Genomic DNA, 144,179 nt, shown 5'->3' on the forward strand with positions numbered 1-144,179 from the left:
CATCCTAAAGACCACTATCCCTGGGATCCATGGAATACGACTACTGTAACGCAATGAAAAAATTATAAGCTGATCACGGTTTTCTTGAAATCACACATGCACACGGTTACAGTCTCCAACTTTCAGTTTCCAGTTAATACCGGAATCTTTTTCACTTTCATCCATATGAGCGGCAGAATATCTTTGCATACATAGATATGCTTTTCCTGTTAAACTCCGGAACTGAGTTAATCAAACTACCATTTGGCAACAGTTTCTACGGTTGGGTGCTTCACACTACAATCTTGACCATGTCACTCTCGATACTGTAGGCTTGCCCCCTTTCAGTACTTTTTCCTGTTCCACACAATATTACGCCTTTTCAAAGTCTTTGCACACTCGGCTTGTATGAGTTTGAGACCTGGTAATTTTTCCACTAATTCTTCCTGGAACACATTATACATTGTAATCGCTTAGTGTTGTGCCTTATCATTCTGGATTCGCTAATTTATAGCCTTTCTTATTTCTGCGGCCGTACTCGTTATTTTGCAGGCTTTCTTGTCTGCTTTGGCACTCAACTCGTACTTGACAAGGAAGATGTCAGCTGCTTTGGCACTCAACTCGTACTTGACAAGGAAGATGTCAGATTAGAAAACAATGGTATAAAACGCCTCTCTTAAAATCGATGACTTGAAAACTAGTCGCTTCATGTCCGTCCATGTTTTTTAAATTGTGTCAGTGATAATTGTTTAAGAAGTGATTCGCAACGTGGCTTTTGTACAGTGTTTGGAGACACACATTGATTAACGACCCATCGATGACTAGACCATTGGGACGGAATAATTCATTAATGCCCTTGTTATCGACGTAAACATATCTCCAAAGCGAAATAAACTGTTGAGATGAAGAAACACCCAGTCTTGGTTGTAGCGTTAATTATTTTTAACTATTTCCCAATGACGCGTTTCGCTTGCATTTAGGCATCTTCAGATTGGCTGATACTTGGTAGCAATGAGATACTGCTCATAAAACATCCTAGTAGTAAATGCCCCTTGTCAAAGCTTTAGAAACACTGCGAGGTGTCCTTATTACGGCAAGTGGCGCAGTCTAATGCAGACCAAGCGGGATCACGCCTACAGTAAGGTTTTACTTCAAAACCATACTGGAGGTGTAGTACATATTCTTGTTGCACAGATGGCATGTGCATATTCGGTTAGCACAGCCGTGATTTACTGTGATGCTCTTGGCAGGATAGTTTCCCTCTCGAAGTCAAGCGTTTTGCGTCGTCCTGATAGGCTAACACCCTCTATATAGGACAGCTGCGGCTCACGAGGTTGCAGAGACTCAGTCGTGGCAGTGACAAAGGGAAGAAATCGCACGGAGCATCGCAAGTAGTCAGTCAGCGCTTGGTGTACTTCGAGGACGCACGGTGTTGACATTCCGGCGCCTGAGACTGGCGGCGAGCGGAACTGGAGTGCGGAATTAGTCACCAGTCAACATAGGCTCTGTTTAAGAGACGTGCCTATATCGAATCCTGAGGAGAGCGCGGGAGTTTACCCAGGCGCGCACGTTAACAGCGAGTACCCGGACTAACTTTAAATGGTGAGCCATTTTGTGGTGGAACTTTTTGATGTGATTGCTCCTATTAGCCACTTTGATTTTCGATAGTCATTACTTAAACCACTTGGGCGTGGGTCCGGGACACTTGGCATTGCAAGTCCATGTAACTGCGCAGTGCCCTGGTTCCGTTGCATTTGTCTTGAATTGCAAGTGTGGCCGATATTCAGCGATTCCATTTTTTCATTGTTATTGTTAAGATGCTAAGTGATCAATTTTATGAATCAACGTTTATTCTCTGTATAAAACTTCAGCCGCTAATTTAAACTGGAATTGCAAACGTATCCCTTGTTAGCAACTCTAATGGTAACAATTTTGCGCCGTCAGAAGGTGCGTTGGTATTTAAGGCTGCGTGGGGATTGCCTGTTCAGCACATTCTCCGGCGGTATTCCACAAGGTTACCGCCCTTCGATTGTGCAGTCACCGCACTAATCGCAACGCTACGGTTTCAGGTGCGAGCCAGCCAGCCAGCCAGCACCAGCAGCAGTAGTAGCAGCGGTCCCGACCAGCGTCGCGGTCCAGCCTGCAGCAGCCAGCCACCCCTCCGGCAGCAGCGGTCCGGCCAGCCAGCCAGCCAGCCCGCCCTCCAGCAGCAGCAGCAGCCCCGGCCCCGTCCGCGGCTGCGGCGCCAGCTATGGCATTCCTGCCAGTCGGCGTCAGCTTCAGCTTCCGCGCCAGCAGCGTGGGACTCAGGTCGTCGCCCGTCTCTGTCTTCGTCCGTCTTCGTCCGTCCCCAGTTTTCTTCTTCCTCTTCTTCTTCCCCTTTCCATTTTGTCCTGTGTACTTTTCTATATCCTTGTCATCATGTCAGCTCCCACCACCACTACGACCACTACTACCACAGCAATAGTCTACACGTCCCCCTCTGCCGCCACCACCACCATTACATAGTGTGCCCAGTCACACCCCCCTCTTTCCATCCCTCCTCTTCTCACTCTCCCTTCGCCTCCGCTCTTTGTCGCCCCCTCTCCAGCTTCTTCCTCCCGCTCGTCTCCCTCTGATCCTTCCCCCCCCCCCCCCACTCCCCCAGCCTGTTACTGCAGTTCCAGCTAGGGTGGTGGCCCGTCGGGCCACTGCCCACGCCCAACTCTCCCCATCGCCTTCGCCGTCACCGCCACCACCGTCGCCTTCACCGTCACCATCTCCGGCACCATCTGCTGCGTCCACGCCGGGACCTGCCCGTTCCCGCCACCTCCCTATAGCTCCTATCCCTCAAGTCACCACCCACCCTTCTGCCGCCATTAAACGCCCTTGTGGCACCGCGACCTCCTCTGCTCCCAAAAATGCCCCGCCTCGTCCTCCTTCCCCCTCCCAGGATGCCATGGATGTCGACCCACCTGCCCCTGCTCCCTCCGCTTCCTCCTCCTCCCCCCCTTCTTTATACAAATACCTCCTCTCCCGTCCGGATCCTTCCCTTCTCGAGGCCCGGAATCTGACCCTCCTCCTCCGTCAACACGTCCCTGGTGCCCTCGTCTCTCTCCTCACTCCCAGACGGGATTCCTTTCTCATCTCCTCCCCCAGCCCTACCCTCCATACTGACATCCTCTCCCGCCTCCCCATCACCCGTTTTGGCCCCAACGCTTCCCTCACCCCTGCTCCTTCTCCATCCCCCAACCGGCAACCCGAGGACGCCCCCTCCATTGACCGTCTATTGAAGGAGGGTGCCCTCCTCTTCCACCAGCGCTATAAGCTCGACCCCTCCCATTCCCTCCTCAATCCCTGCACTGCCAGAGGTGTCTGCTCTATAACGCACACCCAACAGCTGAGTGCCGTGAGGCCCCCACCTGCCCGCATTGTAAACAAACGCACTTCCTCTGTCAGTGCCCTAACCTACAGTCCCCTCCCTCCTGCAATACCTGCAATCTCCCCCATCCCACCTACTCCCAAAAGTGTAAAGCCCGACCTCCTCCGAACACTCCTGTACTCACTGTACCTGTCCGTCCTCTGGACGCTCCCACCCCTCCTGGCAATTCCCTCCCCCCCCCCCCCCTAAACGCTGAGGACATCATCAGGTTCCTCACCATTGTCTTACAAAACGTCCACCCTTTCCAGCGCCCTCACACCCTTCAACAGGTCTCCCTCGACACCCATTCCATTTTCCACTTGAAAATGTATGCCACCTACTCCAACAACCAGGCCCATTTCACCTTCTCCTGTCTTGACACCCTCGTCTAAATCCCTGTCATGGCGCAACAGCACCGTATCATTTTCAACAACGTCCGCTGCCTTCCTGCCAACAAGAACCTCTTCCTGCACACCCTAGCCACCCACTGTGTGGATGCCTTCCTCCTCAATGAAACTTTCCTCCAACCCCACCACACCGTCCACACGTCGCCCTACCTCCTTCAGCGCTCCGATAATCCCCTCCTGATTGCGCGTGGCGGTGTTGCCATTGGTCACCACTGCCAGATCCCAGTATGGCTCCAACCTCTCCTGCCTGACCCCACCGAACACCTGATCCATAGTCTCTTTTCCCTGGCCTTACCGTCACCTGTGCCACCATCTATGTCCGCCCTAACGTCCCTATTCCCTTCGACTTCCTCTCCCACATTGACCGTACCTTCTCCTCCTATGTGATCGCTGCTGACATCAACATCCATAGTCGTTCCGCCGCCCAGTTACGGCGGTGGCATCGGTTCCTCTCCTCCCTTGAAGGGGACCTCATCCCCATCCCCTAGCACACCTGTCCCGAATCCAACTCCACTCCTGATGTTATACTTTCCTCCCCTAACCTCCTTGGCTGTACAACGGTGGATGTCCTGGAACCTATTGGATGCGACCATCTCCCTGTCCTCTTCACCATTTCCGACGGACATCGTCCCTGCCCCGACCCTCATAATGACCCTCCCCCAAAGTATATCCATGACTATTCCTGTGCCAACTGGAATGTCTACCGGGATACCCTCTCCACCCAGGTCGATAGCCACCCCTTCACCTACCGCCACCCTGACGATGTAACCCATGCCGCCTCCTTTCTCCAGCAGACCTTGTCTGAGGCCGTGGAGGCCCACATCCCTACTGTCGCCATCCACCCCCACCGTCCTAACTTACCCCCACAGGCCGTCCTCCTCCTCCGTGAATCCTGTCGTCTCTACCATGCCTTCCTCCACACGCGTGACCCGGACACACTCCGACGCCACCGGCAACTCCAGCGACACATTCGTAATTTGCTCGCGGCCAAGAAACGCCGGGACTGGCGACAGACATGCACCCGTTTGAATGCCACCCTACCTGTCAACTCGTCCAAGTTCTGGTCAGCCTTCCGTCGCCTTACTGCAACTAAACCCTCCCCCTACTATCCTCTCCTCCATGATGATAACCCATTCCCTGACACCCTTAGTAAGGCCAATCACTTTGCCTTCTACATCTCCGATGTCTTTTCCATCCCCGACGATCCCCAGTTCGATTACTCCCTCTTCCCGGATGTCCGCGATCGAACTGACACCTCTGTCCCTCCCCTAGCGCCTGGTTTCCAGTATTTGGACAACATTGCACACACAGAACTCAATGCCCCTATCACTACACGGGATCTCATTGCTACACTCCGCACCAAACGCAACACCGCTCCTGGTCACGATCGTGTCACCTACCGTCACCTTCGTGAAGCTCCTGTCTCTTTCCTCTCCACCCTGGCCAAGCTCTACAATGTAGTCTTGTCCACCGGTTACTGCCCCGACCTGTGGAAAACCTCACGTATCCTGATGTTCCTTAAACCTGGTAAAACGCCATCCGCTGTCTCCTCCTACCGTCCCATCAGCCTTACCTCGGTCTTCAGCAAGGTCCTGGAATCTATCCTCACCTGCCGCATCCACCAGCATCTCCGCCAGCACCACCTCCTTCCCATCACCCAGTGTGGCTTTCGGCCATCCTTCTCTTCCAATGACCTTCTCCTTCACCTCACTCATCTCCTTTCTGAACAGCTTAATTCCAGTCACTCTGCAATCTTCCTCTCCCTGGACCTCGAACGTGCTTATGACCGTGTCTGGCATTCCGGTCTCCTCTTCAAGCTCCAAACCTTCGCCCTTCCCATTAATTACTTCCGTCTGATCGGCTCCTTTCTCTCCCGCCGTCCTTCTATATGTCACCATCCATAACACAGATTCCTACACTTTTTTTCCCTCCGCCGCTGTGCCCCAAGGCTCCGTCCTCTCCCCCCTTCTGTACCTTTTGTATACGCCCCTGTATTCCCACGTCCCACCTGGTCTCCATCTCTCTACCCTCCTTACCCTCTCCCAAGATGGCTTCCGCCAGATCCCCCTCCTTGATGATGTCCTCCTTCCCTCCATATACCCCTACTACCAACTTTGATCCTCCTTCCCTCTTCCTGTCTCTGTTCCTTTGGGCATCCTCCCTCCCTCATCCCTTTCTCCCCACTCCTCTCCCGGGCTTCCCCTCCCCTGCCCCTCTACTCCTCCTCCCATGTCCTCAGCCATTGGCGTCTTCGTTCTCCCCTCTCCACCCCCCCCCCCGCCCCTCTTCCCCTCTTGGCAGGTCCCTGGACTCGCACACGCTACGTGGACTTTCGCGCGCTGAAGATCATCGCCATCAGTGTCTCATGTATGCCGTCGTGTTTAGTGTTCAGTGTTCACCGTCGCACTCCATCGTTCACCTGTGTCATCGCCGTCTTCCGTGTTTGTGCGTCGTGTCACCAGTTTTAAGTGTGGACTATCGTCAAGTGTGAACAGTTCTGTGTTTGCCTTTCTGTGTCAACTGTTTTCTTCCCCACCGTTCTGTAACCTATGTGTAATCTTTCTGTCTTTTCTCATCTTGTATCCTCTGGCTGAAGAGCAACATAGAACGCTGCTGACAGCCTGCCTGTTGTACAGGTTTTAAAATTACAATAAAGAAAAAAAAATTGCCTGTTAACTATTACCTTGAGCTAGCTGTGGTTTATAAATTTATCAAGTGAAATTTAACGTCATGGAGATTAATGAACTATTGCCTTAATAGTAACTGCGGTTGTCACACAAAAACGTTCAACGTCTCTTCATAAATTTGGCGCTACTGAGTACTTGGCTGTTGGTTTCACTGTGCAGGCCCTCCTGCCTGTTGTTGCCACTTGATCACGGAATTCAGAGGTGCGGCCGACGTGAACGCCAAACGTCGACACTGTGCTGATTGCTGTGTTGACCTTTCAGGCTGTCATAACATCATACTGCCGAATGTTTCCGGTAGAGTTAATTCACTTATTTATGATATCTCACTGTCTGAGTATATTTGAAACCTAATAGCTTTTACAAATTAGTGTTTTTCATATTAAGGAAGCCTGATAATTGACTTAACTAGTGAGCTCAGATCTGCAGTTGTGTTACAGTTATATTTGTGTAAAGTAGGTTTTTGTTAATTTAAAGTTGGGGCCTTAAGGCTGATTCTTTTTAATTTTTTTAATTATTCTCGTTTTCTTTATACAACTGAATAATCGGTGTACATAAGTGCAATTAATAATTGTGTTGTTACGAGTGCTCTGTTATAATTTACTTGGTGAAAATAAATGTTGTATACTCAGATGGAGTCAGCATTCCAATCCAGCGGCCCATGTGTCCTGGTTACCAATCCATCCTGTACCTTATCAGAGAATATGCACTGCATCTCTTGCGTGTTTGTGATGTGAAGCCTTACTTTGGCGTGATCTCATTTAGTTTCCATTGCACTGTGCACATGCGGTAATACGGACAACGCGAAGTGTTTTTAAAGCTGTGTCAAGGACAATTACCTGCTGGGATATTTTATGTGCAGTGTCCCCTGTACCAATAGCTACCAAATAGCCAATCCGAAGGTACCTAAAGAAGGTGAGACACATAATTGGGAGATAATTAAAACAAATTAACACTGAGATTCTTGGTTAAGCGTCTTGTATTTATCGGTTGCTGTACCAAACCCGTTATGAAATGGAGAAATTTTTTTAGTCTGTGAAGGTCAGTAGGTAGCAGGGTATAATTGATGGTAAATCTTAGGTCATGATCTACGTTAGAGGGCTGACTGTCCTCTTGAAGAAAACAAAAAATATTGCGAGGTAGCAGGTCTGTGACCAGTAATCAAAACGTCGAAGGTATCCAAGTTGGAGACAAAATAATTTATAGAAGTATGGAAAGGAAAATTATCAGTTCTACGACGATCGGTTTGGCTTCAGGAGACAATTCTGACGTTGTGCTTGACAGTGGAAGCAAGACTGAAGCAAAATCGAGGCACGTTAATAGGATTTGTCGAACTGGAAAATGCGTTCGACAATATAAAGTTATGAAAAATTTACGATAGTCTGAGGATAATATGTGTAAGTTATAAAGATAGAAGCGTAATATATAATGTGTACATGAACCAAAAAGGAATAAGAACGATATGCTCGGACTGAAGAGGGTGCAGCACAGGGATATGGTCTTTCACTTCTGCCGTTCAATCTATACATCGAAGAATCAATTACGTAAATAAAAGACAGGTTCAAGAGAGGTACTAAAATTCAGTGGGAAAGGATATCAGTGTTCAGATTCTCTGATCACATTGCTATCCTCTGTGCAAGTGAAGAAGAATTGATGGATGTGGTGAATGAAATGAACAGTCTGATTACAGACTATGAATTGAGAGGAAAACGAAGAAGAAGAAAGTAACGAGACGTTGCAGAAATGAAAAAGCGAGAAACTTAATATGAGATTGGCGATCACAAAGTAGACGAAGTTAAGGAATTCTGATATCTAGGCATCAAAATAACCCATGACGTACGGAGCATGGAGGACATAAAACGCAGACTAGTACTGGCAAAAAGGGCATTCCTGACGAAGACAAGTCTGCTAGTATCAAATATAGGTCTTAATGAGAGGAAGAAATTTCTGATAAAATAAGTCCCGAGAAGAGCGTTCTATGAGAGTGAGACATGGAGTGTGGAAATCCAGAACAGAAGAGAATCTCAGAATTTGAGATGTGGTGATACAGAAGGATGTTGAACATTAGGTGGATAGTTCCGTGGTACTAGAGAGAGCTGTTGAGGGCATAAACTGTAGAGGAAGACCGAGATTGGCATGCATTCAGCAAATAACAGAGGACTTACTTGGCAATTGCTAATCTGAGACGAAAAGTTTGGCACAGGAGAGAAATTCGTGGCGTACCACATCAAGCTAGTCAGAAGATCTATGACAAAAAGAAAAAAGAAAAGAAAAAGAAATTAAAGATGCAAGTACCAGCAAATTATTTACCTCGTGCCGATTGCGAAAGACATAAATTGTAATACACGGTGTTTCAAAAAGAATATACGTATTACGAAGTATTATTTTGTCCAAACTATCGATCGCTGCGCCTCGGATCGGCTGTTGGAGAAACGAATACATAGCCTAGTTTATATTAATAGCCGCTAGATGACAGTTGTCTTCTGTTTTGCTTCGTAACCGTCATATGCTTAAAATTGCTACTCCGCAGCAGAAATCATTTTGTGTTCTCGAGTTGCGAAGTGCAATTCCTTGATTACAATGCAAAGACGTTTCAGGTTGAGGTACCAAATTAATCCTCCGAATGGGTGGAACATTCGCAGATGGTTTTGACAGTTTTTAGATACAGGATGTGTATGTAAGGGAAAGAGCCCTGGCGGCCCTCTTGTTCCCGAAAAAAAAAAATGTTGCATAAATTCAAACTGCTTTCCAAACAAGTCCTTCAAAAACATTTCGTCCTGCCAGTCGGGAGTTACAACTGCCTACAACAACAATTTGGCGTGTTTTGAGACGTCGGTTGGTTAAGAAACTGTACAAGTTACAACTGTTACTAGCTCTGTGTCCTGATGACAAACGCAAACGTCGGGCATTTTATAACAAAGTTTTTGATGCTATTGACAATGATAACATGTTCGCAGAACGCATCGTGTTCAGTGATGAAGCGACTTTTTATGTTAGTGGTCAGGTAAACAAACACAGTGTTGAATGTGGGGCCTACAGAACCCAAATGCAGCCATTGAACATGTTCGAGATTCGCCCAAGTCAGTGTGTTTTTTGCTATATCCCCATCATCTGTTTACGGCCCATTCTTCTTTGATGGAAACACAGTTAACGGTCAGCAGTATCTCGCTATGTTGCAAAACCGGTTGTAGCACGCCATCTTCGTGGTGTAGCAATTTTAATGGCCAGTAGTGTATATACCCTATTTGGAGAAAAAAGAGTAAGACATCATCAGAAAATGAGCTTAATAGAAGAGAATGTAAACTAAAATAAGAGAACAGAAACTACACACAACAGGAAGAAACAGTAGTAGAAGGTCTAATATTAGGTAGCACAGCGACGCTACAGGACGCTAACAATTATAATAAGAAGAGACCCAGTAAGCGAAAAACCTTGGAAATAATGATGTTCTGCTTAAGATCGCACACCTTAAGTTATAAACCAAAGGAAGTTTGTCAGATCCTTTATTCCTTGTGTTTAAATTACGTCATTGATTTATGGTCTGTTGTTAACACGAACATCTGCACGATTGCTCAGCATTTCGCAATTAGATGTCTGACAAAGCCTTCACAGAACCACCTACACCCTATTTCTCTGCCGTTCAACTGTCGGATGACGCGCGAGAAAATGGAACACTTAAACCTTTAAGTGCCAATTCTGTGATTTCTCTAATTCTATTATAATGACCGTTTCTCCCTAAGAAGGTGGGCCTCAGTTGGAGAAAGTTAGAGACTGAAATTTCATGAGAATAATATGCCGCAAAAAAAGTCTTTGTTTTAATGATTGCCACCTCAGTTATTGGACTGCTTCCGTGGCACTCTCTCCTCTGTTTGGCATAATACGAAACGAGCTGCCCTTCTTTGGAGTTATTCTAAGTCCTCCGTCAAACCTGTCTTACGCAGATCCCACGCAGCACAGCAGTACGCCAGAAGAGGGCGGAAAACCATGGTGTAGGGTGTCTATTTAGTTGACCTGTAGCACTCCGTGAGTGTTCTGTCGTTATGGCTGACTTTGATTTGCTCTCCCCACAGCATTACCGATGTGATCATTCTAAATTAAAAATTTTTGGAAGTTGATCGCCAAAAGCCGTTAAGTAATGTATAAAATGCAGTTTAACCATCAGCTGTTTTTATTTTAAACCCAAATAATACCGGTTTCGATCTTGGACCTTCTTTAAAGATGAAGGGTTAATATGGTTCAAGCCACCATATTTCATTAATCATTACTTAAAATGTGTAGTGCATGCCATGAATGTAAATGTATGATATAGGACTTTGAAAGCAAATATTCGAATACTTGGTATAAAACTAATTGCGTAGTTTCAAAACAAAATAAACGAACTTAATGTTTCTAAAATGCATAAATTAATTGCAATGTTAGAAAATGTAAAATAAAAAGTTCATTCAGCATCTGAGCAAAAGCAACACTTTCTGAAAAGCCACAATCGAAGGAAAAATATTGTGCATTAAAATCAACTGTCAGTTCGTGAATCTCGGTCTCCAGGATGTTCTCAGTGGAATGAAGCGTAGAAACTACAACCAATTGTATAGATCTCAAAAAACAAATAACAGTACTACATCCGTAAGGCATTACCATTAGTGAATGATGAGAAACTGATGAGGCATCGTAGTTTGGGGAAGCCCTGCACCTTTGCAAAAAATATAAAAAAAACATTGAAATGGACGAAATGAACGATTTGCACAGTCACTTTGCCAACTCCACTGCACCATAGAAATCTGACTCTTACGATACCTTTATTCCTTCATTGTGACCGGCATATTCTAGTCTAAATCAGCTGAAGCATTCAAGTGAACAGATAGACCGCTTTCTCTTCAGTAACAATCCTTTAACCAGTGTACTTTAAAATAAGTATTATTCTGTGTACACCGTTTTCAACAAGTGCACAGTGGAACTGATACATATATCGTACATAACAGCTTCTCAACCTGGAATGTTCTTGGCAGTCCCTAGCAATAATATAGGCTCATTCTCTCTATTATATTACCAAATCTGTTTTCTTTTTATTTCTTCCCTTTTAATTAAAAAAAACTGGTTCCATAAGCTTTCTGGGCATATGTACGTAGCATACTGTGCCATTACGGAGTACTTTTAGATTTGAGAGTCCCATGATTCCTCAGAAGGAATGTAGTGAAAGTAAAGCGGACAGCATAAATTTTCTGAAAATAACTTAAGTGTCACTTCAAATGCGGGTCACGCGCTCTTCCGGAAATTTTAAACGACCTCTAATGTTTTGAGGCAAAGGGTACAAAATTAACATCAATTACTATCGACGATACTGAGCGCACAATCACATCAGCCAAATAATACTGGTACAATTTCGATTGTTAGCGCGCTCCGAAACTTTCGCGGCCATTCTAATCCCACAGAATGTTGAACGTTTCGGCAAATAAAGATCCGCGTTAACCCTGCTAACTCTGAATAAAAGCAAACAAAACAGTTAATGCCGGTCCGGAACAGCAGCAATCCCTGCCCGAACATTACCGAGGAATGACGGCGCGTGTTTTGAGTCCAGAATAGCTATATAATCAAATGGCAATGTCCGAGTATAAACGAGATTTTCATACGTTCTCTCCAGCGCTCTGAGTGGGATTGGTTGCTGTGTTTACGGTTTAGCAATAGGATGGGCAATTAAATACCGGGACTCACTCCAAACTCTGATGCACAGGAAGCTTCACCCATAAAGGACAAGGGGACAGATGGGGGAGGAGAGAAACGGGGGGAAGTGGTAGAAGTGAAAGGGTGGGGTGTGGGGGGGGGGGGGGGGATGAAAAATGCGGACAGCACACTGTGGAACAGAGGGTCCACCGCAAAATTTTCTTTCCCCTTTTTGTGGAATGAGGAGATCTAGTTAGGGAAACGTAAACTCTGAAAAATTGCTGCCTCTCCCAGTTTCCCCCAATTAAGTTATAGCCGAAAGTAAAGCAAGTAAAACGGGGCCATAATTAGTGCGTAGCGCCGGTGGAGGAAAGAAAATCCGAAAAGAGAAGGGGAAGTATGTCTGTGGTGAGCACACTACCGATATAACTCCGAATTCGCTTCCGCATGAATAATGATGATAAAATTGCGTAAGCGAATTGAATTTCTTGTTTGAAATCTTGCGAAGTGTGAAAATAAGGGACCGTCCAAAACGGGGTGCTTTTTATACGTTTGTGCTGTGCAAATGAATATGTGATGAAAGAAAGGAAATGGCATATACTTTAAGTGTCACGATAATCACTAAGTGCTACAGAAATTTACATCCATCTCTGACAGTACAATGAACAGTCTGACGTGACGTCACTCGATGAAATATTGTTTTCGTTTTCTGACATAGTAGATATTATTTCAACTTAAAGGCAGTAATAGGCTGAACCTCTACCAAAAGACTCATTCGGTCATTCGCATCAAGTAAAGGAAACATATTTTTCGTTTGATAGTAGCGACTTGTACGGCTCATATTTTTCATTTTTTCTTTCCTTTTTTTATATTTAATTCGGGCTATATATTAATTTACAGTTTCTAGTTATACAGAAACTTATAAATTACATTTTTGCAGCTGAACCTTAGCGTATTTACACTAACATTTTATGCTTTGGAAACGTTTCGACGGTGTAGGTCAATTCGGGAATTATGCGTTAGGAAGAACTCCACTTACAGCTGACGAAATTGTTCCTTATTAAAATACAACCGGTTTTTGGGTTAAAGCCGCATCATCAGATGCAACCTACACGGTAAAAAACAAAATCAAAATTTGCCATTCAGAGGAAACATTGCGTTGAGCGAAAGGTAAAGAAAACGTGCTCCATTCTTTAACTTTCGCTCGACATAGTATTGGTGATATTCAAAATGGTTCAGATGGCTCTGAGCACTGTGGGACTTGACGTCTGAGGTCATCTGTCCCCTAGAACTTAGAATTACTTAAACGTAACTAACCTAAGGACAAAACACACACCAATGCCCTAGGCAGGATTCGAACTTGCGACAGTAACGGTCGCGCGGTTCCAGACAGTAGCGCCTAGAAACGCTCAGCCAACCTGGCCGGCTGGTGATATTCTCTGAATAGTAAGTATTGAGTAGGTGCGATGGGTATGCCTATGACATTTTAACGTTGTGATATTTTAGGCATTCCTTTATTAATTTTAATATCCACATAACGTGGTAAATGTAAACGCCGTGTGACTAGGGCCTCCCGTCGGGGAGACCGTTCGCTGGGTGCAAGTCTTTCGATTTGGCGCCACTTCGGCGACTTGTGCGTCAATAGGGATGAAATGGTAATGATTAGGACAACACAACAGCCAGTCCCTGAGCGGGGAAAATCTACGACCCAGCCGGAAATCGATCCCGGGCACTTAGGATTGTCATTCTGTCGCGCTGACCACTCAGCTACCGGGGGCGGACCACATAATGTGGTGATCCCATACTTTGCTTTTTACCTTGTAGGTTGCACATGATGGTGCGACTTAAAGTCGGGAAACCTATTGTGTTTTAATAAACAACAGTTTTACCAGCTGTAAGTGGAGTTCTTTCTAACATTACGCCTTTCAATACCTTCGGCTGCCCAGAATATAAAATAATTTCTGGCCTTAGAGGATGAAATGCTGTTCCTGTACTGAGGTAGAGCATATAGATTCCGAATTTGCAGAATCCTGTAGACAGCGATCTGTTTGGTAATGGTTAAGGACAACTGACCCCAAACTATAATTTCACCTCAGTGAATGTCGCACATCGGATAGACACAAGAAGCGGCATGTACAATATCACCAGCAGCAAGCAAGGACGCAAGGTCTCAAGTCGCAACAGCACACAGCATTAACTTCCGTAATTTCTTGAGAACCCAGAGGACGGAGTATTAAGTTGATAGCCAGGGCTACGGAAGTAAAGAAAAAGCCGCTTTTCGGCTTTTGCAAAGATAAATTTGTAGTTTATTAATGGAAATGGTACATCCCTTACTTCTACAGGTTCGCATTGTACGGAAACTAGAGACTATTATACAAAGTAATATCACCAATAAGACTAATTTACAAGTTAATTCGACGACCTTTAATAAATATAGGCAGAGTATCATCCTAAGACAGCTCACACATACATCGAATCCTTACATGAACAGATTTGACAGAAAATGAAACTGACAGATTTTTCACTGAGAGTCATAATTTGCGATTGGGCAATCATAAACCTCCCTCCCCCCCATGAACCATGGACCTTGCCGTTGGTGGGGAGGCTTGCGTGCCTCAGCGATACAGATGGCCGTACCGTAGGTGAAACCACAACAGAGGGGTATCTGTTGAGAGACCAGACAAACGTGTGCTTCCTGAAGAGGGGCAGCAGCCTTTTTAGTAGTTGAAGGAGCAACAGTCTGATCTGGCCTTCTAACACTAACCAATAAGGCCTTGCTGTGCTGGTACTGCGAACGGCTGAAAAGCAAGGGGAAACTACTGCCGTAATTCTTCCCGAGGGCATGAAGCTCTACTGTATGGTTAAATGATGATGGCGTCCTCTTGGGTAAAATATTCTGGAGGTAAAATAGTCCCCCATTCGGATCTCCGGGCGGGGACTACTCAAGAGGACGTCGCTATCAGGAGAAAGGAAACTGGCGTTCTACGGATCGCTCTACGGAATCTCAGATCCCTTAATCGCGCAGGTAGGTTAGAAAATTTAAAAAGTGAAATGGATAGGTTAAACTTAGATATAGTGAGAATCAGTGAAATTCGGTGGCAGAAGGAACAAGACTTTTGGTCAGGTGAATACAGGGTTACAAATACAAAATCAAATAGGGATAATGCAGTAGTAGATTTAATAATGAATAAAAAAATAGGAGTGCGGGTAAGTCACTACAAACAGCATAGTGAACGCATTATTGTTGCCAAGATGGACACGGAGCCCACGCCTACTACAGTAGTACAAGTTAATATGCCAACCAGCTCCGCAGATGACGAACATATTGATGAAATGTATGATGAGATAACAGAAATTATTCAGATAGTGATGGGAGACGAAAATTTAATAGTCATGGGTGACTGGAATTCAAGAGTAGGAAAGGGAGATAAGGAAACATATTAAGGTGAATATGGATTGGGGGTAAGAAATGAAAGAGGAAGCCGTTTGGTAGAATTCTGCACTGAGCATAACTTAACCACAGCTAACACTTGGTTCAAGAATCATAAAAGAAGGTTGTATACATGGAAGAATCCTGGTGATACTAGAAGGTATCAGATAGATTGTATAATGGTTAGACAGAGATTTAGGAACACGGTTTTAAATTGTAAGACATTTCCAAGGGCAGATGTTAACTCTGACCACAATCTATTGATTATGAACTGTAGATTAAAAATGAAGAAACTGCAAAAAGATGGGAATTTGAGGAGATGGTACCTGCATAAACTGACTAAACCAGAAGTTGTACAGAGTTTCAGGGAGAGCATTATGGAACAATTGACAGGAATTGGGGAAATAAATACAGTAGAAGAAGAATGGGTAGCTCAAAGGGATGAAGTAGTGAAGACAGCAGAGGATCAAGTAGGTAAAAAGACTAGGGCCAGTAGAAATCCTTGGGTAACAGAAGAAATATTGAATTTAATTGATGAAAGGAAAAAATATGAACATGCAATAAATGAACCAGGCAAAAAGAAACACAAACGTCTCAAAAATGAGATCGACAGGAAGTGCAAAATGGCTAAGCTGGGATGGCTAGAGGACAAATGTAAGGATGTAGAGGCTTATCTCACTAGGGGTAAGATAGATACTGCCTACAGGAAAATTAAAGAGACCTTTGGAGAAAAGACAACCGCTTGTATGAAACCCAGTTCTAACCAAAGAAGGGAAAACAGAAAGGTGGAAGGAGTATACAGAGGGTTTATACAAAGACGATGTACTTGAGGACAGTAGTATGGAAATGGAAGCGGACGTACGTGAAGATGAGATGGGAGATACGATACTGCATGAAGAGTTTGACAGGGCACTGAAATACCTAAGTCGAAACAAGGCCCCGGGAGTAGACAACATTCGATTGGAACTACTGACGACCTTGGGAGAGCCAGTCCTGACAAAACTCTACCATCTGGTGAGCAAGATGTATGAGACAGACGAAATACCCTCAGACTTCAAGAAGAATATGTTGTTGTTGTTGTTGTCTTCAGTCCTGAGACTGGTTTGATACAGCTCTCCATGCTAATCTATCCTGTGCAAGCTCGTTCATCTCCAAATACCTACTGCAACCTACATCCTTCTCAATCTGCTTAGTGTATTGAGCTCTTGGTCTCCCTCTACGATTTGACCCTCCACACTGCCCTCCAATGCTAAATTGGTGATCCCTTGATGCCTCAGGATATGTCCTACCAACCGATCCCTTCTTCTAGTCAAGTTGTGCCACAAACGTTTCTCCCCAATCTTACTCAATACCTCCTCATTAGTTATGTGATCTACCTACCTAATCTTCAACATTCTTCTGTAGCACCACATTTCAAAAGCTTCTATTCTCTTCTCGTCCAAACTATTTATCGTCCATGTTTCACTTACATACATGGCTACACCTCATACAAATAGTTTCAGAAACGACATGGTGGCACTTAAATCTATACTTGATGTTAACAAATTTCCCTTCTTCAGAAACCCTTTCCTTGCCATTGCCAGTCTACATTTTATATCCTCTCTACTTCGACCATGATCAGTTATTTTGCTCCCCAAATAGCAAAACTCCTTTACTACTTTAAGTGTGTCATTTTCTAATCTTATCTCCTTAGCATCATCCGACTTTACCGCATCTCGTGGTCGTGCGGTAGCGTCTTCTTTTCCGCGCCCTGGTTCCCGGGTTCGATTCCCGGCGGGGTGAAGGATTTTATCTTTTTTTTTATGGCTGGGTGTCGTGTGTTGTCCTTAGGTTAGTTAGGTTTAAGTAGTTCTAAGTTCTAGGGGACTGATGACCATATATGTTAAGTCTCATAGTGCTCAGAACCATTTGAACCATCACCCGAATTTATTCTACTACATTCCATTATCCTTGTTTTTCTTTTGTTGATTTTCATATTGTATCCTCCTTTCAAGACACTGTCCATTCCATCCAACTGCTCTTCCAAGTCCTTTGCTGTCTCTGACAGAATTACAATGTCATCGGCAAACCTCAAAGTTTTTATTTCTTCTCCATGGATTTTAATACCTACTCCGAATTTTTCTTTTGTTTCCTTCACTGCTTGCTCAATATACAGATTGAATAACATCGGGGAGAGACTACAACCCTGTTATACTCCATTCCCAACCACTGCTTCCCCTTCATGTCCCTCGACTCTTATAACTGCAATCTGGTTTCAGTACAAATTGTAAATAGCCTTCCTCTCCCTGTATTTTACCCCTGCCACCTTTAGAATTTGAAAGAGAGTATTCCAGTCGACATTGTCAGAAGCTTTCTCTAAGTCTACAAATGCTAGAAACGTAGGTTTTCCCTTCTTAATCTTTCCTGTAAGATAAGTCGTAAGGTCAGTATTGCCTCACGTGTTCCAGTATTTCTACGGAATCCAAACTGATCTTCCCCGAGGTCGACTTCTACTAGTTTTTCCATTCGTCTGTAAGGAATTCGTGTTTGTATTTTGCAGCTGTGGCTTATTAAACTGATTGTTCGGTAATTTTCACAACTGTCAATACCTGCTTTCTTTGGGATTGGAATTATTATATTCTTCTTGAAGTCTGAGGTCATTTCGCCTATTTCATACACCTTGCTCACCAGATGGTAGAGTTTTATCAGGACTGGCTCTCCCAAGGCCGTCAGTAGTTCCAATGGAATGTTGTCTACTCCGGGGCCTTGTTTCGACTCAGGTCTTTCAGTGCTCTGTCAAATTCTTCACGCAGTATCGTATCTCCCATTTCATCTTCATCTACATCCTCTTCCATTTCCATAATATTGTCCTCAAGTACATCGCCCTTGTATAGACCCTCTATATACTCCTTCCACCTTTCTGCTTTCCCTTCTTTGCTTAGAACTGGGTTTCCATCTGAGCTCTTGATGTTCATTCAAGTGGTTCTCTTTTCTCCAAAGGTATCTTGAAATTTCCTGTATGCTGTATCTATCTTACTCCTAGTGAGGTAAGCCTCTACATCCTTACATTTGTCCTGTAGCCATCCCTGCTTAGCCATTTTGCACTTCCTGTCGATCTCAATTTTGAGACGTTTGTATTCCTTCTTGCCTGCTTCATTTACTGCAATTTTATATTTTCTCCTTTCATCATTTAAATTCAATATTTCTTCTGTTACCCAAGGATTTCTACTAGCCCTCGTCTTTTTACCTACTTGATGCTCTGCTGCCTTCACTACTTCATCCCTCAAAGCTACCCATTCTTCTTCCACTGTATTTCTTTCCCCGATTCCTGTCAATTGTTCCCTTATGGTCTCCCTGAAACTCTGTACAACCTCCGATTCTTTCAGTTAATAATAATTCCAGTCCCAAAGAAAGCAGATGTTGATAGATGTGAAAATTACCGAACTATCAGTTTAATAAGTCACATCTCCAAAATACTAACACTAATTCTTTACAGACGAATGGAAAAACTGGTAGAAGAAAAACCTCGGGGAAGATCTGTTTGGGTACGGTAGAAATGTTGGAACTCGTGAGGCAATACTGACCTTACGACTTATCTTAGAAGAAAGATTAAGAAAGGCAAACCTACGTTTCTAGCATTTGCAGACTTAGAGAAAGCTTTTGACAATGTTGACTGGAATACTCTCTTTCAAATTCTAAAGGTGGCAGGGGTAAAATACAGGGAGAGGAAGGCTATTTACAATTTGTACTGAAACCAGATTGCAGTTATAAGAGTCGAGGGACATGAAGGGGAAGCAGTGGTTGGGAAGGGTGTATGACAGGGTTGTAGCCTCTCCCCGATGTTATTCAATCTGTATATTGAGCAAGCAGTGAAGGAAACAAAAGAAAAATTCGGAGTAGGTATTAAAATCCATGGAGAAGAAATAAAAATTTGAGGTTTGCCGATGACATTGTAATTCTGTCAGAGACAGCAAAGGACTTGGAAGAGCAGTTGAACGGATTGGATAGTCTTTTGAAAGGAGGATATAAAATGACATCAACAAAAGCAAAACGAGGATAATGGAATGTCGTCGAATTAAGTCGGTTGATGCTGAGGGAATTACATTAGGAAATGAGACACTTAAAGTAGTAAAGGAGTTTTGCTATTTGGGGAGCAAAATAACTGATGATGGTCGAAGTAGAAAAGACATAAAATGTAGACTGGCAATGGCATGGAAAGCGTTTCAGAAGAACAGAGATATGTTAGCATCGAGTATAGATTTAAGTGTCAGGAAGTCGTTTCTAAAAGTATTTGTATGGAGTGTAGCCAAGTATGGAAGTGAAACGTGGACGATAAATAGTTTGGACAAGAAGAGAATAAAAGCTTTCGAAAGGTGGTGCTACAGAAGAATGCTGAAGATTAGATGGGCAGATCACATAACTAATGAGGAGGTGTTGAACAAAATTGCGGGGAAGAGGACTTTGTGACACAACTTGACAAGAAGAAGGGACCGGTTGGTAGGACATATTCTGAGGCTTCAGGGAATCACAAGTTTAGGATTAGAGGGTAGTGGGGAGGGAAAAAATCGTAAAGGGAGACCAAGAGTTGAATACATCAAACAGATTCGGAAACATGTAGGTTGCCGTAAGTACTGGGAGATGAAGAAGCTTGCACAGGATAGGGTAGCATGGAGAGCTGCATCAAATCAGTCTCAGGGCTGAAGACCACAACAACAACAATCATAAAAGTCTTCCAGACTACGCATTACGTAGTGGGAAGCTGTCCAATCCTACAGCACTAGATCGTAAAGCAGAACCAACATGAGCAATACCAGTAGTTAACCATATTTGTCGAGGAATAACTTTAACGCCTATCAAAGCAAAGTCAAGACATCCACCACGAAAAATTGTGTGACCACAGCACAGCAACGACAACATTCATATTATACTGTTTCGCAACATCTATAACAGTCTAATAGGTTGTAGTACGCCGTATATAGACGCGACGAACGATTATATGTCGGCGCGGTTCTTCGACGACTGAGTGCAGTATTAAAGGGTTCATTAATTATATAGCTATGTGAAAATACGAGTATGACTTAAATGATACGAATGGCGAAACGTTCTAAATCGGAACTTATTCCGCGCTCCTTGAATGCGGGTTTTCAACGCTGCCGTTGTGCTAAATCTTTGGTATAACGCGAACATGTGGAAGGACGGGATGTGAAATTTGAATTACTAAGCTACACATTGATCTTTTCAAAAGCCAAGAAGCGATTTCTTCTTGTCCTTTGTAGCCTTTGCCCCACTTCAGTATCCTGTGTTGTGGGTTCTCAATCGATTACGACACTTAGTTCCTTACTCAGAATAAACACTAATCCAGTATTTCCTTGCAATAGCCACGTCCCTATTACACTGATCATCCAGAACATTATGACTACCGACCGACTATCGATACAATCCCTTCCGGGCGATAGCAGCGTCTTCTTGCGAGGGACGACTGATAGACACGCACAAGGTGCATATGGTAACAGTGAGCTTTTTTTCCGTGTGCAGAAACAGGAAGGCGTGCGACCTATCTGGGTTTGACCGAGGGCAGACTGTAATGGCCTGAAGGGCTTGGCACGAGAATTTCGGTGACTGCGCCACTTGTCAGGTATTCGAAGAACGCTGTGGTCAATGTCTTCAACAAGTAGTTGATAGTAGGTGAAAGCACATCCAGACATCTTGCAGAAGGGCGACTACCGATCATTACTGATCTCAGACATTCTAGGACTGACAGACTGGTACTACAGGACAGGCGGCGAACTGTGGCGGAACCACGAACGGGCTTCACTGCTGAGTAGAGTATAAGTGAGTCTGAACACACTGTGCACCGAGCACTCCTAACGCTGGGCCTCCGCAGCCAACAACCCGTGCAAGTGCCAATGTTAACACCATGACGTCGGCAACTGCGACTAAAATGGATAAGTGACCATGGGTACTGGATGTTGACGCAGTGGTAAAGTGTTGCATGGTCTCTTTAGTCCCGATACATTCTTCATCACGATAACGAGGGTGCGCGAATCCATCATCTTCCAGGGGAACAGCTCCTTGACACCTGTGTGGCGGGACGGAGACAAGCGGACGGATGCTCCATTATGCTCTGGGAAACATTCACATGGGCATCGTACAAGGCACCATGACAGCCAAGGAGTATCACACACTTGTTGTAGACCACGTGCACCCCTTCATAACGATCATGTTTCCGGCTGCAGTGACATTTTTCAAGATGATTCGCCATGCCAAAAGACCAGGCGTGTGATGGAGTGGTTCGAGGAACAGAGGGGTTTGTTCCAATTGATGTGCTACAGCCCCCCCCCCCCCCCTCCCTCAATTTTCCACATGTAAGATGTGATTGAACGTGGTGTCAGAGTTGATGGACCCCCCCCCCCCCCCTTTCCCGGAATTTACGGGAATTATGCGAATTGTGTGTGCAGTTGCGGTGCTTGCTTCCTCCAGCGACCTACAACGTCCTCATTGCTTCCATATGACGACGCGTCGCTGCTGTTCTCCGTGCCAAAGTTTGACACACTGGCTATTCGACAGGTGGTCATAAATTTCTGGTTGATCAGTGTGCAACCCATTACTTATTTTCTTCTGGTAAGCACTAGTAACATCTTGTACTTATTCTTTCTTTTGCTTGAGCCTTTGTCCCGCAGTTTGCGCACCGCCGGCACTGTTACAATTGGATTTGGTACGGTTAATTCGAAGGGGTGGTCTGATGCCCTTCCTGCCGCTACCCCATACTCCTCCCCTCCCCCCCCCCCCCCCTCCTCAGGACGGAATCAGTGTATCCCAGCTGTCTGCGTCTAGTGTAAATTATGAAATAGTATGAACGTGTTTGCAAATGTCTGCGAGTCGTGTAACTAAGACGAGACGTGGGGGCCATCCCGGTATTTACCTAGTGGGATATGGAAAACTGTCTAAAAACCACATCCAGGCTGGCCAGCACACCGGCCCTCGTCGTTAATCTGTCGTGCGGATTCGATCCGGGGCCAGCGCGCCTACCTGAGTCCAGAAACCCGCGCATTAGTGTTGTTGACGAACCTGGTGGGTCAGTGACATTTTATGCTAATTATCTGCACTGAAATGGCTAGGCTGCCAACTGTTCGGTGACACAGACAGCAATGCCAGTGGAGCAGTGAAACACAAAAACACATCAATTTTGCGCACCATGATATTCTAACCTACCCGTTACCTATGAGTGACGAAGATGAAGTTTTGCATTTCTACACCTCATGAGTGGCCAGGTATAAGTGTCGTCTTTGAATGGCATCATCTCTACAGCAAACGGGCGTTTGTATTAGCCAATTAGGGGTTGCTGACTCCCTGTATTCCACATTAATTTTTAGTATTATTTTACAATAACTTCTGCTTTGAAACAGTATTTAATCATCCCAGGTGACTTGATGGGAGACAGACGATCTTGTCCTATATATCTTGAATATGTGGGTTACTTTTTATAGCAAACAGGTCATACACAGTTCCAATGCAGGGTTGTGGTTTGTTTCATGCTATTTTACAGTAGGCATCAATACCTTTTTAAACGCGTGGAGCGAGTCCATCAGCTGGAACCGCAGTGTTGCGTTCCAAATCATCATTGCACAAGGGGCTTTTGCTTATCTTCAAACCCACACTAAGGCTAACTGGCTGCTTTCCAGTCCGGTATCCGCCCTCACTTCAAGTTTTATTACAACCACAACACCTGACACTTTATTGACTGTCTACTTATCTATTTATTTCATTGCTTTACAACCTGTCACTAGAAAAACGTTAATTTTATACGATGCGTCGGAATGATTTAACTGTTTCCAAGACATGTAGTTGACTCCTTAACAAAAGGAAAGAGCCACATGGTAGTTCTATATATTGGGCTCATTATCGATGAAAATGTAAATTTTATGCAATGGAAACGACCAATTTCAGCGTTTTATAAACCGGTTGTCTATTACAAAAAGAATGAATGAATGATCGTTGATCACGTAAAAGGAATAAAAAGCTTAGATTATAAGAGATAACTGGAGAATGGGATCAGTCGACCTTAGGGCTATGGTCAGATTTGAGGATGGGGAGGGACTAGACTTCTAGCCACCTGTTATCTGGAAAATCACCGGGCTTTGTTGGACCTGTAAAGCACGAATGCAACATTCTGTAACAGTGTAAGCTGGACCAAGGGAGTGGAACCCATACCTACTAGGATTAACAAGGGGAACTGAGCGCTTGCAAAGAAGGTCTACACGAATAGATACAGGATTGATGGACTCAAGCGAGAACATCACGAAAATAACTGTGGTTCATGCAATTACCAGTCAGATTTTGTTAATAGGTTCATATGCCCTTCTGTATTTGTTCATTATACTGCATAGTAGTTTTTGCCAATAGTATGTGCTATTGTGAGGCAGCGTGTACTACTACGTTTATTGGTCATTCTATGTTATGCATAAGGGTTGGTACTTCAGTAGTTTGCTAGGGCAAGTTGCTGTATAATATTGAGAGTAACTGTGTTAGAATAGATTAGTTAGGGTATCAAGTGCGGTTACTTTTCTCAGGTGAAGTTTATTTCCTCTTTGCCATGAAACTTGATACCACATTTCCAAATCAAGCTGGCGACCCCCCACCCCCCACCCCCCCTTCCTCACAAACACTCAAAACTCGTTTGCTTTGTTGTTGTTTCTGTTTCACTTACTTCGCGATTACGAAATTATAGCGCGATTCTTCGTAATTAGGTACAGTCACGGTCTGGCGAAACCCTTCACCGAAGGTTAGCATTATCGGCGGTTGCCAGTTTAGTATGACCCCAGTAGTGTTACAAGTGTTCTTCCAAGTGTAGGATAGTTTGCTTTTAGGCTTCATGGTGTGACTCAACGTCTGTTGAGAGGTGGCAGAAGAATTTGGTCTTAGATCCAAGTGAAAAAATCTAATCACTATGACATGCACTCGTATTATGGGGCAACAGGACGGTGACATTATAGGGTTAAATATTTCATCGTGAGTGAGTCAAGTTGTAACTCTTCCCATATATCTAAGAATGTCGAATCAGTCTTAGCACTTCATCCATCTTTCGCATCTCGTCCGTAAAAAGGCAAGCTCACTTTCGCACGAGCATTGCATTCTAAATTTGTGTTCATTTGTAGATAGGAACATCTCTCTGTAGAAGTGCAGATGCTGTATGCGATCAGAATGAATATGAAACATACTGGCGGATTAAAACTGTGTGTCGGGCCGAGACTCGAACTTGGGAACTTCGCCTTACAAGGACAAGTGCTCTTTCAGCCTCTTTTTTTCTATATTGTTCGTTGAATTTGTTCGGGGCGGGCGTCCGATGACAGTTGTTTAAGTTCTTTGGTGATCCACTCACTCAGTTTTTTTGTTACAGAGGGTGGATATCCCTCTAACCGAACACGTTGAGCTACCGTGCCGGCATCCGGTGAGCTACCCAAGCACCACTCACAACCTGTGCTGACAGCTTTACTTCCATCAGTACCTCGTCTCCTACCTTCCAAACTTCACACAAACGCTTCTGCGAGTTCGAGTCTCGGTCTGGCACACAGTTATAAGCTGCCAGGAACTATGACTGTCTGTGATCATTGGTACCTTTATATTTACCCACTTCAGTGTGGCAGTTGTTTAGTTGCTTTTTTCTCTGCGTCTAAGTCTTCCTGCAAACGCGCCACATAATATCTGATGTTTTCTGCACTTAGTAAGTGCACCACTTTAGTATGTGCACCACTAAGTGGACTACGTCTGTCAGTATAGACAAAACATTTTGCGTCCACAAGTCCATATTTCAACACCTGACCTGCTGCTGAGGGGAAAATAAGCATTAATGGCTTGCTCCTCCACACATTTACTTGCAAGTGCTAATCACCTAAAAATACACTGAGCCGTGCGCGGCTCGCGGTCATGCCGTTTATTGCTCGCAATCTTGTTTTTGTGGTTCTGTCGCCTCGATCTTTTTTTAATACGATTTACTGGTGTTACCAGGTTACTGGTTTGCTTGCCCATGAGTGGCAGCAGCAGCGCTTATCGATAAGTGCACTGCCGTACCATCTCTGGAGCGACCGCTAGTATTTCCGGGTCGTCTGAACTTCAGTCGGGAACGGAGCACCAGTGAAGCGCGGACAGCCAGTGCTTGCCGACCGCTGGCCACATACATGAACTGTCCGACAGAAGGTGGGTCATTCGGTTGGTTCCTTCCTCGTGCAGAGATGTCGTCGCCGATGGGCAAGAGTTACCTCTGCATGGCTGGGTCTGAGCCAGTGTGGCCGGGTCGCCGTGTCTCCGAGTTCCGAACGGACATCGTGATGAGTAGGGTGGCAGCTGCCGTGAGGTCCGCACAACCAAGTCTCGCCCGAAAGTTGCCGACACTCATAACTTCAGTGGGGATGACCTTTGTTGGTCTATGGTCGTCTCATCGAACTACGGGTATTTTTGGTCGCCGACCGCTTACGGAATTTCTTTGTGTATGTGACTTGTCATTTCTCCTTGTTGTAGCACGGTTTTAGGATTGTCAGAGTTCTTGGCGCAAGTGTTTACGTGGAACTGTGACTGGCTCCTGTGATTTCCTCTGAGCAGATGAATGCCGCCTGTGTGCTGGAGGAGTCAGTCGGTCGGTTGCAACAGAGCGGCGAGCAAGTCTCCGCTTCGTAAGGTCAGGCCGGAATTGATTAGGTTGTTCGTTGGTTCGTCAGCCGTCTCTAGGTCGTGCTGCCACCCGATTATTTTGTGTTACGCTTGGCTGCCTGTCTCACTTAAATTGTTGTTAGAGTTGCCTCCCAAGGCCTACCCTTGGAACACGTCTGAGCATCACTGTTTGTTGCTTGTGATTGTCATTTTATTTGGTCGTAGGTACTGTGCCAGGCCTTCAGCCATGTATTAATATTGTCTGTTTTATGTTTAGTACATGGCCCTTAGCCGAATTTCATAACAACTTTAAGATAAGACCTTCAGGCGTGTTTCATTTGAAATTCTTGTTGCTCTGTATTTAGGCCTTCACCCGCGTTTGTTTCAGAATCTGTGGCTTTAATATGTAAATCCTTGTCTGTAAGGTTTCCCTTTAATGATGCTGAATTCTTCAGCCGTGTTCTGTAAATGTTTATTATAAGATTGGTTCAAAAAAGGTGCAAATGGCTCTTCTAAGGTCATAATTTCCCTAGAACGTAGAACTACTTACACCTAACTAACCTAATGACATCACACACATCCATGCCCGAGGCAGGATTCGAACCTGCGACCGTAGCGGGTGCGCAGTTCCAGACAGTAGCGCCTAGAACCGCTAGGCCACCTCGGCCGGCCTCATAAGGTTGTCTTTAATTATTCTTCAGGAATTGTTTGGGCCTTCAGCCGACAAAATACTTCAAGTTTTCTTTAGATGTCTTTCTGTTGTACTATGTAAAAGCTTGTCTTTAAAGCCTCTCTTTTGTTATTTAAAGAAAATTTTTAGTGGGCCTTCAGCCGAAGAGTTAACTTGAATTTTGTCCTCAGCTCGTGGTCGTGCGGTAGCGTTCTCGCTTCCCACGCCCGGGTTCCCGGGTTCGATTCCCGGCGGGGTCAGGGATTTTCTCTGCCTCGTGGTGACTGGCTGTTGTGTGATGTCGTTAGGCTAGTTAGGTATAAGTAGTTCTATGTTCTAGGGGACTGATGACCATAGTTGTTAAGTCCCATAGTGCTGAGAGCCATTTTTTTTAACTTGAATTTTCCTCAATATGGCCTTTAGCGGAATTTCTAAATGCTTGGCTTTTAAAGGATTCCTTAGCTGATCTGAAATATTATTTCGGCCCTTAGCCGAGAAGATATTGTAATTTTACTTAAGTGAGGCCTTCAGCCGTTACTCTAAATCCTGGTGTTTTAAAAGCAATAATTTAAACTTATTCGGGAGAAGTTACTTGGGCCCTCAGCCGTGAATTGATCTTTGTTGTTTTAAAGAGAAAACTGTGCATTGGTTTGAAGAATAAAGTTTGTAAGTGTTCTTGTATAACTGACAGTAATTGACCTTGGCTCCTTTCCACGACCTGATCCGCTCTGCCCTGCGAAACCAGACTCTACACACTTCTCTTAATAGTTGTAATTATTAGTTCGAAGATGAAGGAAATACTGATGTAATGTTGTTCAGGATACTGTCTCAGTGATCAATAAAAATATCTGCAGATATACCCCTAAAACACTGTATTAGACAGAATATGTTCGAGAATTCTGGAGCAAACTGATGTTAAAGATAATAGTCTGTAAATTTGAGGGTACGTTCTTTTATTCTTCTTACATGTGGGAGTCGCTTCTGCCTTTTTCCAGTCACTCTGGTTATCCAGTTGCAGAATGCAGAATAGTCTGCAAAACCAAATCGGTGTACCATTTACACATGTTTTCCACTCTTTCAGCTGATTTTAAATGCCAGGTGTGCCTGTCTCTGTTCTCCCTACTGGAGATTGTGCAGCGATCAGTCAGTGGTATGTTTGTAGTATCTTGATCTACATCTACACCATATTCCGGAAGCCACTTAGTGGCGTGAGGCGGAGAATACTTTTTGGACCATTAACTCAGCCCTGCAACCCTGTTCCACTAGTGAATAGCACGTGGGAAGAATGATTGTCGGTAAGCTTCTGTATTGGCTGTAACTTCTCGAATTTTCTCCTTCTGCTCATTATGTGAGACATATGTGCGGGGATGTAATATGATGTCCGACTGGAAAGTGCCATCTTGAAATTTTAATAGAAAATCTCTCCACGACGTCTGACATTAGAGCTTTTGGAGCATCTCCGTAGCGCACTCATGCCGGCTAAACGATCCAGAGACGAAATGCGTCGCTCTACGCTGGATCTTCTCTACACAATCGATCATTCTTACGCGGTAGGGATCCCAGCTTGATGAACAACATTCAAGAATCAATCGAACAAGCACCTTGAAAGCCACTTCCTTGGTGGGTTAGTTACATTTCCTTAACATTCTTCCTATGAATTTGAGTCTGTCAACTGCTTTTCCCACTATATGGTTTCGTGGTCATTCCTAGATATTTTACGGTGCATACTGTCTCCATCAGTTTGTCATCAATAGTGTAGCTGTGGAGTAGTGGATTTCTTTTCCTGTATATGCGCAGTATGTTACATCTATTTACGTTCAGGGTAAATAGTCAGGGGCCTGCACCATTCATCAGTGCTCTGGAAGTTATTCTGCAAGGTGTTACTGTAATATGGCGTTGCTCCTTTGTTATAGGCAATCGTATTACCTGCGAACAGCCTCAAGAGCATCCGACGCTTTCTGCTAGGTCGTTTATACACAGAAGAGAAAGAGAAACTGGTACTCCTGCCTAATATCGTGTAGGTCCCCAGCGAGCACGTAGAAGTGCCGCAACACGACGCCGCATGTACTCAACGAATGTATGAAATAGTACTGGATCGAATTGACACCATGAGTCCTGCAGGGCTGTTCGTAAAACCGTGAGAGTACGAAAGGGCGGAGCTCTTTTTTGAACAGCATGTTGGAAGTCATCCCAGATAAGCTCAATAATGTTCATGGGTGGGGAGTTTGGCGGCCAGCGGAAGTGTTTAAACTCAGAAAAGCGTTCCTGGAGCCACTCTGTGGATATTCTGAACGTGTGGAATGTCGCATTGTGCTGTTCACATTGCCCAATTCCGTCCGAATGCACAATGGACATGAATGAATGCAAGAGATCAGACACGATGCTTACATACGTGTCATCTGTCAGAGTCGTATCTAAATGCATGAGGAGTCCCATATCGCTCCAACTGCACTTGCCCCGCACTATTACAGAGCCTCCATCAGCTTCAACAGTCCCCTGCTGACGAGCAGGGTCCATGGAGTCATGAGGTTGTCCATCCGCTCGATACAGTTTGAAACGGGACTCGTCCGACCAGGCAACATGTTTCCAGTCATCAACTGTCCAGTGTCGGTTTTGACTGGCCCAGGCGTCGTGCAGTCATCAAGGGTACACGAGTGGGCCTTCGGCTCCGAAAGCCCATATCGATGATGTATTGTTGAATGGTTCGCATGGTGACGTAGATGGTCCAGAATTGAAATCTGCAGCAATTTGCGGAAGGTTTGAATTTATGTCACATTGATCTATTGTCTTCAGTCATCGTTGGTCTCATTCTTGCAGAATCTTTCCTCGGATGCGGCGATGTCGGAGATTTGATGTCTTACCGGATGCCTGAAATTGACAGTACACTCATGAAATCAACATACGGGAAAAGCCTCACTTCATCGTCACCTCGGAGATGCTATGTCCCATACATTGTGCGTCGACTATAACACCACGTTCGAACTCACTTAAATCTTGATAACTTGCCATTGCAGCGGCAGTAACCGATCTAACAACTGCGCCAGACACTTGTCTTAAATCGCCATTCTCGACCGTAGCGCCGTATTCTGCTTGTATTTCAACATGCATGCCTGTACCAGTTTCTTTGGCGCTTCAGTGTATATATTATACACAATAACAGTCGTATCAGACTTCCTTGGGACTCTCCGGAAATTACCTTACATCTGTCAATTTTGTTCCGTTAAGCGCGAAGTTTGAGTTCTATGTGCTAGGAAGTCTCAAATCTGCTCCGATATTCGATAAGCTCGTATTTTTTTTCTCTAAACGGCAGTGCGGGAAGGACTTTCTAAACACGAAATTTAATAATTCAGCTTTCCTTTTGCTATTTTCTACTAGTGACTAAACAGAAGCCTTCGATACACTTACTCATTATACATATGATCAGTGTTTCCTAGGATTCTCTGCAAGGTCTTCCTTTTTTTTTTGTCATCAGTCTACTGACTGATTTGATGCGGCCCACCACGAATTCCTTTCCTGTGCTAACCTCTTCATCTCAGAGTAGCACTTGCAACCTACGTCCTCAATTATTTCTTTGACGTATTCCAATCTCTGTCTTCCTCTACAGTTTTTGCCCTCTACAGCTCCCTCTAGTACCATGGAAGTCATTCCCTCATGTCTTAGCACATGTCCTATCATCCTGTCCCTTCTCCTTATCAGTGTTTTCCACATATTCCTTTCCTCTCCGATTCTGCGTGGAACCTCCTCATTCCTTACCTTATCAGTCCACCTAATTTTAACATTCGTCTATACCACCACATCTCAAATGCTTCGATTCTCTTCTGTTCCGGTTTTCCCACAGTCCATGTTTCACTACCATACAACGCTGTACTCCGGACGTACATCCTCAGAAATTTCTTCCTCAAATTAAGGCCGGTATTTGATATTAGTAGACTTCTCTTGGCCAGAAATGCCTTTTTTTGCCATAGCGAGTCTGCTTTTGATGTCCTCCTTGATCCTTCCGTCATTGGTTATTTTTCTGCCTAGGAAGCAGAATTCCTTAACTTCATTGACTTCGTGACCATCAATCCTGATGTTAAGTTTCTCGCTGTTCTCATTTCTACTACTTCTCATTACCTTCGTCTTTCTCCGATTTACTCTCAAACCATACTGTGTACTCATTTAATTCTTCTTCACTTTCACTCAGGATAGCAATGTCATCAGTGAATTGTATCATTGATATCCTTTCACCTTGTATTTTAATTCCACTCCTGAATCTTTCTTTTATTTCCATCATTGCTTGCTCGATGTACAGATTGAAGAGTAGGGGTGAAAGGCTACAGCCTTGTCTTACTCCCTTCTTAATACGAGCACTTTGTTCTTGATCGTCCACTCTTATTATGCTCTCTTGGTTGTTGTACATATTGTACACTCCTGGAAATGGAAAAAAGAACACATTGACACCGGTGTGTCAGACCCACCATACTTGCTCCGGATACTGCGAGAGGGCTGTACAAGCAATGATCACACGCACAGCACAGCGGACACACCAGGAACCGCGGTGTTGGCCGTCGAATGGCGCTAGCTGCGCAGCATTTGTGCACCGCCGCCGTCACTGTCAGCCAGTTTGCCGTTGGCATACGGAGCTCCATCGCAGTCTTTAACACTGGTAGCATGCCGCGACAGCGTGGACGTGAACCGTATGTGCAGTTGACGGACTTTGAGCGAGGGCGTATAGTGGTCATGCGGGAGACCGAGTGGACGTACCGCCGAATTGCTCAACACGTGGGGCGTGAGGTCTCCACAGTACATCGATGTTGTCGCCAGTGGTCGGCGGAAGGTGCACGTGCCCGTCGGCATGGGACCGGACCGCAGCGACGCACAGATGCACGCCATGACCGTAGGATCCTAAGCAGTGCCGTACGGGACCGCACCGCCACTTCCCAGCAAATTAGGGACACTGTTGCTCCTGGGGTATCGGCGAGGACCATTGGCAACCGTCTCCATGAAGCTGGGCTACGGTCCCGCACACCGTTAGGCCGTCTTCCGCTCACGCCCCAACATCGTGCAGCCCGCCTCCAGTGGTGTCGCGACAGGCGTGAATGGAGGGACGAGTGGAGACGTGTCGTCTTCAGCGATGAGAGACGCTTCTGCCTTGGTGCCAATGATGGTCGTATGCGTGTTTGGCGCCGTGAAGGTGAGCGCCACAATCAGGACTGCATACGACCGAGGCACACAGGGCCAACTCCCAGCATCATGGTGTGGGGAGCGATCTCCTACATTGGCCGTACACCTCTGGTGATCGTCGAGGGGGCACTGAATAGTGCACGGTACATCCAAACCGTCATCGAACCCATTGTTCTACCATTCCTAGACCGGCAAGGGAACTTGCTGTTCCAACAGGACAATGGACGTCCGCATGTATCCCGTGCCACCCAACGTGCTCTAGAAGGTGTAAGTCAACTACCCTGGCTAGCAACATCTCCGGATCTGTCCCCCATTGAGCATGTTTGGGACTGGATGAAGCGTCGTCTCACGCGGTCTGCACGTCCAGCACGAACGCTGGTCCAACTGAGGCGCCAGGTGGAAATGACATTGCAAGCCGTTCCAAAGGACTACATCCAGCATCTCTACGATCGTCTCCATGGGAGAGTAGCAGCCTGCATTGCTGCGAAAGGTGGATATACACTGTACTAGTGCCGACATTGTGCATGCTCTGTTGCCTGTGTCTGTGTGCCTGTGGTTCTGTCAGTGTGATCATGTGATGTATCTGACCCCAGGAATGTGTCAATAAAGTTTCCCCGTCCTGGGACAATGAATTCACGGTGTTCTTATTTCAATTTCCAGGAGTGGTATATGACCCATCTCTCCCTATAGCTTATCCCTACATTTTTCAGAATCTTGAACAGCTTGCACCATTTGATATTGTCGAACGCTTTTTCCATGTCGACAACTCCTATGAACGTCTCTTGATTTTTTTTAGCCTTGCTTCCATTATTAGCCGTAACGTCAGAATTGCCTCTCTCGTGCCTTTACTTTTCCTAAAGCCAAACTGATTGCCACCTAGCGCATTCTCAATTTTCTTTTCCATTCTTCTGTATATTATTCTTGTAAGCAGCTTCGATGTATGAGCTGTTAAGCTCATTGTGCGATAATTCTCGCACTTGTCAGCTCTTGCCGTCTTCGGAATTGTGTGAATGATGCTTTTCCGAAAGTCAGATGGTGTGTCGCCAGACTCATATATTCTCCACACCAAAGTGAATAGTCGTTTTGTTGCCACTTCCCCTAATGATTTTAGAAATTCTGATGGAATGTTATCTATCCCTTCTGCTTTATTTGACCGTAAGTCCATCTTTCTATATACGCTCAAATTGCCACCAGCTATTGCCTGTCGACGTTCCTGCGTTCTTTTTTTTTGAACCGAGAGTGCAACCGGCCTCACCCCATGCAGATGGGCCTGTAAGTTACCGGCCGCCATGCTCTGTGATGCAGGAAGTCGTTCCACGTGAAGGCAGTGTTACCCTGCAGAGCCCGTGGCCTACTCGGCTGCAGCGATGCAGCCGTGCCGGGATGAACGCCCTCTCCGGCCATTCGCGCGTCTCTGGGCGGCACTTGACCCGCCTGTAGACAAGCGTCGCGCCGCTGTCCGCCAAGAGCTGTGGCGGTCGCCCGCATGCAAATGGCAGACTGCTGCCGCGGCGGAACACCGACTGCGGCCAAGATGGCGGCCCTGACACATCTCGGCCGTTCCGCAGAAGTACGTGGTAGTAGGCAGACAGGCTGGCAGGGCACGGCCTCTGCTACAAATAGTCACGCGTGTAATACATTCCACTACTGGCAACAGTCCACCTCCACTTGTTTTTAACATAGGTCACGCCACTGTCCGTTGATCCTGTACTTCAGTTTCGTATTACAAATGATCCAAATGGCTCTGAGAACTATGAGACTTAACTTCATTAGTCACCTAGAACTTAAAACTACTTAAACCTAACTAACCTAAGGACATCGCACACATCCATCCCCGAAGCAGGATTCGAACCTGCGACCGTAGCGGTCGCGTGGTTACAGACTGTAACGCCTAGAACCGATCGGCCACTCCGGCCGAGTTTCGTATTACAAAATGTATGAACTACTTGGAAATGAACAGGGGACTTCCTGAGTACTAGATGTAAGTAAGAGTAAGTACTCGTATATAAAGGTACTGAACGGGTAATTCAGTACCTAAAGGGAGATGGGGATTTGAATACTGTTTTACGAAAAGGAGTAGAAGAAAAGGTTACGGGGGAATATGACGTTGGTAGTAGAAACTAGAGAAGAGCAAGGCTCATTGAGTCCGGCACTAAATTACAGTTAATAAAAGTAAATACTTTGTTGAAGAATCACAAGAGGAGGGGGTATACTTGGGAATAGCAATGAGAAACGCGAAAATTACAGATGGATCACATTATGGGCAGACAGAGAATCCGAAAGCAGATACTGGACTGTAAGGCGTACACAGGAGCAGATATTGACTCTGATCACAATTTCATAATGATGACGAGTACTCTGGAGTTTAAGAGACTAGTCAGGAAGAATCAGTGCGCAAAGAAGTGGGATGCGGAAGTTCAAAGATATCAAGAGATACGTTTGGAGGGCTGAGAGGCGACAGACACTGCGATAATGAATAGCTCAGTAGACAGTTTAGTTGAAGAGAAATGGACATATCTAAAAAGGGCAGTCAAAGTAGTTGGAAAGAAAACCGTAGCTACAAGGGAGACAACTGCAAAGAAAGCTTCGATAACAGTTGAAATACACCAGCTGATCAGCCAAAGAAGGAAGTACAAAAGGCCGACCGTGGTGGCCGAGCGGTTCTAAGAGCTTCAGTCCAGAACCGCGCGACTACTACGGCCGCAGGTTCGAATCCTGCCTTGGGCATGGATGTGTGTGATGTCCTTAGGTTAGTTAGGTTTAAGTAGTTCTAAGTTCTAGGGGAATAATGACCTCAGATGTTAAGTCCCATAATGCTCAGAGCCATTTTGAAGTACAAAAATGTTTAGGGAAACTCTGAAATAAAGAAATACAAGGCATTCAGAAAAGAAAGATATAGGAACTACAGGGAAGGTAAGGCAAAACGTCTGCATAAAAGAGCTGATAAAATCGAAAAAGAAATTATTTTAGGAAGGAAGGATTCAGGAGATACAGGAAGGTCTAAACAATCTTCGCTGAAACTAAAACCAATGGCGGTAACATGAAGAGTGCAAGGGGAATTCCGCTTTTAGATGCAGAAGAGTGAGGGGATAGATCGTAAGAGAACACTGAAGGTCCCTACGTGTGGGAAGACTTGTCTGATGACGTGATAGAAGAAGAAACAAGAGTCGATATAGAAGAGATAATGGATCCAGTGTTAGAATTAGAATTCATAGGAGCTTTGAATACTTAAGATCAAATAAGGCAGAAGGAACAGATAACATGCCATCGGAGTTTCTACGGTCGTTGGGAGAAGTGGCAGCAGAACTACTGTTCACGCTGGTGTGTAGAATGTATGAGACTGCTGATATACCGTCAGACTTTCTGAAAAACACCATCCGCACAATTCCGAAGATGACAGGAGCCGACAAGTGCTGGAATTGTCGCACAGTCAACTTAACAGTTCATGCATCGAAGTTACTGCGAAAAATAATATACGGAAGAATGGGAAAGAAAGTTGAGGATCTGCAGATGACGATTTGGCTTTAGGAAAGGTATAGTCACTAGAGGGGCAGTTCCGATGTTGCTGTTGATAATGGAAGTAAGACTGAAGAAAAAGGATTTGTCGCCCTGAAAAAAGCGTTCGAAATTGTATAATGATGTTCCACATTCTGAAAAAAATTGCTGTAAGCTATATGCAAAGGCGGACATTGAACAGTATGTACAAGAGCCAAGTGGGAATTATAAGAGTGGAACACAAAGAACGAAATGCTCAAATTGAAAGATTGTAAGACATGGATGTCGTCTTTCACACCTGTTGTTCAATCTATACATCGAAGAAAGAATGAGGGGAAAAAGAGGTTCAATAGTGCGTTTAAAATGCTGTGTGAAAGGTTATCAATGATAAAATTCGCTGATGACATTGCTCTGTCCAGTGAAAGTGAAGAAAGCATTAAGGATGTGTTGAATGGAATGAACAGTTTAATGAGTACAGAATACAGTCTCAGAGTAAATCGAAGAAAGACGAAAGTAATCAGAAGTAGCAGAAATGAGACCAACGAGAAACTTAACTTCAGAATTACGGCTCACGAAGTTGACGAAGTGAAGGAATTCTACTACCTAGGCAGCAAAATAACACATGACGGCCGGAGGAAGGAGGACGTAAAAAGTAGACTAGCAGTGGCAAAAAGGGCATTACTGGCTAAGAGAAGTCTGTTAGTATCAAACATACGTCTTAAATTAAAGAAGAAATATCTGAGAATGTACGTTTGAAGCACAGCATTATATGGTAATAAGGTAAGAAATGAGGAGATTATTCTCAGAAAAGGCGAGGAAATGACCATACAGAATACACTGATAAGAAGAAAGAACGCAATGATAGCGTATCTGTTAAGGCAACTTGGGATAACTTCCATAGTACTACAGCGTGCTGCAAAGGGTAAAAACTATGGAGTAAGGCAGAGACTAGGATAAATCCAGTAAATAATTAAGGACATAGGGTGCAGTTGCTACTTTGAGATGAAAAGGTTGGTTAGTTGCACCAAACCAATCAGAAGACTGACGACTAAAAAAGAACAACCTGTGCCTAACAAAATGGCTAAGACAAAACCTATGTCTAGTAACATCGCTAAGTTAGTTCCGATTGCAGCCAGGAGAGCGGTTTGCTTTTTTGAGTAATATCGAGAAGCCACCTTGGACTCAAGACGCAGTACTTTGTTAAGCATAACCCTTCTCTTTTTGTGTACATTCTCACCAACTACCCTGAACAGTCTTACGCAATAATTCTACTTCTTCAATATAAGCACATGAAATCATCTCTTCATTAATCAAAGAGACACTACACCCACATCCACATCTACATTTATGTCTACATCTACATTAATTCTCTGTAAACAAATTTAAAGTTCATGGTGGAGCTTACTTCCGACTGTAATAATTTTTATGATTTCTCTCCTTTCCATTCGCTTTATTATTAAACGCCATTGTATACACTGTAATTAGTCTAACATTCTCTGTGCGATCCATATAGAAGTGATACATAGGGTGTTTTGGTGTAGTCCTAGATTCATCACTTAAAGCTGTTTGTGGATAATCTGTAAAAGGTTTTGACAGGAGAGTTTGCGCTTATTTTCAATTGTCTGACCTGTTCCTTCAGCATTTCTGTGACTCTTTCCCATGGGTCTGATAAATCTGTCACCTTTCGCGCTGTCCTTCTTTGAGTATGTTTTGCAGCCCCTGATACACCTATTTGATAAGAATCCCACACACTTGATCAGTTTTCTAGGATGTATTGATTGACAGCTTTGTAATTGTGCTGGCTTAAGTTGTCGCAAGTACACCGCTCGGCAGAGATGTAGCAAGAAGATCGTTAATAGGCACTTGATCAAGCGCACCTATCAGGAGAGGGTCCAAAGACAGACTCGCAAGCAACATGCCACCAAAGCCCTCTTGACCGCAAGTACACTCCTGGAAATTGAAATAAGAGCACCGTGAATTCATTGTCCCAGGAAGGGGAAACTTTATTGACACATTCCTGGGGTCAGATACATCACATGATCACACTGACAGAACCACAGGCACATAGACACAGGCAACAGAGCATGCACAATGTCGGCACTAGTACAGTGTACATCCACCTTTCGCAGCAATGCAGGCTGCTATTCTCCCATGGAGACGATCGTAGAGATGCTGGATGTAGTCCTGTGGAACGGCTTGCCATGCCATTTCCACCTGGCGCCTCAGTTGGACCAGCGTTCGTGCTGGACGTGCACACCGCGTGAGACGACGCTTCATCCAGTCCCAAACATGCTCAATGGGGGACAGATCCGGAGATCTTGCTGGCCAGGGTAGTTGACTTACACCTTCTAGAGCTCGTTGGGTGGTACGGGATACATGCGGACGTGCATTGTCGTGTTGGAACAGCAAGTTCCCTTGCCGGTCTAGGAATGGTAGAACGATGGGTTCGATGACGGTTTGGATGTACCGTGCACTATTCAGTGCCCCCTCGACGATCACCAGAGGTGTACGGCCAGTGCTCCCCACACCATGATGCCGGGTGTTGGCCCTGTGTGCCTCGGTCGTATGCAGTCCTGATTGTGGCGCTCACCTGCACGGCCCCAAACACGCATACGACCATTATTGGCACCAAGGCAGAAGCGTCTCTCATCGCTGAAGACGACACGTCTCCATTCGTCCCTCCATTCACGCCTGTCGCGACACCACTGGAGGCGGGCTGCACGATGTTGTGGCGTGAGCGGAAGACGGCCTAACGGTGTGCGGGACCGTAGCCCAGCTTCATGGAGACGGTTGCAAATGGTCCTCGCCGATACCCCAGGAGCAACAGTGTCCCTAATTTGCTGGGAAGTGGCGGTGCGGTCCCGTACGTCACTGCGTAGGATCCTACGGTCTTGGCGTGTATCCGTGCGTCGCTGCGGTCCGGTCCCAGGTCGACGGGCACGTGCACCTTCCGCCGACCACTGGCGACAACATCGATGTACTGTGGAGACCTCACGCCCCACGTGTTGAGCAAATCGGCGATACGTCCACCCGGCCTCCCGCATGCCCGCTATACGCGCTCGCTCAAAGTCCGTCAGCTGCACATACGGTTCACGTCCACGCTGTCGCGGCATGCTAACAGTGTTAAAGACTGCGATGGAGTTCCGTATGCCACGGCAAACTGGCTGACACTGACGGCGGCGGTGCACAAATGCTGCGCAGCTAGCGCCATTCGACGGCCAACACCGCGGTTCCTGGTGTGTCCGCTGTGCCGTGCGTGTGATCATTGCTTGTACAGCCCTCTCGCAGTGTCCGGAGCAAGTATGGTGGGTCTGACACACCGGTGTCAATGTGTTCTTTTTTCCGTTTCCAGGAGTGTATTTAGGTCGCCGCCGCAGACCGGAGGGCACAGTCCACTGTCTCAGTCACTAACTCAGATAGACCAACTCATTGACACGTGCATTCTAGTTTCGTGCAGCAGAGCAGGCTTAAGCTACTGAAGTTCGTCGCAGGACTTGTAATTCACCAGCAGTGAGGCATACGAGGGCTCATATTGAAGAGTTTGTACCACAGCATATGGACGCTGTGAAGTTAATTAGCGGCTATCTGTTTAAGTAAACAAAGAACGCTGTGCAGTTGTGTTGTAGCAAGAGGATACTGGCTACCTTCTCCCTTGATTCCTTTGGTACGATAATGTCCAGTGGCAACGAGAACACAATAGTTGCGACGAGGATTGTTCAGTGGTGATCAAAGTTAATGAACTTGGCCGAAGATTTTACTTGAATTTATTGTGTTTAAGCTTGTATCGGTGATCCTTTTGCTAATTTGTTGTTGTTTTCTTGCATGTATTCCAGGAGGGGAGCCGCAGAACTAATCAAATTGCTCTTTTCAGAGGCTTTGCATGTTTTTTGCTACAACATACTTGTGTAAACTATGGTTACCCCAGCCCCTCGACCCACTGACCCCGCACCTCAGTCGCAGAAGGCCAACGCGATGGATCTAACAAGAGCTTTTCAGTTTCAGAACCAACACGTTGCTGCCCTGCTAACGACGGTACAACAAATTCTGGCTGCACAAGCTACGTTGGCCGCACAACCGACCAATAAGCCAGACCAAAAAGTGCCGCCGACCAGCATACTACCATTTCAGCAGTTTAACGACACAGATGAGAAATAACTCGAATACTTGATTCAGTTCCAAGCACACTGTCAAGTTCATCGTTTTCAAGGTATTGTAAAGCTGCAATACTTCCTTCTGATTGCGGGTTCTCCAGTGTTCATGTTAATACAAAACTATATCCAACTGCGTCTGCCGACGAACTCAGTCATGACCGAGTAATCGCTGCATTAACTCAATATTGTGACCAGCAAGTCCAAGGAGATGCAGATAGGTATCAGTTCTTTCGTTTGCAGAAAAATCCGGAACAGAAGTACCGTCAGTGGTACACAGAACTAACGGGTACGACTAGAAGGCGTAAATTTAAGTGTAGTTGTGGCAACTTTTATAGTGATCTCGTGATACGTGATGCTATAACATTCATTGTGTCAGATAGTAGAATACTGGAACAGATCTTGAACTACTGTGATCCATCATTTCCTCAAACATTGCAAATCTTAGAGCAATATGATTCGATTGAAATGATAATTAAATCAAGACCCTAAGCTGTCGACAGGCGTTAATATACATCAACGGGGACAGTTAAAAATATGTGCCCAGACCGGAACTCGAAACCGGTATCTCCTGCTTACATGTATTTTGTCGAAGCGGACGTCACATGACATCCATTGAAGTTCATTGTTGATTATTCAAAAAAAAAAAAAAAAAATGGTTCAAATGGTTCTGAGCACTACGGGGCTTAACATCTGAGGTCATCAGTCCCCTAGAACTTAGAACTACTTAAACCTAACTAACCTAAGGACATCACATACATCCATGCCCGAGTCAGGAGTCAAACCTGCGAACGTAGTGGTCACGCTGTTATAGACTGAAGCGTCTAGAATAGCATGACCACACAGGCCGGCGTTGAGTTTTCACTCAGTTTTTTTATCACAGAGACCCGCCAGGTCTCTGACTGAACACGCTGAGCTCATGTGCCTGCAAGATATCATAAAATATGATTCGGGTGCCATAGCGGCATATAAATTTCACTAGGCCCCGATTTGTCGAGTCCGATCGTCCCTTGCTAGTGATCGCCCTTTGCTCTCGACCGCCTCAAGCAGCCACAACAACGAGCGCTTACACAGCCGCGCGGACAGCCACGTAAACATGTAAACAAGCCTGTGAATTTTGTGAAGTCTTGCCCTGGATGTATTTCTCGCCGTGGAAGATAGTACTACCCTACACGTAACGTAACGAGTTACACGTGTGGAAAAAAAGGCTATGTCCTAGCATTTTGTTTGCCACGGCACAAAAACGACAATTTTGCCCGCTCCCAGAAAAACACAGGCTCGTTCACATGCAGTGAACTCTGTGTTTTCTGAAACTACAACGTGTTCTGCCAAAAGTAAGATTAAGGTTGTGTCTCCTTCTCGCCCTAGTGCTGTGCAACGACGTTCTAAAAAACTATGTCTCATTATGAATTGCTGGCCGTCGTGAAAACTTTCAGGTGGCCACATGTGCCTCAGTAATCTTGCTTAATCGAGCCAAGTACGAACAGTTAGGCACACCACACCTTTCTGAATATAGCAATCACCTCACTTCTTACAACCGGCAGGATATTCCAGTGCTTGGGCACTGTAGTTGGCCTGCCACTTACAAATCTTACACTAGGACTACTGTATTGAAATCAAGAGACAGTGAGAACATATTCGGATTATATGATTTTGATTTGCTTGGATTTCCCATCCAAGACAATATAGTTTCAGTATCAGCTTTAGCACCAAAAGACAGTGTCGCTAACTTGCTTAAAAAATTTCCTGTTCTGTTCTCAGAAAAACTGGGAAAAGCTAATAAAGAAATTGTTCAAATGGCTCTGATCACTTTGTGACTTAACATCTGAGGTCATCAGTCCCCTAGAACTTAGAACTATTTAAACCTATCCAACATAAGGACACCACACACACCCATGCCCGAGGGAGGAATCGACCCTGCGACCGTAGCGGTCGCGCGGTTCCAGATTGAAGCGCGTAGAACCGCTCGGCCACAAAGGCCAGCAAGGCTAATAACTTCGTATCGCATGTTACACTGAGAGACGGTGCACAGCCTAAGTTTTTCCGGGCCCGCCCCTTTCCAATTGCTTAAGAGACAGAGTACACAGTGAACTGGAATAACTGGAAAATATTTATGTAATTGCTCCCATTCGAGCTAGTCAACAAGCAAGTCCATTGCTTTTGTATCCGAAGCTTTCTGGTCTCATTCGCATTTGTGTTGACTTCAAGTCTACTGTCAACCCACAGACAGTAACAGCCACTTATCCGTTATCTTGGACAGACTTGGCGTATGACGTTACTTTTCAAAGATATATTTGCCAGATGCCTACTTGCAAATTCCATTGGATGCAGACTCACAGAAAGTGTTTGTTGTAAATAAACACTAAGGACTGTTCAAGTATTTGCGTTTGCCCTTCGGCAGTGCTTCCGCACACGCCATTTTCCAACGTTACTTAGAACAGCTGAAAAGTGCCATTTTGTTCAAACTACCTTGATCATATTGTCGTCTCCGGTCTTACAGCAGACGAACACATTACCAGTTTGCGTACCCTTTTTCGAGTGTTGTCAGAAGCAGGACTCAAGTGTAGTCTCATTAAACTATGACTTTTTTCAGACTGAACTACAGTACTTAGATCATGTGATAAACAATCAGGGTGCGCACCTCCTCCAATCTCATTTGCTTGCAATCCGTGACCTGCCTGTTCCTCGCAATGTGTCTGAATTAGAGTCAGTACTAGGCAAGATGACATACTACATTCGGTTCACACCGACAGTCGCTCAGATGACGGCTCAATGGCATCGCTTGCGTCGAAAAAATGTACCTTTCGTGTGGACTAAATACTGTCAAGACGCATTTCAGAAACTCAAACATGCTTTGCTTGGTGACAGAAGTTTAGTGTATTTTTACCTTGCCAAGCCAGCAGTTTTGCAAGACGATGCTTCTTCGTACGGAATCGGCGTAGTGCTTTGGCGCAGAATTGGTACACAAGACAGACCTATTGCTTCTGTGTCGAAGTTGTTAACTCCAACTCAATCATTTTGTATGGTGTAATATTCGTATGGTCGCAGGTTCTTTTTAGTGACAGATCACAAGCCTTTGGAGTGCTTGTTTCATCAGTCAAAGCCGGTTCCTACGCTGACTGCTAAAAAATTGCAGCGTTGGGTTTTGCTGCTTTCACAGTATCAGTATGATGTTGTGTACAGACCTATGGCAAAGCATGACAATGCAGACGCCCTATCTCGCCTTCCGGTTTTTCCCAGACTCTGATTTTGATTCATCTGCCGCATCTTGTTGCCAGATCGATGCGCAGCACTCTGAATTTCTGGAATCGTTTCCCTTGTAGTAACGAAAAATTGCACAGACCACGGAAGCAGATTCCGATCTCAAGATTTTGTTGCATTACATTTGCACGTCTTGGCCTCGCTCATTGAACAATATTCAGAACTCCGTTGTACAACGATATTTTGCACATCGGCGTAACCTTCCAGTTCAGCAGGGCGTGACCTTAGCTCAAAATGACAGTGGGAATCGAGTGTGCTTATTCCCAAAGTGTTGGAAAAGGATGTTTTGCGATTGGTCCACCAAGGACATTGAGGAATTGTTCGCACTAAACAGCGCGCTGGCACTATACTTGGCAGGTAATGGACGTCCACATTGAACAGTGTCGCGCATGCGCGGAAAGACAATCATAGACATTCTCAGCTTGACCTGACTCGATCCCCATGGCAACGAGTGCACATAGACTTCACAGGACCATTTTGGAACACTAGTTGGCTCATAGTGATAGACTCTTTTAGCAAGTTCCATTTTCAGTGCCTATGATCTCTGCCACGTCACGGAACACAATTCGAGCGTTGTACTCCATATTTTGCTTAGAACGTTTGACAGAAGTACTTGCGTCGGACAACGGACCACAGTGCACTTCCCGTGAGTTCGAACAGTTTTGTGAAGTAAATATCATTCGTCATCTAACAAGTGCTCCGTTTCATCCCCAGTACAATGGAGAAGCAGAATGCTTTTTATGCACTTAAAAAAAAAAAAAAGATGGCTAAGCTTCGCACTATCCACACACGCGAAAAGGCGCTGCAGCTATTTCTCGCCTCCTATCGTACCCACTAGGCGGACCCTCACCAGTGGAACTTTGGCACGGCCGTCGCCATCGGACGCTGCTACACTTGCTACACACACCGCAGCATCCGGCGCCGGAAATGGTCCGCAAGTATCTCTTTGTGCTGCGCAATCTTGTTCTTTTCACAGTTTATGGCAACTGAGGGCGCTGGGAAAGAGGCGTGATCGAGGAATGCACTGGCTCTTTTATGTACTTACCTGCAGATCCCGATGGTTTACAGCGCCGCCACCAAAATCAAATTTGTTCACCTCATTTGCCCCGTGATTCCGCTGCTGTTCTTTCTCCAGGTCCACAGCCTTACGGGACGGCACACCCTCTGCTGCCGCCCGCTGGAGAAGCGGACGGACACCGCCGCCCTTGTTCACTGACCCGATAGGCCTGGACCAGCCATCGCCGTCACAATCGCCATCATCGCCCCAGGACACGCCCTAAGGCGTGGACGTGTGCCCTGGCAGCAGTTGTCTGGAGGACGTCCCTGTTGCCTCGCAAGCAAGATGGCGGCATACGGTTTACGCCGTCCTCCACAACTGCGGCTCCCATCTCATCTCTACATCCAGTGTCCTCCTTCCCTCCCCGTTGTCGTTTGCATCCTCCCTAAACAGCAAATATGCGGCATTTCGGGGGAGGAATATGCTGACATAAGCAGCGCACCGCCCTGCAAAGATGTACCAAGAATATAAATTATAGGGGCAGGGTCAGGTGCGCCTATCAGGAGAGAGGCCAAAGACAGACTCACAAGCAACACGCCGCCAACGCCCTCTCGACGGCAAGTATTTGTATTGCCGCTGCGGACAGGAGGGCTGATTAGCAGTCTCAGTCTCACTCACTAGCTCAGTCTCTGACGGGACTAACTCACTGTCTCTCGCATCCTAGTTTGGCGTAGCAGAGCGAACTTCAGCTACGAAAGCACATACAGGGACTTGTACTTCACCAGCAGTGAGGCTAACGAGGACAATTACTGAAGTGCTTGTACCACAACATATGGACGCTGTAAAGTTAAGTAGCAGCTATCTAAGTAAATAAATATCCATGTGAATACAAGTGTGCAATTGTGTTGTAGAAAAATTATACCGGCCACCAAACAGTATTCTGTCCCTCGATTCCTATGGTAAAAGACTCTACAGTGGCAACGAGAACACAATAATAAGCAAACTCCTTTACTTACTAGTTGCATTTCGCTAGCAGCCTGCCAATGAACCAAAGTCTTCCTTCTGCTTCACCTACGACTGAGGCTACAACATGGTTTCATTTCACATCTCTGCAAATTGTTACACACAGTACGAGTTGTCTCATTCCAGAAGCGACTTATGGATATCACGGTCACACGACACTACGTGTTTTGGTTCGATGAATGTCTAATGTTGTTGCTTTAATTTGTTATGTGAAAGCGGTGCTGATAGACAATAAAAGAGGGTTAAAAGCTGTGAGCTATCTGAGGAAGTTAACGTTGCATTACTGAGCAACTGTTTCACCAGGTATCCAGTCTAGCTTACCAAATTTCCAACCAGACTAACATTAATTATAATCTTTTAATATCATACGTAAACCGGTGATACATATATAAAAAAGAGAATTTAAATAAAAATAAATAAATCAGTTTATATTTGGAAATTTATTTTAACATTGATCATTGAAATTTCAGCATATTAAACTTGAGTCATAACTAAGCTGGTGCCTTATTTAGGATTGTGAAAATGTGAGTTTGTAATCTTACGGAACACATCAAATAGGGAGCCAAGATTGGGAGACTGCATACAACACTACATTCATAAAATAACACATGAAGAACATTGAAACATATGTAAGAGAAAATTAACCACAACCAACCAATTTTCACCCAAAGAAGTAACGTTCGTAGCGCAATCCTGTCCGTCATGTAATTACCACACACTGGTATACTAAATTCATACTAACTCTCTGTGAAATCTTCCCGAAAAGAAAAGCTGAGAGCTACTTTGATGATTACACCACATGCTTCACGTGGTTAACTTGGTTTACACAAAGAGTGTAACTCCACAATAATTTTGATAATTAAAATAAATTAGATCGAAAAGCAATTTACAAAAGCAAAACCTCGAACTGGTTACTATTGTCTTACTATTAACCTGATGGGTCAAACAATTGTATAAGCACGTGGTACTGGTCTCACGAAGTACACCCCACGTGGGTTGAACATAAAGAAAAGTTGCTATATTGAAAAATATTGTTAAGGCGAGACGTTATAATCTCACGCACATTCGCATTTAAGATTGATGATCTTAGTTAGAGTTACTGATCAACACGTGGTTCCACTTTACTCACAAAGTAGCGACAAAGCAACTACTGGAAAATATTCTGAAGTTCACACTGGAAATACCCTCCACTGCAATTTAAGATAACATTAGATATTTTAGAGCTAAACCTGAAATAAAGTTGATTAAATTTTCAGTTAGGCTGAACTTAAGAAATCCATTGTCCTGCGGACTTAGCAGACACGCGCTTAGCCGGAGATCTTACCACTTCAGACGCTCGCCGCGGACGGACTGACCTGCGCTCCTACCGAGCGTGCTTCCCGATACAAAACGGAAGTGACCAGAGGGGCAGCTTCCTATACCAACATGACAAGGAACGGACAGAACCATACTAAGGATAGAAACCTCTTTGCTTTTAGAAAGCATAGCTACCTGTTCCGACGTTGGTCCTACTGTTCTCTAGCAGACAGGCTTGTCTGCTACCCTCAAGCATGCAACTAGAAATACATTTGCTCATTCATCCTCTCACACAGAAGGGAAGGGGGATGACAGTATCTTATCATATACAGTACATAAAAGAAAGCGGATGTAGGTTCCGTATGAGACTGTGTGACATGAATTGCATATAAACTGTGTTTTAAAGTGTAGTAGTGTGACAGATCGTTCTTGTTTATGTGGAAAAGTAACACTGCTCAGTCTCCTCCCAGAGAGTCAGAAACACCATAGTGAATTTAGAAGAGGAATTTGTGCCGTAAATGGCAACAGATTTAAGAAATTAACATGAAAGGAATCCAACAGAGACCTTTGAAATGGCACAATTCTACATTTATGAACATTTAAAGCAAACTGCTAATCGGTGCTCCATTTATGTACCTTATGGAAATCGGAATAACATTTCTGCTGCTTTTTTCAGAAACCACTTCACTCCAGATGACCGTATCATCTGTGTAAAATCGCAGGTTGTTATTAATATTTTCTCCAGGGCCATTAATACAAAACATGAATAGCAAAGGTCTCAAACCAATTCCCTGGGGGACCTCTGAAGTTGCACCTACATTTTTCGATGACTATACACACAATATAACATTCTGCCCCCTCCTTACCACGAAGTCCACAATCCAGTCACAAGTATCGCTTGATATACGTCCGTACTTCCGTGCATAAGTGCAAGTGTGGTACCGAATCAAATGCGGTTCGGAAATTTGGAAATTTGTGGTAAGGACGTATGGGACCAAACTACTGATGTCATTAGTCCCTAAGCTTACGCACTACTTAAAAATTTAACGTAAACTAACTTATGCTGAGAACAACACACACACCCATTCCCGAGGGAAGACTCGGACCTCTGACTGCGGACCGTGACAAGGCGCCTCATACCGCGCGGCTAACTTACGATGCCATGCTTTTCGGAAGACAAGAGAAAATGCATCTAAGCGGCTGACTTGATCCATAACTTTCAGAATGTCGTCTTATGGAAGCACGAGTTTGGTTTCAGATGATCGACGTTTAGCGAGTAGGTCATTCCGTTCGAGATCCAGCCCAAAATTCCAGATGTTCTGGTACTACGTGAAATCGATAAGCGGGTCAAAGGCTTCTCTCCTGTCACTAGTTCTCCAATCAGGTCTGGCAATAAAGTATATCAAAGGGAAAACTGAAGTTTCGAATTTCGCGTTCAAGGAATCGTTCACGCAGGAGAATCATACAAACGTACTGTCGTTTGACTACCGCAAAGACTCCTCTACGGAGGACGTAGTAATAGGCATCCCTGGCGCAGAGAAGCAACTGAATTAGTTGAAAACAAGTAAGTGGCCATGTCCAGATGGGATCCTAAGTCCGTTTTGTGGAGAGTACCCTATGGCATTGCCCCCCTACTTAGAATGCATTTATTGCTCCTGTGTACATCAATGCCAAAAGAACTGACCTGCAAAATTACAGACCAATATACAGGTATTTATCAGTGGTTTGTTGCAGAATTCTTGTTCGTATTCCAGCTTCAAACACAAGATATTTTCTAGCAGCAGAAAAGTTTCTACCCAGTACAGTTTTGGAAAGCATCGCTCGTGCGAAACTCTGCTTGTCCTTTTCTCACATGATATCCTGTGAACTACGGGTGAAGATCAGCAGATAGACTGTGTATTCTAAGTGACCCGGAAAGCGTTTTATACGGTGCCCCACGGCAGACTATTAAGGGGGATACCGAGATACGTGAGTGGCTCGAAGATGCTTATTATGTAATATGATCCAGTACGTTGTCCTGGACGGCGAGTGTTAATCATAAACAAGAGTGCCGTTACTAATGCCCCAGAAAAGGGGCAGCGATAGCACTGCTGTTACTTTCTATACAAGTAAATGATCTGGGGGGACAGGGTGAGCGACAGCCTGCACTTGTTTGCTGATCATTCCGTGGTGTAAAAGGTGTCGAAGTTCTGTGACTGTAGGAGAATACAAGATGATTTAGGCAAAATTTCCAGTTGGCGAGATGAATCACAGTTAGCTCTAAATGTAATGTAATTGAAATGAGCAGGAGAAACAAACCCGTAATGTTCGAGTACAGGATTATTAGTGTTTTGCTTGACACAGTCATTTCAATTAAATATCTAGGCGTAGCGTTTCAAACCGATAAGGAATGGAACGAGCTTATAAGGATAGTAGCGGGGATGACGAATAGTCGACTTGGGAGTTCTAGGAAAGTGCCGTTCATCTCTAGAAGACACAGGGTATAGAACGCAAGTGAAATCGATTCTTGAGTATTGCTCGAGTGTTTGAGATCCTCGCAAGGCCCACCAGGTCCGATTTAAGGAAGACATCGAAGCATTTCGGAGGCGGATTAAAGGAAGGCATCGGAAAATTTCGGAGACGGACTGCTGGTGTTGTTATTGGTAGGTTCGAACAACAAGCAAATATTTCGGAGATAATTCGGTAAATTAAATGGGTATCACTGGAGGGAACGTGACGTCCTTTTCGAGGAACGCTACTGAGAAAAGTCTTTGCAGCTGAATGCAAAACGATCCTAGCGTTGCCAACGTACTTTCGCGCAAGGAACATGAAAATAAAATACGAGAAATTAGGCACACAGGCAGTCGTTTTTCCCTCGCTCTGTTTGCGATTGGGAAAGGGAGGCAAATGATTATTAGTGGTACGGGGTGCCCTCCGCCAACCACCGTACGGTGGCCTCCGTATACTCGTAGATATGGAGGAAGAGAAGCGACATTACGTACCAGCACACAATATGCTCTAAGATTTTACAACAGAAGATTGACAACCATAATGGACAGTAACCTTTTGTTGGCCTATTCAGGTGATAGTGAACATCTGAAGATTCCAGAAGGTCGCTGAGGGGTGAGAATGTAGTTGAAGAAGTTTGGAAAAGATGTGTTAGATGATGATCGGTTCTGCTTCAGGAAACGTAACGGCACCAGCGGGGTAATTCTGATGCTGCGTTTGATAATGGAGGAAAGACCAAGAAAAAAATTAACACACGTCCATAGGATTTGTCGACCTGGAAAAAGTGTTAGATAATATAAAATGGCGCAAGATGTTCGAAATTCTGGGAAAATATTAGCATAAGCTTTAAGGAAAGACGGGTAGTATACAATATGTACTAGAGCCAAGGGGAAACAATAAATGAGGACGGTCAAGAACAAAGTATTCGGTTTAAAAAGGATGTAAGACTGGGGTGTAGCGTTTTGACCCTACTTTTCAATCTGTAAATCGAAGCAGCAATGAGCGAAATAAAAGAAAGGTTCAGGAGGAGAACAAAAAATCGACGTGAAAGGATATCATTGGTACGATTATCTGACGACATTTCTGTCCTGAGTGAAAGTGCAGAAGAATTACGTGATCTGCTGGATAGAATGAACAGTATAAGGAGTGCAGAATATGGACTGAGTAAGTTGAAGGAAGACAAGAGTAATGAGAATTATCAGAAATGAGAACAGAGAGAAACTTTGCATCAGGATTTATGGTCACCAAGCAGGTGAAGTTAAAAAATTTTGCTACTTAGGCAGCAAAATAGCCAGTGATGGAGGTAGCATGGAGGACATCAGAAACAGACTAGCTGCGGCCAAAAGAAGTCTGCCAGTATCAAACATAGGCCTTAATTTGAGGAGGAAATTTGTGAGAATGTACGTTTGGAGCAGAGCATTGTATGGTAGTGACACATGGACTGTGGGAAAACCGAAATAGAAGAGAATCGAAGCATTTGAGATGTGAATCATATCAGCTGTAAATTGAAATATTAAAAAAGGTTTTTATGTTTAGCAAAAGTGACAAAAAACAGATTTCAGAGTACTTGACGGCGCACAAGAGTTTTGTCTCAAGTACAGATGGTGTTGAGGATCAATTCAAAACCATCGTACACTATGCATTAGATGAGTATGTGCCAAGCGAGTTCGTAAGAAATGGGAAAGAGTCATCGTGGTACAACAACTGAGTTAGAAAACTGCCGCGCCGGCCGGTGCCGGTCGCAGGTTCGAAACCTGCCTCGGGCATGGACGTGTGTGATGTCCTTAGGTTAGTTAGGTTTAAGTATTTCTAAGTTCTAGGGGAATGATGACCTCAGAAGATAAGTCCCATAATGCTCAGAGCCATTTGAACCGTTTGAAAACTGCTGCGGAAGCAAAGGGCACTTCACAGCAAACATAAACATAAACATAGCCAAAGCCTATCAGACAAACAAAAAATGTAGTATGATGAGGACTATGCGAGAGGTGTTCGATGGATTCGAGAGTAGAGTTCTATGTACTGACTTGGCAGAAAATCCTAAAAAATTTTGGTCTTATGTCAAAGCGGTATGTGGATGAAAACAAAATGTACAGACACTCTGTAACTAAAATGGTACTGAAACAGAGGATGACAGGCTCGACGCCGAAATACTAAATGTCTCTTTCCAGATCTGTTTCACAGAGGAAGACTGCACTGTAGTTCCCTCTCTAGATTGTCGCACAGATAACAAAATGGTAGATATCGAAATACATGACAGAGGGATAAAAAAACAATTAAAATTGCTCAGAAGAGGAAAGGCCGCTGGACCTGATGGGATACCAGTTCGATTTTACACAGAGTACGCGAAGGAACTTCCCCCCTTCTTTCAGTGGCGTACCGTAGGCCTCAAGAAGAGCGTAGCCTTCCAAAGGATTGGAAAAGGGCACAGGTCATCCCCGTTTTCAATAAGGGACGTCGAACAGATGTCCAGAACTATAGACCTATATTTCTAACGTCGATTAGTTGTAGAATTTTGGAACACGTATTATGTTCGAGTATTATGACTTTTCTGGAAACTAGAAATCTACTCTGTAGAAATCAGAATGGGTTTCGAAAAAGACGGTCGTGTGAAACCCAGCTCACGCTATTCGTCCACGAGACTCAGAGGGCCATAGACACGGTTTCACAGGTAGATGCCGTGTTTCTTGACTTCCGCAAGGCGTTCGATACAGTTCCCCACAGCCGTTTAATGAACAAAGTAAGAGCATACGGACTATCAGGGGAATGTCAAAGAACCGTTGCTATTCACTATATACATAAATGACCTGGTGGATGACATAGGAAGTTCACTGAGCCTTTTTGCAGATGATGTTGTGGTGTATCGAGAGGTTGTAACAATGGAAAATTGAACTAAAATGCAGGAGGTTCTGCAGCGAATAGATGCATGGTGCAGGGAATGGCAATTGAATCTCAATGTAGACAAGTGTAATGTGCTGCGAATACATAGAAAGATAGATCCCTTATCATTTAGCTACAAAATAGCAGGTCAGCAACTGGAAGCAGTTAATTCCATAAATTATCTGGGAGTACGCATTAGGAGTGATTTAAAATGGAATGATCATATAAAGTTGATCGTCGGTAAAGCGGATGCCACACTGAGATTCATTGGAAGAATCCTAAGGAAATGCAATGCGAAAACAAAGGAAGTAGGTTACAGTACGCTTGTTCGCCCACGCTCAGTAGCTCGGTACGGGCTTTTGTTGAAGTTTCGAGAACATACCTTCACCGAGGAGTCAAGCAGTATATTGATCCCTTCCAGTGTATCTCTCGAAGAGGCCACGAGGATAAAATCAGAGAGATTAGAGCCCACGCAGAAGCATACCGACAATCCTTATTTCCACGAACAATACGAGACTGGAATAGAAGGGAGAACCGATAGAAGTACTCGAAGTACCCTGCGCCACACACCGTCAGGTGGCTTGCCGATTATGGATGTAGATGTAGACGTAGATGGTGCTACAGAAGACTGTTGAAAATTAGGTGGACTGATAACTGATAAGGTAAGGTATGAGATGATTCTGCGCAGAATAGGAAAGAAATATGTGAAGCCGGAGTCTGGAACGGCGCGTCCGTTACGGTCGCAGGTTCGAATCCTGCCTCGGGCATGGATGTGATATCCTGATTTGATGCGGCCCGCCACAAATTCCTTTCCTGTGCCAACCTCTTCATCTCCGAGTAGCCCTTGCAACCTACGTCCTCAATTATTTGCTTGACGTATTCCAATCTCTGTCTTCCTCTACAGTTTTTGCCCTCTACAGCTCCCTCTAGTACCATGGAAGTCATTCCCTCATGTCTTAGCAGATGTCCTATCATCCTGTCCCTTCTCCTTATCAGTGTTTTCCACATATTCCTTTCGTCTCCGATTCTGCGTAGAACCTCCTCATTCTTTACCTTATCAGTCCACCTAATTTTCAACATTCGTCTATAGCACCACATCTCAAATGCTTCGATTCTCTTCTGTTCCGGTTTTCCCACAGTCCATGTTTCACGACCATACAATGTTGTACTCCAGACGTACATCCTCAGAAATTTCTTCCTTAAATTAAGGCCGGTATTTGATATTAGTAGACTTCTCTTGGCCAGAAATGCCTTTTTTGCCATAGCGAGTCTGCTTTTGGTGTCCTCCTTGCTCCGTCCGTCATTGGTTATTTTACTGCCTAGGTAGCAGAATTCCTTAACTTCATCGACTTCGTGACCATCAGTCCTGATGTCAAGTTTCTCGTTGTTCTCATTTCTACTACTTCTCATTACCTTCGTCTTTCTCCGATTTACTCTCAATCCATACTGTCTACTCATTAGACTGTTCATTCCGTTCAGAAGATCATTTAATTCTTCTTCACTTTCACTCACGATAGCAATGTCATCAGCGAATCGTATCATTGATATCCTTTCACCTTGTATTTTAATTCCACTCCTGAATCTTTCTTTTATTTCCATCATTGCTTCCTCGATGTACAGATTCAAGAGTAGGGGCGAAAGGCTACAGCCTTGTCTTACTCCCTTCTTAATGCGAGCACTTCGTTCTTGATCGTCCACTCTTATTATGCCCTCTTGGTTGTTGTACATATTGTATATGACCCGCCTCTCCCTATAGCTTATCCCTACTTTTTTCAGTATCTTGAACAGCTTGCACCATTTTATATTGTCGAACGCTTTGTCCAGGCCGACAAATCCTATGAACGTGTCTTGATTCTTCTTTAGCCTTGCTTACATTATTAGCCGTAACGTCAGAATTGCCTCTCTCGTGCCTATACTTTTCCTAAAGCCAAACTGATCGTCACCTAGCGCATTCTCAATTTTCTTTTCCATTATTCTGTATATAATTCTTGTAAGCATCTTCGATGTATGAGCTGTTAAGCTGATTGTGAGATAATTCTCGCACTTGTCAGCTCTTGCCGTCTTCGGAATTGTGTGGATGATGCTTTTCCGAAAGTCAGATGGTATGTCGCCAGACTCATATATTCTACACACCAACGTGAATAGTCGTTTTGTTGCCACTTCTCCTAATGATTTTAGAAATTCTGATGGAATGTTATCTATCCCTTCTGCCTTATTTGACCGTAAGTCCTCCAAACCTCTTTTAAATTCCTATTCTAATACTGGATCCCCTACCTCTTCTAAATCGACTCCTGTTTCTTCTTCTATCACATCAGACAAATCTTCCCCCTAATAGAGGCTTTCAATGTATTCTTCCCACCTATCTGCTCTTTCCTCTGCATTTAACAGTGGAATTCCCGTGGCACTCTTAATGTTACCTCCGTTGCTTTTAATGTCACCAAAGGTTGTTTTCACTTTCCTGTACGCTGAGTCTGTCCTTCCGACAATCATATCTTTTTCGATGTCTTCACAGTTTTCCTGCAGCCATTTCGTCTTAGCTTCCCTGCACTTCCTATTTATTTCATTCCTCAGCGACTTGTATTTCTGTATTCCTGATTTTCCCGTAACATGTTTGTACTTCCTCCTTTCATCAATCAATTGAAGTATTTCTTCTGTTACCCACGGTTTCTTGGCAGGTACTTTCTTTGTACCTATGTTTTCCTTCCCAACTTCTGTGATGGCCTTTTTTAGAGACGTCCATTCCTCTTCAACTGTGTTTCCTACTGCGCTATTCCTTATTGCTGTATCTATAGCGTTAGAGAACTTCAAACGTATCTCGTCATTCCTTAGAACTTCCGTATCCCACTTCTTAGCGTATTCTATCTTCCTGACTAATGTCTAGAACTTCAGCCTACTCTTCATCACTACTATATTGTGATCTGAGTCTATATCTGCTCCTGGGTACGCCTTACAATCCAGTATCTGATTTCGGAATCTCTGTCTGACCATGATGTAATCTAATTGAAATCTTCCCGTATCTCCCGGCCTTTTCCAAGTATACCTCCTCCTCTTGTGATTCTTGAACAGGGTATTCGCTATTACTAGCTGAAACTTGTTACAGATCTCAATTAGTCTTTCTCTTCTTTAATTCCTTGTCCCAACCCCATATTCTCCTGTTACCTTTTCTTCTACTCCTTCCCCTACAACTGCATTCCAGTCGCCCATGACTATTAGATTTTCGTCCCCCTTTACATACTGCATTACCCTTTCAATATCCTTAGGTTAGTTAGGTGTAATTTGTTCTAGGGGACTGGTGACCTCAGAAGTTAAGTCCCATAGTGCTGGGAGCCATTTGAAGCATTTTTGAATATGTGGAAAACACTAACAAGGAGAAGGGACAGGAGAATTGGGCATTTGTTAGGTCGTCAGGGAATGATTTCCATGGTACTAGATGGAGATGTAGATGGCAAAAACTGTAGAGGAAGACAGAGGTTGGAATAGATGCAGCAAATAATTGAGGAAAGAAATAGCAAGTGCTTGTCTGAGATGAAGAGGTTGGCACTGGAGAGGAATACATGGCGGGCCGCATTAAACCAGTTAGACCACCGATGGCTCAAAAAACATAAAAAAATGACCCTCTTCACAAGGCAGACGATCTTACCGTTAGTAACGGCGTTTTGTTAGGGTCTTCGTCGCCGCCGCGCGGTATTAGCCGAGCGGTCTAGGGCGCTGCAGCCATGGACAGTGAGGCTGGTCCCGGCGGAGGTTCGAGTCCCCCTCGGGCATGGATTTTTTTGTTTGTCCTTAGAATAAGATAGGTTAAGTGGGGTGTAAGCTTAGGGACTGATGACCTTAGCAGGTAAGTCCCATCAGGTTTCATACACATCTGAACAGTTGAACATCTTCGTCACCTGTCCTTTGTCTAAGTGAAGCCTGAGGAGGATTACGGCTGCAGTAGTGTGACTTCCCCACTACGGCCTCAGCGTCGCCCCCTCATCCGCACAGAGCAGCCTCCTGTCGCGCTTTAATTTGTGCCCGTGGGGTGGCGTAGGGTAGGGGCAGGGCGGGAGGGGGCGGAGCGGCGGCCGTGCTTCTTAATGAGCGGCCGATTGTCGGGCGTGGCCGCTTGAGTTAGTGTGGCGGGCCGCCCACGCCGTGTCGCGCGCGAGCGCCGTCTGATTAACCGCTGGCGCGCGCTGCTTCCTCACAGCGCGGGGCCGCAGAGCGAGGAGCGGCCCGGCGCGGGGACAAGTGTCTACAGGGACCGCCCGGCGTCACAAGTGCCACGCCGCTGTCGTCTCCCAGAGAGATGGCTCCTCTCAACGCCTCCCGTACACCCGAAACTGAAAATTATCAGGTTGCATGTAACTCTTTGAAGCTGGAGGTATTATAGTTTAAACTAGCTCTTCCCCGTAGTGTTCCCCGCTGTTAAACTTATTTATAAACAATAGTCAGGTATTTATTTATTCCAGTCTTCTATTAGTCCATCTTCTCGTCCCTCCTATCTCTGCCCATATCCTCATCTTCTTCTCTGTCAGTATTCTCCCCTCCCTATCGGTATGCATCCCCCCTCTCCCATCTCGCTGTTCAACTCCTCCTCCCACCTCTCCCTCTCCATCTCCCACTCTTTCCCTCCCCTCGTCTCTGTCTCCATATCCACCCTCATCCCCTCCTCACTGTCTCCACCAATTTCCTACTTCCCTTCTCTCGCGTCCATCTCATCCTTTCCTTACTCTCTGTCCAACACTCCTCCCCCCTCCCTCTCCCCATCTCCTCCTTCTCACCCTTTCTTTCTTTAACTGGTGCCACGTCCAGCGCTGCCGCAGAGTCGGAATTGTTACGGACGGATTTGGCAAGGTTAGTGTTAAGGGGTGGTCAGATGTCCTTCCAGCAGTCACCCAGTACACCCCCTTCCCCTCCCCCATGACTGAATTACTGTACCCCTGCAGTCTGATTGAAAATGGTTCAAATGGCTCTGAGCACTATGGGACTTAACATCTATGGTCAACAGTCCCCTAGAACTTAGAACTACTTAAACCTAACTAACCTAAGGACAGCACACTACACCCAGTCATCACGAGGCAGATAAAATTCCTGACCCTGCAGTTTGAGGGTAGTGGTGGTGGTGGTTAGTGTTTAACGTCCCGTCGACAACGAGGTCATTAGAGACGGAGCGCAAGCTCGGGTTAGGGAAGGATTGGGAAGGAAATCGGCCGTGCCCTTTCAAAGGAACCATCCCGGCATTTGCCTGAAACGATTTAGGGAAATCACGGAAAACCTAAATCAGGATGGCCGGAGACGGGATTGAACCGTCGCCCTCCCGAATGCGAGTCCAGTGTGCTAACCACTGCGCCACCTCGCTCGGTTTGAGGGTAGTGTAATTTATGGAATAGTGCGAAAATGTTAAGATGTCTGCGAGTCGTGTAACTGATGTGGAACGTGGGGACCAGCCCAATATTCACGTAGCGGGATGTGGAAAACAACCTAAAAACCACATCCAGGCTGGCCAGCACACCCACCGACGTCGGTAATCCACCGGGCGGATACGATCCGGGGCCGGTGCGCCTACCCGAGTCCAGGACGGAGCGCATTAGCGCTTTCGGCTTACCTGGCGGATTCCTTCTCTCCCTTTCTCTTACCACATTATCACTCCCACCACAATAGAAAGCTCATGGTTCTCATACCTACAGTAATTTTTTTCAGTTCAAAATTTCTGTATCAAATGTCCCTTCATATCGTTCCAGATGTTCAGGACTGTTTTTTCCTGTATCTTCACCCGCTTGTGCACATCTCAAACACATTTCACGTGTATTTGATGTACGTGACACGTATTTGTACACATATTTCATTGTTGTATCTCCATAGATTGCTCCGTACAATAGTATACCACTGTACCTGTACGTACTCCTAGCGACATATGTGCCTACTCTCTCCGAAGCGTGTTGACAATAGAGTTAGTGGTAAAACAGTAATAAATTAAAACTTCAAAGACGACGACGCTGTTTGTCACTTGTCTTAGTGTCTGACATAATATCCTCTGAAGTATACATTGTACAATGAAATATTTTAGGAGGTACAACCAGCGACATAACTATATACTGTCTGCAAAATGTATTGCTAATAGATTTAGTAGCAAAGAAATAATAAATATAAGGGTTGGACTTTAATAGTGTCAGCTATTTATTTACAGCTCATACAAAATAGACACGTGTTTCAGAGTTTTACTGACTTTCAAAGTAGTCACCATTATTGTGCATAACCCGTTTCCAGCGACGTGGAAGTCGTAGAATACTCTTACCAGTGCCAGTTGTGTTGACAGTTCGAGCGGTGCGGTCTGTTGCCCGACGGATTTTTAGCAGTTCTGAAGCGAATGTCGTGAAGTGCTTCCTTCAGTTTAGAAGTCGAGTTTAACTCATGAGGGCTTATGTCAGGGAAGAGCAGTAGGTGGTGCAGCACTTAGCAGCCCCATCAGTCAAATAAATCAATAACAGCTTGCACTGTACGTGTTTGAGCATTGTCCTGCAAAATAGTGGCCAAGTCCTGCAGAAAGTGTCATCACTTCTGTTTCTATAGTGTTCATTTTCCGAAAGCAACCTACGACCAGCTTCGAAAACCTGCAGTAAAGTCTTCGAGGTAAGCACCTGAGTTATGAGTTCACGACATCCAGAAAGAGATTGCCCTATTATGCCAATATACATAATTTTTGAGAGTTGCATATGGGACCTGAAGACGGCATCTTGAATTGCCGAAACGGGTAGTGAAACTAAAATAAAATAGCTTCTTAATTTGCGCTTCTGTTTGGCTAATTTCATTGTTAGATTACTAGGGTCCTGTATTATCGAGTGCTTTTTATAGATCGTAATATCCTAGGAACACGTGTAGAAATTGTTAAAGTCTTGATTCATCATCAAGCGCAACATCACAACAGCCTAATGGTGTTACATTTCATAAAGCCAAAATGATCGTCATTTAGCACGTCTTTGCTTTTATTAGGGGTACAGATATTGTGATCTGTGGTACCTTAATACCTATCCATTTCAGTGTGATAGTCGTTTTTCTCTGTGTCTAATGGTCTCCCCGCAAACACATCACATGATTTTCAACCTGAGGTTTTCTGCACAGTCGTAACTGCACTGTGAAGTGATCTGTGCCTTTCAGTATAGAGTTTCCGTTTTGTCTCCAAGTGCCCACAGTTCAGTTCAAATGGTTCAAATGGCTCTGAGCACTATGGAACTTAACATCTATCGTCATCAGTCCCCTAGAACTTAGAACTACTTAAACCTAACTAACCTAAGGACATCACACAACACCCGGCCATCACGATGCAGAGAAAATCCCTGAGCCAGCCGGGAATCGAACCCGAGAACCCGGGTGTGGGAAGCGAGAACGCTACCGCACGACCACGAGATGCGGGCCACAGTTCAGTACCTCACCTGATGTCTAGGGAGCGATAAACATTAATGATTTTCTTGTTCCGTGTCTACTCGGAGTACTAACCAACCTACAAACGTCCTACTCGTATTAGCAATAATTATATGTCTGCAAATTATGTAAATAGTGATGTAGTGTTGTACAATGCTCTCTCCTCAATCAAAAACAGAAATATTTGCACGCAGCACTCTGTATAAAATATTTATTTGTAGTTTCAGAAAGGGCGTTTTCCTCATGAGGGTAGTGAATTCATATATTCTGATGTAGTAGAAGTATTAAATGCTTACTAAGAATCTAACTCAGAAATTCCAAGTTGGAGGCCAGTATGCCAGCCACAGTAAAACGCAAGGTAGTCTGTCTATCGGCAGATTCTCGCCTCAAATGATTCGTAGATAATTTACATATCCTCCCTCTCTGCCACAGTTCATTGCCTCTCACGTCTTCTTATGGATCTCAAAAGACTCATAGTTTGCATTTCGTCAGAGCATCTGTCGCTATTTCACAATCTAGACGGCTATTCACTTTGCCATTTTGGCTTGGACCCCACTGTGATAGCGTAGTCCATTGAATACATCTTCACACGATCACAGTTTCCACGCATTACTGATCGTACGATGTCTGCTATTTGCATATCTCTCCCAGGGAGGGAGGGACCCTTGTCGCCTACGTTTCGACAAGGGCCCTCGCCGCCCACCTCGTGCAGCCCGTCTTGGCAGTGCGAGAGATCGATTGCGGCCGCTTCGTGCTGCTCCCGTTCCAGATAATTATGCCGCTAATTTAGACACGGCTCCGACTGATTGGGGCAAGGCGACACGCCGGCGTGGGTGGGATAAGCCGCGGCTACAAGCTCCGCTGATTGAGATAGGGAGCCGCCACGAATCTGTCCTCTCCAGATGCTCTGCAGCCCCCCCCCCCCCCCACCCCAACAACGCAGTCGTAGGGTCGTCACCCGAACCCGCAAGATGTGTACAAAGAGATGAAATACGTTTTTCTTCAAAATAATTGTTCCTTGTGTAATGGTACTTGAAGTACGTAACCCTTACGGCACCTCACCTCAACCTCTTGATACGAGCTATATCTTACTGTGTTTCTGTAAAATATTTAACATATTTCCGTGACAACATTCAGATTTGATTTCATAATGTAGAGTTACTTCGATACATCGATATGTATATATTGCAATGATACTATTCTTATGTGTATTCTTACTTTTGTCACTATGATCATTGACGTACTTGTAGCTCTGATTTTTGGGCGCGTAAGCGGTTATTAGAGAGTAAAGTTTTGGTCGTCGTGTTAAAAAGACGCAAATTGTAGTCAGTTTATGAAATGTGAACTTAAACAGTGAGGAAGATATTTTCAAGTATGTTTTACATTGTGAAGTGATGTTTTGGAACGAGTTACGTGATGTTGCAACAAAATTAATAAAAAAGAATTGTAACTTAAATTCGGAGTGCTGATTACTTTTTTACATCACCATTGTCCTAACTTGCAAAAGTTTAATCTTCAAGAATGGTTTATGAAACACATCTATAAAACTTTTGAACATCTCAGAATAACACCTAGGCCTCTTTGCATCCGAACTTGGAATCATCGCTACCTAGATTTTAGACGACTGTGCCATGAGTTCACAACGAGACCAGCGTGGGAAACACGAAAAAATGAGTGCCTAGTTTATCCATTATTTCTTATTAACTGTGCTCTAATGACACCTGCCACATAATATAACTTTGTTGTTGCCCGAAAATGCAATATTTAGCATCGTGAGCAACACTACATTCATAATTAATTTCCCACGTTTGTTGCGATAGGGTTGTTAGATCTGTACTCTTTATTGGATTCAACGTAAACTAGCATGATAACAATGTTAAGTCTCATTTATATATGACTTAATTATTCCGATATTACATATTAGTAGATAACTTGAAGTTATGCCACCAGAAAGCTCTATCAGACGTGGGAATTAACTTAGGTATTTGTCTATGATTTTTATGTTATCATACCACGACAATCTTCTTCAAACTTTTTTTTTAAGTTTTAAAAGTTTGTAACTACTCCAGACAAATTAGTAAGAAAACCAGCAAAATGGGGGAAAAATTTATGAAGTTTTGAAAATTCAGGAATATACTCATCCACATTATACTCATCCGCAATCTTATTCAATCTGTATATAGAGGGAGCAGTAAAGGAAGCAAAAGAAAAAGTCGGAGTAGTAATTAAAATCCATGGAGAAGAAATAAAAACTTTGAGGTTCAAAAAAATGTTTCAAATCTCTCTGAGCACTATGGGACTTAACATCGGAGGTCATCAGTACGTAGAACTTAGAACTACGTAAACCTAATTAACCTAAGGACGTCACACACATCCATTCCCGAGGAAGGATCTTTGAAGTTCCCCGATGACATTGTAATTCTGTCAGAGACAGCAAACGACCTGGAAGAGCAGTTGAACGGAATGACAGTGTCTTGAAATGAGGGTATAAGATGAACATCAACAAAAGCAAAACGATGATTATGGAATGTAGTCGAATTAAATCGGGTGACGCTGAGGGACTTTGGTCTTATGTCAAAGCGGTAGGTGGATCAAAACAAAATGCCCAGACACTCTGTGACCAAAATGGTACTGAAACAGAGGATGACAGACTAAAGGCCGAAATACTAAATGTCTTTTTCCAAAGCTGTTTCACAGAGGAAGACTGCACTGTAGTTCCTTCTCTAGATTATCGCACAGATGCCAAAATGGTAGGTATCGAAATAGACGACAGAGGGATAGAGACACAATTAAAATCGCTCAAAAGCGGAAAGGCCGCTGCACCTGATGGGATAGAAGTTCGATTTTACACAGAGTACGCGAAGGAACGTGCTCCCCCCCTCCCCCAAACTTCTTGTAGAGGTGTACCGTAGGTCTCTAGAAGGGCGTAGCGTTCCAAAGGATTGGAAAAGGGCACAGGTCATCCCCGTTTTCAAGAAGGGACGTCGAACAGATGTGCAGATATCTCTAACGTCGATCAGTTTTAAAATTTTGGAACACGTATTATTTTCGAGTATAATGACTTTTCTGGAGACTAGAAATCTACTCTGTAGGAATCACCATGGGTTTCGTAAAAGACGGTCGTGTGAAGCCCAGCTCGCGCTATTCGTCCACGAGACTCAGAGGGCCATAGACACGGTTTCACAGGTAGATGCCGTGTTTCTTGACTTCCGCAAGGCGTTCGATACAGTTCCCCACAGTCGTTTAAAGAACAAAGTAAGAGCGTATGGACTATCAGACCAATTGTGTGATTGGATTGAGGAGTTCCTAGATAACAGAACGCCGCAAGTCATTCTCAATGGAGAAAAGTCTTTCGAAGTAAGAGTGATTTCAGGTGTGCCGCAGGGGAGTGTCATAGGACAGTTGCTATTCACAATATACATCAATGACCTGGTGGACGGCATCGGAAGTTCACTGAAGCTTTTTGCAGATGACGCTGTGGTGTATCGAGAGGTTGTAACAATGGAAAATTGCACTGAAATGCAGGAGGATCTGCAGCGAATTGATGCATGGTGCAGCGAATGGCAATTGAATCTCAATATAGACAAGTGTAATGTGCTGCGAATACATAGAAAGATAGATCCCTTATCATTTAGCTACAAAATAGCAGGTCAGCAACTGGAAGCAGTTAATTCCATAAATTATCTGGGAGTACGCATTAGGAGTGATTTAAAATGGAATGGTCATATAAAGTTGGTCGTTGGTAAAGCAGATGCCACACTGAGATTCATTGAAAGAATCCTAAGGAAATGCAATCCGAAAACAAAGGAAGTAGGATACAATACGCTTGTTCGCCCACTGCTTGAATACTGCTCAGCAGTGTGGGATCCGTACCAGAAAGGGTTGATAGAAGAGATAGAGAAGATCCAACGGAGAGCAGCGCGCTTCGTTACAGGATCATTTAGTAATCGCGAAAGCGTTAGGGAGATGATACATAAATTCCAGTGGAAGACTCTGCAGGAGAGACGCTCAGTAGCTCGGTACGGGCTTTTGTTAAAGTTTCGATAACATACCTTCACCGAGAAGTCAAGCAGTATATTGCTCCCTCCTACGTATATCACGCGAAGATACCATGAGGATAAAATCAGAGAGATTAGAGCCCACACAGAAGCATACCGAGAATCCTTCTTTCCACGAACAATACGAGACTGGAATAGAAGGGAGAACCGATAGAGGTACTCAGGGTACCCTCCGCCACACACCGTCAGGTGGCTTGCGGAGTATGGAAGTAGATGTGGATGTAGAATACGAAATGAGACATAGTAGTAAATGAGTTTTTCTATTTCGGGAGCAAAATAACTGATGATGGTCGAAGTAGTGGGGACTGTCAATGGCAAGGAAAGCGTTTCTGAAGAAGAGAAATTTGTTAACATCGAGTATAGATTTACACGTAAGGTAGTCGTTTCAGAAAGTATTTGTGTGGAGTGTAGCCGTGTACGGAAGAGAAACATGGACGTAAATTGGTTTGGACATGAAGAGAATAGAAGCTTTCGAAATGTGATGCTACAGAAGAATGCTGAAGATTAGTTGGGTAGACCACGTAACTATTGAGGAGGTATTGAATGGAAATGGGGAGAAGAGAAATTTGTGGCACAACTTGACTATAAGAAGGGATCGGTTGGTAGGACATCTTCTGAGACATCAAGGGATCACCAATTTAGTATTGGATGGAAACGTGGAGAGTAAAAATTGCAAACGGAGACCAACAGATGAGTACACTAAACAGATTCAGCAGGAAGTAGGTTGCAGTAGGTATTGGGAGATGAAGAAGCTTGCACATAATAGAGTAGGATGGAGAATTGCAAGAAACCAGTCTCTTTACTGAGGACCACAACAACAACATTCATATGGGATGTAGCAATAAGGAAAAGAGAAAGTTCCCCTTCGGAGGGGGGTCCCCCTTTTATCCCCTCCAATTCAATTTATGTCATATTTTAAATTTATACACAAAACGGCTCATTTTTCGAACAGATATCTTATTAGTAAATATATTCTTCTCAAAATTCTGCACGAAAAAGATCCTGTGCAACTTTTCAGTTATACGAATGGTATTTAATGCTTAAGATTTGGAACAGAATTCTATTAACGTAACAGTTTGCAGTTCTACACTCCTGGAAATGGAAAAAAGAACACATTGACACCGGTGTGTCAGACCCACCATACTTGCTCCGGACACTGCGAGAGGGCTGTACAAGCAATGATCACACGCACGGCACAGCGGACACACCAGGAACCGCGGTGTTGGCCGTCGAATGGCGCTAGCTGCGCAGCATTTGTGCACCGCCGCCGTCAGTGTCAGCCAGTTTGCCGTGGCATACGGAGCTCCATCGCAGTCTTTAACACTGGTAGCATGCCGCGACTGCGTGGACGTGAACCGTATGTGCAGTTGACGGACTTTGAGCGAGGGCGTATAGTGGGCATGCGGGAGGCCGGGTGGACGTACCGCCGAATTGCTCAACACGTGGGGCGTGAAGTCTCCACAGTACATCGATGTTGTCGCCAGTGGTCGGCAGAAGGTGGACGTGCCCGTCGACCTGGGACCGGACCGCAGCGACGCACGGATGCACGCCAAGACCGTAGGATCCTACGCAGTGCCGTAGGGGACCGCACCGCCACTTCCCAGCAAATTAGGGACACTGTTGCTCCTGGGGTATCGGCGAGGACCATTCGCAACCGTCTCCATGAAGCTGGGCTACGGTCCCGCACACCGTTAGGCCGTCTTCCGCTCACGCCCCATCATCGTGCAGCCCGCCTCCAGTGGTGTCGCGACAGGCGTGAATGGAGGGACGAATGGAGACGTCTCGTCTTCAGCGATGAGAGTCGCTTCTGCCTTGGTGCCAATGATGGTCGTATGCGTGTTTGGCGCCGTGCAGGTGAGCGCCACAATCAGGACTGCATACGACCGAGGCACACAGGGCCAACACCCGGCATCATGGTGTGGGGAACGATCTCCTACACTGGCCGTACACCTCTGGTGATCGTCGAGGGGACACTGAATAGTGCACGGTACATCCAAACCGTCATCGAACCCATCGTTCTACCATTCCTAGACCGGCAAGGGAACTTGTTGTTCCAACAGGACAATGCACGTCCGCATGTATCCCGTGCCACCCAAGGTGCTCTAGAAGGTGTAAGTCAACTACCCTGGCCCTCAAGATCTCCGGATCTGTCCCGCATTGAGCATGTTTGGGACTGGATGAAGCGTCGTCTCACGCGGTCTGCACGTCCAGCACGAACCCTGGTCCAACTGAGGCGCCAGGTGGAAATGGCATGGCAAGCCGTTCCACAGGACTACATCCAGCATCTCTACGATCGTCTCCATGGGAGAATAGCAGCCTGAATTGCTGCGAAAGGTCGATATATACTGTACTAGTGCCGACATTGTGCATGCTCTGTTGCCTGTGTCTATGTGCCTGTGGTTCTGTCAGTGTGATCATGTGATGTATCTGACCCCAGGAATGTGTCAATAAAGTTTCCCCTTCCTGGGACAATGAATTCACGGTGTTCTTATTTCAATTTCCAGGAGTGTATTTTTCGTGGCAAAGTATTTAATTGCAAAGCGTGATTAAGTGTATGGAAATATTTCGTAGCCTACATATTCTACATAATGATATTTCTTTTGCGTGCAGGATTGTTGAAATCAGGAGTTCGCGCCATAACGAAAACGTCAAGTTCCCCTTCGCATTCACTCAGCGCTCCCCTACCACTACTGTCGCTGCCGTTTGTTCCTACCCAGTGTACAGCTCAGTTTTGTTGATGTTGTGAACTGTCAAAGTAGTTCCAGAGAGTTCTGTTTTTGTGATAGTATGTATCAGTTTGACGTGTTATGAAGTGCTTCTTCTTAGTTTCTCGTCTTTTGTTTGGACTGAGAAGACAATAACGCTGGACCCTACTACCTGTTTTATTGGAAGGAGAGACATCAATAGTGACGAAGGGCTTGGAAATTCTGATACGTGTCATCAAGGGTCGGAAGGATGGGGCTCATAATCTTCTACAGAACGCTGGACTGATTTCACTGCATAAAGGTGTGTCGGCGTGAATATATTAGCCAACGTAATATAATGAAACTAATTAATGAGAATGATGCGCAAGTAGATGATACGTTTGAGATCCTCTTCCTCTCATCCATTCAATTTCAAAAAAGACTGTTTCATATCTGCTGAAAAATGGACATAGAGGCGGAAACTACAAGGTGCATTCAAGTTCTAAAGCCTCCGATTTTTTTTCTCCGTACTGGAAAGAGATAGAAACATGCGCATTGTTTTAAAATGAGGCCGTGTTCATTGTCAATACCTCCCAGAGATGGCAGCACCGTACGGGAGATGGAATTTTACCGCCGCCGGCCAGAATGAGGACTGTTTTGAATACTTAAAATGGCGACGTTTTCCTTACTTGAACAGCGTGCAGTCATTCGTTTTCTGAATTTGCGGGGTGTGAAACCAATTGAAATTCATCGACAGTTGAAGGAGACATGTGGTGACGGAGTTATGGATGTGTCGTAAGTGCGTTCGTGGGTGCGACTGTTAAATGAAGGCAGAACATCGTGTGACAACAATCAGAAACAACCTCTGGCTCCCACAAACCGATCTGACGACATGATCGAGAAAGTGGAGAGAACTGATTTGGGGGATCGCCGAATGACTGTTGAACAGATCGCCTCCAGAGTTGGCATTTCTGTGGGTTCTGTGCACACAATCCTGCATGACGACCTGAAATTGCGAAAAGTGTCATCCAGGTGGGTGCCACGAATTCTGACGGACGACCAAATGGCTGCCTGTGTGGCATGTTGCCAAGCAATGTTGACGCGCAACGACAGCATGAATGGGACTTTATTTTCGTCGGTTGTAACAATGGATGCGACGTGGATGCCATTTTTCAATCCAGAAACAAAGCGCCAGTCAGCTCAATGGAAGCACACAGATTCACCGCCTCCAAAACAATTTCGGGTAACAGCCATTGCTGAAAAAATGATGCTGTCCATGTTCTGGGACAGCGAGGGCCTAATCCTTACCCATTGCGTTCCAAATGGCACTACGGTAACAGGTGCATCCTACGAAAATGTTTTGAAGAACAAATTCCTTCCTGCACGGCAACAAAAACGTCCGGGAAGGGCTGTGCGTGTGCTGTTTCACCAAAACAACGCACCCGCACATCGAGCTAACGTTACGCAACAGTTTCTTCGTGATAACAACTTTGAAGTGATCCCTCATGCTCCCTACTCACCTGACCTGACTCCTAGTGACTTTTGGCTTTTTCCAACAATGAAAGACACTCTCCGTGGCCGCACATTCACCAGCCGTGCTGCTATTGCCTCAGCGATTTTCCAGTGGTCAAAACAGACTCCTAAAGAAGCCTTCGCCGCTGCCATGGAATCATGGCGTCAGCGTTGTGAAAAATGTGTACGTCTGCAGCGCGATTACGTCGAGATAACGCCAGTTTCATCGATTTCGGGTGAGTAGTTAATTAGAAAAAAAAATCGGAGGCCTTAGAACTTGAATGCACCTCGTGGAAAACCACTCCACAAACGCCGTGAACTGTTTGAAGTTCGCTCTTTAACTGTGAAAACATGGGCTGCTTGCGAAAGCAGAGAAACACGATGATGATTTCGGTACAAAGGTTGCCGAAAACATCAACAGTGTTTTGTGTTTAGTGGCTGCAGAAGCCCATTATCATAAAGAATACTGTGCTAAATTAGTGTCCAACCCTTCTCTGTACGGAAAAGATACCAACTTTCATGCCGCTTTTAAAAAAAATTTGCAGAACATTTCAGCTATGGTAGCAACAACACACTTCTTTTGTTTATAAGGAGCAATTGTATTCATTAGGATATGGACCAGAAGCTTCTCAGAAAGTAAACTGCCAGAGAGCTGTGTCTCCTTGTGAAGAAGCTCTTCGAACAATAACCTCTGTCAGCCAAAATTTGGTTCTCTGAAGCTTAAACGATCGAGCATTGTGCGTGTCCACTGTCAGGCTTGAAAAATATAACTGAAGTAGATACAACTCACTTATTTCAGAGACTACTGTGAACGTTTCATTCAACTGATGATTTAAAGGATTGCTTCACGTAAGAACCATCGAGTGTACCATATCTCTGTTGACAGCAGTGGACTGTTGAGAACGTCGCTATACAATCTTTCCAATCAAGTACCTGAAAGGGATATTGACAATAGGAAATCGAAGTTCTTTGTTATAGATGGAGGATTTCTTACCCACCATGTTGTGTGGCCCGAGAATGGAAATTTTGGTGACATTTATAAAACCTTAATAGCCTGTATTCAGAGACATTACAAAGATAATGTTACTGTTGCATTTTGAACGCGAAACGCGAACGATGTAGCGGACCTCCCGAGAAATTTTCTTTAATGACGATACGTTATGTGTTGAATCACAGTCTGCCTATCTTAGAAACCTCAGCAAGGAAATTTTATTACACATCTTGTGCAAAAACTAGGCACCTTTGGTATTGAAACCACGATTTCGGATGACGATGCAGATGTTGAAATTGTTGCCAAAGGAATAAATACCTCAAAATTTTACCAGCAAATGATTGTAGTAGGTCAAGGTGTAATTCACCTTGTGCTACTTATCGCTCTTGCTCCAGACAACACAGACATAATCCTGATGAAGGAAGGTAAAGTTAGCATCAGAACATGGTGTTACAGCTCTAAAGACGTAACTAACTCCTCACTCATTCATGAATGCAAGAATTGAGTATTGTTTCTTCATGCAGGAAGTGGCTGCGACAGCACGTCAGCCTTGTTTGGGAAAGGAAAGCTGCAAGCTTTCCAAAAATTCAACTGGCACCCAAAACGTCAAAATATTGTACGGAAAATCAACTATCCTGCTTCCTCTCCTGATACCATTACAAAAGCAGGAGAGAAATTTATACTCTCTCTATGCACAAAAACATTAGTGAGACTTGATGATGACAAATTAAGTGCCATTTGATTTAAATATTGTTATGTACTTGTGGGTTAGGCAAAACCTGAATCCCAGAAACTGAGACTGGAGGGAATGAAACCCCTCCTTCACCGCGATTCACATGAAACGACCACCTACTCCAGAGAAAGTAATGCTACTGATTTCACGCGGCTGCACTCAAGGCTGTGGAAGAAAGTGCGGATGTGTGAAGGCTGACCCAAATTGCACAACAATGTACAAAAACTGTCCTGGACAAAGTTGCAACGAAGTGCCTCGCAGTGATTTGACTGATCTGGACGATGGTTTTATGAAAAAAAAGATTACAAGAATTTATTTGTTTGACATCGGTATTTTGGTATTTTCATTGCCTACTGTTGTACATATGATTGTAAATTCACCACACAAAAGTAATTGTTGATTATTCTTACAGTAATTCTTAATTTTTATGAAAAATGATTTTCATTTCAGTAATTTAAGTTGCATAAATCTAAAGTAAAAGACTATAAAGCAAAATTGTTCTGCATAAATAAAAGCCTATTTTAAAAGTAATTTCGCTTTCTTTTCCTTTCCTTCGAATTGTTGCACTCACAAACTAATTACCTTGCTTAGACATGCATTTGACCCTCTCTGAGTAGAATTTCATCACAAATATTTTCTATCAAACACGTAAATTCGTAAAAGGAACCGTTTTTCGTAAGGTCTAAAAAACAGATAAGAAATTATATTAAGGGTTGAAGGACGGGTGATCTCCCCCGATAGGGGAGGGAATTTTTTTGTTTGTTACTTCTACATCCCCGAAGAGTGGCCGTCCGCGGTGGCCGTGCGGTTCTAGTCACTTCAGTCCGGAACCGCGTGACTGCTATGGCCGCAGGTTCGAATTTTGCCTCAGGCATGGATGTTTGTGATGTCCTTAGGTTAGTTAGGTTTAAGTAGTTCTAAGTTCTAGGGAACTGATGACCTCAGATGTTCAGCCCTATAGTGCTCAGAGCCATTTGAACCTTTTGAACCCGAAGAGTGTTTTCTCAAAGTTTCAAACGTTTGTACATTCCCCCCCCCCCCCCCCCCCCCTCTTTTCCTAATTTGCCTGGATTAAGTGACTCTTCTTGTTTAACAGACAGAATAAGAAAGTATGTAAATGGATATTTGTCTAAATGTTTGATTCACTAAAGAAAGGCCCTTTGGAATATTACCTCACTCAAAAGTACTCACGGAGGGGACGCTTCATGACTCTTAAGGCACTATTTCATGTTTTTAAATTTTAGTGTGAATTTTTCAGGTTCTATTAACAATATCTCGTTATAACTTTTGACACATACGGTATGTGATCAAAAGTATCCGGACACCAGGCTGAAAATGACTTACAAGTTCACGGCGCCCTCCATCGGTAATACTGAAATTCAATATGGTGTTGGCCCTACCTTGGCCCTCATGATACCTTCAACTCTCACACGCATAGGTTCAGTCAGGTGCTGGAAGGTTTCTTGGAGAATAACAGCCCATTCTTCATGGTTTGCTGCACTGAGGACAGGTATCTATGTCGGTCGGTGAGGCCTGTCATGGTGTTCCAAAACATTCCGAAGGTGTTCTACAGGATTGAGGGCAAGACTCCATGCAGGCCAGTCCATTACATGGATGTTATTGTCGTGTAACCACTCCACTGTGCATTATGAACAGGTGCTCGATCGTGTCGAAAGAAACATTCCCAGATTGCTCTTCGACAGTGGCAAGCAAGAAGCGGCTTAAACCATCAAAGTAAGACAGTGCTGTGATAGTGCCACGCAAAACAACAAGGGGTGCAAACCTCCTGCATGAAATACACGACCACACCGTAACACTACCACCTCCGAATTTTATTGTTGGCACTACACATGCTGGTAGATGACGTTCACCGGGCATTCGCAATACCCACAACCTCACATCGGATCGCCACATTGTGTACCGTGATTCATAACTCCACACAACGTTTTTCCACTGTTCAGTCATCCAATGTTTACTCTCCTTACACCAAACAAGGCGTCGTTTGGCATTTACCTGCTGATGTGTGGCTTATGAGTAGTCGCTCGATCATGAAATCCAAGTTTTCTCACCTCTCGTCTAACTGTCATAGTACTTGCATTGGATCCTGATGCAGTCTGGAATTCCTGTGAGATGATCTGGTTAGATGTCTGCCTATTACACATTACGAACGTCTTCAACTGTCGACGGTCTCTGTCAATCAACAGACGAGGTCGGCCTGTACGCTTTTGTGCTGTACGTGTCCCTTCTCGTTTCCACTTCACTATCAAATCGGAAACAGTGGACCTAGGAATGTTTAGGAGTGTGGAAATCTCGCGTACAGACGTATGACGCAAGTGACACCCAAACTCCTGACCACGTTCGAAGTGCTTGAGTTCCGCATAGCGCCCCATTCTGCTCTCTCACGATGTATAGTGACTGCTGAAGTCGCTTATATCGAGTACCTGGCAGCTGGTGGCAGCACAATGCACCTAATATGAAAAAACGTATGCTTTTTGGTGTTGTCCGGATACTTTTGATCAAGTAGTGCATTAATGGAACACGTCGTATAAGACTTTTGTAAATGAATTTTAATTCATTAGTCTTATTATAAAATTCAATATGGTTTATTACAATATAATCTCGTAGTGGACGTCACCTGTCATTGACGATTTTATTTGTAGGTAAATTATTTCGCTTTTTTATGGATTTATATATTCATAATATGTAATTTGCATTTTCTAGATATACTGCATTTTAAGACTGAGTTACCTATGAGCTTCTTCAGTAAAATTATTATACTCCAATAGACAGCTCTATAGGTCCTCGATAACACATATTCATGCCCTTGGCGCTGGTTCTAAGCAACGGCTTCAGTTTCGTCTCCGCCATTAGACAGCTAGTACCCCTATGACTCTTCTCGTAATGGTATGTTATTGGTGTGTTTCCACTTGCTTGGATTCGTATTACGGTTTTTGTACTTATTTTGTATTAAACTTGTTTTTCGTGTTTTAGTATTCAGGATTACGTTATAGTCGAAATCTAGATCTCCAATAAATTACCGATTTTATTGATTGATTGATTGATGTCCTTCTTTAAATTTGGATATTCAACGGCCGCTCTCCACACAGACATTCAATGGTTCTAATTTAGTTGCACAAGAGAGTTCGGTAAACACCACATTTCAGATGATGGTATGAAAAGTTCTCGGCGTCGCCCATAGATAGCTGCAGTAGGTACGTGATTTTTTCCGCAGAGTTTGGTACCCCATTTAACAGCCTTTGTGTGAAAATGCAAGGCATTCCGTCGAACAGCGACTGTAGGCAGCTGTCTAAACAATGTATGGTACATGTTCGCCCGAAATGTGACAAAAAAGTGTCGTGCAGTGAGAGGGCTATTTTTTGTAAAAGGTTTCAAGTCATCCAAACTTCATTAGAGATGACTACACTTTCAGTTTCCACCATAAATAAATGAGCTTTCGAATTTAAACGAGACCGTGAAATTGAGCAAGATTGTAGGTCTTTCAAAATGACGGGTCGGTCGTATTTTGTGTTAACAGTTGCACTTGCTCTAGGCGTGTTTGAAAAGAATACGCACAGTTTCTGAACATTGTTTGACCTACACAATTATATTAGTATTTGGAGAGTTTAACATAAAATCAGAACTAAAATTCGGCTTCCGTATGTGACAATGGATCAAACACTGCACATTGAACTCAAAACAATAACTGAAACAGTAGACAAAGCCGGTACTTCAGCTCCAGGGAAGATGAAGACAATGTCATTAATAGGAATGGTCATGGCATCACTATTTTGGGAAGCGATAAGAATGCCTTTAATCTTACAAAAGCCATGTATTAGCCTACAACAACGATACTGGAATCAAGTAGTCGAGGGTAAAGATCTGGTCTACTAAGAAAACACGTCTTTACCGAGAAGGCGTACCTGCCAAAAAAGGTTTCTTGGCAGCCGTCTGCGCTTTGAAATAATACATCCGTCCTATTTCTAATGTAATAGGATAATTTCTTTATTTTATTCACTAACCGTTGTAACTCAAAACAAGTTGGCAGTAAAGAATTTTGTTACGTCTGAAGCCACGCTTTAATTACCTGCAGTTCTGATATACAGTGAAATTAACTTTTAGAACAGACAATTTTTACGGGGTTAGTTTATGCGAAACGTTTCACTCAGATCATTGCTCAGGCTAATTACAGTACGCTGCAGTTTAATAAGGACATATTTAAAGAAGGAGAACAATGATTCATCAGTAAATTAGAGCTAGTTCATAAATACACTATAGATTTATTAGAAATTTTGTAATTCAATAAGATTCTCACTTGTATGAAACTCCTGTGGTATCACCTTTATACATACTGTCGAATAACTGGATACACGCTAGAAAGCTAACAGACTTGTTATCGCAACTCAAGATAAAGCTCCGTATATGGCAATATAAATGCATATTTCGGTAAATTGTTAAATACTGATATGTTATAGTACTGTATTTGTAAATAAATGTACTTGATATAACTGTATGAGTTGTATTAACTTTGTTAATCCAAACTTCTGCAGATTACATTGTAACTTACCATTGCATATGTAATATTACAATGTTACAGAGCATGTTAAATAAAATAAAAAGTAATGACTGCTGCAATGAGCTGAAAGAACAGATATTAAAGATGTGATACGGAAATGTGGACTGTCAGGCAATGCGAAATTAATGTCGCCAAATTCATCTTTTAAACAATTGCAAATACACTTAAACAGCACGACAAAGTATAAACTTTGAATAATTTACTTACAACAACAAAATTTGTGCATGCGGTGGCCTACACATAATAAATATTTGAAAAAATTCTTATGTTAAACCCTTGAGAAGTGCTGAACAAATAAACTGCTACTTACTAAAAGTTTCTATCAACTGAACACCATCAAGTTTGCAGCAGGGGACTGAACTGTACGTATTGCGTAAACCAGACGTTGAGCTCTTCAGTCTGAAGAGCTTTACTCCACGCTAGCCTGTTCTGCCCAGGTCTCCTCATCTCTTGGTGCGCCTATTAATTTCCTTCAACCCCCCCTTCCATCTCACCCATAAAGAAACATACTACCTTGCATTACCAAATTCTTCCTTGAAGTATCCGGATGTGTCCTACCAGCCAATACCGCAATCTAGTTAACTTGTGCTAGAAATTTTCTTTCTCCTCAATTCGCTTTGGTACTTTCTTAGCACTAGTCCGACTTATCCATGATGTAATCACCAAAATTCTTCGCAGCACATTTTTAAAGGCTTTAACTGTATTCGTATTCGATACTAGGCAACACTGCTAACAAACGCCTTTAGAAGATACTTCCTATGAAATTTACATTTACTTTCCTTACTTAATCCGTCGGAACAAGCCTTGTAAGGCCCAATGGCGCCTACCGACTGTCGTGTCATCCTCTGCCTATAGGTATCATTGGATGCGAATATGGGGTGGCATGAGGTCAGCACACCACTTCCCAGCCGTTATCAGTTTCCGTGACCGGAGCCGCTATTTCTCAGTCAAGTAGCTCCTCAATAGGCTTCATAAGGAGCAGACCCCGCTTGCCAACAGCACTAAGAAAACCCCGACAGTTATCGATCCAACACTGCTTATCTCTAGTGATTTTGACGGGAACCGTGTTTACCGCTGCGGCAAGTCCGTTGGCAAATTCATATTTGACGTTAACAAATTTATTGTTTGCAGTAACGCATTGCCTACTACAGTCAACATTTTCTACCCTCCTTTACTGCCAAAACCGCTAAATTCATATACTGCTTTTAGTTCTCAGTTTGTAATATGATTCCATCATCTTCACCTGAATTAGTTATTCTACATTCATTCACCTTTGTTTTACTCTACTGACATTCGTCTTATAACCTGTTTTCAAGACACTATCGATTTCGTTCAGTTACGTTTCCATGTCCTTTGCTGTCTATTAGAAAATTACAGTATTAACGACAGACCTCAAAATATTTATTTCTTCACCACCATCAATACTTCATTTAAAAAGTTTCTGCTTGGTTTCTTTTAGTGCTTGCTCAAAGTATTGACTGAATAACAGTGTAGTACATGTAAGCAAATGGGAATTTTTAGAACCAAACATGATAATTTGTGTGACGTGTGTAACTCATTACCGTTGAGAAATGAATGAATAACGAAGTATTGCCTCTTTGGATTACGTGATAACTTCTTTGCAACGATGATTAAAAAGATGATTGTACAGCAGGGAGGATTTGAACGATGTCTCACTATATTAAATAGATTAGCCTTTTCTCGTTTTGGAATGGTTTAACCACCATACGATAAATCTGGTTTAGCCTTTCCATTATTTCAACAAATTACTGAGGCAAATTCTGGGATTTTTCCAGTTATAAGTGTACGGCTGACTACCTCTTCTGTACTTATCAAAATAGACCTAAGTATGCTTGCAGATGTTTGTGTAATTTGATTACGTTAATCCTTCTGTAGTGTAACCAAGCGGTTCTAGGCACTTCAGTCTGGACCCGATATGGTCGCAGGTTCTAATCCTGCCTCTGGCATGGATGTATGTGATGTCCTTAGGTTAGTTAGGTTTAAGTAGTTCTAAATTCTAGGGGACTGATGACCTCAGGCGTTAAATCCCATAGTGATCAGAGCCATTTGAACCATTTGAATCCTTCTGTAGACATAATACCAAATCTTTGTTTAGGTAACCCATGCATGGCTAAAATTACTATTAACACTCGCTGTTGCCCCGTACAACCGCTGTACGGAATATTATTTCTCACGCTCCATCCAATAGGGCTGCTGCTAAATAATGTACCACGATATACGGCAGATAAGGGGTGCGTGCTAACATCACATAGATGTTCGGGCTCAGATGCAGTTCCTCTTCGTCGAAATGTCTTGGTTCAAACTCGTCTAGGGGTTGAACCGCACGTGTCGCATTACACCCCCTAAATTGGTTAACTTGTTTGGATGACGGCAAGTTTGCGAAATACAAAGTTAACATAACATATAATAACAGTAATAATAATTTCGGGAACTAAATTAACGACGCATAAATGATGTAGGTCACACAGTTGCGATTTGGTTAGTATAATGTTTAGTCCGAAAACAAACTAAGCGTAAGTTCAAATGGTTCAAATGGCTCTGAGCGCTATGGGACTTAACTACTGTGGTCATCAGTCCCCTAGAACTTAGAACTAGTTAAACCTAACTAACCTAAGGACAAAACACACATCCATGCCCGAGGCAGGATTCGAACCGGGGACCGTAGCGGTCGAACGGTTCCAGACTGTAGCGCCTAGAACCGCATGGCCACTACGGCCGGCTAACCGTAAGTGGTCGTATTTAGAGATCGCATATCCGTTTGATACAGTTTGATCATTAACAGTCTCATCACGAAACTCAAGTCCAATACTCCGGCTCCTTAACTACGCGAGAAGTTGGAAGTTACACCAGGCGCGCGGCTGCTCACCGATCAGAGACTAAGTTCTGCGATATCACACAACACGAAATTTTCTTTCACTTCCTATCTACCTAAAGACGCACCGTGCGCTTTTGCGTCTCCACCAGCACTGGTCTTCCCTGCCCTTCTCCAGCCGCGTTTTCCCGCCCGCCTAACATCGTCGCTCATTTGACTAGGGCAGTTCCCTTTCCTGAAGCCGTCCATCTGTTTAGCTACGACTTATTATCCATTGTTTTACATTTTAACATATTTAAATAATCAATGATTAACCACTTTAACGTTATAAATAAATTAACAATAATATCCATTACATAATAAACGTTAAATTCTTTTACATAAAACCAATACAATTACCTTCTTAGCTTTGAACGCCATAGCCAGTAACCTTGCACCAATATGCTTTGTGATAAATAAATAAAGAACAAAAGTAATTATTACGTACTAAACTTTACAACAAATATTCTGTTACCTAATGATTCAATAATGTGTCATGCTGTCATCGTTCAATGTGTTTTGTGTGGAGGAAATGATGATCTGATGCTTAACTGAAAATACTGATAATATCTTTTAAACAAATCAGAGTTGATAGTTACAACATTCATCATTTTAATGATACAATTATATATGAAATGTCGATCGTTAAGGTCGAGCAAAGCGTTCAGATTTTAGCATTCAGGTCTTGTTACAAAATTTGTTAATTACACTGTAACAGTAAATCCTAAACTATTATAGATATGATCAAGTTTTATTGGGATCACCATGAAACTTTATGATGGATGGTAGATTAAAATAACTGTGACTTCATTCCCTGAATTACTACAGAATTGAATAGTTTTCATAAATGTTTGCCTTTATGGCCGATCTTAGGTCCACCATATTTTACACTGCTACGTCTCCTTGGCTACAAAAGGCCTCTACTGGGTTTCCCTATGACGTAGGTTCTTGTCTGTCCCACTCGCACACTACAGCGCTTAGGCCTCAACATACAATAGACGCTTGTGAGTTTCCCCCTCTCGTGGTGAATCTGCGCCCTTTGTGGCAACCGGTTCAGGGCGACAGGGCTCGTTTCACAACTCCTGAAGGCTGACTTATTCGGCCTTATTCTTAAATGAGAGCGAAATGCTCGTTAACTCACAGGGAGTTGGATAAAAATATGCATTCTAAACAAACAGAAAACAGTACTCTGCCCAATACGGTGTAGGAAGCACGTTAGTATTCAGCTTCCAGTTTTCTCAGAATGGATAAATGCAGATCGTGTATTGTTTTCAAACGCAACTTGTACTATTTCTCCTGCAAGTTCAGGTAACGATGATGGAGATGAGTAGGGATCAAGCACCCTTCTCTCCAAGGTGGATCAATAATAATAATGAGATCTGGTGGCTATGGTGGCTAGGAGAGATGGCCAGAAAACAAATGCTGGGGGAAGCGAATTGTGTGAACATGGCCCTGGCTTCTTGTAACGCTGCATCACCAATGGGGAACAAACACTATACCATTTGATTAACGTGGTCTCTACTCTGCCATAGTTTCAATTTTTCTGTATAGTTTAGCAGATCTAATTATTACTCATTATCTCTAGTTTGTATCGGATCAATTACTTTTTCTAATAAATCGTCTTTCAGGCATTTGTTTTGTCCATGTTTCAGTTCATCATTGCCAACGGCCTTGCCTCAGTGGTAACACCCGTTCCCGTCAGATCGCCGAAGCAAAACCCCCCAGTCGGGTAGGCAATTACTTGGATGGATGACTGTCGAGGGCTGCCAAGCGCTGTTTACAAGCTGAGAGACCAGTTGAGAAGCTACCGAGCTGAGAAGTAGCGGCTCCGGTCACGAAAGCTGACAACGGCCGAGACAGCAGAGTGCTGACCACATTTTCGCCATATCCGCAACCAATGACACCTATGGACTGAGTATGGCATGTCGGTCGCTCGGTACCGTTGGACGTTCAAGGCCTGTTCGAACGGAGTTAGTTCATCATTAAGCAAGCACATGGGTATAAACATTCCAGTCTTGCCGTTGTGGTGTAGCGCTATAAGTTAAAATTTCTAGTGAGTTACTTACGACAGATAATTTCAATTAAAGCGAATGTTGTTTCCATTTACTGCTACATCTGTTGAGAATTTAGTCCGTTAGGTGTATGGTTTCTCCCAGATATTTACATTTTCCAACTCGCCCGGTATCGACTATTTCTGTTGTATTTAGTCATATTTATTTTGTTCGTCATGAATTTTGATTGTTCCGCGACAATTCTAAGACCAGTTCTATTGGCTGTACTTTCCAGAAGATTTGCGTGACTTCTGTCTGAAAGTATTAATTTGTGCACTTGTTCCTCTTTAATTTCACGTCTGGCTGGCCATCGATGGATAGCTGACCGAACACTAATACTGCTGTTAAAAGACTAAGAAAACTTTATGGATGAGGGCCAAGAATGAGACGTAGAGAAGCAGTGTTGAAGTTGTCTGCTTTCATGGCACTTCTTTTTGAGTTGTGGTGGGGCGTAATTGTGGAAACAAGATGTTTTTGGCTCTTCGATGAAAATCGGATCAGATCATTAGATGCTCGGATAGAAATACGACTTCGCGCGTCAGTGTCGGGAACGAACAAGTGATCTACGGTTTCAGTGCCATTTTCAGTGATACTTCGCGACGCATAGTTTACCGTGTATTTTGTGAAATTCGATTGGATACTGGGTGACTTAGAAACAAATAATATACCGTACGTGATCCATATCAGTGTTCTCATTATACAATTTATTATACAAGTTGACTATGACTATGTGGAATTGTAAATTTACCAACGGTTTGATTTGAGAATAAAAATGTTAACTTATCTCGCTATCGGTAACCCAGGGATCAGGGGCTGAAAACAATGCGATAGTCGACGACTGCCGTGTCATCCTCAGTCATCCGTCATCGGACGCGATGAGGAGGGGTGTGGGGTCAGTATACTGCATTTCCGACCTTGGTGCCGCTACCTCTCAATCACGTAGGTACTCAGCTGGGGTCACGAGGACGACTGCACCCCAGGCCAGTCCCTCCACCAAAGGGAAAATCCCTGGCCTCACAGGGCTCTGGGTCCCTAGCATGAGGATATGTCGCGTTTCCACTCGGCTACATAGGCAGACTCTCGGTCGGAAGAGGCAATTAATTTGTAACACATATTTAACGGGTAATGCTGTTGCGTATGTACTGCTGTAACAAAACAAAAAAGAAAAATAAATAAATAAGAACCGGTGCATCAGACGATGTGACTGGCAGAGCGAAAATTGATCATGACACAATGAAAAGTAACTTAAGATCATTTCTATAGACAGAGATAAATTTATTTCTGATTTCAATATTACGGAGCAGTTATTGATTTGCCTAGGAGCGGTACTACAGACGCGGCAAGTGGGTTGTAAGACGTAGCATGAGTCCGCTCGGTAGCTGAGTGGTCAGCGCGACAGACTGTCAATCCAAAGGGCCCGGGTTCGATTCCCGGCTTGGTCGGAGATCTCCTCCACTCACGGACTGGGTGTTGTGTTGTCCTAACCATCTTCATTTCATCCCCATCGACGCGCAAGTCGCCGAAGTGGCATCAAATCGAAAGACTTGCTTCAGGCGAACGGTCTACGCAACGGGAGGCCCTCATCACACGACATTTCATTTCATTTTTTCAGACGTAGCATGTGTCCCTGAACAAAATATCACCTATTTGTCTCCTTGTCCTCTGGCAGTGCAGAAACTTTAGAAAACGTACGATGTATGGAGAGAGAAAATATGGTCTCTGGGTGGTTTCAGCTTTAAAACGTGACTGCAGGTCGACTCTTTCATTTCTTATAAGTGTATAAAAATTTTGAGGTTCGCCGATGACATTGTAATTCTGTCAGAGACAGCAAAGGACTTGGAAGAGCAGTTGAACGGATTGGACAGTGTCTTGAGAGGAGGATATAAGATGAACACCAACAAAAGCAAAACGAGGATAATGGAATGTAGTCGAATTAAGTCGGGTGATGCTCAGGGAAATAGATTAGGAAATGAGACACTGAAAGTAGTAAAGGAGTTTTGCTATTTGGGGAGCAAAATAACTGATGATGGTCGAAGTAGAGAGGATATAAAATGTATACTGGCAATGGCAAGGAAATCGTTTCTGAAGAAGAGAAATTTGTTAACATCGAGTATAGATTTAAATGAAAGGAAGTCCTTCCTGAAAGTATTTGTATGGAATGTAGCCATGTATGGAAGTGAAAATGGACAATAAATAGTTTGGACAAGAAGACAATAGAAGCTTTAGAAATGTGGTGCTACAGAAAGAATGTTGAAGGTTAGGTGGGTAGATCACGTAACTAATGAGGAAATATTGAATAGGATTGGGAAGAAGAGAAGTTTGTGGCTCAACTTGACCAGAAGAAGGGATCGGTTGGTAGGACGTGTCCTGAGGCATCAAGGGATCACAAATTTAGCATTGGGGGGCAGCGTGCAAGGTAAAAATCGTAGAGGAAGACCAAGATATGAATACACTAAGCAGATTCAGAAGGATGTCGGTTGCAGTAGGTACTGGGAGATGAAGAGGCTTGCACAGGATAGAGTAGCATGGAGAGCTGCATCAAACCAGTCTCAGTACTGACGACCACACCACCAACAACAAGAAGTGTATTTTAGCTATTTGTGAATCGCTATATTTATTTTGCGACAGTATTTAACATCTTGCACTAACAAGTTATAACACAATCATATCGATAAAAACTTTTTCACAAACTCTATGCGAACTCAGAATGTCGACAGTAGTCTTTGGCGAGTCGGTTTGTTGTAGACCAGCAGCAAGTGTGCGGGTTGCAAGTCATTTTGTTTCCTGGTTTAAAGTGAGTCCTAATCTGGTTGTACGCTGAGGAGCTAGTTTCGACGTTGTGTGCAGCTCTGTAGGGAGTCATCTTTGGTCGGCGGAGTTTGGTTGAGCAGAAATTACAATGTACGAGGAAAATGTACGATCAACTTATATTCAGTTCGAAAGCATAGGTTTACGTGTGACATTAGCAGGTTCTATTTACTACTATAATCTCACGTGTGGCATTCGACCACTTATTTTCACGCAGTGGAATAGATTGCGAATTCATTATTACTTGTAAGTTGTCCACTGCAACATTGATTATTCCGTTTCATACTGATATAAATTCATCGGTTTTCATTGTTCATGGAGTGTAAGATTATTCATTATACTGATGATTCTGGTTTACTTGTTCTGAGGAGGTTCTCTTGGTTTGTAAGGGTGAGTGTAGGTCGCATTATTCTTATAAGGTTGTTACGTGTTTCAGTAGTCTCTGGAAGTTAATAAGATCCTTGTTAAAATTAACTATTTTGTGCTCAGTTCACAGAAAAACGTCCTCATTTGCTTGCTTTATTTAAATGCGGTACGGTAGTGAGCTGCCATTTTATAATGTTACGACAGTAAAATACACTGTTCACAATCATTTCAATAAAACTTCAGTCAGCTACACAGTTGGCACTGAGAATTACAAACAACGATCAGTAGAATCTCTATGCAAGATAGTCACCTTTCAGTAACTAAGGTAAGCCCACGTATTACGTGTTCCTGGTCACTGATACCAGATTTATGGTTGCACTGTTTTAGTGAGCTATTACAATAATGTGTCCAATAGGAACCCAGGCTTTTATTAAATGCTCTTTCAGCGAGGTGACTGTTTTCTCCATTCTGCATTTGCGTATACAGGAGAGACTGTGTCATACCGCAGGTGGACTGTACTGGCGGAAAGGTAACAGGTATTCAAAGTAACCTGTTGTCGTCATAAAATTATTCATTAATGCGCTGCATGCTATAGTTCAATATGTATGTCTATTCTTCTTTCTGTCGGGCTGAATTTATGCAGGCGTATTTTGTGTGACTAGTCAGATTGCGTTACTAAGATTGTTCTCCTGGCCATTATCTAATTATATTCTGTATGTATTAAAGTATCAGGGCCTGTTTTATAACTATCTATGAGAGTAGTCTGTATTTTGCTCACCCATTCTCCCTCTCTCTCTATAACTTTCTCTCTCTCTCTCTCTCTCTCTCTCTCTCTCTCTCTCTTTCTCTGTCTCTCTACACACACAGACACGCACACAAATTTAGAAACTTGTTTCGGACACTAAAAAGATAATAATTTAATAATACGTTATCTATCGTCAACAAACCGTAGCTTTTTAGCGGGCAAACAGGATCCACAAAGGAAGTCACTATTTTATTATTAATTATATTTGGTATCGTCGGAAGGAATTTTGCTGCACTCTCTTAAATGCATCTGTGTTGATATAAAGAGACATGACTAAGTCCAAAACGCTTCTCAGATATGATAACCATATTTATTTGCCTGTTTTTCCGCCAAACAACATTGCCTATAACGCCACATCGCAATGGGAGAGGAAAAGAACGTCGAAAAAATCGCGTTAACAGCTGGAATGGAGCAATTTTGCCGCCACTCGGCCCATTCCACTTGGAACCGAGATCGCGCCGCAGAGGGTCGCGCGCGCACCGGCGTCTAATTCGTTTTCGGTGAATTATGTGCTCGGTTTGAAAGGTCCCGCAGTTTTGGGAATATTAATCTGCCCGCAGCGGCAGCGTGGGGTCGCCTGGCTGCGTAATTCACGCCGTCGCGTCGCCCACCCCTAGCGACCACGCCCGACTCCGCCGCTTACCGCTCCGCTCTGCTGTTGTGTGGGCAGCATACGTCACAGGCGCCACGTAGCGCTACGGTTCGTGCTGTCCCTGATGGATGGCTAGCGGACATTACTTCAGCGTCAGTATTTCCAAGTTTGATATATCGCCAGTTAAATACATTTCTCATGAGACCGTCTACACGTAATACAGAAAAAAATACAGATAGGAATTCGTTAGGAAGACCTGAATATTGAAGTGATACCAAATAGTTTGGACAAGAAGAGAATAGAAGCTTTCGAAATGTGGTGCTACAGAAGAATGTTGAAAATTAGGTGGGTACATCACATAACTATTGAGAGGTATTGAATAGGATTGGGGAGAAGAGAAGTTTGTGGCACAACTTGACTAGAAGAAGGGATCGGTTTCGTAGGACATGTTCTGAGGCATCAAGGGATCAGCAATTTAGTATTAGAGGGCAGCGTGGGTGGTAAAAATCGTAGAGGGAGACCAAGAGATGGATACACTAAGCAGATTCAGAAGGATTTAGGCTGCAGTAGCTATTGGGAGATGAAGGAGCTTGCACAGGATAGAGTAGCATGGAGAGATGCATCAAACCAGTCTCAGGATTGAAGACCACAACAACAACAACCATTAACAAATATGTTCGTTCTATACATACTATTTTTACCTCATATCACCATTATCATCTTCTACAGTTTCTCCCGCTCATGGCTGGGTATGTTTAGAACATAACAGTCTCCAGCTTTTCCTGTCCCTCCACCAAGTTTCTCTCTACATCTGGGCTCAGTCTTCTTCTCTCTTCTTAGCATTCCATCACTGCACTCCAACGATTTATCACTAGGTCTTCCTCTAGTTCTCATGCGTCCTATTTCATTTAATTAGCCTCGAATCCCGCTTTCTCCCATTCTTTCAGCATACCTATACCACCTTACCCTTGTCTTTAAGTGATCTCTCACATGGACTTCCCGTTCACTTTTTTCACCATCTCATTCCCCACTCTACCCGTGGCAGTAACTTCAATCCCGCTTTTTTAGTTTGCACCTTGCAATCTTGTACCTTGCTCAACTTCCTCTTTTTCATAACGCAAGTTTCCAACGTTTACGTCACTAGTGGAGCATTATGTGCTCGCTATAAAATTTTATTGTTTCCTGGTGGTGTGCATCCTTGTTCCAAACCAGGCTACTTACACTCTCCATAGACATTTTAAACATTCCAGTTTGTTTAGTATTTGCCTTCTGAACTTATATACATTGCTGCTGTCACCATACTCCTTTTTGGTGCCATCAGTTCACGTTTCCTTGCATTAAATTTCAGTCCATAGTGTCCCACCACTGCCATACATTTGGCATTTTCTCCATCTCCGTTGCCCCAGTGAACTCATATGCAAAGACCATTGCTTCAAAATATACATCTCTGGTTCGAGCTTCCATTACTGCCATTATCTCACCTATAACGCTGAAAAAAAAAAGATAGTGGAGATTGTGCACTCCGATGTTTCAACCAATTTCTCTGTTCTAAACAATCTGTCTTTTCTCCCTTCACTGTCACACAAGTCACCCTTCATTAATAGTTTTTCTTTATTTTTATCACAATCATATCACCATTGTCCCTTTTCTTCAGGTTTCCCCTGATAGTGCTTCTTTTCACAATAACATATACCCTTCTCTATGTCCAAAACCGCCATTATCGTATTCGTTGTGGCTCTGTAATAGCTATGTTACGCTAAAAAATAAAGAAATAAATAAAATTGTGCACTGTTGACCTTCTTAGTCTAAACTAATATTGTTACTCTGTCATTCCTCCTTCTACTATCTTCAATACCCAGGAAAGAAATGAAGGATAATAGTGCGACAGTAGCAAATGTAACAAGGTATTTTTAACCAATGGTAAAGAGCTGTGTACTACAGTGCACTAAGGGATGAAATGTAGCCAGGACAGGAGGAAACGAGAGGATTCAAAACAACGATGACGGGAGAAGCAGAAAAAGTGTGCAAAGAACCACTGATATGAAAAGATGGAAAGATCGTGGGGGAATGATAGAGTAAGGCAGGAGGTGTCACAGAAAAACAAAGCAATCTGTATATGATCAAAAGACGAACAGAGGAAGCAAAAAGGGAATACGCTGACTAAGAACAAAAAGGTGGGTAAGAGTGATAGCTGGGGGAGAAGATAAAATAATTAAATACTGGAAAATAGAAGTGGAAGAGGTCAGTGAGAGCAGTAAGGATGCAACAAAGAAGTTACCAAACCTTATTTTATACAAGGAAGTGGCAAACGAGGAGCCTGGAGACGTAGAGGACGTCGAAATGGACTGTGTCTGGACAGAAGCAGAGGAAGCGAGACGGAGGAAAGCACCTGCACTGTACGAAGTAAAGTGTGGAAGTACTGAGCACAGCTGGCATTGATGGATTGTAGTAGGTGTAACGGTTAACGAGGCCAGTACGGGAAGAAAGTAGCACGTTAGAAGAGTGGAAAAAGGGAATCATATTTCCAGATTTTAAGGAGGGTTGCAGGAAAGTGTGCCAAGATGCTAGAGGAGTTACTTTTTGTGTTATTCTGTTTTAAACTGTGTCGCAGAGATAAGTGAAGAGGAATTTGTAGAGATGTGGTGCGATTATCCGTTTAAGTGCATAAATTTCTCAACTTCATTGCATGTCAACAAATTTCTTCAATTCTTTTCATTTGTACTTCACGCTCAACACTTGTGTGTCGTCAAAAATACTACACAACTATTATAAAGTAATAATCAGAAACATATAGGCAATCATGGACGTATATGTGTATTTCGCAGCATAGCTCTGCAAAGCCTTGAGACAACTCAGTTAAACGCAATACGTATACTATCCGAAAAAAAAACTAAACAAATAATTCTGGCGTAAGACAACGGTGATAGTAGATATAGAAATCGTTGCATTTCCTTGGGTAGTTGTACCCTATGTGTAGAGCGGTTTCTTTATCCAAAATAGATAAGTGTATGACAACTTAGATTACGCTTTCATTATGGCATGGAAAAATACTGCGTCCTCTCTCTCTCTCTCTCTCTCTTTCTCTCTCTCCCTCTCTCCCGCCCCCCCCCCCCCCCCGCCCCCGCCCCCGCCCCCGGGGAAGAAAGTTAAGTAATGTTGAACATAATGAAGATGCGTAAGTCAGTGGAGTCAATGCATCAATGACCCAGAAAGGTATATTCACAATGATGGTAACTTTTGAAAAGCATTCCGGGGGAAACGTATACTCCACGCGAGTCTGTGGGTACATAATACTCTGCGGGGTGTTACCAACGGTAGAACGAGTAGGCCTAAAATTCAGTTTAGCGAATTTCTGAATGTTGGAACATTTGATGTTATGGAAAGATTGGATAATCTGTAAAGAGAGACGAGTAGCTTAGTTATATTAGCTATTTTTAGCGGATATTACTACAGTGAAATAAAAAGAGCAACGACAATTCTAATCATCTGACTGTACTGTAACAACGTTGGTGAGACGTGTAACAGACTAAGTCACAATGAGCAAGGAATTATTAAATGCAGAGGAAAGAGCGGACAGGTGGAAAGAGTACATTCAAGGCCTCTATGAGGGAAATGATTTGTCTGAAGTGATAAAGGAAGGATCACGAGTCAATTTAGAAGAGATAGGGGATCCAATATTTGAATCAGAATTCAAAAGAGCTTTGGAGGCAGAAGGGACATATTATATTCCATCAGAGTTTCTAAAATCATTGGGGAAGTGACAACAAACCGTCGGAGGTTCGAGTCCTCCCTCGGGCATGGGTGTGTGTGTGTTGTTCTCAGCATAACTTACTTTAAGTTAGTTTATGTAGTGTGCAAGTCTAGGGACGATGACCTCAGCAGTTTGGTCCCTTAGAAATTCACACACATTTGACATACCATCAGACTTTCGGAAAGTATCATACACACAATTCGAAAAACTGCAAGAGCTGAGAAGTGCGAGAGTTATCGCAGAATGAGCTTAACAGATCATGTATCCAAGTTGCTGACAAGAATAATATACAGAAGATTGGAGAAGAAAATGAAGGATGTGCTAGATGACGATAAGTTTGGCTAAAGGAAAAGCACCAGAGAGGGTAATCTGACGTTGTGGTTGATAGTGGAAGGAAGACTAAAGAATATCAAGACACATTCATAATGTTTGCTGACCTGGAAAAAGCGTTCGAGAACGAAAAATGGTGCAAGATGTTCGAAATTCTGAGAACAGAGTTAAGCTGTGGGGAGAGACGGGTGAATACAATATATACAAGAGCCAGACGGAATAATAAGAGTGGACGACCAAGAACGAAGTGCTCGGATTAAAAAGGGTGTAAGACAGGGATGTAGTCTTTCATCCCTACTGTTTAATCTGTATGTCGAAGAAGCTAAAATGGAAATAAAAGTTTCAGGAGTGGGATTAAAATTCAGGTTGAAAGGATATCAGTGATAAGATTCGCTGATGACGTTGCTATCCGGAGTGAAAATATAGAAGAATTATATGATATGCTGAATGGAATAAACTGTCTAATGAATACAGGATATGGATTGAGCGTCAGTCGAAGGAAGATGAAAGTAAGGAGGTGTAGTAGAAATGAGAACAGCAAGAACTTAACATCAGGACTGATGGCCAGGAAGTAGAGGAAGGTATGGTAGTCTGGAACCTAGGCAGCAAATAACCAATGACGGAAGGATCAAGGAGGACATCAAAAGGAAATTAGCACTGGCAAAAAGTGCATTCGAGGCGAAGAGAAGTCTACTAGTATCAACACAGGTCTTAATTTGAGGATGAAATTTCTGAGAATGTGCGGTTGGAGCACAGCATTGTATGGAAGTGAAACATGCACTCTCGTAAAACCGGAACAGAGGAGATTCGAAGCGTTTGAGATCTGATGCTGCAGACGAATGCTGAAAATTAAGTGGGCTGATAAGGAATGAGGAGGTTCTGCGCAGAATCGGAGAGGAAATGAATTTGTTGGAAAACGCTGGCAAGTAGAAGGGACAGGATGATAGGACATCTCTTAAGGCATCAGGGAATGACTTCCAAGGTTGCAGAGGGAGCTATAGAGAGCGAAAACTGTAGAGGAAAACAGAGATTGGAATACATCCAGCAAATAATTGACGACATAGGTAGCAAGTGCTACTCTGAGATGAAGAGGTTGGCTCAGGAGAGGAATTCATGGCGGGGCACATCAGACCAGTCAGAAGACTAATGACTCAAAACAGAGACAGAAAGGAAGGCACAATTACTGAAAGCTTTTGGGTAGTGGAGGGAGGCAGGCAAGATAAACTGAACTAAACTTCTAGCATCCTATGACAGAGCTAGTAGATAAATAATCAGTGAAGAAGCCTGTAAACATAGGGACGTAGTAGATAAATTTTATTTTACTTGATTTCCACCCAGATCGAACTATAGCTCCCCACTAGCACCGATATGCACCGCACTTCCCTTACAATTAGGTGAATTTTGAAATTTCCTACCTTGTGCATATGTTTCAGGTAATCATTGTCCGCAGCACAGAGAGTGGAGTGCCGTTTACAGTGATTCTGACCATTCGTCTTCAAGGTGTCATTCAAGGGTCGTCTCTGGCCGCTGTGTGGTGCTGACTCGTGCATGCTAACTGATGTGGGCCGGCCACTGTGGCCGAGCGGTTCTAGGCGCTTCAGTCTGGAGCCGCGCTGCTGCTACGGTCGCTGGTTCGAATCCTGCCTCGGGCATGGATGTGTGTGATGTCGTTAGGTTAGTTAGGTTTAAGTAGTTCTAAGTCTAGGGGACTGATGACCTCAGATGTCAAGTCCCAGAGTGCTTAAAGCCATTTCAACCATTTTTCTTAACTGATGTGGAGAAATGTAAATGTCCCAAATTGTGGTGGGGCGTTCTACACACTGAGTATCCCCTTAATTCCTTACCTTGTCACGCAACTGTTTCTTCACTTGGTTATAATTTGTGTCACTTTATTGCATCAGTAACGTACTGTTCGTGAGCTGAGCAGGTAAGTTGTACTTTCCCCATACTTTTTGTACCTCATCACAGTCTTTGAGTCATTTTGTAATTTGATTAACTTAGTTTCACTATGCTAGTAATTTGGTCTCTGTTAATTTAACTTTGATGTATGTCGACCGTTGTAACATATGACTGAGATTTCAAGATACCTTATTGTCCTTCGATGTTTAGGCGACCCACAAATAACAAATATAACCTGTTGTCCATCCTCTTCTAAATTCGCGTCCAGCCATCCTGATATAGGTTTTCCGTGCTTTCCCTAAATCACTTCAGGCAAATTGCGGGGTGATTCCTTTGAAAGGATACGGCCGACTTCGTTGCCCGTCCTTCCCTAATCCGATGGGGCCGATGACCTCTCTGTTTGATCCCCTCCCCCAAATCAACCAACCAACCAACAAACCAACACTTTATTTGTTTCTCTCACTGTAACTGTTTTTTCGTTGGGTACAGTGCCCACACTCAATAATCATTTATGTACTCTGAGACAAATAAAAAAAGAAAAACAATAACGACGCACCTGCGAAGCAGTTAGCCAAATGGAACCGAAATCGGTAGATTTGATGTACTTGTAGACACAAATTATTACGATCTCAGAAAAATTGGATGATTTATTCAAGAGAAAGAACTTATAAATAAGCAATTCAATAACGTATTGGCCCTGCTCAGGTCCATATGGAATAAGTTACTCGGCTTGACATTGTCTCTAAGCTGGTGGTAGGTTGTGTTCCAAAAATGAACTGCATAGAGACAGAAGTGATGACACTTTCTGCATGACCTGACCATTATTTTGCAGGATGATGCTCAAGCACGGAGAGTCCAAGCTTTTACTGAATTGTCTAACTGATGGGGCTCTTAAGTGCTATACCATGTAGTGCACTGCCCTGACTGAAGCCCTCGTGAGTTCAACTCAATTTGTAAACTGAAGGAAAGACTTCACGGTATTCGCTTCAGAACTGCTACAAATTCGTCGGGCAATAGACCGCGCCGCTTGAACTGTCAACACAATTGGCACTGCTAAGAGTATTTTACGACTTTCACATGGCTGGCAACGGGTTGTACACAATGCTGGTGACTACTTTGAATGTCAGTAAAACTTTGAAACACGTATCTATTTTTTACGAACTGCAAATAAATAGTTTTTAAAGAAGTTCCAACTCTCGTATTAACATTTGCAAGCAAAATAACTTTGTTAATTAGGTCAACAGGATCTTCACATAGTAAGGCAAAATTTAAATAAAATAAAATAACATAGGAACAATTACCGATAATCGACCAGCAATCTCATCCAATATTTCAGCCACACAATTAACAGAAGGTTACAGTATTAATTCATATACTTGCTCTCGACTCTCTAAAAGTCATTCATGGGAACATGAAGTTAGAAAATTTAAATTTACAACAAATGTTGTCCTCTTTCCAATAATATAAAATCATGTGTGCCATTTGTTACTATTGTTGAAATATTTACAGCCAGTTTTAATAATAGAAGGAAGATAGTATTTCAGCAATTGAAGTTACATAACAAGTCTTTCAAAGGTTCTGAAAAAGTAATCTCTATATAGGTACACCACAAACATCTTTAGAAATGGAAGCTATTATCTTTTGATTCGAGCGACACGCTCCTCATATCGCTTGGTCGGATACAGAAACCGGGAACAGCAACCGGAGTCTGAACCGAGTCCAATGGAGACGCAGCAGGATACAAATACCCGCAGGAAGAGAACCAGTCAGAATTATCACGCTCACAGCGGGCGGGAAGGTCAGTCTTTACGAATGCTGCGAGGTATCGGCACCGAAACAGTGAGGTAAAAGTCGCTGTGGTGTGACAGACAGTGGAAAGACTTGAAGCCGCTAGGAGATGTGTGGATGACGACAACCCACCGCTTGTCTCCATTCCTGGTTGCCCAAATGAGATGCTCAGCCAAAACAACTTGGAAGTCAGACGGGCAGTAGAACGAACAGCTGGTCCGTTGCCCTGCAGACCTGTGCTGTCCATGCTGCTTCAGTGACTGCGTCTACCTGGAAAACGGTGTCAACGGCACTCGCAGCCGCCCTCTTAATGCCAAAGATTGAGTTCTAGGATTCTAGGAGAGATGGCTCGAGCTATCTCCTCCCCTTCCAAAAACATGAAACCTGGAGAGGGCGTGTCAGGGTAAAACTTAATTAATAGAACCTCTCTTAGCTGAGGTGCACCAGTAACTCATTTCTACTCTCTTCGTTATGGAGGCCAAGCGTGACCACAGTGGCTACCGCCAGCAACTTATACGACGTCCAAGAGGGGTTACAGTTTTGAAATTTCTCACTAAATATCCGACATGAATGTTCCCCTGACGTCGAGCCCTTGTTGCAACGCATAGCTTCCCTTTTATAGGCGCTCTGAATATTTGCCCTGTCTCAACGACAATTATCCTTCATTTACAGAGGACTAATAACACTGGCAACAAATGATGTACGATCCACATATTTGATAAACGGGAAATATGGGGACAGACAAACACGTGACAAGCTGGAGTAGCTCTGTTCGCCTCGTGTCTGGCGGTACTTGAGACTAGGTTCAGGCATGGTAAATAAAGTTCCCATTTAGTTTGCTGCTCAGACTAGAAAACAGTCAGAGAGGACTATAAGTTACGATTAACTCGCTCCAGGTAAGAAGGTGTAGTGGTGACGTGTTTGACCCCTGATCGGAAAGAGAATTTACGAAATTTGCTGGAAAAGAAACATAGCGCATTATGACTAACAGTGAGTTTCCGTGGACGGAATCCGGAGAAAATCTTACACAAATGCCTAATAATTCGTCCGACCGTAAACTACAACTGGGGACCTACGAGCTAAACCGAGTAAAACCATCAGACACTACAAATATATAGTGCTGGCCAACTTAATCCACACAAGTGGATGACGTAATCAGTAAGAAGACGTTTCTTGGGGACCTCCTCGCGAGTGGACTGTAGCAAAGTTCACACCCACCGACCCATAGAATTCGTATTAGCCATCTTGCATTTCCGATACTGACTAACCATCTTTATTACGCCAGGATACAGGTGTATCAGGCTAGAGGCTCCCGGACCTTGTGGATACTTTTTCACACCACAAGATGACCCCCCCCCCCTCCACCCGAACAGAAAAATGACAACATTTCAAAACGGAAAACGGCCGGAAAAAGCGCTTTGGTAGGCTGATTTTAAGCTCTTCATTGTGGCTTCTGCAGCGGCAAAGAATATCCTTCCGTAATTCGTACTCGAGAACTGACCCTGACACTTCTCATAGATGTTAGTTTCAGGAAAGACAAACCTACTTTACAGCATTTGTAGACTTAGAGAAAGCTTTTGTCAGTGTTGCCTGGGACATTCTCTTTCATTATAAAAGTGGAAGCGATAAAACAGAGGGAGCGGAAGGCTATTCACAATTTGTTCAGGAACCAGATGGCAGTTATAAGAGCCGAGGGGCACGGAAGGGAAGCAATGGTTGAGAAGGGAATGAGACAGGCTTGTAGCCTACCCCCGATGTTATTCAATCTGCATATTGAGCAAGCAGTAAAGGTAGGAGAAGAAAAACTTGGAGTAGAAATTGAAGTCCAAGGAGAAGAGATAAAAACTCGGAGGTTAGCCGACGAGGCTGTAATTCTGTCAGAAACAGCAAAATACTTGGAATAGATGTAGAACGGAATGGGCAGTGCCCTGAAAGGAGGATATAAGGTGAACACCAAAAAAAAAGCAAAACGAAGATAATAGAATAGTGCCGAATTAAATCAGGTGATACTCAGGGAATTAGATTAGGAAATGAGACACTTAAAGTAGTAAATGAGTTCTGCTATTAGGAAGCAAAAGAGCCGATGATCGCGTAAGTAGGGAGGATATAAAATGTAGACTGGCAGTGGCAAGGAAAGCGGTTCGGAAGAAGATAAATTTATTAACATCGAGTACAGATTTAAGTGGCAGGAAGTCCTTTTAGAAAATATTTGTATGGTGTGTAGTCATGTATGGAAGTCAAGCACGGACGATAAACGGTTTCGGCTAGGAGTGGATAGAAACTTTTGAAATGTAGTACTACAGTAGAACGCTGAAGATTAAACGAGTAAATCACTTAACTAATGAGGAGGTACTGAGCAGAATTGGGAAGAAGAGAAATTTGTGGCACAACCTGACCAGAAGATGGGCTCGGTTTGTAGGACACATTCCGAGATATCAAGGAATCAACAATTTAGTACTGGAGTGAAGCGTGGGTGTTAAAAATCGTAGAGGAAGGATGCTGGTTGCAATAGTTACTCGGAGGTAACTACTGCACAGGATAGAGTAGCTTGGAGAGCTGCATCAAACCAGTCTTTGGAATGAAAACCACAGCAACAACAACAAGGGCATAATCCAAAAATAATTCCGTTTTACTTACAAAATGACACCCCAAGAGGAGATAGGTGCTTAAACCCTCCACCACCAACATCAGCATGGGGCAAGAAAGTTCACCGACGTGACAAGAAATGCACATGAGTCTTATCAAAGGAAGAACTTGACCGTTAACAGGTCTACACGTTTTACACACAGGCTTTAAATTAGGAAACTGATCCGCTATCGGGAGTACCACCTACGACTCATTAAGGAAGGACTGCTGCCGGAAACCAAAAGCACACAGAGCGATTCATGATTGACGGACGCGTGCAGAAACGGAAAAGGATTATGGGTCACCCATTAACTTTATTACAAGCACTCGGAAACGTGGAAAATGTGGCACGCTGTCCCTGCCTATGGCGTCAGTTGTTGAAACGCCTTTATCCGCCGACCTCGCATTGGCGAGCAAACTCTCCTTGCCGACCACAGCGATAACACCTACCTCGGGAGAACTTCGCCTTACGAGCGGAAACGGCGCCCGAGGTGAGTTTGGCGTAATAATGAGATAACGCCTTCTCACAGCCTCTCCTTTGATGGGCTTGTTTAACTCCCTTCACTAGAGTCAAGACAGGTAGTCGGTCTCTCAACAAACAAGATCCTGGAACTATTCTTCGTTGCAATATGGTGACAACAACCTCGTGCTCCGCCAACTCTAGATCAAAGGCCACGGCTGCGGTGCGTACTTCACCAATATACTGCTCTAGGTACTGGTAATCATAATGGACACGAAAAAAAAACTGATTAGCGAGGTCGCTCTTAACCCTGCCTGACTGACGCTTTCTTAGCACACGGAAGGATAGTTCCATTAAACAGCACTTACTCGCTAAAACATCACTGACCATTTAGGCCAAGGATCCTTGACGAAAATGGTATATCAACAGAAAAATGGTTTCCCACGACGTTTTACAAATGTTAACTTGTTTTTCTATGTTGACAGTAAACGACAAAATTTTCATGAACTCCTACAGAGTGTCGACAGCAAGTCTTACAATCCTGCCCAAGACATTAAAGAAAGGAGTAGGTAATTTAGGAAAACTGGACTGCGGGCTCCCGCTTCTGGGCCCCATTCCCGTAATGACCGGATTTTGCACCTTTTAAACCCCTGCCCACTCTCCCACTCAAAAGCACCCAAACAAATTAGCAAATTTACAAGTCTATCAGCGGCTGATCAACCTCAGGTTTGAACTGGGAACCCTTGAAATAGCGAAGCCAGGTCTTTAACTCTACGCAGCCATGCTTAATTTGCGCCTGCATGCGGTACAACTGAGCGCACGGTGGGGCAGAATACCGTAGAAATTTGTTGGTGTGCTCTATCTCTGATAGGGAAGCGCTGCAGAGCTTGATGGCCATGCTCACCTGACAGATTACTTGACCGATATCCACACGTGTCACCTGCGCCAGACATCCCACAGTTGCGCAAAGACGCGCCGATAGCTCCGCGACATCCCCATTCTCTGCCAGTCCTTGGACTTATTCTCGTATCTCAACATGCGAAGGCAGCCCACCCCGATCACCACTCGAGGCTTGATAGCACACGAATACACCTGAAATTGAAATCCAAAAAACAGCAGATTGTGCCTAGTCAGATGGAATATATATATGTTCAGTATACCTTAGTCCTGCAGCTTCCAAAAACAACCACACTCTGGTGGCAGATTGGTACACACTACAGGTGTAAGGTTCTCTAGGAGTGGAAAGAATGGGCCAAATAAGGGCATCATTCGTATGAAGACTTTTATTAACAGTTGTAAACAAAATAACGTTACTAATTAGGTCAGCAGGACATTGACATATTAAGCTAAAACTGTTCAGTTAAATAAAATTTCTTAAGAACAATTACTGATAATCGATAAACACTGTCATCAAATATTTCAGTGAGATCAGATAACAAAAGGGTTCAGTGTTAATTCAAATACTTGCTCTCAAATCTCCAAAAGTCGTTCACGGGAAAACGAAGAATGAAAATATAAATTTATAGCAAGAGTTATTTTCTTTCCAAAATTGTAAAAATAATGTGTGCCACCTGCTACTATTGTTGATATACTTATAGTTAATTTTAATGAGAGAAGCAAGATATCATTTCGCAAATTGTGGTTACTTAACAATCTCTTCAGAGGTTCTGGGAATATAGTCTTCATATAAGTAGACCACAAACATTTTAGTATGTGTTTGTCTAAAATACAATATATAATTGAGACTTACCTTAAAAGGCTATCTGGATTACTATTGTGTACATATGGTTGCTTGTACTGAGTCGCATCCCTCCACCTCACGTAAGGCGGATACAAGCTCTACTGAGGGAGGCCAAGAATATCTCTGCATCACCCTCCCTATCACTGCACCAGGAATTCTGTCATCCGCCACAGCGACGATTGCGACCAAGAAGACCAGCAAGTGTTACTGCAGGACAACTCATCGCGGATGGTTTTGATCTAAATGAAAGCTGGAAGCATGAATGGTCAACAAAAACATTGGGAACAAAAGCCCATCGCCTTGATCCCACAAGGAAGCCAAAAGGTTTTGACCTATCGAGGAAACTTTTGTGCCGCCTCAACAGGTTAAGGACTGGACATGGTTGTTGTAGCTGCTTGAGGTATAAATGGGACTGGAACAGTTTACCAATGTGTGAATGTAATAGAGAAGAGCAGACAATTGACCATTAAGTCCAACGCTGTCCACTTCATTCATACCCTGGAATGCCCGATGACGTGTTCACTCTCACACCCAGATTAGTTAACTGGTTGAAAAACACGGACTTTAAGGTTTAATCTTATCTTATATCATATGTATATTGTATAAAATCATTTGTCTTATATCAACTGTATACTGTATAAAATCACCATACGATTAAATAAATAACCTAAAAAGGCCTTCATTAAAAGGAAACAAAAAAACAGTTAAAGATGCTCGACATGAGACCACCACACGTCGGGCAATGCTGTCGGTGCTCCTTTACTGACTGCCTCTACCCGAGAAACGATCTCAACGGCAGTCCTGGCAAACGTGCCGCGCCCCTTTAGTGCCAAAGATTGTGTGCCAGGACACGTGGCGCGAGGTATCTATCTCACTACGGTTCACAACGTAAATGTTCGGTCATTATGATCCGACTGAAGCCAGTGCGACAGGTCTGTTATTCCGCGCTATAATTACACTGTGGTAGTGTTAAGACTTCTTGCTGTAACAAGGGAACTTCGTTGCTAACAAAGAGGTATTCACTAACACACGAACATCATGAAGCGCGTTATTGTTGCAGAGAGATTCTTTCAAAACGCTGACACCAAAACGCCATTCAGATGCGATGAATACGGCCATAAAAACTGAGCATCGTCGGCATTAATCAGCACGTGGAATTAACGCTCTGATCACGCTCCCGTGATGCACCTCTCGACTTCCATTTCTCTTTTTATTTCGATTGCTGTGGCGTTAGTTCGGATGTATTTGCTCCACTAATTTTGAATGGGCATAATTAACCAGCTGCAGAAATGTAATGTTTCGCTTCTGACTCATAAAAATGCACGGGCCGTAAAGCAAAGGCGGGCGGCCATTCGGTCGTTTTAATTTACGCAACATTTAATTTCATGTTTTACGCCATTTTAAGGCCATTAAATATAATGAAATGAAAATATTAGCGAGTCACGTGCACTGCTTACCGGCGGCCGTGGGGGTGCCGGTGGAGGCAAAACAGCGCAGATTATAGCCCCGTGGCGAGACCTGCATATGCGCCGGAGCTGAAAATTAATTTATGTCTGAACGCCACAAACAGCGGCTGGCCTTGTTAGCCGTACTGGCTAAGGAGCACGGCGGTGGCAGCCAACGAGTCCGAATTCGCATCCCTCTCCACTGGACTATTTTAAATTTGGTGTTTTCCACTTTGTGGAAAGGAAAACAATCACAGCGGGCCTAATTTACTTTTGGGAACGGGGAAAAAGTAACAGGTTGTCCGACACTTTTACATCTACATCAAGATCTTCTGTGCAATTCACACTTAAGTGCCTGGCATAGGGTTCATCGAACCAATTTCATACTACTTCTCTACCATTCCACTCTCGAATGGCGCGTGGGAAAAAGGAATGCCTAAATCTTTCCGTTCGAGCTCTGATTTCTGTTATTTTATTATGATGATCGTTTCTCCCTATTAACTTAATTTTAATTTCATTTTCATACTAATTCTCCACCACTCCACTCTTGAATGTCGCGTGGGAAAAAGGAACACCTTAATCTTTCCGTTCGAGCTCTGATTCATCTTATTTTTTTGTTGAACTCCCTACGTAGGTGGGTTTCAACAAAATATTTTCGCATTGAGAAGAGAAAGTTGCCGATTGTAATTTCGTAATTAGATCTCGTCGCATAGAAAACCGCATTTCTTTCAGTGAGTGCCACCCCAAGTCGCGTATCATATCAGTGACACTCTCACCCCTATTGAACTATAACACGAAACGAGCAGCCCTCCTTTGCACTTTTTCGATGTCCTCAGTCAATCCTTCCTGGTAAGGATCCCACAACACGCAGCAATATTCCAGCAGAGGACAGACTAGTGTAATGTAGGCTGCCTCTTTACTGGATTTGTCGCATCTTCTAAGTCTTCTGCCAACAAAGCACAGTCTTTGTTTCGTCTTTCCCACAATATTACCCATGTGGTATTTCCATTTTAAGTTGCTTGTAATTGTAATTCCTAGGTACTTAGTCGAACTGACAGCCCTTAGTTTTGCGCTATTTATCGTATACCCAAAATTTATCGAATTTCTTATAATACCCATGTGGTTGACCTCGCACGTTTCTTTCCTTAGAGCCAATTACCACTTTTCGCACAACACAGAAATTCTCTCTAGATCGTTTTGTAATGGGAATTGATCGTCTGATGATTTTACTAGACGGTAAATTACGGCGTCATCTGCAAACAATATAAGGGCGCTGCTCAGATTATCACCTACATCATTTATGTAAATCACGGACAGCATAGGGCCTATGACACTACCTTGCGGATCGCCAGATATCACTTCTGTTCTGCTCTATGATTTACCGTCCATCACTACGAACAGTGACCTCTCTGAGAGGAAATCACGAATCCAATCCCACAACTGAGACGATACTCCATAGGCACGCAATTTGATTAATAGTCGCTTGTGAGGAACGGTATGAAAAGCCTTCTGGAAATCTAGGAATATGGAATCGATCTCAGATCCCTTGTCGACAGCACTCATTACTTCCTGTAACAAATGCTATCGCAATCCCAACAGTAAACCTGTATGTGATACACAGTACCTCTCTTATTACCTCCTGCTACTGGCGTTTCTTAAACACCTTTGTGACGCTCTCGCAGTCATTAAACGATTTGGTTACGAAACGCACAGATCGTTATTGGTTGATCTGTATCTGTTCTATTAACACAACCTTGGAAATGTTCTAGTATGATAAGCAACGCTGAACGAGCGTCAAGTAAATCTCTTCTTTCATCAGTGAATTATACTTCACTAAGAATACTCTGTTCAAGAATCACAAGAAGAGGACGTATACCTGGAGAAAGCGCGGAAGTGAAGATCCCAGATGTATTAATTACACTATTTGGTGAGACAGGGATTCAGAAAACAGATGTTCGGTTGTAACGGGCTCCTAGCAGCAGATATAGAAAGCAGACATAGGTTCAGGTAACCACTCAGTAATGATGAAGTGCAGAGTGAAGTTTAAGAGAATCGTTCAGAAGATTAAGTGTGGAAGGAAGTGTGGTACTGAAGAACTGAGGAATTATGAGGCTCGTTATAAGTTTGGTAAAGCTCTAGACATTGCACGAAGAAATACCACAGTAGGTAGTTCACTTAAAGAGGAGTGAACGCCTCTAAATGGGCAGTCGCAGATCTTGAACCATTAAAGGTAGGTCACGGAACATTACTGCGAAACAACTTTGGGTACCAGGAGGAATACTTCAATTGATCGAAGAAAGAAGGAAGTACCAAAACGTTCGTTCAGCGGAAGACAGGAATGCAGCAGAACAGATCTCTTAGAAATGACACAAATAAGTACAGAGAATCCAAGGCAAAATGGCTGGAGGAAAGACGTGAAAAAATCTAAAAAGATATATTGGTATGACGGACTGTCTCAGTATACAGGAAAGTAAAAAAAAAAAAAAGAAATTAGAAGTAAGGGTGGCAACATCTAAGAGTACAATAGGAATCCCTTGACCAGGCCGGGTAGACAGAAAGAGCATGAGTGAGGGGGGGGGGGGGGGATTTGTTTGATGACATGATACAAGGAAGGAATTGGAATCGATGCTGAAGAAATGGGGTATCGAGTAATGGAGCCAAAACTTAACAGGTCTTTGGAAGACCTGAGAATAAACGAGGTGCAAGGGATAGATAGCATCGGAATTTCTATAAACATTAGGGAAAGCGGCAACCAAACGACAGTTCTAGTTGGCAACATACCATAGACTTTTGGAAAAATGTCATCCAAACTGCGAGAACTATCGGACATGCAGCTTAACAGGTAATGCATATAATTTACTGACAAGTGTAATACACAGAAGAATGAAAAATAAAATTGAGGTTCTGTTAGGTGACGATCAGTATGGCTTTAGGAAAGGTAAGGGCACCAGAGAGGCAGTCCTGACTTTGGGTTTGATAATGGAATTAAGACACTTCCATAGGATGTTACGATCTGCAAAAAGCGTTTGACTATCTTAAATGGTGCAAGATGTTCTTAATTATGTAACAATAAGGAAAAGCTATAGGGAAAGACACGTAACACGCAATAGGTACTAGAACCACGAGTGGAAAATAAGTATGGAAGACCAAGAACAAAGTGCTCGGAATAAAATTCGAGGTTAAAGGGTATCAAAAGATTTGCTGCTGACATTACTCTTCTAAGTAAAGGTGGAATACAGGATCTGTTGAATGAAATGAACAGTTTAATGAGTACATAATGCAGAATGATGGAAAGAAGAAAGTAATGAGAAGTAGCAGAAATGCGAATAGTGAGAAACTTAACAACAAAATTAGTAGTTACGAAGTAGACAAAAATAGACAGTTTTGCTACCTTGGAAATAAAATAACATAAAAAGCTGATTAGCACAGGTGAAGTAGGCGTTCCTGGTTAAGAGAATTCTACTGGTATGAAACAGAGCTCTAAATTTAAGGAACAAGTTTCTGAGAATGTACGTTTGAAGCACAGAACTGTGTGGTAGTGAATCTTGGACTGGAACTGGAACGGAAGAAGATCTGAGCTTTTGCAGAATGTTAAGAATTGGGTGGACTGCGAAGGTAAACCCTCCATAGAATAGGTGTAGAAGCAAACATGTGGAAAACCCTAACAAGATGAAGGGACAGGATGATAGGAAATATGTTAAGACATCAGGCAAAATCTTCCAGGGTACTAGAGGTAGCTGTAGAGGATAAAAAGTGTAGAGGAAGCAATGAACAGGTTACATGCAACAAATAACTGAGGATTTAGGGTGCTACTCTGAGATATATTTGTGGCGAGCTAAAATAATCCTGTCAAAAGGGTTATGACTCAATATGTTCTTCCACTGTGTGTCTGACATCTATTTTCTAACAGGCATAGGTAGGGTGCTTACTCAGGATGAGGATGTGGGTGTGGGAAGGGAGTTAGCAACGTCAAGTTAAATAAATTGAATTTTGTTGTATTCTGAGAGTTCAATGTACGTAAGTGCTCGTCTTGGTCGAATTATGAGGCTGCCAACCGATCTATTTGATCGTAGTGGATAGAGACACATGAACAGGGAGGAAAGAATAGTGATGAAACCGTTGACGCTTGAAGTAGCGGGTGGCTGGTCAAGGAGCACAGAGCCCAAGGTATTTGGTGTAAGCCATCTGCTTGATTACAAGGCTAGAACATGAGAAAGACCGAGGCATATGCCATAAAGTAGAGCTGAAGTACACGTGAGAGACCAGACAGGCCTCTGCACTCTAAAGTCGCTCATTCACCGGCCAAACAGTTGACCAAGTGGGATATCCCCGACAAGTTCGTCTTTGTGTGGAGGATACTATGGCGGTCGTGTCTGTGGTCAGGGTGCATCGTCTCCACCAGTGCACTGCTGCCTGATGGCCCCGACTGCTATCTGCCACCCTACACTCCATCCTTTTTCCTTCTGTTTTGACATGAAAAATGCTGTCACACGACTGGGCACTGGTAGTGGCCATCACACAGCCGTGTTGTGCCAGGTGGGTTATTCCCCTAATGTTCGCCTTTGTGTGGAGGATATTACAGCAGTTGTGTTTGTAGTCGGGTTGCATTGGCTCCACTGGCGCACTGCTACCTGCTAGCCCCAATAGCTATCTGCCACCCTACACTCCATCCTTTTTGCTTCTGTTTTGGTACGAAAAATATAGCCACACAACTGGACGTAAGTAGTGGCCACCATGCAGCCATGTTATGTCGACGAACATTCAGGCGGGGCAGCAGAGCAGCTGGGGGGTGGGGGGTGGGAGGGGTGTTGGTGGTGGGGGGTCTTGGTTGACCGACTGGTCAGCCTCTGAATGGGTGGCTTACGGAGTGGTCAGTAACCACCATGTTTCCTACACATCCTACTGGTTGCATACTCGTGTTTCTCAGAAAGGCATGGCTCTTCAGCAACCGTAACTGGAATTAACTGCGTCAGGTCGGTGCCTGTGGTTAATGTTGTCACGTAGGCCACGGAAAAGTGCACCAAGTTATAACGGTATTACTTACAGTGAAAGAAAATATTAAATTGTCAATAAGTTACTCCCAGTAACCCTACAATATTCTCAGACTGCCTAGCTCTCATTTGCACTACAATTAGATTTATGTGCATGAAAATGGACCACAACCAACTATAGTGCATTTGTAATTATTTCTGTTATTTTGTTGAAAATAACAAGTAATAATTTTAGTGATTTTATTCCAAAGACCTGAGTGCTATAAATGTAAGTTATTAATACTCTGGGAGATAACCTTTGTGATTTGTGTAATACTATAAACTCTGGCTTTTTGGTGGTATGGAGCAGCATTCTGATGGAGCTAGGAAAATTATGTTAATTATGATATCTGATTGGAATATAACTGTGTATTAATATGCTGTAGAAATTTTGACGATAAATAATAATAATAAAGATTATAAGTAAGAGGCGAGTTTCCAATCCACAAGTCGACTGCGATTACCAATATGACCGGTTTCAATGTCTGCACAGCTATTCCGCTTCAAATTGCTCTGGTTTGATACTCCTAGATGTTTGACAGTTGTTTCTGTTCCCAGTGGAACCGAACAGTAATTGATCTCATCACTTATTTAGGTACTTTTGCTCCACAGAAAGGAATTCTGGGTGAAAATAAAATGTTTAAAGCGTGCCTCGCTATTTGCTATATAGGCTTTCCTTGCTTGTCACATTCTGACCATGACACTGCACGTGGGTGTTTCTCGGCTCAGGTCTGCTTTGTCGTGGAAAAAAATGAATATTTTACATTCAGCCGCAATTCTTTTCTGCAGTGCAACAGTGGATTCGTTACATTAATCTACGATTAGCATCAACTGCCAGTGTATGCACCAGTCTCTATTCTCTGCTGATCTTCTTGCAATTCATCTCTGTAGCTGAGGTCACTGAAGCAGTCTTGTGCGGTATACCTCGAGTCGGAGGCGAGAGAAATATTCACTGCAAGTATTACGCCGGTAAGTACAGGAAAAGTGGTGGCATAAAGTACTTGATCACCAGTCGTTGCACCGATGTCCTCGATCCAGTTAAAAAACACTTCAAGGTAAGACTTTTATCCATTGTGGATGTGGGACACTGCGACTGTGGTGTGAAAAGGTTTTCAAAAATTACTGCAACCAGTCACCTTTTATGTAGATGTATTTTATTTAACCATGACCGGTTTCGAGCTGCCTAGCAACTCATCATCAGATGGTATATACATTCAGTGCTTTTTTGTACCCATTGTGTGGGTGGTTGAGTATCTGTGGCTAGACAGAAACGAGAACAAATAATCGCTACATGTGGTACAGTAACACGAAATATTTACAGCATAATTTATGTTTAACGTATAGGAGCAAATATTCACTACATGCGGTACAGTTACACGAAAAATTTACAGTTTAATTTACGTTTTGAGGTGTTACTTACAGATAAATCTTTCTGCAGGTATATATATCTCTTTTAGGAGGTATTCTTGAAACCATTGTTGTTCTTGTTTTTCACAATTTCACAAGTTAAAACTTTCTCTAGATGTATATTGCTTTTATGAGGCACTGTAGGAAACATATATCTTGTTTTTCGTAATCATCGCTGAACACACTTAGCCACAGATACGAATACAGGATTTACACATTATAAACAAGCCAAAGATTGCAATATAACTACAGTATCAAAGATTTCAAGTTGACCAGAGACATTATTAGTCATCACTCACACTGACAAGAGATTTGTCTTTATTACATAGAAAATAAATGTAAATTAGCTTAAACTAGTAAAATGTTTATTTATAAATTAACTGTGCAATTTTAACAGGTATATAAAACTAGATTTTTTACATTATATTTCAGTTACATTCAAGATTATTGGTATTGAGAGTATTATGACAGCTAATTTCTTGCTCCTTCCATTGGCTGATCTTGGCATATGATGTCTGGGATGAGAAGGTTGATGGTTAACTTAAAATAATAAGTAATGCTGGTATTTGATAGGGTGTGGAAAAGGAGTTGGCGGTGGGGGGGAGGGGGTATAGGAAAATAGAGAGGGGGGGGGTTGAGAGGGTGATGTGGAGAGAGAAGAGAGCTGAAGGGGGGAGGGGGGGCAGAAGTGGTAGAAGCTTTTATGTCTGTGTGTGTGTGTGTGTGTGTGTGTGTGTGTGTGTGTGTGTGTGTGTGTGTGTGTGTGTGGGCCATTTTGTTTCTGAATGACTGTTTAGTTTTTTAAGTTCAAAGAATCTTTAAATTTCTGAAAGAAGGAGTTATTCGCCAATTCTGTGTGCCTATTTAAAATGGTATGTGGGGAATTATGTTTGTGGGTAAAAATCTCTAATTGTTCCAGAAGATCCATCTTGATTCCCTTGTTTACAGTGTGTAGGATTTGAAGGTTAGTTTTAATGTCTGTTATGGAATGTTTATTATCTGCTAGATGGGTAGCAAAAGTGGATCTATTTAAGTGCATCAGTGTGCTCTTTGTATCGGATCTCAAAATTTCTACCTGTTTGCTCTATGTAATAGCAGGAGCAGCTGTCACATCTTAATTTATATATACCAGATTTTTGGTTGGGGGTGTTGGCTCTTTTGGTGTTGTGCACTATTTTGTTCTGTATATTGTTGTTAGTGTGAAAACTTATTTTGACATTATGTGGTTTGAATAGCTTAGCAAGTTTGTATGAGATATTGCCGAGAAAGGGCATACAAACGAATTTGGTTTCTTCTGCTATTGAGGTCTGGTTTGCTGGTTTTGCTTTGTTAGATATAATGTTATTATCTAATTTTTCAATTATGCTTGGGTCATAAGCATTGTTTGATGCTACTGTTTTTAATATATTGATTTCATTAATTTTTGCAGTAGGATCAGCTTGAATCTTGTTGATATGGTTAAGTGCTGATTTGAAAAAAGCTAGTTTATGCTGATTTGGGTGTGATGATGTATTGTTTATTATGACATCTGAAGTGGTGGGTTTCCTATATATCTGAAATTTATGTTTGTTGTTGTGATGTGTTATGTTTAGGTCAAGAAAATAGATTCCTTTTTGGGTTTGGTGTTCTACTGTGAACTGTATTTTGGGGTGAACATTATTAAGTTTACCAGCTAAGGCCTCAATTTCAGTGGCTGTCCCATCATATAACAACAGGGTGTCATCAACATAACGTTTATAGTAAATGATTTTGTCTGTTTCTATTGGATTTGCTATAAGACTTTAATTTCGAGATCATTAATGTAGATGTCAGCAAGAAGGCCTGCTAGACTACTGCCCATTGCTAGACCATCATGTTGAATATATATTTTGTTGTTGAAGGTGAAGTAATTGTGGGACAGCACTAATTCAAGTAAATCCATCAGCTCATAGCGCAGGGTACAAAGTGACTAAAAAACTGCATGAAATACTCAAGAAATATTATACATTCCCAACCAATTATTCTATAAAAAACACCTATGATTTGATTGACAGTATCAGAGAAATTTCCAATCCCAATGCAGCTAACTTTGCATCCCTTGATATTGTCAACCTGTACACAAACATACCTATAATAGACACACTTCGAATAATAAAAAATAACTTATTACAACATAAAAAGCTAAGTGACATGGAAATCTATGAGCTGATGGATTTACTTGAATTAGTGCTGTCCCACAATTACTTCACCTTCAACAACAAAATATATATTCAACATGATGGTCTAGCAATGGGCAGTAGTCTAGCAGGCCTTCTTGCTGACATCTACATTAATGATCTCGAAATTAAATTCTTTAAAGCAAATCCAATAGAAACAGACAAAATCATTTACTATAAACGATATGTTGATGACACCCTGTTGTTATATGATGGGACAGCCACTGAAATTGAGGCCTTAGCTGGTAAAGTTAATAATGTTCACCCCAAAATACAGTTCACAGTAGAACACCAAACCCAAAATGGAATCTATTTTCTTGACCTAAACATAACACATCACAACAACAGACATAAATTTCAGATATATAGGAAATGCACCACTTCAGATGTCATAATAAACAATACATCATCACACCCAAATCAGCATAAACTAGCTTTTTTTCAAATCAGCACTTGACCGTATCAACAAGATTCAAGCTGATCCTACTGCAAAAATTAATGAAATCAATATATTAAAAACAATAGCATCAAACAATGCTTATGACCCAAGCATAATTGAAAAATTAGATAATAACATTATATCTAACAAAGCAAAACCAGCAAACCAGACCTCAATAGCAGAAGAAACCAAATTCGTTTGTATGCCTTTTCTCGGCAATATCTCATACAAACTTGCTAAGCTATTCAAACCACATAATGTCAAAATAAGTTTTCACACTAACAACAAAATACAGAACAAAATAGTCCACAACACCAAAAGAGCCAGCACACCCTACCAAAAATCTGGTATATATAAATTAAGATGTGGCAACTGCTCCTGCTACTACATAGGGCAAACAGGTAGAAATTTTGAGACCCGATACATAGAGCACACTGATGCACTTCGCCTAAACAACTTAAATAGATCCACTTTTGCTACCCATCTAGCAGATAATGAACATTCCATAACAGACATTAAAACTAACCTTCAAATCCTACACACTGTAAACAAGGGAATCAAGATGGATCTTCTGGAACAATTAGAGATTTTTACCCACAAACATAATTCCCCACATACCATTTTAAATAGGCACACAGAATTGGCGAATAACTCCTTCTTTCAGAAATTTAAAGATTCTTTGAACTTAAAAAACTAAACAGTCATTCAGAAACAAAATGGCCACACACACACACACACACACACACACACACACACACACACACACACACACACACACACACAGACATAAAAGCTTCTACCACTTCTGCCCCCCCTCCCCCCTTCAGCTCTCTTCTCTCTCCACATCACCCTCTCAACCCCCCCCCCTCTCTATTTTCCTATACCCCCTCCCCCCCACCGCCAACTCCTTTTCCACACCCTATCAAATACCAGCATTACTTATTATTTTAAGTTAACCATCAACCTTCTCATCCCAGACATCATATGCCAAGATCAGCCAATGGAAGGAGCAAGAAATTAGCTGTCATAATACTCTCAATACCAATAATCTTGAATGTAACTGAAATATAATGTAAAAAATCTAGTTTTATATACCTGTTAAAATTGCACAGTTAATTTATAAATAAACATTTTACTAGTTTAAGCTAATTTACATTTATTTTCTATGTAATAAAGACAAATCTCTTGTCAGTGTGAGTGATGACTAATAATGTCTCTGGTCAACTTGAAATCTTTGATACTGTAGTTATATTGCAATCTTTGGCTTGTTTATAATGTGTGAATCCTGTATTCGTATCTGTGGCTAAGTGTGTTCAGCGATGATTACGAAAAACAAGATATATGTTTCCTACAGTGCCTCATAAAAGTAATATACATCTAGAGAAAGTTTTAACTTGTGAAATTGTGAAAAACAAGAACAACAATGGTTTCAAGAATACCTCCTAAAAGAGATATATATACCTGCAGAAAGATTTATCTGTAAGTAACACCTCAAAACGTAAATTAAACTGTAAATTTTTCGTGTAACTGTACCACATGTAGTGAATATTTGCTCTTATACGTTAAACATAAATTATGCTGTAAATATTTCGTGTTACTGTACCACATGTAGTGATTATTTGTTCTCGTTTCTGTCTAGCCACAGATACTCAACCACCCACACAATGGGTACAAAAAAGCACTGAATGTATATACCATCTGATGATGAGTTGCTAGGCAGCTCGAAACCGGTCATGGTTAAATAAAATACATCTACATAAAAGGTGACTGGTTGCAGTAATTTCTGAAAACCTTTTTACACTTCAAGGTGTTTCGTGAGGGCATGTGACACTGTTGACGACGATCCATCCGTCGGATGGTGACTTTGAATGGTGCGGTCCCCTTGTTCCTACTGGAGAGGAGTAGGGTATGTGCCGGGACAGGGTTACACCTTCTTACTTCTTTCATTGTCTTTGTCCTATAATACAGACATAATACTACTCTATACGCAAATATTACACTCAGATACTACCGAAAAATACATACGCGACACAACTCTTACACATCCACAAGGAAAGTGGTGCGAAAAGTAATGGAGGCTGTTGTAGCTTGAGGATAGTGTACCTAGGAATACCTTATATTTCTTGAGGGAGTTTCTATCTAGATACCGATTTTAGAGTCACATGAAGGAATATGCACTACCAGCGGGCATAAGCAGTTTCTGACATTTTGCACTGTTTTTTATTTTATTTTATTTTTTTTTTTACTTTTTCGTGAGACATGAGGTTCTGCTTCGTGCAGAATTTTTAAATATATTTAGTTCTATGTGTTTAAGTACTGTATGACGTATCATCAACAAAAGTAAAACGAGGATAATGGAATCTACCCGAAATAAGTCGGGTGATCCTGAGGGCATTAGATTAGGGAATGAGACACTTAAAGTAGTAAAGGAGTTTTGCTATTTTTGGAGCAAAATAACTGATCATGGGTGAAGTAGAGAAGGTAAAAATATAGACAGGCAATGGCAAGGAAAGCGTTTCTGAAGAAGAGAAATTTATTAACATCGAGTATAGATTTAGGTGTCTGGAAGCCGTTTCCGAAAGTATTTATATGGAGTGAAGCCATGTATGGAAATGAAACATGGACGATAAATAGTTTGGACAATATGAGAAAAGAAGCTTTCGAAATGTGGTGCTACAGAAGAATGCTGAAGATTAGATGGGTAGAGCACATAATTAATGAGGAGGTATTGAATAGAATTGGGGAGAAGAGGAGTTTGTGGCACAAATTGACTAGAAGAAGGGGTCGGTTGGTAGGACATGTTCTCAGGCATCTAGGGATCCCCAATTTAGTACTGGAGGGCGGTGTGGAGGGTAAAAATCGCAGTGGGATATCAAGAGATGAAAACATTAAGCAGATTCAGGACGTAGGTTGCAGTAGGTACTGGGAGATGAAGAATCTTGCACAGGATAGAGTAGCATGGAGAGTTGCATCAAACCAGACTCAGGATTGAAGACCAGAACAAGAACAACATACATGTGTCGTATTACTTTACCCCTTTTACAGGGCTTGGCCTGCAGAAATAGTGATCCAAGGTGCTTCTATAGCCGTCCATAAACATTGAAGTGTTGTCCCTGCAGGATTCTGTGCATGAAATGACCTCTCCGTTATAAATATCCGCTGCGATTCATGACGGGCGATCTGGGTGGCCAAATCATTTGGTCAAATTCTCCCGAATGTTCGTCAAACCAAACGCAAACATCTTTGGCCCGGTGACAGGTGTGGGAACATGAAGACCATCAACGGCTACAAATGGTCTCCAGGTAGCTGAACATAACTGTCTCCAGCCTACGGTCGGTTTAGTTGGACCAAATGGACCATTCCATGTAGGGTAAACACAGCCCACACCATTATCGAGACGCCACCAGATTGCACTACATTGTTGACAACTTGGAGTCATCGCTTCGCTGGGTTTGTGCCACACTCGAACCCTACCATCAGCTGGCAGCAGCTGAAATCGTGATTTATCTGACCAGGGCCGCGGCTTTCCTGTCGACAGGGGTACAACCGATGTGGCCACGAGCCCAGAAGAGGCACAGCAGGGAATTCATACTGTTACACTACTGGCCATTAAAATTGCTACACCAAGAAGAAATGCAGATGATAAATGGGTATTCATGGGACAAATATATTTTACTAGAACTGAGATGTGATTACATTTTCACGCAATTTGGTTGCATAGATCCTGCGAAATCAATAGCCAGAACAAGCACCTCTGGCCGTAATACCAGCCTTGTTACGCCTGGGCACTGAGTCAAACAGAGCTTGGATGGCGTGTACAGGTACAGCTGCCCATGCAGCTTCAACACGATACCACAGTTCATCAAGAGTAGTGACTGGCGTATTGTGACGAGCTAGTTGCTCGGCTACCATTGACCAGCCGTTTTAAATTGGTGAGAGATCTGGAGAATGTGCTGGCCAGGTCAGCAGTTGAACATGTTATGTATCCAGAAAGGCCCGTACAGGACCTGCAAAATGCGGTCGTGCATTATCCTGCTGAAATATAGGGTTTCGCAGGGATAGAATGAAGGGTAGAGACACGGGTCGTAACACACCTGAAATGTAGCGTCCACTGTTCGAAGTGCTCTCAATGCGAACAAGAGGTGACCGAGACGTGTAACCAACGGCACCCCATACCACCACCCCGGGTGATACGCCAGTATGATGACGAATACGCGCTTTCAATGTGCTTTCACCGCGATGTCGCCAAACACGGATGCGACCATCATGTTGCTGTAAACAGAACCTGGATTCCACCGAAAAAATTACGTTTTGCCATTTGTGCACCCAGGTTCGTCGTTGAGTTCGCCATCGCAGGCGCTCCTGTCTGTCATGCAGCGTCAAGGGTAATCGCAGCCATGGTCTCCGAGCTGATAGTCCATGCTGCTGCAAACGTCGTTGAACTATTCGCGCAGATGGTTGTTGTCCCCAGCTGTTGACTCAGGGATCGAGACGTGGCTGCACGAACGTTACAGCCACGCGGATAAGATGCCTGTCATCTCGACTGCTAGTGATACGTGGCCGTTGGGACCCAGCACGGCGATCCGTATTACCCTCCTGAACCCACAGATTCCATATTCTGCTAACAGTCATTGGATCTCGACCAACGCGAGCAGGAATGTCGAGATACCATAAACCGCAATCCCGATAGGCTACAATGCGACCTTTATCAAAGTAGGAAACCTGATGGTAAGCATTTCTACTCCTTCACGAGGCATCACAACAACGTTTCACCAGGCAACGCCGGTCAACTACTGTTCGTGTATGAGAAATCTGTCGGAAACTTTTACTCATGTCAGCACGTTGTAGGTGTTGCCACCGGCGCCAACCTTCTGTGAATGCTCTGAAAAGCTAATCATTTGCATATCATAGCATCTTCTTCCTTTCGGTTAAATTTCGCGTCTGTAGCATGCCATCTTCGTGGTATAGCAATTTTAATGGAGAGTAGTGTAGTAAAGGGATTAGGTTCGGTCGTCTGCTGCCATGGCCCACTAACCCCAAGTTTCGCCGCACTGTCTTGACAGGTACGTTGGTCGTATGCCCCACAATTATTTCTGCGATTATATTACGCAGTGCTGCTTGTCTTTTATCACCTACAACTCTACAGTAATTCCTCTACTCTCGGTCGTTATACGAAGGCCGTCAGCCCCTGCTTTGTCCTTGGTGAGAGATAATGCACGATATTTCGTATTCTCGGCACATCCTCTGCACTGTGTGTCGAAGCATTGAATCCCCAAATAAGTGCCGAAATGGAATGTCCAATGGACCTAGCTGAAACTATCATTCCGCATTAAAAATCTATAAAATCCGTCTTGTGACCATAATGACGCCGAGAGCATTGTCGGACGAATCACCTGAGCCCCGGTCAGCACACCGCCAGTGTATCGCCTTTTCATATCTAGTGAGAATACATGTATATCGCTAACCCATGGCTTTCGTCGTCTCGGTGTATTATTAGTTCTACAGTTATAGAATGTTATGTTACAGAACGTTGTGGCGAGTAAAATTCTGTGTATTTTCTGTATAACGTGTGGACAGCTAATTCATATTTCACCGGTTGTGCACTATCTTGTAACTTGAAAGGGAAGAATGCTTTATACTGTGGAACGTCTGATATTTGCAAATGAACAGAATTTCTTTAATTTCGAAAGAATTTTACCAGCATTGAAAATGGCATTTGTGTTACATTTCAATGGCATCAGTTTCAAGAAGTATTGGACCTGCAGTTAGTTTCTGACAATGCACTCCGTCTTCAGACCACGAGTGGCCTACCGGGACCATCCGACCGCCGTGTCATCCTCATAGAGGATGCGGATAGGATGGGCGTGGGGTCAGCACACTGCTCTGCCGGTCCTTAGGATGGTATTCTTGTCCGAAGCCGCTACAATTCGGTCGAGTAGCTCCTCAATTGGCATCACGAGGCTGAGTGCACCCCGAAAAATGGCAACAGCGCATGGCGGCCTTGATGGTCACCCATACAAGTGCCGACCACGTCAGAGAGTGCTAAACTTCGGTGATCTCACGGGGACCGGTGTATCCACTGCGGCAAGGCCGTTGCCCAGTTTCTGATTGTTTCACATTCGAAAATTCTTACTTTTTTGGAGTAATTTTCGTACTTTCAGAAAAAGAGTGCAGCACACGACAACTGAATGCTATCATTTGTATCGAGGTGATAGACTGTATTACAGATTTTGTGTCCAGAAATTCCACAACTGAGGTGTAAGGTGAGATTCAAAGAATCCACTTCAGTTTTGACTTTATTTTTGCAACAAGGTGATATGATAAATTGTATTACAGTTTTGTATTCAGAAAATTCCGCAACTTAGGTGTATGGTGAGACTGAAAGTATGCACTTCAGTTGTGACTCTGTTTTATTATAAACAAGACCGGTTTCGGGAAAATTATATTACCGTCTTGAGGCGCACAGATTTACTGAAACAGAGTAGAAAATGTAGCAGAAGTAAAAGCAGTATACGTGGAAATATAAAATAAAATATCTGTCGATGATAATTCACGTATAAACATAAAAGAGAAAGTTTGATTGTATTAGTAAATTTAAAAGAGAGGGAACCGGTAAGGTAAATGAAATGTATGGAGAGCCCAAACTGTATGACTGAAAACCCGAGGAGTAGTGGTTGGTTGGTTGGTTTGTTTGGGGGAAGAGACCAGACAGCGAGATAGTAGTAGTAGTAGTAGTAGTAGTTTTATTCATCCGTAGATCTCTTTTTACAAGGATATAGGACATGTCAAAGTATTTACAAGCTTAGATCAATTTACAATAAGCTAATTCGTATACACATATATTTACAGACTTCTAGTTAGAGACAATCATCAGATTTTACTCCTGGTATACAATAATTTATTTACAAATAACTCATTAAAGAATGTAATGCCACACTATTCACTCATATTTCACTATCAGTCACTGCACACACTATACACACATTGTTTCATAACACTTCACTCACTACATACACACACACACACACACACACACACACACACACACACAGGTGATCCTTGGGCCATTTTCTGTACTGCAAGTTCCCATTTGCTTTCCTGAAAAACTGAGTCAGCATCCCTTCATAATGAGGGAGATGTTGAGCTCAGAAAGAGGAAGAGGTGTTAGTATTGTGCTATGCATAGCTTGAGGGGAGAGTGTCTCTAGAAAGGAAAAAAGAAGAAAAATAATAAAGTGAAGGTGTTATGTGGAATATTGGATGTTTTATAATCATCATTATTATTATTATTTGTTTGTATAACATTTTTTTATCAAACCCCTACTCTGCTTTATCTAAGTAATCCTTCAATGTATAAAATGTATTGCATAACAGGTACTTTTTAGCTGCCTTCTTAAATAAGTGTATTTTTGAAATTTCTTTATCTCTTTTGGTAATTTATTGTACAGTTTTATTCCTTGGTAGAAAATGCTGTTTTGAGTTTTATGTTTATTTTTTCTTGGTAAATGTAAGTTGAGTCTATCTCTTGTTGCATGGTCATGGACAGAGCTGTTTGTGCAGTAATTACCAATGTTACTTTTGATGTGTACAACTGACTGGTAAATGTGTTCACATGGAGCAGTTAAAATTCCCAGTGTTTTGAACAGATCTTTACAATGAGCTCGACTACTATTTCTGGTTATTATTCTTATGGCTCTTTTCTGGAGTTTGAAAATTGTGTTCATATCATCAGATTAGGGAAGGATGGAGAAGAAAGCCGGCCGTGCCCTTTCAGAGGAACCATCCCGGCATTTGCCTGGAGTGATTTAGGAAAATCACGGAAAACCTAAATCAGGATGGCCGGACGCAGGATTGAAGCGTCGTCCTCCCGAATGCGAGTCCAGTGTCTAACCACTGCGCCACCTCGCTCGGTGAGGAATAGTGTACAGCCCTAAAATCGAACAATAAAAAGAGGATCCTTTTAATAGTTTCAACAATGAAATTTTGTCTCAAATTATGGTAGAAAACCCAAACAGATTCTGGTCGTATGTAAAGTACACCAGTGGCAAAAAGTAGTCAATACAGTCACTGCGCGATAGGGATGGAAATGTTACCGATGATGGTGCCACTAAAACGGAGTTACTAAATACAGTTTTTCGTAATTCTTTCACGAAAGAAGACGAAGTAAATATTCCAGAATTCGAAACCAGAACAGTTGTTAGCATGAGTGACATAAAAGTAGATATCTTAGGTGTTGCGAAAAAACTCAAATCATGTAAGAAAGGCAAGTCGTCCGGTACAGACTGTACACCAATCAGGTTCATTTCAGAGTATGCAGACATAATAGCGGATTTCTTAGCAATCATATACAACCGCTCACTTGAAGAAAGGTCTATTCCTAAAGACTGGAAAGTAGCACAGCTCACACCGATATTCAAGAAAGGAAATAGGAGTAACCCATAGAGTTACAGACCCATATCACTGACCTCAATTTACGGTAGGATTGGGGCATATACTGTACTCGAATATTATGAATCACCTTGAAGAAAATGACTTATTGATACATAACCAACACGGATTCAGAAAATATCGTTCTTGTACAACACAGCTAGCTCTTTATTCCCATGAAGTAATGAGTGCTGGCGACAAGGGATCTCAGATCGATTCCATGTTCCTAGATTTCCAGAAGGCTTTTGATACCGTTCCTCTCAAGTGACTATTAATCAAATTGCTTGCGTATGGAGTATCGTTTCAGTTGTGTGACTGGATTCGTGATTACCTCTCAGACAGTTCACAGTTCGTAGTGATAGACGGTAAATCATCGAGTAGAATAGAAGTTATATCTGGCGTTCCGCAAGGTAGTGTCATAGACCCTCTACTGTTCCTGATTTATATAAATGATCTAGGAGATAATCTGAGCAGACCCCTTTGATTGTTTGCAGATGACTCTGTAATTTGCCGTCTAGTAAAATCATCAGACGATCAATTCCAATTACAAAATGATCTAGAGAGGATTTCTGTATGGTGTGAAAAAGTGGCAATTGGCACTAAACAAAGAAAAGGGCGAGGTCATCCACGTGAGTACTAAAAGAAATCCGGAAAATCTTGGGTATACGGAAAATCGCACGAATCTAACGGCTGTCAATTCGACTGAATACCTAGGAACTACAATTACGAGCAACTTAAATTGGAAAGACCACATATATAATATTGTGGGGAAGGCAAAACAAAGACTGCGCTTTGTTGTCAGAACACTTAGAAGATGCGACAAACCCAGTAAAGAGACAGCCTATATCACACTTGTCCGTCCTCTGCTGGAATTTTGCTGCGCGGTGTAGGGTCCATACCAGGTGGAGTTCCCGCAGGACATAAAAAAAGTGCAGAGAAGGGTAGTTCGTTGCGTGTTATCGCGCAAAAGGGATGAGAGTGTCACTGATATTATACTCGAGTTGGCGTGGCAGTCACTGAAACAAAGGCGGTTTTCTTTGCGGCGAGATCTATTTACGAAATTTCAATCATCAACTTTCTCTTTCGAATGCGTAAATACACTCCTGGAAATGGAAAAAAGAACACATTGACACCGGTGTGTCAGACCCACCATACTTGCTCCGGACACTGCGAGAGGGCTGTACAAGCAATGATCACACGCACGGCACAGCGGACACACCAGGAACCGCGGTGTTGGCCGTCGAATGGCGCTAGCTGCGCAGCATTTGTGCACCGCCGCCGTCAGTGTCAGCCAGTTTACCGTGGCATACGGAGCTCCATCGCAGTCTTTAACACTGGTAGCATGCCGCGACAGCGTGGACGTGAACCGTATGTGCAGCGAGGGCGTATAGTGGGCATGCGGGAGGCCGGGTGGACGTACCGCCGAATTGCTCAACACGTGGGGCGTGAGGTCTCCACAGTACATCGATGTTGTCGCCAGTGGTCGGCGGAAGGTGCACGTGCCCGTCGACCTGGGACCGGACCGCAGCGACGCACGGATGCACGCCAAGACCGTAGGATGCTACGCAGTGCCGTAGGGAACCGCACCGCCACTTCCCAGCAAATTAGGGACACTGTTGCTCCTGGGGTATCGGCGAGGACCATTCGCAACCGTCTCCATGAAGCTGGGCTACGGTCCCGCACACCGTTAGGCCGTCTTCCGCTCACGCCCCAACATCGTGCAGCCCGCCTCCAGTGGTGTCGCGACAGGCGTGAATGGAGGGACGAATGAAGACGTGTCGTCTTCAGCGATGAGAGTCGCTTCTGCCTTGGTGCCAGTGATGGTCGTATGCGTGTTTGGCGCCGTGCAGGTGAGCGCCACAATCAGGACTGCATACGACCGAGGCACACAGGGCCAACATCCGGCATCATGGTGTGGGGAGCGATCTCCTACACTGGCCGTACACCTCTGGTGATCGTCGAGGGGACACTGAATAATGCACGGTACATCCAAACCGTCATCGAACCCATCGTTCTACCACTCCTAGACCGGCAAGGGAACTTGCTGTTCCAACAGGACAATGCACGTCCGCATGTATCCCGTGCCACCCAACGTGCTCTAGAAGGTGTAAGTCAACTACCCTGGCCAGCAAGATCTCCGGATCTGTCCCCCATTGAGCATGTTTGGGACTGGAAGAAGCGTCGTCTCACGCGGTCTGCACGTCCAGCACGAACGCTGGTCCAACTGAGGCGCCAGGTGGAAATGGCATGGCAAGCCGTTCCACAGGACTACATCCAGCATCTCTACGATTGTCTCCATGGGAGAATAGCAGCCTGCATTGCTGCGAAAGGTGGATATACACTGTACTAGTGCCGACATTGTGCATGCTCTGTTGCCTGTGTCTATGTGCCTGTGGTTCTCTCAGTGTGATCATGTGATGTATCTGACCCCAGGAATGTGTCGATAAAGTTTCCCCTTCCTGGGACAATGTATTCACGGTGTTCTTATTTCAAGGGAGAAATGATCATCATAACAAAATACGAGAAATCAGAGCTCGAACGGAAAGATGAAAGTGTTCTTTTTTCCCACGCGCCATTCGAGAGAGGAATGGTAGAGAAGTAGTATGAAAATGGTTCGATGAACCCTCTGCCATGCACTTAAGTATGAATTGCAGAGTAACCATGTAGATTTAGGTGTAGATCTCACGTAGTCAGCAGCGATGTAGTTGGATGCCGCGGACGCCACACTGCACTGTGGAACCGGTGGCCTGGAAGGCCGATATGAGTTCCCGGAAAGAAGAGCCATCGTGTGGCGGGAAAACTACGAGAGCTGACTAGCCGGAACGCTGGCAAGTTTCAGTTTTAATATTTAGTTTCATCTACTTGTGAACGTTCGGAATAGTCGCAGCTCTTCATCTCCCTCTCCTGCCACTTGATAGCTCTTCTTTCCGGCAACTCATACCGGTCACTAATTTACCTTTCACTGCACATCGTCCGCTGCCACCAATCCCTACCACACCGTCACGTCCGCCTGTTCACGGCGTGCGACCAGTTAGCAGCTGACTACCTAAGTTCCTCTTGCTACTGTCAACTAGAAATTTGTGTCTTTTGTAATGGCCTCGTCGCTTCTCCTGTGGAGGCCGAGTTGCCACTGTTGTTACAGTATGGTGAGTTTGTGAGTTCATGAAACGGCTTCTGATGCAGTTCACGGCTAAGACAATTTCTCCCTGCCACTATTACATAGCTATGCCCCAGGATCAGGTAACAGAACCGTAGAACTAAGGTTCGACAAAGCTCTATCGATTAGTAACAAAGTCACAAAAATGGGTTAAAAGCTATACTTTTGTTACTAGTTGAATAATTAAGTCTGCAACACTGCTTGTAATACAGAAAAATCCCTCGATGGCTAAGTGTAAATAATCGTAGGTAAACTTCACAGTACATATGAAAAGCAATTTACAACAGCTGCCTGTTAAATTCTAAGAGTTCACTAAACTACGTTCCCTGTTTAAGAGACCTGCTCTTCTATCATCGGAGTAGGTCTCTGTCCGATGTCCGGTCATTGGAGGATGGTACTCGGCCGGCAACTGGATGATGCGAAGTCTATGTCTTCATCCTCAGCTCCGCGCTGGTGGAACTCGCGCAAGTGGCGGCGAGTCTCTGTGGCCATGCCACTAGCTCACTTCTTTGCGCCTGTGGTGCTTTTGCCCGAGGCTGTGTCCTGCTGGGACGACACAGCAGTGAGCGTTCCGGCTAGCCAGCTATCGTAGTTCTTCATTTCACTCTCGCGCGACATGATACCACTTTTTTCCACAACTCATAGCAGTTCCTAGTTTACCTTTCACGGCACGCTGCCCGCTCGCACAACACCGACACACCCGGCTGTTCCACAGTGCAATCTGGTGTCTACAGCGTGCGAACACGTCGCAGGTGACTACGTGGGATCCTCTTTCTATTGTTCCATCGTAGTACTTTCCAATTTTGCTCTGTTTTTCACTCAGATACTCTACTGCCCATTAAAATTGCTACACAAAGAAGAAGAAATGGAGATGATAAAGTATTGGACAAATATATTATACTAGAACTGACATGTGATTCCGTTGTCACACAGTTTGGGTGCGTAGATCCTGAGAAATCAGTACCCAGAACAACCACCTCTGGCCGCAATAACGGCCTTGATACGCCTGGGCATTGAGTCAAACAGAGCTTGGATGGCGTGTGCAGGTACAGCTGCCCATGCAGCTTCAACACGATACCACACTTCATCAAGAGTACTGTGACGAGCCAGTTGCTCGGTGACCATTGACCAGACGTTTGCAGTTGGTGAGAGATCTGGAGAATGTGCTGCCCGGGGCAGCAGTCGAACATTTTCTGTATCCAGAAAGGTCCGTACAGTACCTACAACATGCGGTCGTGCATTATCACCAAACACGGATGCGACCATCATGATCTTGTAAACAGAACCTGGATTAACCCGAAAAAATGACGTTTTTCCATTTGTGCACCCAGATTCATCGTCGAGTGCACCATCGCAGGCGTTCCTGTCTGTGATGCAGCGTCAAGGGTAATCGCAGCCATGGTTTCCGAGCTGATAGCCCATGTTGCTGCAAACGTCGTCAAATTGTTCGTGCAGATGGTTGTTGTCTTGCAAACGTCCCCATGTGTTGACCCCGGGATCGAGACGTGGCTGCACTATCCGTTACAGCCATGCGGATTAGATGCATGTCATCTCGACTGCTAGTGATACGAGGCCGTTTGGATCCAGCAAGGCTTTCCGTATTACCCTCCTGAATCCACAGATTCCATATTCTACTAACAATCATTGGATCTTGACCAACGCGTGCAGAATGCCGCGATAGGATGAACCGCAATCCCGATTCGCTGCAAACCGACCTTATCATAGTCGGAAACTTTATGGTGCCGGCTGGGGATGGCCGAGCGTTTCTAGGCGCTACAGTCGGGAACCACGCGACAGCTACGCTCGCAGGTTCGAATCCGGCCTCGGACATGGATGTGGGTGATGTCCTCAGGTTAGTTAGATTTAAGTAGTTCTCCGTTCTAGGGGACCGATTATCTCAGAAGTTAAGTCTCATAGTGCTCAGAGCCATTTGAACCAAACGTGACGGTACGCATTTCTCCTCCTTACACGAGGCATCACTACAAAGTTTCACCATGCAACGCCGGTCACTACAGTTTGTGTATGAGAAATCGGTTGGAAAATTTCCTCTTGTCAGCACGTTGTAGGTGTCGCCAGCAGCGCCAACCTTGTGTGAGTGCTCTGAAAAGCTAATCATTTATATATCACAGCATCTTCTTCCCGTCGGTTAAATTTCGTTCCTGTGGCAAGTTATCTTCGAGGTGTAGCAATTTTAATGGCCAGTAGTGTAGTTTGAGGCTCCCATACACTTCTCTCCCCTCCTCATGTTGCCTCTTTTCTAAACTTACTAACTCGATCGCACTTTCTCGATTACGTTAGTTACTTTTCTTAGAATTCCGTGTATACTACACTTACTTATACTATATTTCTTCATTGGGTTCAGTTAATTTGTGTGCCTGAAGACGGAAATATAGTGTTCCCGAAACCGGCAGTGTTTGTAATAAAACAAATTGACAACTAATGCAGATATTTTGAATCCCTATCCATTACAGGGAACAATTGACAGGAAGATGTATGAGACAGGCGAAATACCCTCAGACTTCAAGAAGAATATAATAATTCCAATCCCAAAGAAAGCAGGTGCTGACAGATGTGAAAATTACCGAACTATCAGTTTAATAAGTCACAGCTGCAAAATACTAACGCGAACTCTTTACAGACGAATGGAAAAACTGGTAGATGCGGACCTCGGGGAGGATCAGTTTGGATTCCGTCGAAATGTTGGAACACGTGAGGCAATACTGACCTTACGACTTATCTTAGAAGAAAGATTAAGAAAAGGCAAACCTACGTTTCTAGCATTTGTAGACTTAGAGAAAGCTTTTGACAATGTTGACTGGAATACTCTTTTTCAAATTCTAAAGGTGGCAGGGGTAAAATACAGGGAGCGAAAGGCTATTTATAATTTGTACAGAAACCAGATGGCAGTTATAAGAGTCGAGGGGCAAGAAAGGGAAGCAGTGGTTGGAAAATGAGTGAGACAGGGTTGTAGCCTCTCCCCGATGTTATTCAATCTGTATATTGAGCAAGCAGTAAAGGAAACAAAAGAAAAATTTGGAGTAGGTATTAAAATTCATGGAGACGAAGTAAAAACTTTGAGGTTCGCCGATGACATTGTAATTCTGTCAGAGACGGCAAAGGACTTGGAAGAGCAGTTGAACGGTATGGACAGTGTCTTGAAAGGAGGATATAAGATGAACATCAACAAAAGCAAAACGAGGATAATGGAATGTAGTCCAATTAAATCGGGTGATGCTGAGGGAATTAGATTAGGAAATGAGACACTTAAAGTAGTAAAGGAGTTTTGCTATTTAGGAAGTAAAATAACTGATGATGGTCCAAGTAGAGAGGATATAAAATGTAGACTGGCAATGGCAAGGAAAGCGTTTCTGAAGAAGAGAAATTTGTTAACATCGAATATAGATTTAAGTGTCAGGAAGTCATTTCTGAAAATATTTGTTTGGAGTGTAGCCATGTATGGAAGTGAAACATGGACGATAACTAGTTTGGACAAGAAGAGAATAGAAGCTTTCGAAATGTGGTGCTACAGAAGAATACTGAAGATAAGGTGGATAGATCACGTAACTAATGAGGAGGTATTGAATAGGATTGGGGAGAAGAGAAGTTTGTGGCACAACTTGACTAGAAGAAGGGATCGGTTGGTAGGACATGTTTTGAGGCATCAAGGGATCACAAATTTAGCATTGGAGGGCAGTGTGGAGGGTAAAAATCGTAGAGGGAGACCGAGAGATGAGTACACTAAGCAGATTCAGAAGGATGTAGGTTGCAGTAGGTACTGGGAGATGAAGAAGCTTGCACAGGATAGAGTAGCATGGAGAGCTGCATCAAACCAGTCTCAGGACTGAAGACCACAACAACAATCCATTACAGAGCAGGCTAGAGCAGGAAGTCTGGAAAGTGTTCCAAGGTACTCTTCTGCTTGTTTTTATGCAGTACACAAACGTTTCATGGGTGGATTATTGTAGGTAGTAGAGGGAGTGGCGATGCTAACTGGCTTTATCATTCTCAAGGGCACCTGCGAGCCGTCAGACCTGACCCCCCCCCCCCCCCCTCCCCAAACACACAGAAACGTATGGCAGAGCAGGTCCGCATCTCGATGGTCCTTCTGGGCCCTCTCCGGCTCTTCAGAAGGCGCAAAACGTGAGGAGCGCGGAGTGGCGACAATTACAGAAGTGCGCGCAGCCGTCGGCGGGCGCGGCAACAAAACAAACCACCCGCAGCAGGGCGGGCAGACGAGAGCCACGCGCCGGCCCAGAGACGGTGCTGGCGCCACGCCGGTTTATGAGGCCCGGTAATGCCCGGGCCTCCCCCACTTTAATGCGTCGGCATGTGGGAACTGCTTTGCATACGAAATTGCTTGTTATGATACGATGCAGGCGGACCCCTCTGCCGACCGCGGCTGCTCCCGCTGGAGGGACCGCTAGCTACGGCGGTGCCGCGCTAAGACCAGCCGCGGTAAACGACTTTTTTTTCTCCCCTCCTTGGCCGCACTTTCTCGTCCACTCCCTTTGTCGCTTTTTATCCTCGCCCTGTCCCTCCGCCTTCTGCACACTGCCATTGCCGTCCGTGAAAGCCCGGCTCTCCTCCTAATGACTTCTCTCAATTTCTCAAAGATTTTCTCCCCTCCACAATTCCTCCCCACCGCGCCTCACCGAGTCTCGGAGGCGTCACGCTTGTCGGCATCTGCACCAAACAATACTCTTCAGCAGGAGTGAGGCAGGGCAACGGGAAAAAGTGAAGCAGCGCTGCCTCCCTCACCGCCTGTAGCGATTGTGTGGGGAATTGCACTTTCCAGAGAGTTCAAGTCCGCAGACCGTAACGGCTGCATTTCTCGCCGGCACAAAGCGCTCAGCACTGCCGCTACTTCCGCAGGGAGATTTCCCACCCGGCACATTTAGGTTAAATACAGTCGCTTGTCAAAAGCCAGTTGTCTTAGTTTCGACGCGTCTTTGCTGCAGTTCTTCCGACGAGTGGTACTGTACTGTTGCGTTCTCAGCACAGAACACTTTTAGCTACTCTGTCTACCTTCCTTGTACAATCCTGAAAGAGGTGAAAGTTTACCGTCATACCTCCTTGCCTAGGGACGCCAGATGAAAGTTGATGTCGTCAAGCCCTAAATGAAAATTGCGCAACGTATAACTGGAGAGGGGAGCTTGAGAGCGCTACCTAGAGAGCATGCCCTTTCTGTACGATACTAGGCAAGGGGCTGGAGGGCTCACACGCTGATGTGTGGGTCCCGGCATTCTGTAGCTTTTATTTTCAATAAATTCCTTTAACTTTAATTATTTGTGATTTTTAAGGTATGTTAAAGATTGATGACAGTTGATTACCTATTTATTTTAAACATTATCACTCGACTTTACAGCGATAGCAGCAACTGTTTCAGTTTACAGGTATTAAAATTTTACAACTTATAGCTCGGGTATATTATATACTAATCTGCACGCACATTTCTACGGGTAAGACGGAATTGCGTTGGCCAAAGGTATACCACCAAAGTCTCCCAATATTTTACCTAGGACATTCACTACCTGAGGAGGATAACGGGCAAACTGGGGACCAAATACTTTAACACAGGGGGTCAAGTTTCCGGAATTTAACGAGAACATTCATTTCCTTACACAATCCGAAGCTGGAAATAAAAGAATTAGTACAAATATTCAGATACGTCTCTTCCATGCGTGAACATTGAGAAGGCTCACTGAGGGCACGTCTGCTCACTTACCCGTCTTCTGTAACACTATTAGAATATGGCGGGCACCCGGAGTTCTTCCTGGGCCCCGGTGGAGGGGGTGGTCGAACCACTTGGCCGTGACCAACCTCTCCACCCGAAATCTTGTGACACTGGAAAGTCTTTGACATTTACCTGCCTGTGCTGTTTCTCTAATCTCCTACCCAGGAGTAAGGTTGGCACTATATATACTACAGAACTACTTCCCAAGAAAGATTTGGTGTGAGGAGAATTAGGAAAGTTCATGTGCAGGTTCACATTCACGTACAAGAAATCCATAATACACGACACATATAAATACGTATTATGAAGCCTGACACATTTCTTTCCACCCGTCCACATGGGTTCTGTTGCACCCGCGACCGGCCGCGTCGTGTAATAAAATTGGCTGCGGAGCCGCCTCTGTTTCTATTTCCCGGTGCGAGCGAGCACGGAAACCTGCCGCTTATAGAGCGGAAACTGCTGTACCGTTTCAGAGGTACTATTTAGTTTCCCATTATTAAAATCGAAAACCTCAATCGCAATCCTGTTTTCATTAGTGTCAGAGTCCCGATGATAGTACTGCTGAACAATCCTAATCTAATAAGCATTTTTAAAAATCACAAAGATAGTTTCAGATTAGAGAGAGCTGTTACATTAATAATTTTTATTATTTTCTGAAGTGCCTACATGATCATTAGGTGGGGAAACATTATCATTATAACATTGGAGGACATTTCTTGACATCAAGAGTCAGGCAGTAATCACTCTTTACCTCTTAAGCCTCATGCACCTAGCATTCTTCCTCAATTCCATTGTAACATGTTAAGATGGAAGAAAAGCATTATCTAAACAGATACAGGGTGGCAATTATGCTCTTAATTTATGGATAATTGCAGAATTTGGTACCAGACAACGTGGCACTACGCAAAACTGGCCTTCATAGCATAGGCACAAAGGGAACACACACAACATAGATCTGTAAGTCCACGTTATTGGTGATGAGAAAACCGTCCCGAAACACATGTGCTACAAAACGACGCTGTACCCCAACTTCAGTATTGGATATGATCACCATGCACACGTACACAGGCCGCACAACGGGTTGGCACACTCTGGATCAAGTGGTCGAGCAGCTGGTGGGATATAGCCTCTCATTCTTGCACCAGCGCCTGTCGGAGCTCCTGAATTGTCGTAGAGGTTTGTAGACGTGCAGCAATACGTCGACCGATAGCATCCCAGACGTGCTCGATGGGGTTTCGGCCTGGAGAACTGGCAGGCCACTCCATTCGCCTATCTTCTATTTTAAGATACTCCTCCACGATGGCAGCTCTCTGGGGCCGTGCGTTATCATCCATCAGGATGAAAAAGTTGCCACCACTGTCTGACATGATAATTACCCACATACGATACTGATATAATTAGTGACACTGTATTATTTCGGGGAGGATGAGGCAAATCTGTTAACGATTACATTAGCACGTAGGGTGCACGTGACTGAAATTCCTAGGTAAACAATGAGATTGTAAATCTCGCTGAACGACACAATTTATTATGAGACTCTGTCCAAATCACAGAGGAGAACGAAACATATGTAACATATTTCATGCGCAGATGTCTTTCAAAATCTATGCCTAAGCGATCTCTAATTTCTTTGCCTGGGAGGAAAGTATATTACTATCGGGATCAGTGTGCTTCCCATTCGTAAATATTATGATAATTCCATCCAAACAGTACTTAATGGCTACTGTTTTAGTAACTATGCAAACAATAAGGCTACTAGTGGTCTGAATAGGTATGGCGGGAACACTGAGTGCTTAATCACAAGATATCATAGGGTCAAGCAGTCAAAACTACACGGCACATAGAGCATATAAAGCAGCAGTACGTTCTGAAACTTCAGTTGCACGAGTCGGTTTGCATCTTGAGCTGTATGGGAGACTCTGGAAGTCTGCTACCTGCCTACCACTCTTACTAGACAAACATCAAAGAAATGAGACTTCTGTCAAAGTCGTGCTAAGTCTCAACAGCACAGTGTGTTGTCTGCCTATCGCTCTTACAACATCAACATCAAATAAATGAAACTTGGATCAAAGTCGTGCTGCGACTCGGCAGTATAGTGTACTGCCCGTCTATCCGCTTAGCCTATTATGGAATTCCTCAAGAACGATGAGCGCTCATTGAGCGTGCAGCCGATACCACATCGGTGATTGGAAGTCAATAGAAAACTTGTGTACTCGCTGTGATGGATCGTTCTTCGTTTATTAGCAAAGTTGCACACGGAACACACGAAAATCGAAATCTGAAATTGTACAAGAATGATCAATGCTCTTTGTCTTTGCAGCAATTACAGTGTGACTGCTTGGAAGGCAGTGGCAAAATTACGTACTCATTATGTTGAATCGTTCTTGGATTATTAGGAAAATTGCACTCGCAACATACGATTGTCTTGTCCTTAACAAAGTTAGGAAGGAGATGTTGTTTCTTCGCAGAGTTATGTTCTGGTGGGAGCATGGAGAGAAAGAGCAAACATGCTAAAATAAAGATCAACTGGCAAGAATCCTTAAATATTGCAGAATGTTCACTCCACTATATTTCTTAACTAAAATAAAGACAAGAAACTGCATTGTCTATTTTAACTGAAACTTCCTGGCTTGAGAGGCCGTGATCGATGTATAAAACTTCTCCCTGACGTTTCGTCACCAAGTGTTGCGATGTCTTCCGAGGTAACAGGACTACTGCCACTAAGGCTCGATGGACTCAAGCATTTATGGAGCACATAGAAGGCACCACCAAATGTCACCTGATGCCTACTGTGAGACCATCTTCGGATGGCGTCATCATTCACGATTAAAAATAATCGAATATAATTTTGTTGGCGCAAAGTCGAAATCCATATTTTATCTAAATTCGAATCTTCATCTTTTATATTGTAATTATTACTGTGTTTAGGAATCTCTAGTGCTTCTCTATACATGCGATTTCTTGCTAAGACACTCGTTTGACGCCGGCCTCGGTTGTCTCGCGGTTCTAGGCGCGCAGTCCGGAACCGTGCGACTGTTACGGTCGCAGGTTAGAATCCTGCCTCGGGCATGGATGTGTGTGATGTCCTTACGTTAGTTAGGTTTAAGTAGTTCTAAGTTCTAGGGGACTAATGACCACAGCAGTTGAGTACCATAGTGCTCAGAGCCATTTGAACCATTTGAACTCGTTTCACAGAATTTTGTTTCGTGGTTCCCATCTCTAAAAACATATTCTGCTACGGAAGATTTTTCGGTATGTATCAGACGATAGTTTCTTTTGTGTCCGGCTGTGCAGTTGTTGACAGTTCTTTTCATGGTTGCAATATACACTTGTACGCAACTACATGGAATTTTACGTATCCACGTGCTGCCAGGGGGTTACAATGCAGTTTTCGGCGTTCTTAAATATTCGTTAATCTTCTTCGTGGGTCTAAAGATCGTTTCGACCCCATACTTGGCAAAAACTTCCCCGTAATTTTATTAATGGACGGGAGAAAAACTTTTCCAGATGGCAGCCATTGTTGCTCAGTACTTCCGGCATCTTTTCTTCTTTGATGGAATGCTCTATCAATCTCCTTACTAGCATACCCATTTTTCTTGAAGATCAACAGTAAGTGGTTTAACTCATCCTGCAAAAATTTGCCGGATTGCAAAACACAGTTGGCTGTATGCACCAAGGTTTTAACGATTTTTTTTATCTCTGATGATAGTCTGATTTCTTGTGGAAGTATCCATCAGTGTGTGTGTCCTTTCTGTATACCATACAATCCATAGCCCTGTCGATCCGTTTGATTACAGATAGATTCAGAAAATTAAGTTCGCTCTTTTTTTCCATTGTGAATTGTATCTTTGGGTTAACGCGACTGAGAGGCACCAAGAAGAAATCGAGCTCCTCTTCACTGTGAGTTCATACTACAAAGCTATGGTCCACATAGCGATGCCACTTAGCTGGTATTTTACTGGCTGTCTGCAGCGCCCCTGTTCGAAGAACTCAAGAAGTCCATAAACAAATTGGCAAGAACTTAACTAAGAGGGCTGCCCATAGCTGCAACGTCGATTGGTTCATAAAATCTATTGTTGTATTGGAATTAAGTTATGGTAAGGCAGTGTTAGAATAAAGCCACTATACCAGTCGGAAAGATACCTGATTTGCATGATATAGCTTCTTTTACAGGAACCTTCACATCAAAGCTGACAAGAATATCATTTATGCTAATGGTAATCTCCTTCAGTTTTTAAAAAAAATGCACATGGTTTTTAATGTAATTGTTAATTCTACCAGTATACGGCTAGCAAAGAGAGAAGACATCGGGCCGCCTCACAGATAGGAGATTCTACGGCACCCACAATTGGTCTCAGAGCAATATTTGGCTTATGCACCTTAGATAGGCCATATAGTCTGGGTGGATAAGTTTCGTTCTGCAGAGTTGAACCATGGACCTTGCCGTTGGTGCGGAGGCTTGCGTGCCTCAGCGATACAGATGGCCGTACTGTAGGTGCAACCACAACGGAGGGGTATCTGTTGAGAGGCCAGACAAACGTGTGGTTCCTGAAGAGGGGCAGCAGCCTTTTCAGTAGTTGCAGGGGCAACAGTCTGGATGATTGACTGATCTGGCCTTGCAACATTAACCAAAACGGCGTTGCTGTGCTGGTACTGCGAACGGCTGAAAGCAAGGGGAAACTACAGCCGTAATTTTTCCCGAGGACATGCAGCTTTACTGTATGATTAAATGATGATGGCATCCTCTTGGGTAAAATATTCCGGAGGTAAAATAGTCCCCCATTCGGATCTCCGGGCGGGGACTACTCAGGAGGATGTCGTTATCAGGAGGAAGAAAACTGGCGTTCTACGGATCGGAGCGTGGAATGTCAGATCCCTTAATCGGGCAGGTAGGTTAGAAAATTTAAAAAGGGAAATGGATAGGTTAAAGTTAGATATAGTGGGGATTAGTGAAGTTCGGTGGCAGGAGGAACAAGACTTCTGGTCAGGTGACTACAGGGTTATAAACACAAAATCAAATAGGGGTAATGCAGGAGTAGGTTTAATAATGAATAGGAAAATAGGAATGCGCGTAAGCAACTACAAACAGCATAGTGAACGCATTATTGTGGTCAAGATAGATACGAAGCCCACACCTACTACAGTAGTACAAGTTTATATGCCAACTAGCTCTGCAGATGATGAAGAAATTGAAGAAATGTACGATGAAATAAAAGAAATTGTTCAGATAGTGAAGGGAGACGAAAATTTAATAGTAATGGGTGACTGGAATTCGAGTGTAGGTAAAGGGAGAGAAGGAAACATAGTAGGTGAATATGGATTGGGGCTACGAAATGAAAGAGGAAGCCGCCTAGTAGAATTTTGCACAGAGCACAACTTAATCATAGCTAACACTTGGTTTAAGAATCATGAAAGAAGGTTGTATACGTGGAAGAACCCTGGAGATACTGAAAGGTATCAAATAGATTATATAATGGTAAGACAGAGATTTATGAACCAGGTTTTAAGTTGTAAGACATTTCCAGGGGCAGATGTGGACTCGGACCACAATCTATTGGGTACGACCTGTAGATTAAAGCTGAAGAAACTGCAAAAATGTGGGAAATTAAGGAGATGGGACCTGGATAAACTGAAAGAACCAGAGGTTGTACAGAGTTTCAGGGAGAGCATAAGGGGGCAATTGACAAGAATAGGGGAAAGAAATACAGTAGAAGAAGAATGGGTAGCTCTGAGGAATGAAGTAGTGAAGGCAGCAGAGGATAAAGTAGGTAAAAAGACGAGGGTTGCTAGAAATCCTTGGGTAACAGAAGAAATATTGAATTTAATTGATGAAAGGAGAAAATATAAAAATGCAGTAAATGAAGCAGGCAAAAAGGAATACAGACGTCTCAAAAATGAGATCGACAGGAAGTGCAAAATGGCTAAACAGGGATGGCTAGAGGACAAATGTAAGGATGTAGAAGCTTATCTCACTAGGGGTAAGATAGATACTGCCTACAGGAAAATTAAAGAGATCTTTGGAGAGAAGAGAACCACGTGTATGAATATCAAGAGCTCAGATGGCAACCCAGTTCTAAGCAAAGAAGGGAAGGCAGAAAGGTGGTAGGAGTATATAGAAGGTTTATACAAGGGTAATGTACTTGAGGACAATATTATGGAAATGGAAGAGGATGTAGATGAAGACGAAATGGGAGATACGATACTGCGTGAAGAGTTTGACAGAGCACTGAAAGACCTGTGTCGAAACAAGGCCCCCGGAGTAGACAACATTCCATTAGAACTACTGACGGCCTTGGGAGAGCCAGTCATGACAAAACTCTACCAGCTGGTGAGCAAGATGTATGAGACAGGCGAAATACCCTCAGACTTCAAGAAGAATATAATAATTCCAATCCCAAAGAAAGCAGGTGCTGACAGATGTGAAAATTACCGAACTATCAGTTTAATAAGTCACAGTTGCAAAATACTAACGCGAATTCTTTATAGACGAATGGAAAAATTGGTAGATGCGGACCTCGGGGAGGATCAGTTTGGATTCCGTCGAAATGTTGGAACACGTGAGGCAATACTGACCTTACGACTTATCTTAAAAGAAAGATTAAGAAAAGGCAAACCTACGTTTCTAGCATTTGTAGACTTAGAGAAAGCTGTTGACAATGTTGACTGGAATACTCTTTTTCAAATTCTAAAGGTGGCAGGGGTAAAATACAGGGAGCGAAAGGCTATTTACAATTTGTACAGAAACCAGATGGCAGTCATAAAAGTCGAGAGGCATGAAAGGGAAGCAGTGGTTGGGAAAGGAGTGAGACAGGGTTGTAGCCTATCCCCGATGTTATTCAATCTGTATATTGAGCAAGCAGTAAAGAAAACAAAAGAAAAATTTGGAGTAGGTATTAAAATTCATGGGGAAGAAGTAAAAAGTTTGAGGTTCGCCGATGACATTGTAATTCTGTCAGAGACGGCAAAGGACTTGGAAGAGCAGTTGAACGGAATGGACAGTGTCTTGAAAGGAGGATATAAGATGAACATCAACAAAAGCAAAACGAGGATAATGGAATGTAGTCAAATTAAATCGGGTGATGCTGAGGGAATTAGATTAGGAAATGAGACACTTCAAGTAGTAAAGGAGTTTTGCTATTTAGGAAGTAAAATAACTGATGATGGTCGAAGTAGAGAGGATATAAAATGTAGACTGGCAATGGCAAGGAAAGCGTTTCTGAAGAAGAGAAATTTGTTAACATCGAATATAGATTTATGTATCAGGAAGTCGTTTCTGAAAGTATTTGTTTGGAGTGTAGCCATGTATGGAAGTGAAACATGGACGATAACTAGTTTGGACAAGAAAAGAATAGAAGCTTTCGAAATCTGGTGCTACAGAAGAATACTGAAGATAAGGTGGATAGATCACGTAACTAATGAGGAGGTATTGAATAGGATTGGGGAGAAGAGAAGTTTGTGGCACAACTTGACTAGAAGAAGGGATCGGTTGGTAGGACATGTTTTGAGGCATCAAGGGATCACAAATTTAGCGTTGGAGGGCAGCGTGGAGGGTAAAAATCGTAGAGGGAGACCAAGAGATGAGTACACTAAGCAGATTCAGAAGGATGTAGGTTGCAGTAGGTACTGGGAGATGAAGCAGCTTGCACAGGATAGAGTAGCATGGAGAGCTGCATCAAACCAGTCTCAGGACTGAAGACAACAACAACAACTACTTGATTGGTGGTTCTCAAAAAATTCATTGTAGAATCCTTTTCAAGCTTTTCATAAGTAGTGGGACAGTAAACGCAGCTAATCCTCTTGTGGTAAACTTCACTCTGCATCAAAACTGAGACGCTACCTTGGTCTGCTGTCAATGCAATCATGCTCTTACCTGCATTGATCTATTTCATCTCCTTCCTTTCCTCTTGGGACAAATTACTGCTAGGTCGCTTCGCATTGCCTAATATTCTGACCGTTTTAGTCCTAATTTCATCAGCGGAATTTTGTCGTATCTGACGGATTCATGCCTCCACATTGCTATAATATCGTCCGTGGGAACCATTGACTAAGTCACTACAAAATTAGCTCCATTTGATGAACTTTCTTCTTTGATTCATTCTCCCCCAGACAATATCCTTCTGATGTTTCACGTCTGATGTTCCACGAATGCTTGCAAGCCACGAAACTTTCTCTTCTGCCTATTAGTTGATGCTTGTGCTTGTGCAGTGAGTTCCATAGTTCTGAATGTTAGTCCGTCCACCTTATTCCAGTCACATCACTGCATCACATTTCTGATATATAAATGAAGATATACCAGTTTCATGCTAGTTGACGCTAGAAGGAGACGCTGGTTTGAAGGCCTACATTGTATACTTACTCTTTGACAACGATGGTGACAACATGGCTGTCGGGTAGATAACGGCTAAGCACCATCTCACAAACACAAAAAGTAAAAGAATTTGCAAAATAGTTAACGGAAATGAAAAAAACGGAAACTCATTATAGTATAAAGCATTCGTACATTAAATATGCTGGAGGCACCTCTTATTCACGTTATTTCGGCGGATCGAAATGAGCACTATGTGCTTGCAATACATCTAAGTCCTAACCACTGAATTATCTGCGTGAAATTATGACAAAATGTGGTCGCAACACAATAGCTACAAAGGTGCAGGAGAAAAAAGGATTTACTACCTTAATTACAATATACCTCGTAGTCTGAATTTATCATTCATGTAGAGTCCATGTATCATTAAGCAAGCAGGAGACCGGGCGTCGAAAATGGGGCAGAGCCATTCAACCATCACTTTGAGCTTTCCTGACGGGGAGGGGAGGTGGTTATACCAACCCGAAACACTCCACCACAAAAGGTACATCTTAGAACGTCCATCCTAAGTATTAAATTAGCAACAAAGTTCGAGTAAAACATGTACCTCTGCACTCCATCTACTCTACTCATGAAGCCTCAACTAAATCACTCAATCGTTGCAAAACTGATAGCAACCTGTTGTGGATAGGAAAACTGGATGTGAATCATGAAGTAAATATACACAGGCATGTCATACCCTTTGCCAAAAGCTCTCGGTACCTGAAAAAGATACGAACATGACCAATGTATCAATGATACTAGAGTACATCGAGGGAAGGTAATGGGACAGTACTGACAGTTCCGTCTCATAATGATCTATATAGACGACATAAGAAGTTGAAAAATGAAGCAAACGAAATTTATTCAGTATGTCGAAAGGCCCGGTGCTTGGTGTAGTCGATGACGGCGAGGAAGACGACGACGATAACGATGGTGGTGATGAAATTGAGAATGTTGAGTGACAGTTTCGTCTCATAGCGAATGTGTGGAGACGAAATAAAAATTTGAAAAATGAAGCAAATGAATTTTCTGCAGTATGTTGAAAAACCTGGTTAGTGGTGCAGTCAATGACGATAAGGATGGAGACGATAATAATGATGGTGGTGATGATGTTGATAATGTTGACTTTCACAGATGCAATGATGTCTACAGACGAATGCGGGTAGATGCGGAGTTGGTGTGTGCATGGTGTTCTTGTGCAGATCTATCGTGGTAACATACTTCCGTGTGCCTTGTTCCCCATTTCGAGTGGTTGTTTCTGTTAATTTTTTCCCACCAAAGTTTCGAAATACCGTCCAGTAGAAGTTCTTTACCAGTCTGATAGTTAATAGTAAAAGTATGCGGCACAGAAGTCTACCACACCAACGCTTGTTACTGGAAGTGTGATTGTATAGGTTAAGAAGGAAAATTTGTACTGATTTCATCTACGTCGACACTTCACAACCCATCTTACTGCACATGGCTGAAGTTACCCCCCTACCATTACTAGTCATTTTCTTTCCCGTTACACTCGCAAATACAACGAGGGGAAAACGACTGCCTATATGTCTCTGTATGAGCCCTAATATCAAGAACCTTATCTTCGTGATCCTCGGGCGCAGAGTATGTTGGGGGCAACAGAATCGTCTTGCAGTCAGCTTCAAATGCCTGTTCTCTAAATTTTCCCCATAGTGTTCTTCGAAAAGAACGTCGCCTTCACTTCAGCTATTCGCGTTCGAGTTCCTGAAGCATCTTCGTAACACTCGAGCGTTGTTCGTACCTACAGGTAACAAATCTAGCAGCGAGCCTCTGAATTGCTTCGATGTCTTCCTTTTATGGACCTGGTTTGGATCCCAAACACTCGAGCAGTACTTAAGAACAGGTCACACTAGCGCCCTATATGAGGTCTCCCTTATATATGAAACAAACTTTCATAGAGCTCTCCTGATAAACCCATGTCATTGTAAAATACACACCTATATTTTATTCGACTCATATTCGCGACAGCGTTGTGTGTGGAATGTGAATGAACATTCTCGTGATAGTAGTAAAAAAGGACTTCATCGATAATAAAATAATAAATAATTATTGGTAATCACATAATAAAGTGTTCTGTAAGAAATTATATTTTAGACAATACCCACGGAAAAGTAAATGAAAATCTTCACCTTTTGCTATCTATGATTCTTCTTCTGTTTTGCGGATCGGTGTGATTGATGTCTCGTAACCCAGAGGTCTCTCACAAGCTGTATTGTGTTGTTAAGAAATATCTGAAAATAGAGTTTCTGTGTCATTGAAATGAATCTTCTTTTTTCGACTTTTATTTCACTGTAATTCCCGCCCTATATAACTTGGCAGAAAATCCTAAGAAATTTTGGTCTTATGTCAAAGCGGTAGGTGGATCAAAACAAAATGTCCAGACACTCTGTGACCAAAATGGTACTGAAACAAGAGGATGACAGACCAAAGGCCAAAATACTAAATGTCTTTTTCCAAAGCTGTTTCACAAAGTAAGACTGCACTGTAGTTCCTTCTCTAGATTGTGGCACAGATGACAAAATAGTAGATGTCGAAATAGACGACAGAGGGATAGAGAAGCAATTAAAGTCACTCAAAAGAGGAAAGGCCGCTGGACCTGATGGGATACCAGTTCGATTTTTCACAGAGTACTTTCCTCCCTTCTTGCAGCGGTGTACCGTAGGTCTCTAGAAGAGCGTTGCGTTACGAAGGATTGGAAAGGGCACAGGTCATCCTCGTTTTCAAGAAGGGACGTCGAACAGATGTGCAGAACTATAGACCTATATCTCAAACGTCGATCAGTTGTAGAATTTTGGAACACGTATTATGTTCGAGTATAATGACTTTTCTGGAAACTAGAAATCTACTCTGTAGGAATCAGCATGGGTTTCGAAAAAGACGGTCGCGTGAAACCCAGCTCGCGCTATTCGTCCACGAGACTCAGAGGGCCATAGACACTGGCTCCCAGGTAGATCCCCTGTTTCTTGATTTCCGCAAGGCGTTCGATACAGTTCCCCACAGTCGTTTAATGAACAAAGTAAGAGCATATGGACTATCAGACCAATTTTGTGATTGGATTGAAGAGGTCCTAGATAACAGGACTCATCATGTCATTCTCAATGGAGATAAGTCATCCGAAGTAAGAGTGATTTCAGGTGTGTTGCAGGGGAGTGTCCTAGGACCGTTGCTATTCATAATAAACATAAATGACCTGGTGGATGACATCGGAAGTTTACTGGGGCTTTTTGCGGATGATGCTGTGATATATCCAGAGGTTGTAACAATGGAAAATTGTACTGAAATGCAGGTGGATCTGCAGAGAATTGACGCATGGTGCAGGGAATGGCAATTAAATCTCAATGTATACAAGTTGAAACGTCCCCTCTGAAAAATTATATAAGACTGTACTTAAACTGACATCCAATATTTTTTAGCGCAACGGAATCTGACTTTCAAAAATCCCTACAAAAGAATGACCCTGACTAACATTAACTTATACGTTTCAAAAAACACTTAACTCACAAAAATCTTGGTTACTCGAACTACTGCAATACAGCGAGCGCCACTACTACCAGCTAAATAAAAGATTCAAACTACGGAAGGCACTAACTACTGATAGGGATAGTTATCAAATGAAGGATTTCAATAGAGAACAAACAATGTATTTACCTTACTATTGCTCAAAAGTCATAATATATATAGCACTTCATGACATCCAGTCTTAGAAATTTCTAAACTCCGCCATTTCTCTCCCCACATCCACCACTGCTGGCGGGTCACCTCAAACTGCGCAACGCTACGCGGTGTTAACAGCCAACTGCCCAACGCTACAATAGCCAACAACAATGCAAACCAGTCACAGACTGCACACAGCACAGCCAGTGATTTTCATACAGATGGCTACGTGGCGTTACCAATATAAAAACCTAAACAGCCTACTTACAAAGTGTAATGTGCTGCGAATACACAGAAAGAAAGATCCCTTATCATTTAGCTACAATATAGCAGGTCAGCAACTGGAAGCAGTTAATGCCATACATTATCTGGGAGTACGCGTTAGGAGTGATTTAAAATAGATCGATCATATAAAGTTGGTCGTCGGTAAAGCAGATGCCACACTGAGATTCATTGGAAGAATCCTAAGGAAATGCAAACGCGAAAACAAAGGAAGTAGGTTGCAGTACGCTTGTTCGCCCGCTGCTTGAATACTGCTCAGGAGTGTGGGATCCGTACCAGATAGGGTTGATAGAAGAGATAGAGGAGATCCAACGGAGAGCAGCGCGCTTCGTTACAGGATCACTTAGCAATCTCGAGAGCGTTACGGAGATTATAGATAAACTCCAGTGGAAGACTCTGTAGGAGAGACGCGCAGTAGCTCGGTATAGGCTTTTGTTGCAGTTTCGAGAACATACCTTTACCGAAGAGTCAAGCAGTATATGCTCCCTCCTACGTATATCTCGTGAAGAGATCATGTGCATAAAATCAGGGAGATTAGAGGCCACACAAAGTCATCCCAACAGTCCTTCTTTCCGCGAACAATATGAGACTGGAATAGAATGGAGAACCGATAGAGAAGATACCCTCCGCCGCACACCGTCAGGTGGCTTGCGGAGTATGGATGTAGATGTAGAAATGTGAAGTTTTCCTGATCACGTGCAATGGAGTGCAGTCCACAGCGAGGTTTACTGGTAAATGCTGAATAGTAACATTGAGGAATACTTTTAAATGTTAATGCACATAGTAAAGGTTTCGTAATCTTTCGCATTAACCACCATTTCTTTAAATATGGAGGTAGACTGAAGATTTCTTAGGAGGATGCAGGACCTTATCTATGATGGAGAGCCAGAGACAGATGTGGAAGTAACGTTAGGTATGAGAAAGGGAAGTGTGTTGGAAATCTGGTTTTCTTGTAGTCTTGCTGAAATTGTCCAATCTAATAGTACGACACGCCACGCAATCCATTCGCCTCTCCTACCGTGAGACTCGCATGTACATTCCATTTCACGCTGCAACGTTACGCCTAGATATTTAAACGACGCGACTGTGTCAAGCAGGACGCTACTAACGGTGTATCCGAAAATTATGGGTTTCTCTTTCGTACCCATCCGCATTAACTTCCATTTTTCTCAATATACACTCCTGGAAATTGAAATAAGAACACCGTGAATTCATTGTCCCAGGAAGGAGAAACTTTATTGACACATTCCTGGGGTCAGATACATCACATGATCACACTGACAGAACCACAGGCACATAGACACAGGCAACAGAGCATGCACAATGTCGGCACTAGTACAGTGTATATTCACCTTTCGCAGCAATGCAGGCTGCTATTCTCCTATGGAGACGATCTTAGAGATGCTGGATGCAGTCCTGTGGAACGGCTTGCCATGCCATTTCCACCTGGCGCCTCAGTTGGACCAGCGTTCGTGCTTGACGTGCAGACCGCGTGAGACGACGCTTCATCCAGTCCCAAACATGCTTAATGGGGGACAGATCCGGAGATCTTGCTGGCCAGGGTAGTTGACTTACACCTTCTAGAGCACGTTGGGTGGCACGGGATACATGCGGACGTGCATTGTCCTGTTGGAACAACAAGTTCCCTTGCCGGTCTAGGAATGGTAGAACGATGGGTTCGATGACGGTTTGGATGTACCGTGCACTATTCAATGTCCCCTCGACGATCACCAGAGGTGTACGGCCAGTGTAGGAGATCGTTCCCCACACCATGATGCCGGGTGTTGGCCCTGTGTGCCTCGGTCGTATGCAGTCCTGATTGTGGCGCTCACCTGCACGGCGCCAAACACGCATACGACCATCATTGGCACCAAGGCAGAAGCGACTCTCATCGCTGAAGACGAGACGTCTCCATTCGTCCCTCCATTCACGCCTGTCGCGACACCACTGGAGGCGGGCTGCACGATGATGGGGCGTGAGCGGAAGACGGCCTAACGGTGTGCGGGACCGTAGCCCAGCTTCATGGAGACGGTTGCGAATGGTCCTCGCCGATACCCCAGGAGCAACAGTGTCCCTAATTTGCTGGGAAGTGGCGGTGCGGTCCCCTACGGCACTGCGTAGCATCCTACGGTCTTGGCGTGCATCCGTGCGTCGCTGCGGTCCGGTCCCAGGTCGACGGGCACGTGCACCTTCTGCCGACCACTGGCGACAACATCGATGTACTGTGGAGACTTCACGCCCCACGTGTTGAGCAATTCGGCGTTACGTCCACCCGGCCTCCCGCATGCCCACTATACGCCCTCGCTCAAAGTCCGTCAACTGCACATACGGTTCACGTCCACGCTGTCGCGGCATGCTACCAGTGTTAAAGACTGCGATGGAGCTCCGTATGCCACGCAAACTGGCTGACACTGACGGCGGCGGTGCACAAATGCTCCGCAGCTAGCGCCATTCGACGGCCAACACCGCGGTTCCAGGTGTGTCCGCTGTGCCGTGCGTGTGATCATTGCTTGTACAGCCCTCTCGCAGTGTCTGGAGCAAGTATGGTGGGTCTGACACACCGGTGTCAATGTGTTCTTTTTTCCATTTCCAGGAGTGTAGCTCTAGACTGGAGATTTCTGAGGAGGATGCAGCAACTTATCTAGGATGGGGAGTCAGCGATTGACCTGGAAGTAACTTTAGGCATGAGAAAGGGAAGTGGAACCACATCGTTCGTATAGTGAGTTAATGATCTAGGTTTTAGTATCAGTAGCAACGTTGGACGTTCTGAAGGTAAGCTGTAGTTATCTGAAATGCCTATGACGCAGAAATGTTTGAAAGAAAAAGAAGCTTTGAAAGTGCTGTAAACTTTGGAAACTTACTTGAAATGCTCATAAATTTGAAACTGTGGTCGTTACAAAACTTAGTCAGTGCAATACTAATGGCTCACAACTAGAGTCAGTAAACTCTTACTGGAGGTACCAATCTGTAGGGATGTGAAATGCTACGTTCACATAGGATCAGTTGTAGGTGTCAGACTTCGGTTCATTGCCAGGATATTTCGGAAATGCAGTCAATCCACGAAGGTAAGTGCGTACTAAATAATCATGCGACATATTTTGTAAAACTGACCGAGTTTGTAGGATACGTACAAAACAAGATTAAGATGGGATATTTAACGCATGCAAATAAGGGCAGCCCAAATGGTCATGGGGTCAAGGAGGCAATGCAAAAACTGTACTGACAGACGCTGCAACATAGATGAAAACTATTCCATAGAAGCCTACCTATAAAGTTCCAAGCACCAGTCTACGAAGTCACCATCTGTCGCTGCTGCAGGGATCGCGAAGACAAGCGCGTACACAGGCGTTTAACCAGTCGTTATTGCCGCTCTCTATAAGTGAAGGTAATGGGAAAAAGCAGTGATCAGTAGTACGATGAAAGTAGCCTCTTCCAAGCTGAGCAGTGTGTGGCTCGCGTTGATGCCGTTCATACTTTGGCATCTTGTAATAACGATAGTGGCGTCTCGTTTTCTTAATGTGGTCACTGGCGCCAGTACGTTTGCTCGCCTTGTCTGTCCGTGAGAGATAGCAGCAGCGCTTATCGATACCACGTACTGTGGTACCATCTTAGGAGCGGCCGCTAGTATTTCCGGGCCCTCGTGTGTCGAGCTAGTTGAGTTGGGACGGAGCAGCAGTGAGGTCCGGACAGCCAGTACTCGCCCGACCGCTGGCGACACACATTCACTGTCCGACGGAAGCACGTGGACGCGAGAGTGCACGACCCCGTAAAGGGCTGGCTTCATCGAGTTTTAGTTGAGTGGACTGTGATATTCGTGTAGTGCAATTCTCACATGTGTGTGTGTGTGTGTGTGTGTGTGTGTGTGTGTGTGTGTGTGTCCGCCCTCTGAGTGCCCTCATTGTAATAAGTCGTCAGTCGACGATTTATACTGCGATCTTTACCGCGCCTGACGTGAATGGGGACAACCGTTGGTCGGTCGTTTGGTCGGTGGTCGCAGCGGACGACGGCCATTTTTGTCTTCCGACCACTTCTGGCTTCCCTGTGTTTGTGTCGACTTGTAATTCGTCTATGTTTTTTCACAGTGACTGGTTTTAGTATTGTGAGTTGTTGGTGGAACTGTTTTCCCGGATTCATGTGTATCTTGTGGTTTAGAGTGAGCAGTTATTTTAATGCTGTCTTCGTACTGGATTTGATGAGGTGGTGGCGAACGGACAACAGTTCGTTTGGAGCGCAGCAGCGAACAGGTCCGTGCAGCGCGAGGTTTTCTGAAGACGTAGTGCTGTCTGCCTCTTCGTCCTTCCCTAAAAATATCCTATCGATGTACCGGTGATTGGACGTTAGGCGAATTGGTTAGTCGGTCGGTCGGCGCTTAAGCTGCCCTAGTTTGAGTGCCATCCTGTTACGTGAGTACAACTGTTGGCTTCCTGTCTCACCTTACCTTATGTTTGGGTTTCCTTTCCAGGTCGACCCTTGGAATACTTTGCTGAGAACCGCTTGTCCTGATTGCCTAGGTTGTGATGTTTGTTTGTTTTAAGGATATCTGCAATTTTCGTTGTTGGTGTGGCCTCCAGCCGAGCAATAATTACACTTATTTCGTGATAGGGCCTTCAGCTGTGTTACAGTAAGTATTTTTAAGTGAACTTGTTTTAAGTGCAAGGTATTTATTTTAAAAGTGCTATTTGGAATTGTTTTTCTCACTTCTAATTTAGGCCTTCAGCCGTTTGTTATTTGAAATTGTTTGTGGCCTTCAGCTGAGTAATAATTTCGTTTCTCTTATAATGAGGCATTCAGCCATATTACAGTTTGTTTTAAAACCAAGTATTTATTTTAATATGTGCTATTTGGAATTGTCCTTCGAACTTCTAATTCAGGTCTTCAACTGTCTGTTGTTTGAAATTATTGTTGGTGTCCATCGGTTCCAAAATTGTGATATTTTTTCCCTGTGATTGGGCCTTCAGCCATCATACAGTCAACTGTGTTTTTGAGATTGTTTTAAAATATTTCTTTAAAGAAATTAAAATTTTAAATAAAGTTCAGTCTTGATAACAACACTTATGTCTCAATAACATAAGTGACCGGTTTCAGTTATATTTATATAACCATCTTTAGACATGTGAAATAATTTTAGACAATACTAGAGACCAATGTTAAAGTAAATGAAAAGTGTCTAATGGCGACAAAATTTTAATAAGATAAAACAAAACTTATTATACCCATCGCTTCCTTGGAGGATGGTAGGCGGAGCTCTCCTCAGCTGCTACGAAGTCAAATGATGGTTATGAGTGCTGAGCATGAGCTTAAATATGTAGAGGCTCCGCCTACTTCCTCTCACACTACTTCATAACTCCCAATCAGTGTTCATAATATGACGCTATCGTCAAAGTATAAAAGTACGAAATACACTAATAAAATAAAATTAATTCATTTTAAATGCCTGATTAACAGATAGTATGTGTACAATTTATTTATATTTTAGATAAAAACGGTAAACTACGATGTGTAATAGCAGTGGCCTCTATGGGCTACCTTAATACTATTACAATGTCAGTTAAATAAAAGATGTAAAAGTCTTGAAGTTGTGGTATATATCGATTATACCGAGTGCCTACATCACAATTGCATCTTTGTTGGATGTTGCAGATCGTCTTACTTTATCTCTAGTTTTCATAGTGACATTCTTTATAACAGCAGCCAAGAGAACATTCCGCATTATGTATGTGTGAATAAATAATGAGACCGCTGATTAAATATTTTGGACTCATCGATCTAATAGTTTTTGTAATAATCAATCTCAATTTAATAAAAATTTTATGCGCTATATAGCACATTTTTCATATATAGCTTTTACCATGGGTATAACTAATCTTATGTTTTAAAACAAAAGAGTGGTTGCATCTTCATTAACAAAATTTAATTTTATAACCATGCTGAGGGAGCAGTAGAGCAGAATCTATAAGTTCCTCATTATGCAAATAAAGGTTTAGTTATGTATATCTTAGAAGAAATCGAAATATATGCTCATTTGAAGACCAAATCATCAATGCTGCTGAATGAACAAATAGATTTTCGTGAAAAATATTTTTACGGCTTTTTGAGGCAATTTTATAGTGAAGACTTTTACATTTTTGATTTAATTGTGATTAAGGTTGCCCATAGAGGGCACAGCTATTACACATCGTAGTTTACCGTTTTTATCTAAAATACAAATAAGTTTTACACATACTAACTACCTGTTAATCAACATTTTAAATGGATTAATTTTATGTTATTAGTGTATTTCGTACTTTTATACTCTGACGATAGTGTCATATTATGAACACTGATTGGCACCTACGAAGTAGTGTGAGAGGAAGTAGGCGGAGCCTCTCCATATTTAAGCTCATGCTCAGCACTCATAACCATCATTTGGCTTCGTAGCAGCTGAGGAGAGCTCCGCCTACCATTCTCCAAGGAAGCCATGGGTATAATAATTTTTGTATTATCTTATTAAAATTTTGTTTTCATTACACACTTTTTTATTTTAAATTTGATCTCTATTATTTTCTAAACTTAATGCACGGGTTTGAAGATGGTTACGTAAATATAACGGAAACGGGTCACCTATGTTATTGAGACATATGTGTTGTGATCAAGACTGAACTTTAGTTAAAATTTAATACTATTGATCACTGTTTCCAAAAATCTTTAAAGAAAGTGTACGTATTTGTTGTGCAAATCGAGAGTGATTACGGTCTCATCCACAGTCCTTATCCTGCCCCATCCTGAGAAAACCAGCTCTCACAAGCACTTCTCAATGGTTTGCAGAGAATAACTGGAGATGTAGTGAAGCTAAGATCAAAACAACATTCTACAGAGAGACTGTAACATCAAAAGAAATTATTGTAAAAATGAACTAGAATCTGAAATGCCACAACATGGTTACTAGGATAGTAATCGATCAAATACTTGTGACGTACGTAGCATATTTCATGAACCGCTTTGTTAGCTGTCGTGTTTAGGTACTGGCACATGCGAGGACACACCTGCAAATCGACGCTCGTTAACCCCCGCCGCCCGGGCGGGGGGACACACTTAATTTGACCTTAAAAATAATTTATGGGGCAGTTGGGTGCGGGGCCCGCTGTGCGGTTTTGGCGCAGCTGGCAACAACGGCCGACCGCGGCTGGCTGCGTGGGTGGCGAGCGACGCAGGGGGCGGGGCCCGCCGTCCGCTGACGTCACCGCAGGCGCCGCAGGTAAATTTTCACTGTGCGAAAGAACGAGTCCAGGAGCATCCCTCGTCCAACAGGCACTTCCCCACATCGTGACACACAACCTGGTACAAATCATCTCGCCACATTACCCTCCAATGGTCTGTCTCTGTTTCTGTCTGTCGTCTACACACCCTGAAGCGCCTAAGAAACTGGTGTAGGCAAGCGTATTCAAATACAGAGAAATGTAAAAAGACAGAACACGGCGCTCCGGTCGGCAACACCTACCGGGTGATCAAAAAGTCAGTATCAAACTTCCTGGCAGATTAAAACTGTGTGCTGGACCGAGACTCGAACTCGGGACCTTTGCCTTCCGCGGGCAAGTGCTCTACCACCGAGCTACCTAAGCACAACTCACGCCCCGTCATCACAGCTTTACTTCTGCCAGTATCTCGTCTCCTACCTTACAAACTTTACAGTAGTTCTCGAGCGAACCTTCTAGTAGTAGCACTCCTGAAAGAAAGGATGAGGACAGGGCGTGAGTCGTGCTTAGTTTGCTCACTGGTAGAGAACTTTCCCGTAATAGGCGAAGGTTCCGAGTTCGAGTCTCGGTCCGGTACACAGTTTTAATATGCCAGGAAGTTTCGTATCAGAGCACAATCCGTTGCTGAGTGAAAATCTCATTCAAGTCAGTTTTATTAGAACCAAAATAATACAAAAGTTGAAAGAAATGTCCGACAGATGGCGCTTCATCTGATCAGAATAGCAATAATTAGCATAACAAAGTAAGGCAAAGCAAAAATGATGTTCTTTACAGAAAATGCTCAATATCTCCACCATCTTCCCTCAACAATAGCTGTAGTCGAGGAATATTGTTGTGAACAGCACTTGAAAGCATGTCCGGAGTTACGGTGAGGCGTTGGCGTCGGATGTTGTCTTTCGGCATCCCTAGAGATATTGGTCGATCACGATACACTTGCGACTTCAGGTAACCCAAAAGCCAAAAATCGCACGGACTGAGGTCTGGGGACCTGGCAGGCCAAGCATGATGAAAGTGGCGGTTGAGCACACGATCATCACCAAACGATGAGTGCAAGAGGTCTTTCACGCGTCTAGCAATATGGGGTGTAGCGTCATCCTGCATAAACCTATGGCTAGTATACCACGATGAATACTGCAAGCATCAATGCAAGAGGACATACTACTGGGAATTAGAGATAC

Source organism: Schistocerca gregaria, chromosome 1 (genome assembly GCF_023897955.1).
Source record: "Schistocerca gregaria isolate iqSchGreg1 chromosome 1, iqSchGreg1.2, whole genome shotgun sequence".
Lineage (NCBI taxonomy): Eukaryota > Metazoa > Arthropoda > Insecta > Orthoptera > Acrididae > Schistocerca > Schistocerca gregaria.